A 144179-nucleotide genomic window follows, 5' to 3' on the forward strand; every position below is an offset into this window, starting at 1 on the left:
CACTTACACTAGTGTACAGATCATCAAAACAGAAAATAAGAAAACAAGCCTTAAATAACACATTAGACTATATGGATATCACTGATATCTTCAGGACATTCCATGCAAATACAGAAGATATACAGAAGAATACACTTTCTTTTCAAGTGCACATGGACTATCCCCCAGGATAGATCACATCTTGGGTCATAAATCAAACCTCAGTAAATTTAAGAAAATTGAAATCATATCAAGGTTCTTGTCTGACCACAGTGGTATGAGACTAGATATCAATTACAGGAAACACCCACCATAGAAAACACAAACACATGGAGGTTAAACAATATTTTTCTAAATAATCAACAAGTTACTGAAGAAATCCAAACAGGAATAAAAAAATTCCTGGTAACAAAGGACAATGAAAACACGACAACTCAAAACCTATGGGATGCAGCAAAAACGATTCTAAGAGGTAAGATTATAGCAATACAATCCTATCTCAAGAAACAAGAAGCTAACTTTACACTCAAAACAACTGGAAAAAGAATAAAAAACTCCCAAAGTTAGCAGAAAGAAAGAAATCATTAAGATTAGATAGAGCAGAAATAAATGGAAAAGAAATTAAAAAAAAAGATGAATAAAACTAAAATCCCATTCTTTTTGAAGATAAAATAGACAAATCTCTAGCCAGACACATCAAGAAAAAAAGAGAAGCATCAAATAAATAAATTTAGAAATGAAAATAAGGAGTTCATGATCTAAGCCACAGTCAGCTCCTGGTCTTGTTTTTGTTGACTGTATAGAGCTTCTCCATCTTTGGCTGCAAAGAATATAATCAGTCTGATTTTGGTGTTGACCATCTGGTGTTTCCATGTGTAGAGTCTTCTCTTGTGTTGTTGGAAGAGGGTGTTTGCTATGACCAGTGAATTCTCTTGGCAAAACTCTGTTAGTCTTTGCCCTGCTTCATTCCTCATTCCAAGGCCAAATTTGCCTGTTACTCCAGGTGTTTCTTGACTTCCTACTTTTGCATTCCAGTCTCCTATAATGAAAAGGACATCTTTTTTGGGTGTTAGTTCTAAAAGGTCTTGCAGGTCTTCATAGAACCATTCAACTTCAGCTTCTTCAGCATTACTGGTTGGGGCATAGACTTGGATTACCGTGATATTGAATGGTTTGCCTTGCAGATGAACAGAGATCATTCTGTCGTTTTTGAGATTGCATCCAAGTACTGCATTTCAGACTCTTTTGTTGACCATGATGGCTACTCCATTTCTTCTGAGGGATTCCTGCCCTCAGTAGTAGATATAATGTTCATCTGAGTTAAATTCACCCATTCCAGTCCATTTTAGTTCACTGATTCCTAGAATGTCAACGTTCACTCTTGCCATCTCCTGTTTGACCACTTCCAATTTGCCTTGATTCATGGACCTGACACTCCAGGTTCCTATGCAATATTGCTCTTTACAGCATTGCACCTTGCTTCTATCACCAGTCACATCCACAGCTGGGTATTGTTTTGCTTTGGCTCCATCCCTTCATTCTTTCTGGAGTTATTTCTCCACTGATCTCCAGTAGCATGTTGGGCACCTACCGACCTGGGGAGTTCCTCTTTCAGTATCCTATCATTTTGCCTTTTCATACTGTTCATGGGGTTCTCAAGGCAAGGATGCTGAAGTGGTTTGCCATTCCCTTCTCCAAATTCAGACTCAAATTGAAGAAAGTAGGGAAAACCGCTAGACCATTCAGGTACGACCTAAATAAAATCCCTTATGATTACACAGTGGAAGTGAGAAATAGATTTAAGGGCTTAGATCTGATAGAGAGAGTGCCTGATGAACTATGCAATGAGGTTCATGACATTGTACAGGAGACAAGGATCAAGATCATACCCATGGAAAAGAAATGCAAAAAAGCAAAATGGCTGTCTGGGGAGGCCTTACAAATAGCTGTGAAAAGAAGAGAAATGAAAAGCAAAGGAGAAAAGGAAAGATATAAGCATCTGAATGCAGAGTTCCAAACAATAGCAAGAAGAGATAAGAAAGCCTTCTTCAGCGATCAATGCAAATAAATAGAGGAAAACAACAGAATGGGAAAGACCAGAAAGCTCTTCAAGAAAATTAGAGATACCAAAGGAACATTTCATGCAAAGATGGGCTTGATAAAGGGCAGAAATGGTATGGACCTAACAGAAGCAGAAGATATTAAGACGAGGTGGCAGGAATACACAGAAGAACTCTGCAAAAATCACGACCCAGATAATCACGATGGTTTGATCTCTCACCTAGTGCCAGACATCTTGGAATGTGAAGTCAAGAGGGCCTTAGAAAACATTACTATGAACAAAGCTAGTGGAGGTGATGGAATTTCAGTGGAGCTATTTCAAATCTTGAAAGGTGATGCTGTGAAAGTGCTGCACTCAATATGCCAGCAAATTTGGAAAAGTCAGCAGTGGCCACAGGACTGGAAAACGTCAGTTTTCATTCCAATCCCAAAGAAAGGCAATGCCAAGGAAAGCTCAAACTACAGCACAATTGCACTCATCTCACATGCTAGTAAAGTAATGCTCAAAATTCTCCAAACCACGCTTCAGCAATACATGAACTGTGAACTTCCAGATGTTCGAGCTGCTTTTAGAAAAGGCAGAGGAACCAGAGATCAAATTGCCAACATCCGCTGGATTATCAAAAAAGCAAGAGAGTTCCAGAAAAACATCTATTTCTGCTTTATTTATTTATTTTTTGACAATGCCAAAGCCTTTGACTGTGTGGATCACAATAAACTGTGGAAAATTCTTCAAGAGGTGGGCATAGGAGACCAGCTGATCTGCCTCTTGACAAACCTGTATGCAGGTCAGGAATCAACAGTTAGAACTGGACATGGAACAACAGACTGGTTCCAAATAGGAAAAGGAGTACGTCACGGCTGTATATTGTCACCCTGCTTACTTAACTTATTTGCAGAGTACATCATGAGAAACACTGGGCTGGAAGAAGTACATGCTGGAATAAAAATTGCCAGGAGAAATATCAATAACCTCAGATATGCAAATAACACCACCCTTATGGCAGAAAGTGAAGAGGAACTAAAAAGCATCTTGATGAAAGTGAAAGTGGAGAGTGAAAGAGTTGGCTTAAAGCTCAACATTCAGAAAACGAAGATCATGGCATCTGGTCCCATCATTTCATGGGAAATAGATGGCGAAACAGTGGAAACAGTGTCAGACTTTATTTTCTTGGGCTCCAAAATCACTTCAGATGGTGATTGCAGCCATGAAATTAAAAGGTGGTTACTCTTTGGAAGGAAAGTTATGACCAACCTAGATAGCATATTCAAAAGCAGAGATAGTACTTTACCAACAAAGGTCCATCTAGTCAATGCTATGGTTTCTCCAGTAATCATGTATGGATGTGAGAGTTGGACTGTGAAGAAAGCTGAGTGCTAAGGAATTGATGCTGTTGAACTGTGTTGTTGGCGAAGAGTCTTGAGAGTCCCTTGGACTTCAAAGAGATCCAACCAGTCCATTCTAAAGGGGATCAGTTCTGGGTGTTCATTGGAAGGACTGATGCTAAAGCTGAAACTCCAGTACTTTGGCCACCTCATGTGAAGAGTTGACTCTTTGGAATGGACTCTGATGCTGGAAGGGATTGGGGACAGGAGGAGAAGGGAATGACAGAGGATAAGATGGCTGGATGGCATCACCGACTTGATGGACATGAGTTTGAGTGAACTCCGGGAGTTGGTGATGGACAGGGAGGCCTGGTGTGCTACGATTCATGGGGTCACAGTCAGACACGACTGAGTGAATGACCTGAACTGAAGGAGACAAAAGACCTGAACTCCAAAAAGTATAAGTCACTGGTGAAGAAATTGAAGATGATGCAAACAGGTGGAAAGATATACCACGCTCTTTAACTTGAAAATCAATATTGTCAAAATGACTCTACTACCCTAGGCAATCAGCAGATTCAATGCAATACCTGTCAGATTGCCAATGGCATTTTCTACAGGACTAGAACAAAAAAATTTTTTTAAAAGTTGTATGGTGACACAAAAGATCATGATTAGCTAAAGCAATCTTGAGAAAGAAAAATAGAGCTGTAGAAATGAGGTTCCCTGACTTCATACTATACTACAAAGCTACAGTCATCAAACAGCATGGTAGTGGTACAAAAACAGAAATAAAGATCAACAGAATAGGATAGAAGCCCAGAAATAAACCTACACACCTGTAGCCAAGTAATCTACAACAAAGAAGACAAGATTATACAATGGAGTAAAGACAGTATCTTCAATAAACATTCCTGTGAAAAGTGGACAGCCACATATAAAAAGTGAAATTTAGAACACTCCTTTATACCAAACACAAAAATAAACTCAAAATGGATTAAAGACCTAAATGCAAGATCAGATACTCTAAAACCTTTGGAGGAAAACATAGGTAGAACATTATCTGACATAAATCACAGCAATAACTTTTTCTGTCTCCCTGAGTAATGAAAATTAAAAAAATAAACAAAAAGTACCAAATTAAATTGAAGAGGTTTTACACAGCAAAAGAAACCAGTAAATAAATTAAAAGACTACTGACAGAATGGGAGAAAATATTTGCAAATGAAGTGACAAAGAAAGGATTAGTCTCCAAAATTTATAATCCTAGTGACTTAATATGGAAACAAACAAACAATGAAATAAAAAAATGAGAAGATCTAAACAGACATTTCTCCATAGAAAATGAAAACTACAATGAGATATCACCTCTCATCAGTCAGAATGGCCATCATAAAAAAATCTACAGATAATAAATTCTGGAGAGGGTTGAAGAAAATGGAACTCTTCTACATTGTTGGTGGGAATGTAGATTGGTATGGCCACTATGGAGAATAGTATGGAGGTTCCTTTCAAAACTAAAAATAGAGCTACCATAAGATTCCACAATCCCACTCTTGGGCATATACCCAGAGAAAAACATGTTTCAAAAGGATACATGGACCCCATTGTTCATCATTGCAGCATTGTTGACAACAACCAAGACATGGAAGCAACTCAAATATCCATGGACAGAGGAATGGATAGAGAAGATGTGGTACTTATATTTAATGGAACATTATTTGGTCAATAAGAAGAATGAAATAATGCCATTTGCAGCAACCTGGATAGACATAGAGATTGCCCTACTGAGTGAAGTTTTGAGGAATCTAAAAAATAAAAAAAAAGATACAAATGAACTTATCTTAGGGTAACTAATCTTATCTCAGGATCCCATGGAATCATCTCTTTTGTACTTCTATTCATCTGACTTTGTGAAACCAGCATTGACATTTCAGAGTCATACAGGTTTAGACCCTTCAAGCTCCCATGTTGAATATTTTTGGAGTGCTCCATCCTTGGAATTGTTCTCATTTGTTCATGTTTAATAAGAGTTGGACTGTAAAGAAAGCTGAGCACTAAAGAATCGATGCTTTTGAACTGTGATGTTGGAGAAGATTCTTGAGAGTCCCTTGTACTGCAAGGAGATCCAACCAGTCCATCCTAAAGGAAATCAGTCCTGGGTGTTCATTGGAGGGATTGATGTTGAAGCTGAAACTCCAATACTTTGGCCACCTGATGCAAAGACCTGACTCATTTGAAGAGACCCTGATGCTAGGAAAGATTGAGGGCAGGAGGAGAAGGGGATGACAGAGGATGAGATGGTTGGATGGCATCACCGACTCGATGGACATGGGTTTGAGTAAACTCCGGGAGTTGGTGACAGACAGGGAGGCCTGGTGTGTGGCAGTTCATGGGGTTGCAAAGAGTCGGACACGACTGAGCGACTGAACTGAACTGAACTGCAGTTTTCAGGATTGTGGGTTAAACTTTTCTTCTTATTCCTGCTGACATCCTTAAAGTTGCTACATTTAAAAGGCCACATCATATCCGCATACACCTGTGAAGATATGGCTCACCCAGAAATTATCAGAGAGGAGTCCTCATTTCAGTGATCCAGTTTCTTCCTTGGATGATAGATGAAGTAAAAATCTCTGACCCAGAAAGTGTAGGGAGATGGAGCCTCTCATGGCGGTTCTGAAAGGTGCATTTGTATTTCTTCATCACCTAAGTTTGGTCTTGTATTCTCATGTAAATGTAGGGAAAGAGTTCACATTTTTAGTGTTCATCTTCAAGGGCTGAATTCCCACAGAGCCTAATTAAATATCTTATTGCTTCCTGAAATCATGAGAGAGTTGGTTCTTTAAAGACTAAGGGAGGAAAAAAATGTGTAAATTGTTTTGCCAATTTTGACTCTTGGGAAGCAATTATGAATCTCCATATATTTCTTCTATCTCATTAGAGTCTTTTTTCTCCCAGGAAGAGCCCATCTCTTTTTAGATATGATCTCTGGAGTGCAAAGTATCTGTAATGAACTGTTATATCCATCTCTGGGATGCATCTCCTTTTGCAAAGAATTAAAGAAAATAATTGAACATCATTAACTGAAGTTTCAGGATATTGCTGAAATGCTTCCAAGCATTTGTACACACACACACCCACATCCACACACACGCACACACACACACACACACACACCAACACAGGCATTCAAGTATGTTTCAATGAATTATTGGTGGATTTTTTTGAAAGGGAAGTTATTAAGTAAGAAGGAATAAAAATAATAGCATTTTGATTTTGAAATAGAGGGATCCTGGGACATCAAAAAGGAAGAAAGAGCAACAGAAAGAATACAAATATGATTCTCACTGTTTCTGAGGCAACATCAACTTCTTTACTTTATCCATGTGCTCTGGCTTAATTGCTCAGTCGTGCCTGACTCTTTGTGACCCTATGGACTATAGCCAAGCAAGCTCCTCTGTCCGTGGGACTTTTCAGGCAAGAAAACTGGAGGCGTTGTCATTTCCTCCTTCAGCGGATCTTACTGAGGGTTAGAACCTGAGTCTCCTGCATCCTCTGCTTTGTGGGTGGATTCTTTACCGATACATCATTTGGAAAGCCACGTCCTTTGCTGATTTGGACTTTCCAGAGAAAACAGTTCCCTGGTGGCTCGGTGGTAAAGGATCTGCTTGCCAATGCAGGAGATGCAGGAGACTAGGGTTTGATCCATGGGTGGGGAAGATCTCCTGGAGGAGGAAGTGGCAACCCACTCAAGTATTCTTGCCTGGAAAATCTCATGGACAGAGGAGCCTAAGGGATTGTAGTCAATGGGATCACAAAGAGTCAGAGAGGTCTTAGCAACTAAACAACAATAACATTCTAACTGCAGATCCTGCTATTCTAACTCTGATGAAATTATTACCCCTAGGTTTGGCTAGACTATATTTCTGGACTTTATTCTATCAGTGAGTCACTCTTGTCAACTTTAAAGATAAAGTTAACTTAAAGTTAAGACTGCTCCTATGTCTCTTTGATATAGCCCCATTATGGTGGAATATTTTCTTTAATACTTCCTTAAAGATAAAGTTAAGACAGCAAGTTTCATCACTTCTTTGCTTCTAGTAGTCCAGTGTCTTCAGATTAAAAAGAAAATGAAAACCTCAGTCTACTGGAGGTGCATTTAAATAATTCTGATTCTGCTAAAAATGACGTCTTATTTTAGTGGCAATTAAATAATGTTTTCCACACAAGATGTAAATCACTAAATCACTTGACCTCTATGTTCTGTTCTAATCTTTAAACAACCAAAAGCTCACCTAGAGAGTCTGATTCCAATAACCCATCAATGTTCTTTTAGAGAATGTTACCAAAGGTGGGGTGGGGGGTGGGTTGGTGGGGAGGGGACAGCAGTGGGCTCAATTTGACCCATACACTGAAGTGTTCCAGCCTATGATCTACAGTTAACTATAAGAATATAGATACATCTTGAAAACATGAGTGAAAAACAAAACAATTTTCTGAATCATACATACAGAGTGATGCCATTTACTTCACAAAACATAAAATTAAGCATTTAAAAGTATACAATCCAGTGACAGTACATTCATAATGTTCAACCTCATGTCTATCTAGTCCAAAGCATTTTTATCACCCTCAAGAAAACTCAGTACACACTAGCTTTCCTTTTTAATTTTCACATTCTCCCAGCCTCTGAAAATAACTAATTTTCTTTTTGTTACTATGGATCTGCCTCTTTGGGGTATTTCATATAAGTACAATCACACAATATTATGTTAGTTTCTGGCTTTTTTCACTTAACATGATGTATTTGAGATTTGCCCATGTTGTGGAACATATTTTTTTCCCCAATAGTCATGTATGGATGTGAGGGTTGGACCATAAAGAAGCCTGAGCACCGAAGAATTGATGCTTTCGAACTGTGATGCTGGAGAAGACTCTTTTGAGTCCTTTGGACAGCAAGGAGATCAAACAAGTCAATGCTAAAGGAAATAAACCCTGAATATTCGTTGGAAGGACTGATGCTGAAGCTGAAGCTCCAGTACTTTGGCCACCTGATGTGAAGAGCTGACTCACTGGAAAAGACCCTGATGCTGGGAAAGATTGGAGGTGAAAACAGAAGGGGATGTTAGAGGATGAGATGGTTAGATAGCATCATTAATTCAATGGACATGAATGTGACTAAAACTCTAGGAGATAATGAAGGACAGGGAAGCCTGACATGCTGCAGTCCATGAGGTCACAGAGTCAGATACAGCTTAGCAAGTGAAGAACAGTGTGTTATCAGCAGCTTATATTTTACTGTTGATAACATTTCATCATATGGATATACCAAATTTTCTTTAATGATGTATTAACTTGTAGATATTTGGCTAGACATTTGGATGGACATTCTTTTGTCAGTGGATATTTTCCACAACATTGAGATGTCCAACTTTATTCTTTAGATCTTTGGAGAAGGAAATGCTCCTCAGAGATGGATAGGGCAATCATGGAGTACTCTGCATATTAGAGATCACACCTAAAGAAAAGTAACTTCCTTCTGGGAGGGAAGAGTCCAGTGGGATAAGAAATGTACATGAGTTCCAAAGATATATACCAAGGTTCAAAACTCTCACAAGTATGTATTCTATAGTTATTTCCTCCAGAGGACAAGGTCTCTCAGAGAGTAAATGATTAAAACAAAAACAAAAACAAAAACCTCATTATTGAAACTCTTGTGAATTCATCCCCTAAAGTTACAGAAACTGTAAATGTTTCTGCTACATTCCCTTAGGACTACTCTACTAATATCAGATGGTGAGAAAACTCAACAGTGTCTTCCAGGAGCTTATGAGTGGGTCCATCTTGCTACCCTTGCTGAGCGTAGAGCCACCAACCCCAGCCATCATCCAAGAGAGAAACTGGATCACTGAATTCAGGCTGTTACCTGATAATTTCTGGGTGAGGTACAGAATTTTCACAGGTGTTGGGGGATGTGGTATAGCACAAGGGACTCCTTTTCTTGGTAGTAACCTTGGGGGCAATCCACAGAGACAAGTAAAACCTTAATGATACAAAGCCCTGTGGCGCTACTGGTCCTGATTCCAGATAGAGATTCCATATGCACTAAAATAACTTTTTTCTTCAATCTGTCTCCTCTGGTTGCTGGTTCTCTCTCAGAGCATTTCCTCTGGCCTCACTCCTTCTTCTTCTTCCTCACTGATGGAAATATACATCTAATCTCATTCCACTACTTGTCCTTTCAGATGTTCAACAAATTTTTATTTAGTAATTACTGTATGTTAGGCACCAAGCTGTATTCTAGAGTTGAAGGAAACAATGAAAACATTGTTTCTTCTCTCAAGGAGATTGCAGCTTAAACAAGGGTAAGAGACATGAAAAGAAAGCTATACCCTAAGCCAGTGCTGTAATCCTGGTGCAGTGGATGTGAAAGTGTTTGATTTTTTCTGAGGCTATTAATGAAGGCTTCACAAGCAAGCACATACTTTTACTGAACTTTAAATTGGGCTTGAATTCTTCCAGTGGGGAAAGGGTGTGAGGTGGCATGGGAAAAATGCGGAGATTAATTAAATTGTAAAGTGTTTTAGGAAATTGCAAATAGTTCTTAATATTGGACCAATAATGAGGGCCAGGAAAGAAAACTGAAAGCATGAATTGGGCCAGTGAAGCAGCAGGCTGATAATAGAGACCTTATATTTTCATTATTGAATCGATACTTAATTCTTTTTTTAATTAAAAAAATTTATTTTATTGGATGGATGGCATGTGAGATCTTAGGTCCCTGGCCAGGGATGGAACCCCATGCTCCTGCAGTGGAAGCCCAGGTCTTAACCACTGGACCACCAGGGCATGCTAAGTTGCTTTAGTCATGGTTGAAACTTTGTCAGGCTTCTCTGTCCATGGGATTTCTCATGAAATACTGAAGTGGGTTGTCAAGAATACTGGAGTGGGTTGTCATGCCCTTCAGGGGAATCTTCCTGACTCCAGAGGTTGAACCTGCATGTCTTACATCTCTTGCATTGGTAGGTGGGTTCTTTACCACTGGAGCCACCTGGGAAGCCAGTCCTGATAATTCTAAAGTTAGGGGAGTCAGGGCAAGATTTATAGCGGATGGTGCTCATGATCAGCTCACTCTGTGTAAAGATCACTCAGGTCAATGTGAGCAACAGAGTATTAAAGCTGTCAAAGCCATTTATAGATGATGAGTGGAAATAGAAAAATGGAGGTAGGATTGTGAGGTGGGAAACATATCTGTGAGTGATTGAAACAGTATGTCTGAAAATTCACTGATTAATAGTAGTCATACAAGGGCATGTATATTAGTTGTTTTATTTCTATCGTGCATTGCTCAGTTGCTTCAGTCATGTCCGACTCTTTGCAACTGTATAGACTGTAGTCCACTGGGTTCTTCTGTTCATGGTATTCTCCAGGCAAGCATACTGGAGTGGGTTGCCATGCCCTCCTCTAGGGAGTCTTCTTGACCAAGGGATGGAATCCACGTCTCCTGCATCTCCTGCATTGGCAGGCAGATTCTTTACCCACTGAGGCACCCAGGAAGCCCTTTTCTTGCAATAACGTTATACAATTGAATGTCATTGTTCCAATTTTATGGGTAAAGAATGTGAGACTCACTGCAGTGATATTGCTTGTCCAAGGCAAGTATTAGTTGTTGGCTTTGTGTTACACGTTCTCTACAAAACAGAGGAAGTTCCTATACTCAATCTACTGCAGGTTTATTATTATGAATGTGTTTTGGGTTTTGTCAACTGCTCTTTCTACATCAATTGATATGATTTCTCTTCATTAGCTTGTTGACATAGTAGATTAAATTGATTTTCAAGACAGCAAAAAAGACCCAGATGTGTATAGCGGACTTTTGGACTCAGAGGGAGAGGGAGAGGGTGGGATGTTTTGGGAGAATGGCATTGAAACTTGTATACTATCATGTAAGAATCGAATCGCCAGTCTATGTCCAATGCAGGATACAGCATGCTTGGGGCTGGTGCATGGGGATGACCCAGAGAGATGTTGTGGGGAGGGAGGTGGGAGGGGGGTTCATGTTTGGGAACGCATGTACCCCCGTGGTGGATTCATGTCAATGTATGGCAAAACCAATACAGTATTGTAAAGTAAAATAAAGTAAAAATAAAAATTAAAAAAAAAATAAAAACGTGAGGTTATGAACAAAATTTAAAGTTAACACTATTGTTAACTGAAGGAAGGAATAGATTACATTTATTTTCAAATTTTGAACCCACCCTGCATACCTGGAATAAATTCTCCTTGGTCTTGGTATAATATTCCCTCTATTGTTTGTTTTGATTTGCTAATATTTTGTTGAGGACCTTTGTACCTATATTTGTGAGTTATACTGATCTGCAGTTTTCTTTTCCTGTAATATGTCTACCTAGTTTTCTGTTAGTTAAGGCTGGCTTTACAGAATGAATCAGGAAGTATCCTAACTGCTTCTACTTCCTGGAAACATTGTGGGGAACTGAAATAATTTCTTTCTGAAATCATTGCTAGAATTCACTATCATTTCAGCAATGTTTTAAAAATAACTGTTTCACCTATCAAAATATTTTCCCATGTCCCTAAATTTTGAAAAAAAAGAAAAAGCTTTAAAATGTTTTACTTTAATTCTATTGATTTTACTAAATGTATTTAAAATTATTTATTGACTTTTATTTAAACTGATAAATAGTAGTGTGAGGATAAATGGTAGTGTGAGGCTGTGAATAATTTTAGGTCATAAAGATTGAAAATATTTATCTAGTTGGGTATTCATATTATTACTGTTGGGGGCATTTAGGAAGCTATAAGATGAATGCATAATACTGCCAGCACCCAATAGAGAAGGCAATGGCACCCCACTCCAGTACTCTTGCCTGGAAAATCCCATGGGTGGAGGAGCCTGGTAGGCTGCAGTCCATGGGGTTGCAAAGAGTCGGACATGACAGAGCGATTTCATTTTCACTTACTGAAGAACATCTTGCTTCCTTCTCTGTTAATTTCTTGATGGCTTCTTTTAGCTAAATTTGCACTGTTCCTGTTTCTGTTTCTGCAGTTTCACTGGCTACATGGAACCAGGAAACCAAACTCGTATTTCAGAGTTTATCCTCCTGGGACTCTCAGAAGAGGTATTATTGCAGCCTCTCCTCTTTGGGCTCTTCCTGTTCATGTACCTGGTCACCTTCATTGGGAACCTTCTCATCATCCTGGCCATTATCACTGACTCCCACCTCCACACACCCATGTATTTCTTTCTCTTCAACCTATCTTTTTCAGACATCTGTTTCACCTCTACCACCATCCCAAAGATGCTGTGGAACATCCAGACTCAGAGTCAAGTTATCACCTATGAAGGCTGCATCGTACAGATGTATTTTTTCATGCTTTTTGGGATATTAGACAACATCCTCTTGACTGTGATGGCTTATGACCGGTTTGCAGCCATCTGTCACCCATTGCAGTACATGATCATCATGAACCCTAAGTTTTGTGACCTCTTGCTTCTGACATCCTGGTTAGTGAGTGTCCTCGACTCTCTGTTACATGCTTTAATGATTTTGCGACTCTCTTTTTGCACAAAATTGGAAATTCACCATTTTTTTTGTGAACTTTACGAGGTTGTTCAGCTTGCTTGTTCTGATACTTTCCTCAATGACCTGATGATATATTTTGCAAGTGGAGTTCTGGTTATTGTTCCACTCACTGGTATCCTTTTTTCTTACTCTAAGATTGTATCCTCTATTTTGAAAATTTCATCCACAAGGGGCAAGTATAAAGCATTTTCCACGTGTGTGTCTCACCTCTCAACCGTCTCCTTGTTCTATGGTACAAGCCTTGGGGTATATCTTAGCTCTGCTAGCACACAAAACTCCAGGGCAACTTCAATAGCCTCAGTGATGTACACTGTGGTCACACCCATGCTGAACCCTTTTATCTACAGTCTTAAAAACAAAGACATAAAGCAAGCCCTTAAAACACTCTTCAGTAGAGAAACATTCTTGGTATAAGGGAAGTATTTGTCTGAAGATAGAGACTTTTTCATGAGTAACAGTTCTCAAATCCCTGCTGCTGCTGCTAAGTCGCTTCAGTCGTGTCCAACTCTGTGCGACCCCATAGACATCAGCCCACTAGGATCCACCGTCCCTGGGATTCTCCAGGCAAGAACACTGGAGTGTGTTGCCATTTCCTTCTCCAGTGCATGAAAGTGAAAAGTCAAAGTGAAGTCGCTCAGTCGTGTCCGACTCTTAGTGACCCCATGGACTGCAGCCCACCAGGCACCTCCATCCATGGGATTTTCCAGGCAAGAGTACTGGAGTGGGGTGCCATTGCCTTGTCTGATCCCTAAAAGATCCTAATCATGATTAATATTATCAGTGACAAGAAAGACAATTTGAAATTTAAGTTACTTACAGAGTTTAGTTTCTTTCATTTTTCATATATTATAAGCAATGGTTTCTTCCTGTATTTTCTTTAAAATTTTGATCTCTTAATATATTCTCTGGGTTTAGCGTGGGAAATAGAACTTACTGCATAAGTTTTCAGAAGTAAAATATGTAATACAGGGAATGTAATGCTTAAAATAAGACAGGATAGCTGAAGAAATTGTGTAATGCTTTCTCCACCAGATGAAAGTAACTGTCCTTCATATGATCTTCTGTTGACAAGTCATTCGACATATCAGAGTCTGTTTGGGTTAATCCAATTTGTAGCTAGATCACATCCACACTAGAAGAAGCAACTGGAGTCACCATTTGATGCAGTGTACAATAATCTGCATTTGCTCTCCTACAATGACTGACAGGTAGATTGTACCTTTGTGAGAGACCAGGGCTCATAGAACCCAACTTAGTCATGCCCAAATTCATGAATCAGAGAAACTTTAAGATAATTGATATGTTTACATTATCCAAGTTTTGTGGGAGAATGTTACAAAAATATATGGATAAGTAATACAGAGGTATAGAAAACTAGTATAATTCTTATATATTTATAGAGGATGACAAAATGACCCAACACTTTCAAAAAGCTTGTTATCTCTTGTAAAAGTACACATATTTACAGGGTATGTGTGCCTGTTTAGTCATTCAGTCGTATCTCACTCATTGTAACCCATGGACTTTAGTCCTCCAGGCTCCCCATTTCATGGCATTTTCCAGGCAAGAATACTGGAGCGGGTTGCCATTTTCTTTTCCAGGGAAACTTCTTGTCCCAAGGATTGAAATCAAGTCTGTTGTATCTCCTCCAATGGCAGGTGAATTCTTTACCACTGATCCACCTGGGAAGCCAAAATATTTACAGTAGGATTAAGCAATTCTGCTCCTTGGTTTTTATTGAGGTAAATAAAAGCATCAGTTCAGTTCAGTTCAGTTGCTCAGTTGTGTCTGACTCTTTGTGACCCCATGAATCACAGCACACCAGGCCTCCCTGTCCACCACCAACTCCCAGAGTTCACCCAAACTCATGTGCATCGAGTTGGTGATGCCATCCAGCCATCTCATCCTCTGTCATCCCTTTCTCCTCCTGCCGCCAATCCCTCCCAGCATCACAGTCTTTTCCAATGAGTCAACCCTTCGCATCAGAGGCCAAAGTATTGGAGTTTCAGCCTCAGCATCAGCCCTCCCAATGACACCCAGGACAGATCTCATTTAGGATGGACTGGTTGGATCTCCTTGCAGTCCAAGGGACTCTCAAGAGCCTTCTCCAACACCACAGTTAAAAAGTATCTATTCTTTGGTGCTCAGCCTTCTTCACAGTCCAACTCTCACATCCATACGTGACTACTGGAAAAACCATAGCCTTGACTAGACGGATCTTTGTTGGCAAAGTAATATCTCTGTTTTTTAATATGCTATCTAGGTTGGTCATAACTTTCCTTCCCAGGAGTAAGTGTCTTTTAATTTCATGGCTGCAGTCACCATCTGCAGTGATTTTGGAGCCCCCTAAAATAAAGTCTGACACTGTTTCCACTGTTTCCCATCTACTTCCCATGAATTGATGGGAGCAGATGCCATGATCTTAGTTTTCTGAATGTTGAGCTTTAAGCAAACTTTTTCACTCTCCTCTTTCACTTTCATCAAGAGGCTTTGTAGTTCCTCTTCACTTTCTGGCATAAGGGTGGCGTCATCTACATATCAGAGGTTATTAATATTTCTCCCGTTAATCTTGATTCTAGCTTGTGCTTCTTTCAGCCCAGCGTTTCTCCGATGTACTCTGTATAGAAGGTAAATAAGCAGGGTGACAACGTACAGCCTTGATGTACTCCTTTTCCTATTTGGAACCAGTCTGTTGTTCCATGTCTAGTTCTAACTGTTGCCTCCTAACCTGCATATAGGTTTCTCAAGAGCCAGGTCAGGTGGTCTGATTTCCGATCTCTTTAAGAATTTTCTACAGTTTATTGTGATCCACACAGTCAAAGGCTTTGGCATAGTCAATAAAGCAGAAGTAGATGTTTTTCTGGAACTCTCTTGCTTTTTCGATAATCCAGCAGATGTTGGCAATTTGATCTCTGGTTCCTCTGCCTTGTCTAAAACCAGCTTGAACATCAGGAAGTTCACGGTTCACATATTGCTGAAGACTGGCTTGGAAAATTTAGAGCATTACTTTACTAGCATGTGAGATGAGTGCAATTGTGCAGTAGTTTGAGCATTCTTTGGCATTGCCTTTCTTTGGGATTAGAATGAAAACTGACCTTTTCCAGTCCTGTGGCCACTGCTGAGTTTTCCAAATTTGCTGGCATATTGATTGCAACACTTTCACAGCATCATTCTTCAGGATTTGAAATAGCTCAAATGGAATTCCATCACCTCCACCTGCTTTGCTCGTAGTGATGCTTCCTAAGGCCCACTTGACTTCACATTCCAGGATGTCTGGCTCTAGGTGAGTGATCACACCATCGTGATTATCTGGGTTGTGAAGCTCTTTTTTGTACAGTTCTTCTGTGTATTCTTGCCACTTCTTAATATCTTCTGCTCCTGTTAGGTCCTTACCATTTCGGTCCTTTATTGAGCCCATCTTGGCATGAAATGGTCCCTTGGTATCTCTAATTTTCTTGAAGAGCTCTCTAGTCTTTCCCATTCTATTGTTTTCCTCTATTTCTTTGCATTGATCACTGTGGAAGGCTTTCTTATCTCTCCTTGCTATTCTTTGGAACTCTGCATTCAGATGCTTATATCTTTCCTTTCCCCCTTTGCTTTTCGCTTCCCTTCTTTTCACAGCTGTTTGTAAAGCCTCCTCAGACAGCCATTTTGGTTTTTTGCATTTCTTTTCCATGGGGATGGTCTTGATCCCTGTCTCCTGTACAATGTCATGAACCCCTGTCCATAGTTCATCAGGCACTCTATCAGATCTAGTCCTTTAAATCTATTTCTCACTTACACTGTATTAATGATAACGGATTTGATTTAGGTCATACCTGAATGGTCTAGTGGTTTCCCCAACTTTCTTCAATTTAAGTCTGAATTTGCCAATAAGGAGTTCATGATCGGAGCCACAGTCAGCTCCTGGTCTTGTTTTTGCTGACTGTATAGAGCTTCTCCATCTTTGGCTGCAAAGAATATAATCAATCTGGTGATGTCCATGTGTAGAGTCTTCTCTTGTGTTGTTGGGAGAAGGTGTTTGCTGTGACCAGTGCGTTCTCTTGGCAAAACTCTATTAGCCTTTGCCCTGCTTCATTCTGTACTCCAAGGTGAAATTTTCCTGTTACTCCAGGTGTTTCTTGACTTCCTACTTTTGCATTCCAGTCCCCTATAATGAAAAAGACATCTTTTTTGGGTGTTAGTTCTAAAAGGTCTCATAGGTCTTCATAGAACCATTCAACTTCAGCTTCTTCAGCATTACTGGTTGGGGCATAGGCTTGGATTACCATGATATTGAATGGTTTGCCTTGGAAACGACAGAGATCATTCTGTCATTTTTGAGATTGCCTCCAAGTACTGCATTTCAGACTCTTTTGTTAACCATAATGGCTACTCCATTTCTTCTAAGGGATTCCTGCCCACAGTAGTAGATATAATGGTCATCTGGATTAAATTCACCCATTCTAGTCCATTTTAGTTCACTGATTCTTAGAATGTTGACATTCACTCTTGCCGTCTCCTGTTTGACCACTTCTAATTTGCCTTGATTCATGGACCTGACATTCCAGGTTCCTATGCAATATTGCTCTTTACAGCATTGGACCTTGCTTCTATCACCAGTCACATCCACAACTGAGTATTGCTTTTGCTTTGCCTCCATCCCTTCATTCTTTCTGGAGTTATTTCTCCACTGATCTCCAGTAGCATATTGGGCACTTACCAACCTGTGGAGTTCCTCTTTCAGTTTCCTATCATATTGCCTTTTCATACTACTCACAGGGTTCTCAAGGCAAAAATATTGAAGTGGTTTGCCATTCCCTTCTCCAGTGGACCACATTCTGTCAGACCTTTCCACCATGACCCATCCATCTCGGGTGGCCCCACACAGCATGGCTTAGTTTCATTGAGTTAGACAAGGCTGTGGTCCATGTGATCAGATTGGCTAGTTTTCTGTGATTATGATTTTGGTGTATCTACCCTCTGATGCCCTTTGCAACACCTACCGTCTTACCTGGATTTCTCTTACCTTGGAAGTGGGGTGTCTCTTCACGGCTGTTCCAGCAAAGCACAGCCTCTGCTCCTTACCTTGGATGAGGGGTGTCTCCTCACTGCTGCCCCTCCTGACCTTGAACATAGAGTAACTCCTCTTGGCCCTCCTGCTCCCACCCAGCCGCCGCTCTGTCAAAAGAGAAGATGTATGTAATTTAACAGGCAGAAGTGAAGTAACAATAATTGCTCTCTGAAGGTCTTGACATTCAGTGAGTTGACAGATAGATGCAAGTGTGTGATGAATTTTAGCTTGACTTCACTGTATTCTGCTCTGGTCAACACTTCTTCCCAACTAATGTTCCTGATGATCAAAAGTGACCTCAAGTGTATCAGCAGACATTTGGCTGCAGAGCCAGATTTATGACAGATCTGCAAATACTTCATCACAAACTCAAACTTTGCAGTGTCTCTTCAGCAGTTAGATGTTCTTTTCTCTCAAATGTGTAAGGTATACTTTCTGTAATAAATTCATAATCCCTAAATCATAGTAGTCCTGGTTCTATTACTGAATGCTCACTTCTGCAATTACTGGTTTCAGAAGTGGTTCCAAGGGAATACAACTCCAGAGCTGGACATCTGAAATAGGTTCTGTGTTCTGATTAGATTTAAAGGCATTAGTGACTCTAGTGTGCATGTGTGTGGGGGGGGTGCTAGCTAAAAGAGACATCATGCTGTGTCAAATCTACAGTTAACTTAAACTTAAATTATTACTTTTAGATAACTATAGATACATGCTTTTACAAAGCAAGATTCTCAATACCCAAGTATTTGTTACCTTACAGCTTTTTAGTGAAAGAAGTATAATGTTTTGGTGGGTTACTTCTAAGGCCACAGGAGAACTTGGAGAAGGAAATATTGAACTCGGGACTTGAACTGCTTTAATTCCCAGTTCAGGTTCGAAGCAAGGAGACAGAGAGCAGAAATCCGTTAAAGCAGTGCTCTGTTACTGGAAGGATTTCAGAAATTAGTTCTACAATCAAGTACTTTGTGATGCCAAAGTATTGATTCCAATATGTACTGTGCTAATTCAGAAAATAGATAAGATGGAGAGTGATGTCAGCAGCATGGTGGAGTGCAAAGCTGCTTTTGCTCTCCCAACCAATCTACACTCAGTAAAACATACCCAGTGCAACACAGTTGTCTCTGCCCATCACATAAAGATGGTAGCTAATTCACAAATTTGTACATCTAAAAGCGGGTAGACTGAAATGCATCGAAGAGGTGAAACTGAGGGAACAATGGAGGCAGTGCTTGCAATTCAGGCATCTGCCTGTGATAGCTGAGCCTTCAGCCCCAGAGAACCTGGCGGGGTTAGAGGAGCTGGAGCACAAGACTCTGGCCTCCTAATCACAGAGACACCAGTGGCTACTGGCAACTGGGTGACTTTAGCAGTGGGGCCTGGAACTCTGTTCCTCCAACTTCTGAGGTGCCTATGACTGTGAATCTGCATCTGATCCTTGCAGTAGTAGAGCATGTGGATCTTACAACACGACACAGGAGAGGCATCTGCATGAACCCAGCTCCCTCAGGGCAGTGGTACCTGTAAATTATGCGATCCTGAATGAAAGGGAGGAACCTACCGTCCTGGTGCACCAGACAGCAATGTCAGTGACATTGGTAGCAACAAGGCACCAACAACCTCAGAGACACAAGAAGTGAAAATGAAGGCACAGAGCCACACCTGACAGAAGCAGGGCAGGGTAAAAAGTGCCATTTCTTCAAACATAACCACAGACAGCTCAGGTAAGAGAAACGAACAGACAAAATGCTATATCTCCACTTAGCTGAAAATAAAAGAAAGTCCTCTAATTTGTAATCTGTTGAATTATTAGCATCAAGCAGAAAGGTGGTTCATGCCTGAAACGTACATAAGTACAACACATCAAGCACTACGAAAAACCAGAATAACATTATCACAGTAAGATGACAGTTCTTCAGAAACCAAGCTTAAAGTCACAGAATACAGTGATCTAACTGACAGAGAATTCAAACCCCTGTCAAGAAGAAACTCAACTAGCTACAAGAAAATTCAGAGGTAGTTTAATGAGTTCAGGAATAAAGTTAGTGAACAGAAAAAATACTTAGAAAAAGACCAAGTCTCTAAAAAAGAATTAGACAGAAATTCTGGACCTTAGGAATTCAATAAACAAGATGAAGAATGCACTAAAAAGCATTGTAAATTGAGCAAGATGATAAATATAAACAGGATTGGGGAATTGCAACTCTATATCAGAATAATCTTCTAAAAATTTATTATAACATAAAGGTGAAAGGGTGAAATGAAACAAAAATATCTATGAGCACCACATTTAGGTAATGAACTCACAAGATAACACACAGATAATTGAAGACAACAAAAACACAAAATGAAAAAGATGCAGTTCACATAGGTAATTATAGATTAAATGTCATCAACAGAATAAACTATTTCCTGTGAGATATTATACACGTTTTATAATAATCACAAAACATAAATCCAAAGTGGAGGAGCAAAACATAAAATCGAGAAAACTGAGAAGAATGTTTAGGAGAACCAACAAACCAAAAATGTCAGACAGAAACATGAGGAAAAAAGGACAATGCATGTATAGAACAACCAGAAAGTGAAAGGTAAAGTGGCAATATTAAGTCTTTATTTACCAATAATCTTCCTAAATGTAAATGGATTGAATTCACCCAAAAAAGAGAGTGGCTAGATGGATTAAAAACAAGACTTAGCTATGTGCTCCTGCAGGAGACTCACCTCAGCTCTAAAGGACAACATAGGCTCAAACTGAAGACATAGAAGATGATACTTAAAGTCAATGACAGCCAAGAAAATATGGTGTAGCCATACTTATATCAGACAAAATATACTTCAAGCCAAAAAGTTAATAAGAGACACATATGGACAGTACATAATGATAAAAAGGACAATTCATCAAGAAGATATAGATATTAATATTCATGAACCTAATGTAGGAGCATTAAAATATATAAAACAAGTATTAAGAGACCCAAAGGGAGAATTGACAGCAATACAATAGTAGTAAGAAACTTTGACACCCTACTTTCATTAATGGATAGATTATCCAGATAGAAAGTCAACAAGGAAACAGTGGCCTAAATGAGGCATTAGGCAGGATGAATATGATAGATTTATACAGAACATTCTATTCAAATGCAGCACAATATACTTTCTGTTCAAGTGCACATGAAAATTTTTCAAGGATTGAGCCTATGCTGGGACACAAAGCAAATCTGAATAAATTTAATAAGATTTAAAGCATATCAAGCATCTTTCTGATTACAATAATAAAAAACTAGAAGTCGACTATGGGAAGAAAGCTGGAAAATTGCAAATATGTGGAGAGTGGACAACATGCCCACTGAACAAAGAAATCAATGGGGAATAAAAAATTAGCTAAAAGCAAATGAAAATGAAAATACAATGCACTCAAATCTTTGAGGTGCAGCAGAAATGGCACTAAAAGCACACTTATAGCAAAAAAAGCCTAACAAAGAAACAAAAAACTAAAAGAAATAATCTAAGCTTACACCTAAGTGAGCTAAAAAATGAACACACAGACCAAAGTCAGTATAAAGAAGGGAGGAATAAAAAACAGAGCAGAAATAAATGAAATAGAGACTAAAAAGACAACAGAAAAGATCAGCGAACTAGGAGCTGGTCATGGAAACGAATGCCTTTAACTATATAAAGAGACAGAAGGCTCTGATAATCAAAATTAGAGATGTAAAAGGGGAAATAATAATAGATACCATGGAAATACAAAGGATCATCAGAGAATATTATGAACAGCTAAATACCAAGTTGAATGAATTTTTGGAGGAATATTTCTTGAGGAAATGGATGAAATTTTAGACTCATGCAAACTTCCAAGACTGAATCATGAAGCAATAGAAAAGCTGAAGAGATTGATTACTTGTACACAGATTACAAGGGATTAACTTGTAGCTCAGTTGGTAAAGAATCTGCCTGCAATTCAAGAGACCTGGGTTTGATTTCTGAGTTGGGAAGATCTGATGGAGAAGGAAACAGCAACCCACTCCAGTATGCTTGCCTGGGAAATCCCATGGACAGAGGAGCCTCATGTGTCCATGAGGTCACAAGAGTTGGACATGACTTAGCAACTAAAACCATCACCACAGAGATTAAAACCATTATCAAAATGCTATGCCCAAACAAAAGTCCAGGACCACGTGGCATCACTGGTGAATTCTCCCAAATATTCAATGATTTAATACCTATTAAATCTTCTCCAATAAATTGAAGTGGAGGGATAGCTTTCTAACTCACTTTATGAGGCCAACATTACCTTGATACCAAAAGCAGAAAAAGCAACACACAAAAATTAAAAAAGACCAATATTTCTCATGAACATATATCCAAAATCCTGAACAATATATTAGAAGGCTAAATATAGAATCCCATCAAGGGGATCATATGCCATGATCAAGTAGGATTTAATTTGGAGATGCAAGAATTTTTCTTACATCCGAAAATCAATCAATGTGGTGCACTACATTAATAAAATGAAGGATAAAAATGATAATCTAAATAGATGCAAAAAAGCATTTGATAAGAAATCAGTGCCCATTTATGATAAAAAATTCTAGTCAAGTGGGTATAGCAGGGGCATATTTCAACATAATAAAGGCCATATATGACAAATCCAGAGCTGACGTCATACTCAGTGGTGAAAAACTGAAAGATATCCCTCTAATATCAGAAAGAAGACAAGAATGCCCTGTTTCAACATCTTATACAACAGAGCTTGAAACTCTTGCCAGAGCAATTAGGCAAGAAAATTTAAAAAGCCATTCAAACTGGAAAAGATGAACTAAAACTGTCACTGAGAATGAAGTGATTCTGTACGTATAGAAAACCCTGAAGACATCACTAACATTTTAATAGAAATAAAAAATGTTAAGTAGCAAGACACAAAATCAACATACTAAAATCTGTTGCACTTCTATACAGTAACAATAAGCTAGCAGAAAGAGTAATTAAGAAAACAATTCCATTTCAACTGTTAAAAAAGAATAAAGTACTTAGAAATAAATTTAACCTAGAATGTGAAAGACCTGTGTATTGAAACGGATAAGGCATTGTTAAAAAACAACTTGTCATACAAAAATGGAAATATATCATGTGCTCATGGTTGGAAGAATTACCATTGTTAAAATGTCCATGTTTTGTAAAGCAATCTACAGATTCAAAGCAATCCCAAGGATTTTTTTCCCCCACATAAATAGAACAAAAAATTCTAAACTTTATGTGGAAACACAAAGGACCTCTAATAGCTAAAGCAATCCTGGGAAAACCCATCTGAGCTTTCTATTCTCTTCCATTGATATGGGAATCAATTTTTCTGAAAATATCATGCTGTCTTGATTACTAGAGCCTTGTAGTATGCCAAGAAGTGGCATATGTCCTGGGCTTCCCTGGTGATGCTAGTGGTAAAGAACCTGCCTGCCAATCCAGGAGACATAGGTTTGATCCCTGGGTTGGGAACATCCTCTGAAGTAAGAAATGGAAACCCACTCTAGTATTCTTGCCTGGAAAATTCTAAGGGCAGAGGAGCCTGGCAGGCTACATTCCATGGGGGTGAAAAAGAGTCTGACATGACTGATCATGCATAGGTGAATATGGTGGTGGTTTAGTTGCTAAGTCATGTCCAACTCTTGTGACCCCATGGACTGTAGCCTGCCAGGCTCCTCTGTCCATGGGGATTCTCCAGGTAAGAATACTGAAGTGGGTTGCCATTTCCTTCTCCAGATAGATGAAAGACACATAATTAATTAGTGACATATATGTATATATATGATATGTGTGTATTAGTTTATGACAAAGGAGCAAATTAATTAACTTATGACAAAGAAGCAATTAAAAAACAATTAATTTGTGTTGTTGTTGTTCAGTTGCTAAGTTGTGCTCAACTCTTTAAGACACCATGAACTGAAGCATGCCGGGCCTCCTTGTCCTTCACTTCATGTCTGCAGTGAATTTAGAACTCAAGAAAATTATATCTGTCAGTGTTTCCACTTCCCCTTCTATTTGCTGTGAATTGATGGGACTGGATGCCAAGATTTTAGATTTTAATGCTGAGTTTTAAGCCAATTTTTCATGCTCCTCTTTCACCTTTATCAAGAGGCTCTTTAGTTCCTCTTCACCTTCTGCCATTAGAGTGGTATCTGCATATCAGAGGTTGTTGATATTTCTCCTGGCAATCTTGATTCCAGCTTGTGATTCATCCAGACTGGCATTTTGCATGATGTACTCTGCATATAAGTTTAATGAGTGGGATGACAATATACAGCCTTGATATATTCCTTTCCCAATTCTGAAACAGTTTTTACATGTTTGTTCCTAACTTGCTTCTTGACCCACCTACAGATTTCTTGGGAGACAGATAAGGTGGTCTGCTACTCCTAACTCTTTAAGAATTTTCCCTTTATTGTGATCCACACAAAGGCTTTAGTGTAGTCAATGAAGCAGAAGTTGATGTTTTTCTGGAACTCCCTTGCTTTCTCTGTGATCCAACAAATATTGGCAATTTATTTCTGGTTCCTCTGCCTCTGCAAAGCCCAGCTTATACATCTGGAAGTTCTCGGTTCACAAACAGGTGAAGCCTAGACTGAAGGATTTTGAGCATAACCTTACTAGAATGTGAAATGAGCATAATTGTACAGTAGTTTGAGCATTTTTTGTCATTGCCTTCCTTTGGGATTGGAATGAAAACTGACCTTTTCCAGTCCTGTGGCCACTGCTGAGTTTTCCAAATGTGCTGGCATACTGAGTGCAGCACTTTCACAGCATCATCTTTCAGGATTTGAAATAGCTCAACTGGAATTCCATCACCTCCACTAGCTTTGTTCATAGTGATGCTTCCTAAGGCCCACTTGGCTTCACATTCTAGGATATCTGGCTCTAGGTGAGTGATCACACCATCGTGACTATTTTGTTTATGAAGATCTTTTTTGAACAGTTCTGTGTATTCTTGCCACCTCTTCTTAATATCTTCTGCTTCTGTTAGGTCCCTACAATTTCTGTCCTTTATCAAGCCCATCTTTGCATGAAATGTTCCCTTGGTATCTCTAATTTTCTTGAAGAGATCTTTAGTTTTCCCCATTCTGTTGTTTTCCTCTGTTTCTTTGCATTGATCACTGAGGAAGGCTTTCTTATCTCTCCTTGCTCTTCTTTGGAACTCTGCATTCAGATGCTTGTATCTTCCTTTTTCTCCTTTGCTTTTTGGTTTTATTATATTCACAGCTATTTGTAAGGCCTCCTCAGACAGCTGTGTAGATTCTTGTAACTGTCACTGCAATCAAGACACATCAATATTCCATCACCACAGCGATCTCCCTCATTCCGCTGTAGCATCCCTAAACCTTGGCAAGTCTAAAACTAAGGATATTATTCTCCAACAAGACCCAACATAGTCTGAGATTCATATTTGTTGATGAAAGAAAATATTCCTGATATGCTTTTAAAGATGAGAAAAGCATACTCCTGAAATTTTCCAGTAGTCTATGTGATGGAATTATGATAATTTTCTTTGTTTGCAGCTTTTAACTTTATTTTTTCTATGTGGCTGTGTTTATTAGGTCTGCTAGAGCGGTGTCCTGTTCCCTTCACTCTTCCCTTGGCCTCCTTTCCCCTGATTAAGTGCTTGCGTGCTGCTCCTTAGTGCCATTGACAGCCCCAAATCTCCATACTGTTGTCCACTGTGGCTGTACCAGTTTACATTCCCACCAACATGCAGGAGGGGTCCCTTTTCTCCGCATCCTCTCCAGCACTTGTTGTTTGTAGAATTTTTGATGGACATCCTGACCAGTGTGAGGTGATATTTCTTTATAGTTTTGATTTGCATGTCTCTAATAATTAGTGATCTTGAGCATCATTCATGTCCTTTATGGCCATCTCTATGTAGCTCCATAGGCTTCCTAGGTGGCCCAATGGGAAAGAATATATCTGCAATGCAGGAGACGCAGGATTGATACCTGGGTTGGGATGATCCCCTAAAGGAGGGCATGGCAGCCCACTCCAGTATTCTTTTTTAAAAAAATTAATTTATTTCTTATTGAAGGATAATTGCTTTACAGAGTTTTGCTGTTTTCTGTCAAACCTCAACATGAATCAGCCATAGTTCTCCAGTATTCTTGTCTGGAGAATTCCATGGATAGAGGAGCCTGGTAGGCTACAATTCATGGGGTTACAAAAAGTCAGACATGACTCACACACCCACAAATCTCTTCTTTGGAGAAATGTCTATATAGGTCTTCTGCCCACTTTTGCTTTTATTTTATTTTAATATTAAGTTGCATGAACTGTTTGAATATTTTTGAGATTAATGCCTTGTTGGTTGCTGCTTCAGAAAATATTTTCTCCCACTCTGAAGTTGTCATTTAGAAAGAATTTTATGTATCTGTTTATTTGGCTATGTCAGATCTTATTAATAGTTGTGGAATGTGGGATCTTCATTGCATCATGTGGGATATTTTGTTGCAGTGTGGGCCCGGTAGTTGCATGTGGGCTCAGTCGCCCCAAGCATGTGTAATCATAGTTCCCTGATCAGCGATCAGACGCACATCTCCAGCATTGCAAGGTAGATTCTTACCCACTGGACCACAAGGGATTATAAAGATATTGCTATGATGTCAAGGAGTGCTCTGCCTATGTTTTCCTCCAAGAGTCTTAGAGTATTTGGCCTTACATTTGGGTGTTTAAACCATTTTGAATTTATTTTTCTGTGTGGTGTTATGGAGTATTTTATTTTCCTTTTTTTTTTTTTTTTGCATGTAGCTGTCCAGTTTTCTCAGCACCATTTATTGAAGAGATTATCTCTTCTCCATTGTATATTTTTGCCTTCTTTGTCAGAGTACATAACCACAGGTGTGTGTGCCTTTATCTCTACTTTCTATCCTGTTCCATTGATGTAGATTTCTATTTTTGTGCCAGCACTATACTGTTTTAATAACTGCAGATTTTTAGTACAGTGTTATTTCAGGGACTCTGATTCATCTAGTTCTGTTTATCTTTTCCAAAATTGCTTTTGCTATTCCATACAAATTGAACTTTTTGTTTTAGTTTTGTGAAAAAGGACATATAAAACCAACCCACAGTTAGCATCATACTCAGCAGTGGAAAGCTGAAAGCACTTTCCTTAATTTAAAAATTTAGATAAATTCCTCTTAACCATTTCTGTAATGGTCACATCATTTTTTGTGTGTGTCTGCACTGTGTATGTCACGGTGTTCCTGATGGTATCTCTGTGGATGATTTTTTCTTAGAGTTTAGGTTACTTGTTGTATATCAGCTCTCTCTGGATCCAAGGAAATCTATGACTTTGTAGTTTCTAAGACTATTTCTCATTACTAGCTTGGTATTACCTTTTTGCATTTTCTATTTCTTAGCCAGATGTGTGAATACCCTCTATTTTCTTTGATATTCAAAAATTTTTGCTTTAATTTTAAGTTTTATACTTTAAATCATCAGCATAGAGCCAAATAAATTCATATATTTATATCAACTTACAAAGTTAGTTTTGTATAAAAAAGGCATCTTTTGTAAACCTAAAAATTTATGAGTATATATGTTTTTAAGGAATTGATAACTGATTATATATTTATTTACTTTTATGATAGATTTTATGTATAATTTTAAACATAGAGAGAATTTGGTACAATGACACACTAAAATCTTATATAGACTACACCCTGAGACCACAATTGCTAACACAGCACCACATTATAAAATCTTTCATAATGTGTATACACATAGGTTTATTTTGCTGCTGATACTTGATTTTCAGTGGAGACATTATAAAACTTTATTCTTTAAAATGTCTTCAGCAAATATTGAAGAATTTATAGAATAAGCTCTACATAACTTTAATACTAGTATTTCACCTCCCCCAAATAAATAATTTCAAAGTAAAATTATCCCAATTGTCTCTAAAATATTTTTATAATATATATCCAAACCAGAGGCCTACTAAAATTGACATCGTGTCAATTGACATCATGACAACTTGACTGTCGTGTCATTTTGTCCTTTGATCTAGGATAGTCTTATGCACCTTTTATAAGGATACTGACATTAGAAGAGTCTGCATTTGCCTAGTTGTTTCCTCATGATGTCATTTAACTTGTGTGCCTTTCTCCTGTATTTCATGTGTACTGAAAGTCTGGTCGCAAAGAACAGGTACCTGTAAGCTTTTTCTAGAATTGGCCAGAAGGTAAGTATTTTTAGCTTTGTAGGCTTGCATTCTCTTTCACAAGCACTTAACTTGATATTGTAGCTTGAAAGCAGCTATGGCATCAGTCTTTCCAATGGATATTCAGGAATGATTTCCTTTATAATTGACTGGTTTGATCTCCTTTCTGTCCAAGGGACTCTCAAGAGTCTTCTCAAATACCTAAATAAAGCCTGGGTTGGATTTAGGTTAGACTGATTTGCCACAATCTTTTATTTCACAAGTGAGATGTTGTAAACTCATGTTTTACCAGGAAATATAAAATGCCAGACATACTTTTGATGTTGAGATTGATTATTAATTCATCTGGTGGTTGTCTAATCTAACAGTGTAAAATAACACTTTGTTCCTGTAATTAATCAGTTCTCTCTTAGGAAATTCTGTGGGGTAGTCTTGTCTTTCAACAAGATTTTCCCCTTTGCTTTTAGTGGTGGTTTACTAAATACTGTAAAGTTATCATGATCTATTTCTATCGTATCTTCCATATTTATTGGTTGATACTTTTCTTATCACTATCCTCAAGCTAGGCTTCAGCATTACGTGAACTGGGAACTTCCAGGTGTTCAAGCTGGGTTTAGAAAATGCAGAGTAAACAGAGATAACATTATCAGCATTCACTGGGTCAAAGAGAAAGCAAGGGTATTCCTCCCAAAACTTCTACTTCTGTTTCATTGACTATGCTAAAGCCTTTGACTGTGTGAATCATAACAAATTGGGAAAACTTAAAGAGTTGTGAATACCAGATCATCTTAACTGTCTCCTGAGAATCCTGTATGCGGGTCAAGAAACAACAGTTGAAACCCTGTATGGACAACTAACTGGTTCAGAATTGAGAAAGGAGAACGATGAGGCTGTTTATTGTCACCCTGTTTATTTAACTTATACACAGAGCACTTCATGCTATATGTCAGCTGGGCTGGATGAGTTACAAGCTGGAATTAAGATTACCAGGACCTCAGATATGTGGGTGATACCACTCTAATGGCAGAAAGTGAAGAGGAACTAAAGAACCTCTTGGTGAGGGTGAAGGAAGAGAGGGAAAATGCCAGCTTAAAACTCAATATTAAAAACTAGTACAGCCACTATGGAGAACAGTGTGGAGATTCCTTAAAAAATTGCAAATAGAACTACCTTATGACCCAGCAATCCCACTGCTGGGCATACACACCGAGGAAACCAGAATTGAAAGAGACACATGTACCCCAATGTTCATCGCAGCACTGTTTATAATAGCCAGGACATGGAAACAACCTAGATGTCCATCAGCAGATGAATGGATAAGAAAGCAGTGGTACATATACACAATGGAGTATTACTCAGCCGTTAAAAAGAATTCATTTGAATCAGTTCTGATGAGATGGATGAAACTGGAGCCAATTATACAGAGTGAAGTAAGCCAGAAAGAAAAACACCAATACAGTATACTAACACATATATATGGAATTTAGGAAGATGGCAATGACGACCCTGTATGCAAGACAGGAAAAAAGACACAGATGTGTATAATGGACTTTTGGACTCAGAGGGAGAGGGAGAGGGTGGGATGATTTGGGAGAATGGGAATTCTAACATGTATACTATCATGTAAGAATTGAATCGCCAGTCCATGTCTGACGTAGGGTGCAGCTTGCTTGGGGCAGGTGCATGGGGATGACCCAGAGAGATGTGGGGAGGGAGGTGGGAGTGGGGTTCATGTTTGGGAACGCATGTAAGAATTAAAGATTTTAAAATTTAAAAAAAAATAAAAAATTAAAAAAAAAAAAACTAAGATCGTGGCATTTGGTCCCATTGCTGCTGCTGCTGCTGCTGCTGCTAAGTAGCTTCAGTCGTGTCTGACTCTGTGTGACCCCATAGACAGCCCCCCACCAGGCTCCCCCGTCCCTGGGATTCTCCAGGCAAGAACACTGGAGTGGGTTGCCATTTCCTTCTCCTCTGGTCCCATTAATTCAAGTCAAATAGAAGGGGGAAAGGTGGAAGCTGTGACATATTTCCTCTTCTTGGGCTCTAAAATCATTGTGGATAGTGACTACAGCCACGAAATTAGAAGACAGTTGTTTCTTGGCAGGAAAGCTATGACAAGCCTAGACAGTGTATTAAAAAGCAAAGACACCGCTTTGCTGACAAAGGTCTGTATAGCCAAGGCTATGGTCTTTTCAGTAGTCATCTAAGGATGTGAGCCTGGACAATAAAGAAGTCAGAGCATTGAAGGATTGATGCTTTTGAGTTGTGTTGCTGGAGAAGACTCTTGGGAGTCCCTTGGAAAGCAAACTGATCAAACCAGTCAATCTTTTTTTTTTTTAATTTTGATTTTTAAAAATCAATTTATTTATTTATTTTGCTTTACAATATTGTATTTGTTTTGCCATACATTGACTTGAATCTGCCATGAGTGTACATGTGTTCTCTATCCTGAACCCCCTCCCACCTCCCTCCCTATCCCATCTCTCTAGGTCATCCTAGTGCACCAGCCCCAAGCATCCTGTATCATGCATCAAATCTGGACTGGCAATTCATTTCACATATGATATTTTACATGTTTCAGTGCCATTCTCCCAAACCATCCCACCCTCACCCTCTCCCACAGAGTCCAAAAGACTGTTCTATACATCTGTGTCTCTTGCTGTCTCACATACAAGGTTATTGTTACCTTCTTTCTAAATTCCATATATATGCGTTAGTATACTGTATTGGTGTTTTTCTTTCTGGGTACTTCACTCTGTATAATCGGCTCCAGTTTCATCCACCTCATTAGAACTGATTCAAATGTATTTTTTAATGGCTGAGTAATATTCCATTGTGTATATGTACCACAGCTTTCTTATCCATTCATCTGCTGATGGACATCTAGGTTGCTTCCATGTCTTGGTTATTATAAACAGTGCTGCAATGAGCATTGGGGTACACGTGTGTCTCTTTCAATTCTGGTTTCCTCAGTGTGTATGCCCAGCAATGGGATTGCTGGGTCATAAGGCAGTTCTATTTCCAGTTTTTTAAGGAATCTCCACACTGTTCTCCATAGTGGCTGTACTAGTTTGCAGTCCCACCAAGAGTGTAAGAGGGTTCCCTTTTCTCCATACCCTCTTCAGCATTCATTGCTTGTAGACTTTTGGATCACAGCCATTCTGACTGGCATGAAATGGTACCTCATTGTGGTTTTTATTTGTATTTCTCTGATAATGAGTGATGTTGAGCATCTTTTCATGTGTTAGCCATCTGTATGTCTTCTTTAGAGAAATGTCTGTTTAGTTATTTGGCCCACTTTTTGATTGGGTCGTTTATTTTTCTGGAATTGAGCTACAGGAGTTGCTTGTATATTTTTGAGATTAGTTGTTTGTCAGTTGCTTCATTTGCTATTATTTTCTCCCATTCTGAAGGCGGTCTTTTCACCTGCTTATAGTTTCCTTTGTTGTGCAGAAGCTTTTAATTTTAATTCAGTCCCATTTGTTAATTTTTGCTTTTATTTCCAATATTCTGGGAGGTGGGTCATAGAGGATCCTGCTGTGATTTATGTCGGAGAGTATTTTGCCTATGTTTTCCTCTAGGAGTTTAATAGTTTCTGATCTTACATTTAGATCTTTAATCCATTTTGAGTTTATTTTTGTATATGGTGTTAGAAAGTGTTCTAGTTTCATTCTTTTACAAGTGGTTGACCAGTTTTCCCAGGGCCACTTGTTAAAGAGATTTTCTTTTCTTCATTGTATATTTTTGCCTCCTTTGTCAAACATAAGGTGTCCATAGGTGCATGGATTTATCTCTGGGCTTTCTATTTTGTTCCATTGATCTATATTTCTGTGTTTGTGCCAGTACCATACTGTCTTGATGACAAGTCAATCTTAAATGAAATCAACCCTGAATACTCTTTGGATGGACTGATGCTGAAAATGAAACTCCAATACTTGGCCACCTGATACAAACAGCTGACTCACTGGAAAAGACCCTGATGCTGGGAAAAACTGAAGGCAGAAGGAGAAGGGGAAGACAGGATGAGATAGTTGGATGGCATCATTGACTCAATGGACAAGAAGTTGAGCAAACTCTGGGAGACGATGAGGGACAGGGAAGCCTGGTGTGCTGCAGTCCATGGGGATGCAGGGTTGGACATGTCTTACTGATTGAAGAACAACATGTACTCCTTGGTGGGGCTTCCCAGGTGGCTCAGTGGAAAAGAATCCACCTGCTAATGCAGGAGATGTGGGTTTGACCCCTGGGATGGGAGGATCCCCTGGAGAAGGAAATGGCAATCCACTCCCATGGATTGCCTGGGAAATCCCATGGACAGAGGAACCTGGTGGGCTACATTCCATAGGGTTTCAAAAGAGGCAGACATTACTCAGTGAGTAAACAACAAGAACTTATGGATATTTTAAAGTTTATAAATTATGATAACTTACAGTCATTTTCCATTTTGTTTAAAGTGATACAAAGAGATTAGTGGGTGTTTGCAGGACATTTATTGTAGATGTAATCCTCTGGTTTAGATCTTGCATAGGTCACATTCTGAGAAAGAAATAATTTGTTATATACATAAACAAAACAAAACTGTGCAGTAACAATATACACTTTTATTTTGCCCAGCTCAGTTTACAAGATATACAAATTAAGAGATTTTATTCACAGGGTTCTGATTTTACTCTGATAAAGCATTTCGTTTATCATATAAGTGAAATTAGAAACTGAAAATCTCTTAATTTGGTGGAGCATATGGTGAGTGCTAATATATATTTTTCTAATGAATAAGTTAGCAATCTTTAGAAATGGAGAGTGAAGAAGTTGAAGCATGTATGTATGGAGACCATCTGTCCTACGTTGCCTATAACCCAAATGTGTTTTAGGACATAATCCAGAAAAATCTTGGGAAACCATATTTTTTGTTTACCCTGTATGTAGGGTTTGACCTTATTTCCTCTCTTACTGTACTTTAAGTTTGACTTCTGAAGCTCATTCTCCTTGTCATATATCTTCAGTTAGAGGAACTTTATAGAAAAAAAGGTCGAAGCAGATGATTTAACCCAAGGCAACTGGGGAATTGAGTCATATCTCCTTGATTATGTTGTTAGTGAAGTAAGCAACCCATATGGAACAGAAAACCCCAATTCTCCAGTAATCTGAATATCAGACGTTCCCTTCATGCTTTCTTCCACAATGGTTCCATGAAGAATTACTTGTAACAAACATGAAAAATTGTATTTTTTTTTCCCTTCACAGAGATGACAGTTCAGAATTTTTCTCATTGTCCAGGATACCAGATAATCTGGTTTACTGACTGATTCAATTATCCTGAGAAGAAAAGTGTTAAAAATAATACTTTGTTAGAAAGTGCTAGACTTTTACACCAAAAACTATAAAAGATAGTCAAAAGAAGTCAAAGAAGACCCAAAGAAATAAATAAACTTTCCATGATCATGGATCAGAAGGCAATATAGTTAATATGGCAGCATTCCCCCAAATCGATCTATAGACTCAACACAATCCTTATAAACATCTCAGCTAACTTTTTTCAGAATCTGACAAGCACTTCTTACAATTTACATGGGACCATGGCGTGCTGCGATTCATGGGGTTGCAGATTCCGACACAACTGGGCGACTGAACTGAACTGAACTTAACTGAATAGGGTTCCAAATAGTCAAAAAATCTTGAGGAAAAACTTATTGATAGAGTTAATTCTCCAAAGTGAAATTTGCTACAAAATACTGGAATCAAGATATATGAATGAAAGAGCCTAGAGTGCAGACACAAAGACATATTTAGGGTAACTTATTTTGACAAGGTTTTCAGTACAGTTCACTGGGGGAAAGAATAACCTTTTAAACAAATGATGCCGGGACAACTGCATATCCACATGCTAAAGAATGTGGACCTCACAAAAAAAGTATAAAATTCATATCATTAAAATGTTAATTACAAATTGATATGCCTATGAAAGTGAAAGTGTTAGTTGCTCAGTCATGTCCAATTCTTTGTGATTCCATCGTCTGTAGGTCATCAGGCTCCACTGCCCATGGTATTCCCCAGGCAAGAATTCTGGAGTTGGTTGCCATTTCCTCCTCTGGGGGATCTTCCTGACCCAGGGATTGAACCTGGGTCTCCTGCATTGCAGGTAGATTGTTTACCACTAGCACCACCTGGGAAACAATGACTATATGTAAAACTATATTACTACAAGCAATACCTATATACAATTACTATAGACAATGCCTATATGAAATTACTAAAAGTTCTGAAGTCTTGGAAGACACATGCATGCAAATTTTTGTGACCTTGTGGCAGGCTATTTTTTTTAAGATAAGACTCCCAAAGGACAAACGAACAAAAAATGGAGAAATTGAATCTCTTCAAAAATTAAAACTTCTGGGGGATGGTCCCGAGATGGCGGAGGAATAGGATGGGGAGACCACTTTCTCCCCCACAAATTAATCTAAAGATCATTTGAATGCTGAGCAACTTCCACAAAACAACTTCTGAATACTGGCGGAGGACACCAGGCACCCAGAAATGCACCCCACTCTCTTTGAAAGGAGGTAGGACAAAATATCGGAGAAGGCAATGGCACCCCACTCCAGTACTCTTGCCTGGAAAATCCCATGGACAGAGGAGCCTGGTAGGCTGCAGTCCATGGGGTCGCGAAGAGTCGGACATGACTGAGCGACTTCCCTTTTACTTTTCACTTTCATGCATTGGAGAAGGAAATGGCAACCCACTCCAGTGTTCTTGCCTGGAGAATCCCAGAGACGGGGGAGCCTGGTGGGTTGCCGTCTATGGGGTCACACAGAGTCAGACACGACTGAAGTGACTTAGCAGCAGTAGCAGCAGCAGGACAAAATATAAAAGACAAAAAGAGAGACAAAAGAGTTAGGGACAGAGACCCATCATGGGGAGGCAGTTGTGAAGGAGAAGTTTCCAAACAGTAGGAAACCCTCTCACAGGCAGGTCTGTGGGGAGATTTGAAATCTCAGAGGGCAACATAACAGGGAGGAAAAAAAAAAAAAACCCACAGAGTAGGCGCCTAACCACAACTGCCAGCGGAGAAGTAGCCCAGAAGCTCAGATCCACCACCCCGGCTGTGTACAGGCCACCCAGCTGGAGGCAGAGAGGCAAGCATGTGACAGCCAGAGCTGGAAGGCAAGGGGTTGCTCCAATCTTGGCCCCAGAGACCAGCATCCTCCACCAAACTGTGAGCAGGCTCCCAGTTGCTAACCACATCTTCCTGGGATCCTGGATGGTTGACATCTGCCAGGAAGGTCGCAACCTGACATCAGCTCCCCAGAGGAGACACACAGTACACATGAGACAGTGCTCTCGTGCTCCAGGAAACCAAGCCAGGACTGGGAGGTGATTAAGACACATTGCACATCTGGGACAGTGCACTTGCCAAGCACCTGGTTGCCTGAGCTGCTCAGACCTGGGAATTGCGCAAAATGCATGCCCAATCGAGTCTGTGCCCTTGTGGAGTACCTGAGAACCAGAACCTGAGTGGTTTAGACCTGGGAAATGCACAAAATGCAGGGCCCGCTTTGGACAGTGCCCTGCAGAGCACCCTGGAGCCTGAGCAGTGTAGACTGGGAAAGCACATGCTGCTGTGACCTGGGACAAACCAAGTGTGGTCCATACACTCTGAGCACTCCCCACACATGCCAGCGATATTTTTTGCAGTGTTCCTCCCTCCCCACAACACAGCTGAACAAGTGAGCCTAAATAAGTGACCGCCTTCACCCCCTTGTGTCAGGGCAGAGATTAGACACCAAAGAGACCTGCAAACAGAGGAAGCCAAAATGAGCAAAGAAGAGGGGACCACTGGAAGTGACAGGTGCAACAGATTAAAACCCTGTAGTTAACATTGACTAAGCATTGGAGGGGGCCTGTGGAACTTGAGAACAACTATAAGCTGGAACAAGGAACTATCTGAAACTGAACTGACTCCACACTGCCCACAACAGCTCCAGAGAAATTCCTAGATATACTTTTGCTATCATCACTTTTTAATTTTTAAAAAATTTATATTCTTTATTACTCCTTTAATTTTCATGTTTACAACCTATTGTTACCTTGGAAAAAAAAAGACCCTATTTTAAAAGCAAATTTCATAAATATATGTTTTATAATTTTTGTGATTGATTTTGTTTTTTATTTTTAATATTGTATTTTTGAGAGTCTAACCTCTACTCTAGATATTTAATCTTTGCCTTTTGGTATTTGTTATCAATTTTGTACCTTTAAGAACCTAACCTTCAGTATCCATTTTCACTTAGGGGTGTTGATTACTGGCTTGGTTGCTCTCTCCCCTTTGGACTCTACCTTTTATCTCCAGGTCACCTCTATCTTCTCCTTCCCCTTTCTCTTTTCTACTTAACTCTGTCAATCTCTCTGGATGTTCTTGGCTGTGGAGAATGCTTAGGGAACTGATTACTTGCTAGATTGGTCTCTCCTCTTTTGACTCCCCCCTCTTCTCCTCCTGGTCACCTCTATCTTCCTCATCCCTCTTCTCTTCTTTATGTAACTCTGAATCTCTCTGGGTGTTCCAGACTGTGGAGAGCACATACGGAATTGATTACTGGCTAGGTTACTCCTTCCCCTTTTGACTCTCCCTGTTCTCCTTCCTGGTCACCTCTATCTCCCCTCTCCCTCTTCTCCTCTTCATGTAACTCTGTGAACCTCTCTGGGTGTCCCTCACTGTGGAGAATTGTTTCACCATTAACCTAGATGTTTTTATCACCTGTGCTGTATGGATGGAGAAGTCTTGAGGTTACTGTAAGAAGAAGACTGAAAGCCAGAGGCAGGAGACTTAACTCCCAAACTTGAGAACATTAGAGAACTAATTTCAGGGAACATTAATAGACAAGAGCTCATCCAAAAGCCTCCACACCTACACTGAAACCAAGCTCCACCCAAGAGCCAACAAGTTCCAGAGCAAGAAATACCACTCCAGAGAGAAGAGATCCAGCTCCATCCACCAGAACACAGATGCAAGCTCCCCTAACGAGGAAACCTTCACAAGGCACTAGTCCACAGGGAGCAGGCCCCACAATAAAGAGGAACCACAAACTTCCAGCATACAGAATGGACACCCCAAACAGAGCAATCTAAACAAAATGAAAAGGCAGAGAAATATTCAGCAGGTAAAGGAACATGATAAATGCCCACCAGATCAAACGAAAGAGGAAGAGATAAGGATTCTACCTGAAAAAGAATTCAGAATAATGATAGTAAAGATGATCCAAAAGCTTGAAAACAAAATGGAGTTACAGATAAATAGAAGACAAGGATTGAGAAGATGGCAAGAAATGTTTAACGGATCTAGAAGAAATAAAGAAGAGTCAATAAATTATGAACAATGCAATCACTGAGATGAAAAGTACTCTGGAGGGAACCAACAGTAGAATAACTGAGGCAGAAGATAGCATTAATGAGGTGGAAGATAGAATAGTGGAAATAAATGAAGCAAAGAAGAAAAAAGAAAAAAAGAATTAAAAGAAATGAGGACAACCTAAGAGACCTCCACCCTTGCATTCAAATCATAGCAATCCCATAAGAAGAAGACAAAAAGAAAAGGCATGAGAAGATACTTGAGGAGATAACAGTTGAAAACTTCCCTAAAATGGGGAAGGAAATAGCCATCCAAGTTCAAGAAACCCAGAGAATCCCAAACAGAATAAACTCAAGGCAAAACACCCCAAGACACATACTAATCAAACAAATGAAGAGCAAATATTAAAAGTAGCAAGGGAAAAGCAACAAATAACACACAAGGGGATCCCCGTAAGGATAACAGCTGACTTTTCAATAGAAACTCTTCAGGCCAGAGGGAATGGCAGGACCTACTTAAAATGATGAAAGAGAAAAACCTACAACTTAGATTACTATACCTAACATGGATCTCATTCAAATAGGAAGGAGAAATTAAAAGCTTTACAGACAAGCAAAAGCTGAGAGAATTCAGTACCACCAAACCAGCTCTTCAATAAGTGCTAAATGATCTTCTTTAGACAGGAAACACAGAAAAGGTGTATAAACTTGAACCCCAAACAACAAAGTAAAGGGTAAGAAGATCATACTTATCAATAATTACTTTAAATGTAAATGGGTTGAATGCCAAAACCAAAAGGCAAAGACTGGATACAAAAACAAGCCACCTATGTATGCTGTCTACAAGAGACCCACCTCAAACCAAGGGATACATACAGATTGAAAGTGAAGGGCTGGAAAAAGATATTTCACGCAAATAGAGACCAAAAAAAAAAAAAACCCAAGGGGAAAAAAAAAAAAACAGGAGTAGCAATACTCATATCAGATAAAATAGACTTTGAAATAAAGGCCATGAAAAGAGACAAAGAAGGACTTTACATAATGATCAAAGGATCAAACCAAGAAGAAGATATAACAATTATAAATATATATGCACCCAACTTAAGAGCATCTCAATACATAAAGCAAATGCTAAGAAGTATGAAAGGGGAAATTAACAGTAACACAATAAGAGTAGGAGACTTTATTACCCCACCCACACCTATGGATAGATAAACCAAGCAGAAAATTAGCAAGGAAACAAACTTTAAGTGATACAATGGACCAGTTAGACCTACTTGATATCTATAGCACATTTAACCCCCAAATAATGAATTTCACCTTTTTCTCAAGTGCACACGGAACATTCTCCAGGATGTATCACATTCTAGGCATAGGTCTAACCTTAGTAAATTCAAAAAAATTGAAATCATTTAAAGCCTCTTTTCTGATCATAATGCAATAAGATTAGATATCAACTCAAAGAAAGGCAATGCCACAGTATGCTCAAATGACCACACAATGGCACTCATCTCACATGCTAGTAAAGTAATGCTCAAATTTCTCCAAGCTAGGATTCAGCAATACATGAACCGTGAACTTCCAGATGCTCAAGCTGAATTTAGAAAGGCAGAGGAACGAGAGATCAAATTGTCAACATCTGCTGGATCATGGAAAAAGCAATAGAGTTCCAGAAAAACATCTATTTCTGCTTTATTGACTCTTCCAAAGCCTTTGACTGTGTGGATCACAATAAACTGTGGAAAATTCTGCAAGAGATGGGAATACCAGACCACCTGACCTGTCTCTTGAGTAACCTATATGCAGGTTAGGAAGCAACAGTTAGAACTGGACAGGGAACAACAGACTAGTTCTAAATAGGAAAAGGAGTACGTCAAGGCTGTATATTTTCACCCTGCTTATTTAACTTATATGCAGAGTACATCATGAGAAACGTTTGGCAAAGAAGCATAAGGTGGAATCAAGATTGCCGGGAGAAATATCAATCACCTCAGATATGCAGATGACACCACCCTTATGACAGAAAGTGAAGAGGAACTAAAAAGCCTCTTGATGAAAGTGAAAGAGGAGAGTGAAAGAGTTGGCTTGAAGCTCAACATTCAGAAAATGAAGATCATGGCATCTGGTGCCATCACTTCATGGGAAATAGATGGGGAAACAGTGAAAACAGTGTCAGACTTTACTTTTTGGGCTCCAAAATCAGTGCAGATGGTGACTGCAGCCATGAAATTAAAAGACGCTTACTCCTTGGAAGAAAAGTTATGACCAATCTAGACAGCATATTGAAAAGCAGAGACATTACTTTGCCAACAAAGGTCCGTCTAGTCAAGGCTATGGTTTTCCAGTAGTCATTTATGAATGTGAGAGTTGGAATGTGAAGAAAGCTGAGCGCCAAAGAATTGATGCTTTTGAACTGCGGTGTTGGAGAAGACTCTTGAGAGTCCCTTGGACTGCAAGGAGATCCAACCAGTCCATTCTGAAGGAGATCAGCCCTGGGATTTCTTTGGAAGGAATGATGCTAAAGCTGAAACTCCAGTACTTTGGTCACCTCATGCGAAGAGTTGACTCATTGGAAAAGACTTTGATGCTGGGAGGGATTGAGAGCAGGAGGAGAAGGGGATGACAGAGGATAAGATGGCTGGATGGCATCATCGACTCGATGGATGTGAGTATGAGTGAACTCTGAGAGTTGGTGATGGACAGGGAGGCCTGGCGTGCTGCAGTTCATGGGGTCGCAAAGAGTCGGAGACGACTGAGTGACTGAACTGAACTGAACTGAACAGGGAAAAAACTATTAAAAAGACTGTGACTGAACTGAACTGAACAGGGAAAAAAGATTAAAAATACAAACATACGGAGGCTAAACAACACACTTCTGAATAACCAACAAATCATGGAAGAAATAAAAAAGGAAATCAAAATATGCACACAAAGAAATGAAATAGAAAACACGACAACCCAAAACCTATGGGATTCAGTAAAAGCAGTACTAAGGGGAAGGTTCATAGTATTACAAGCTTACTTCAAGAAACAGGAGAAAATCAAATAAATAACCTAACTTTACACCTAAAGCAACTGGAAAAAGAAGAAATGAAGAACCCCATTTAGTAGAAGGAAAGAAATCATAAAAATTAAGGCAAAAATCAATGAAAAAGAAATAAAAGTGACTATAGCAAAATAAAATACCCTAAATAATATAACCCTAAAATAAAATTAGGGTTAGTAGAAGGAAAGAAATCATAAAAATTAGGTCAGAAATCAATGAAGAAGAAATAAAAGTGACTATAGCAAAAATCAACAGAATTAAAAGCTGGTTTTCTTTGAGAAGATAGATAACAAACCATTAGCCTGATGCATCAAGAAAAAAAGGGAGAAGAATCAAATCAACAAAATTAGAAATGAAAATGGAGAAACAACAGACAACAAAGAAACACAAAGGATCATAAGAGACTACTATCAGCAGCTGTATGCCAATAAAATGGAACTTGAAAGAAATGGATGAATTCTTAGAAAAGTGTAACCTTCCAAATATGAACCAGGAAGATATGGAAAATCTTAACAAACCTATCACAAGCATGGAATTGAAACTCTAATAAAAAATCTTCCAACAAATAAAAGCCCAGGACCAGATGGCTTCACAGCTGAATTCTACCAAAAATTTAGAGAAGAGCTAGCACCTATCCTCAAACTCTTTTAGAAAATTTCAGAGGAAGGTGAACTCCCAAACTCATTCTATTGCCCCACCATCACCCTAATACCAAAACCAGAAAAAGATGCCATAAAAAAGAAAACTACAGGCCAATATCACTGATGAACATAGATGCAAAAATCCTCAACAGAATTCTAGCAAACAGAATCCAGCAACATATTAAAAAGATCACACATCATGACCAAGTGGGCTTTATCCCAGGAATGCAAGGATTCTTCAATATTCACAAATCAATCAATGTGATACACCATATGCACAAATTGAAGGATAAAAACCATACAATTATCTCAAGAGATGCAGAGAAAGCCTTTAACAAAATTCAACATCCATTTATGATAAAACCTTCCAGAAAGCAGGCCCAGGAAGAAGATACCTCAACACAATAAAAGCCATATATGATAAACGCACAGCAAACATTATCCTCAAAGGCAAAGAATCAAAAGGATTTCCCCCAAAGTCAGAAACAAGACAAGGGTGACCACTCTCATCACTACTATTCAATATAGTTTTGGAAGTTTTAGCCACAGCAATCAGAGCAGAAAAAGAAATAAAAGGAATCTAGATTGGAAAAGAAGAAGTAAAACTCTCACTGTTTGCAGATGACATGATCTTTTACATAGAAAACCCTAAAGACTCCACCAGAAAATTACTAGAGCTAATCAATGAATATAGAAAAGTTGCAGGACATAGAAGTAATATGCAGAAATCGCTTGCATTCCTATACACTAACAATGAGAAAACAGAAGGAAAAATTAAGGAAACAATTCCTTTCACCATTGTGATGAAAAGAATAAAATACTTAGGAATAAATCTACCTAAATAAACAAAAGACCTATATATAGAAAACTGTAAAACACTGATGAAGGAAATCAAAGATGAGACTAATAGATGGAGAAATTACAGTGTTCATGTATCAGAAGAATCAATATAGTGAAAATGAGTGTACTACCCAAAGCTATCTATAGATTCAATGCAATCCCTATCAAGCTATCAACGGTATTTTTCACAGAACTAGAATAAATAATTTCACAATTTGTATGGAAATACAAAGTCCTAGAATAGCCAGAGCAATCTTGAGAAGGAAGAATGGAACTGGAGGAATCAACCTGCCTGATTTCAGACTATACTACAAAGCTACAGTCATCAAGACAGTATGGTACTGACACAAAAACTGAAATATAGATTAATGGAACAAATAGAAAGCCTAGAGATAAGTCCATGTGCCTATGGACACCTCATCTTTGACAAATGGGTCAAAAATATACAATGAAGAAAATACAATCTCTTTAACAAGTGATGCTGGGAAAACTGGTCATCCACCTGTAAAAGAATGAAACTAAAACATTTTCTAACACCATACACAAAAATAAACTCAAAATGGATTAAACACCTGAATGTAAGATCAGAAAGTTTAAAACTCCTAGAGGAAAACATAGGCAAAACACTCTCTGACATAAATCACAGCAAGATCCTCTATGACCCATTTCCCAGAATATTGGAAATAAGAGCAAAAATAAATGGGACCTAACTAAACTTAAAATCTTTTGCACAACGAAGGAAACTATAAGTAAGGTGAAAAGACAGCCTTCAGAATGGGAGAAAATAATAGTAAATGAAGCAACTGACAAATTTATTTCAGAAATATGCAAGCAGCTCAATTCCAAAAAATAAACAACCCAATCAAAAAATGGGCAAAAGAACGAAATGTACATTTATCCAAAGAAGACAGACAGATGGCTAACAAACACATGAAAAGATGCTCAACATCACTCATTATCAGAGAAATTCAAATCAAAACCACAATGAGGTACAATCCCATGCCAGTCAGAACGGCTGCTATCAAAAAGTGTACAAATAGTAAATGCTGGAGAGGGTGTGGACAAAAGGGAACCCTGTTACACTGTTGATGGGAATACACACTAGTACAGCCACTATGGAGAACAGTGTGGAGATTCCTTAAAAAACTGGAAATAGAACAGCCATACAACCCAGTAATACCACCGCTGGGCATACACATTGAGGAAACCAGAATTGAAAGTGACACGTGTACCCCAGTGTTCATCACAGCACTGTTTACAATAGCTAGGACATGGAAGCAACCTAGATGTCCATCAGCAGATGAATGGCTAAGAAAGCTTCGGTACATATACACAGTGGAATATTACTTAGCTATTGAAAAGAATGCATTTGAGTCAGTTCTAATGAGGTGGGTGAAACTGGAGCCCATTATACAGAGTGAAGTAAGTCAGAAAGAAGAACACCAACGCAGTATATTAATGCATATATATGGAATTTAGAAAGATGGTAATGACGACCTTATATGTGAGACAGTGAAAGAGACACAAATGTAAAGAACAGACTTTTGGACTCTGTGGGAGAAGGCGAGGATGGGATGATTTGAGAGAATAACATTGAAACATGTATATTACCATATGTGAAATAGATCACCTGTCTGAGTTTGATGCATGAAACAGGGCACTCAAAGCTGCTGCACTGGGACAACCCAGAGGGATGGGATGGGGGGGGGATGTGAGAGCGGGTTTGGGGGGGTGGATACATGTACAACCGTGGCTGATTCGTGTCAATGTACAGCAAAAACCACTACAATATTGTAATTAGCCTCCAATTAAAATAAATAAATTAGTTAAAAAGTTAAAACTTCATCACTTGACACTATGAGAGAGTGAAAACATTGAGAGAAAGGGTGGGCTAAAGTCCTTGCACAATTCATATAGACCCCATGGGTCTCACTGTTTTCACCTGTCAAATAGAAACATAGTAATACCTTATCTTCAAGTGGTGATGTGAAGAATATATGAACAGAAAACATGAGAACTGTTTTTGTAAACTCAAAAATACAAATTCTTGGTAAGATTCACACTGCCAGGATCTCTCTATGACCTCTGTGATTTTCTGATATTTTGCATTATTTGTGCGTGTTGCAAATCCCAGGAATGATTACATACTTTTAAAGAAATTCTCCAATCTAATGTAATCCTTATAATTTACTTTTATGACTACATAAACCATGTATTTACTGTTTTCTATATACAGGAGTGGCTTCCCAGGTGGCGCTAGTGGTAAAGAACCCATTTGCCAATGCAGAAAGATTAGGGAGACAAGCATTCAACAACTAGGTTGGGAAGATCCCCTGGAGAAGGGCATAGCAACCCACTCCAGTATTCTTGCCTGGAGAATCCCATAGACAGAGAAACCTGGTAGGCTATGGTCCATAGGGTCAAAAAGAGTCAAATGTGACTGAAGCAATTTAGCACACACACATGCATATAGAGGGGTACTGGGGTTAACATGGGTTAAATGATGGTCCTGTGACTCTGGTTAGCTTGTGCATCTGTGCTTCAGATCCAGAGTTACTGCTTATTGAGCTTAACACAGGACTATTCTCTTCCTTAAATGTTTGTGCATGAAAAAGTCCATGCTGCATGGACAAAATGGGTGCTCAACCCAGGTGGAGAATAAGAAGATAGTTATGTACGAGAGTCAAGATGAGAATAGAAATGCAATGAGCAGAAGTAAGAGGAAGACATTCTTTCATGACAGAGAAATGTCCTGAGTGAGTTTAATCATAAACCAGTGTGAGTCATCATAGGGTATCACCTTCTTTACACCCAATTGTCCAGTATGATAGGCATGTGCTGCTCAATGAATCAATCAGTGACGTGCTCTGGGGCAATGCATGATCTTACTTGACTGTGTTTAGAGGGTTCCGACACGGCCCTGCTGGAGAGTGTGTACTCCTCAGACTCAGTTTTCTTGATCCCTTTGAACCAGATCTTGTATTGCTCTTGCACCTGTAGAGACAAAGCATGCTCTGCATCAGCTCACAGACAGAAATGAGGATGAGAAGAGTCCTGGGTAGAAGTAAGACAGTGGTACCTGCTGGCTGAGGAGGCAGTACACCAGGAAGATGAAGAAACCTTGAAGGCTGTTGATGATGGTGAAGTAGGCCATGACGTGGGGAGCTGGTCCCACCTGCAGGATTCCCAGACACCATGTACATCCCAAGATAAAGAGCTGAACTGTGGCTTTAAATGTTAGTATCCTGAATAGGAGAACAAAAAAGGTTCACGATGCACCCTGACCAACACAATTAAGTCCATTTCTTTTCAACTCAAAGAATGTCTCTGACTCAGTTGTGGCCACTCTGATCTTTACTATGAATGATTATCTAAAAGAAATGCTTTTTGTTTCTGGAATGGCATATTATCTTAGACTGAAGTTGGTAGTGATACTTCATAATGTGTTTTTCAGTAATAGGATGAATATCCCCAGTTTCAATCAACTAATATTACTGTTGATGTTCTGTGCACATGACTTTGTGCTGGCCCTGTGCATTAAAAATAACAAAGGCAAGATTTCTGATTTCACAAACCTTACCACCTAGTGGGAAGACAAATACAAATGGTCAATTATACTTGTGAAATTGAAGGCCCCTCTGCCCTGGTCCCTCCAACGAAATCCCTATCTTTTCCATCTCCATGAATTGACCCAGAGCATGCTTTGTCAAATGATTCATTCTGTGTAAATGAAAAGAAAGCAAAGGATATCCTTGGCTTCTTAGAAGATATGATATGTGGATAATCAACCTGACTTCACCAGATAGAGCAGGGCAGATGAAGGTAGCAGGATGAATGTGAATAAAGACATGGGCATGAAAGGGCATGCTGGGGCCTGTGTCAGGTATGTAAGTGATTTATAAGGATATACATATTCTCAGAAATTTTCTCATAGGGTCATGGTGGTAATCTCTGTTTATCAGAACAAAATCAATTTCCTCTGTAGCTAAGATAGTTCCATTCTTGGGTTAGAGATGAATGGAATATTTTTGACTTGGGTATCAGCAACAAAACAGTATGCAAGCTTCCAAGAAGGGTGGCTGAACTCCTCCTCTCAAGTCCTCTTGAAACCCTGTGAAGGGACATCAGGAGCTTGGAACTCTATGTCCTTGCTCCTGGACCATGCTTTTTATGGTGCAGGGTTGGGGAGGTGTGGTGGGGTAGGGTGGCAATGTGTACTTCTGATCCATCTCACCTAGTCTTCCGGAGAGTGGACACATCACTGTTGAGTGAAGAGAGCTTCTTTTTCACAATCCAAAATGTTATCAGGAAGAAAACTAAATTAATCTGCAGAAACATCACAAGGGATATTAAGTACATCCACATCTGCTAATCCTTCCTGGTGGCTCATCCAACATCTAAATCAGCAGGTAGGAAGGGTTTGTATTTCATAACAGTCATAGAAAACCAGACTGAACACCCAGTAACTCACTTTGCATGGGGATTTACATGTTTAAACACTGAAAGTGCCATGTCTAAGGAAATGCTCCTTCCTGGTTTTAAAATGGAAATTTCTGCATCCTGGGTCCCTCTCATTCCTGAGCTAACTAGAATAATTGGTCACCCTGTCTGTTGCCCTCTTTTTGCTTGTGCTTTTAATTCACCCTCAGCCAGGGGGGAAAGATCCTCTGATGTCATCCATTACTCACAGAGAAGATGGTGCAGACAGGGCCAAGAAATGTCCAAACGAATCCTTTTTCTGTGCTGAGCCAGCATCTAAGAGAAGCAGTTCAGAATTAAGAGTATATTAGCCTTTGTGGATAAAGAATTGAGAGACGAATATATCTCTCATTCCTCAAAGTTTTTCCTGACTCCTTTATTCTTATTCTTTTTTAAATTTTTTTCATTTTAAAATCTTTAATTCTTACATGCATTCCCAAACATGAACCCCCCTCCCACATCCCTCCCCATAACATCTCTCTGGGTCATCCCCATGCACCAGCCCCAAGCATGCTGTATCCTGCATCGGACATAGACTGGCGATTCAATTCTTACATGATAGTATACATGTTAGAATGCCATTCTCCCAAATCATCCCACCCTCTCCCTCTCCCTCTGAGTCCAAAAGTCCATTATACACATCTGTGTCTTTTTTCCTGTCTTGCATACAGGGTCGTCATTGCCATCTTCCTAAATTCCATATATATGTGTTAGTATACTGTATTGGTGTTTTTCTTTCTGGCTTACTTCACTCTGTATAATCAGCTCCAGTTTCATCCATCTCATCAGAACTGATTCAAATGAATTCTTTTTAACGGCTGAGTAATACTCCATTGTGTATATGTACCACAGCTTTCTTATCCATTCATCTGCTGATGGACATCTAGGTTGTTTCCATATCCTGGCTATTATAAACAGTGCTGCGATGAACATTGGGGTACATGTGTCTCTTTCAATTCTGGTTTCCTCGGTGTGTATGCCTAGCAGTGGGATTGCTCTTATTCTTATTTTTGGTCAGAATATTTCACATAAGATCACCCTTAGCAAATTTCAATACACAACACAATATTAGCTATAGGCACTATGCTCTATAGTAGACTTCCTAAACTTATTATTTTGCATAATTGAAAGCTTAAGTATGTCCTTGATATTAGTAAATGCCATGGGTGTATACTTATTCCCAATTTGTCAGGTTATACACATTAATCACGTGCAGCTTTTTTTCCAAGTAAATCACAATGTGAAAAAGTGGTTTTAAGTAAATATAAACTTATTTTAAAAAGCCCTAAAAAAAATAAAAAGTCCTTTTAAGTCTTGGCCCTCATATGCTGGCAGAAAAGAATGTACATGTTTTTAAAAAAATCAATAAAAATTAATTTATGGTTTATGAGACAAATATTGAGTCTCTCTCTATCAGGGTCAGTTCTTGGCTCTGAAGATCCAGTTATGATTAAGAGAGTGATCTCTTTCTTCAAGGAGTTCCTAGCTCTGTAGGCTTGTTGATAGTTAGACAATAGAAACAATCAAAATGATGAAGCTTACGATCAAATATGAGGAGCTGCGGGAACATGTAGGTGGATCTATAACCTAGTCAGACCTGTAGGAGGTTCTGATACTGGGAAGGGTTCCCTGAGAGAATTCTGTTGTGTTTATGATGAGAGGTGAAGGACGAGTAGGTGTAGATAGGATGAAAAAATTGGGGACAGCCAAGAAGAGAGAGAGGGTGATTGAAAGAGAGAGAGAGAGAGAGAGAGAGAGAGAGAGAGAGAGAGAGAGAGAGAGAGAGAGAATAACAGTAAGCCTGACACTGCTATGGCAGGGCTCATGTGCATTATACAATTTATTCCTCATGACAACATGGGTAATCAAATGATTACAGATCAGGCATCTGAGGCATAAGGATACAGAGTCAGTAACTGAAGTTCACACTGATAGAAATGACAGAATTGGTGCTTGATCCCAAATAGGAACTGTGTGCTATTTGGGAGGTGTTAGGACCATGCTAGTTGGATCCACCAGGAAGAACCAAAGAGAGAGCTACACAGACAGAGTTGGCATACTGCAGCCTGTGGTCCACACTGGGCTCCTGTCTGATTTTGGTAATGCATTTTACTGAGTCAGAGTTCACTCATTTTCTTATATCTTTTCTGTGGCTGCTTTTGAACTACAAGGACAGAGGTGAAAAATTGCAACTGAGACTGTTTGACCCACAAAACCAAAATATCTACTACCTTGTGTTTTATAGGGAAAGTTTTCTGACTTTTTTTTTATTTGCTAAACTATCTAGAAAGGCCAGTGATCCAGAAACCATCTGATGCAGGTTGACATCAGTTTTTACCAGCATAAGAATTTGTTGTGAGTTGTTAAGTTGTTAAGTCGCGTCCGACTATTTGTGACCCCATGAACCACAGTGCGCCACGTTTCCCAGTCTTTCACTATCTCCCTGAGTTTACTCAAACTCATGTCATCTAGTTGGTGATGCTATCCAACAATTTCATCCTTGTCACCCCCTTCTCCTGCCCTCAGTCTTCCCAGAAACAGAGTCTTTTCCAATGAGTCAGCTCTTTGCATCAGGTGGCCAAAGTATTGGAGCTTCAGCTTCAGCATCGTCTTCCCAGTGAATGTTCAGTGTTGGTTTCCTTTAAGATTGACTGGTTTGATCTCCTTGCTATCCAAGGCTGTCTCAAGGGTCTTCTACAGCACTACAATTCGAGAGCATCAATTTTTGGCATTTAGATTTCTTTATGGTCTAGCATAGGAATTTGTTGTGAGTACCAGTGTGCATTTGATCACATCTCTACCACCAACAGCCTAGTTAAAAATGGCACAGGAATAAAGAAACATTTTCTAAAGAAGTCATAGAGACTACCAGCAGGCACATGAAAAATGTTCAACATCACTAATGTTAGGGAAATGTAAGTCAAAACCACAGTGAGACATTCCAGCACACTTGTTAGAATGGCTTTTATCAAACACGCATGTAATAATCACTGTCAGTGAGAATGTGGAGAAAAAGGAACTCTTATACACTGTTGTTAGAAATGTAAACTGATACAATCATTATGGAAGACAGTATTGAGACCTTCAAAAACATTAAGAATAGAATTAAATATGTGATCCAGCTATCCCGTGCCTGGGTAATTATAAAGACTACAAAAACACTAACTCAAAATGATGTGCAGACTTTTATGTTCACTGCAGCATTATTTGCAATGGCAAAGATATGGAGGCATACTAAGTGCCTATCAAAGTACAGCCATGCAGTACTACCTAGCCATAAAAATGAGGAAATCTTGCTCTTTGTTATAACGTGAATGGATGCTGGGTTTATTATGCTAAGTGAAAGAAGTCAGAAAAAGACAAATACAGTCTGATTTCATTCACACATGGAATATAACAAACCAATAAACAAACAAAATAAATGAACTACCTAAACCAAACAAATGCCCTCTCCCCATAGATGAAGATAATAGAGTGCTGACAGAGGAGAAAAGATGAGTTTGGGGAGAGGTGAAATGGGCAAAGTGGTTCAACTGTATGGTGATGGATGGAAACCTAATTATCAGTGGTAAACAGGTTGTAGGGTATACAAACATAGACATATGTCAGACACATAAAACATGTAGAGTGTTGCAGAACAATATTGACAATATATCAATGGGGAAAAGACAATCTTTTCAGTAAATGGTTCTGGGAAAACTAGACAGCTACATATAAAGGAATGATATGAAACACTCCCTAACATCATATACAAAAATAAACTCAAAATGCATTAATGACCTAAATGTAAGGCCAGACATTATAAAACTCTTCAGTTCAGTTCAGTTCAGTCACTCAGTCGTGTCCGACTCTTTGCAACCCCATGAATTGTAGTACGCCCCTTCTTGTCCATCACCAACTCCCGGAGTTCACTCAAACTCATGTCCATCGAGTCGGTGATGCCATCCAGCCATCTCATCCTCTGTCATCCCCTTTTCCTCCTGCCCCCAATCCCTCCCAGCATCAGAGTATTTTCCAATGAGTCAACTCTTCGCATGAGGTGGCCAAAGTACTGGAGTTTCAGCTTTAGCATCATTCCTTCCAAAGAACACCCAGGACTGATCTCCTTTAGAATGGACTGGTTGGATCTCCTTGCAGTCCAAGGGACTCTCAAGAGTCTTCGTCAACACCACAGTTCAAAAGCATCAGTTCTTTGGCACTCAGCTTTCTTCACATTCCAACTCTCACATCCATACACGACCACTGGAAAAACCATAGCCTTGACTAGACAGATCTTTGTTGGCAAAGTAATGTCTCTGTTATTGAATATGCTACCTAGATTGGTCATAACTTTCCTTCCAAGGAGTAAGCGTCTTTTAATTTCATGGCTGCAGTCACCATCTGCAGTGATTTTGGAGCCCCCCTAAATAAAGTCTGACACTGTTTCCACTGTTTCCCCATCGATTTGCCATGAAGTGATGGGACCAGATACCATGATCTTTGTTTTCTGAATGTTGAGCTTTAAGCTAACTTTTTCACTCTCCTCTTTCACTTTCATCAAGAGGCTTTTTAGTTTCTCTTCACTTTCTGCCATAAAACTCTTAGAGGAAAACGTAAGCAGAACTCTCTTTCACACAAATTACAGCAAGATCTTTTCCCCTCATTCTTCTCCTAGAGTAATGAAAATAAAATTAAAATAAAAAATGGGGCCTAGTTAAACTTAAAAGCTTTTGCACAGCAAAGGAGACCATAAACAAGATGAAACGACAACCCTTATAATGGGAGAAAATATTTGCAAATGATGCAAATGAAGCAACTGACAAAGGACTAATCTCTACAATGTACAAAGAGTTCACGTACACAGCTCTCTCTCTCTCTCTCTCTCTCTCTCTCTCTATATATATATATATATACACACACACACACACCTATACACACACACATATATATATAAACCAGGAAAAAATGGGAGAAAGACCTAAACAGATATTTCTTAAAAAAAAAATCATACATAGTGAAAAAACACATGAAAAGATGCTCAGCATCGCTAATTATTAGAAAAAGAGTTATCAAAACCACAGTGAGGTACTACCTCACACCAGCCAGAATGGCCATCATTAAAAAGTCTGCAGAAAATAAATTGTTGGAGAGGGAGTGGAGCAAAGGCAATCCTCCCACACTAATGCTATGAATGCGCACTGGTACAGTCATTATGGAGAACAATATGGACATTCCTTAAGAAACCAAAAATAGCACCACCATATAATCTAGGAATCCCACTCTGTGGCATATATCTGGAGAAACACATGGCTTAAAAAATAATTGCACCCCAATGTTCTCTGCAGTACTATTTGTAATAGCCAGAACATGGAAGCAATCTAAATGTCCATCAATAGAGGAATGGATAAAGAAGAAGTGGAATTATATACAATGGAATGTTACTCAGCTATAGAAAAGAGGGCCATCTGTGGCAACATGGATGGATTTAGAGATTGTCATACTGAGTGAAGTAAGTCAGACAGAGAAAGACAAATATCATAATATATTTCGTTCCAATCCCAAAGAAGAGAAATGCCAAAGAATGTTCAAACTACTGTACAATTGTGCTCATTTCACAAGCTAACAATGTTATGCTCAAAATCCTTCAAGCTAGGCTTCAGCAGTATGTGAACCAAGAACATCCAGGTGTACAAGCCAAGTTTCAAAGAAGCAGAGGAACCAGAGTTCAAATTGCCAATATCTGCTAGATCATGGGAAAGCAAGGGAATTCCAGAATAACATCTACTCCCGCTTCATGACTACACTAAAGCCTTTGACTGTGTCAGTTCAATTCAGTTCAGTCGCTCAGTCGTGTCCGACTCTTTGCGACCCCATGAATCGCAGCATGCCAGGCCTCCCTGTCCATCACCAACTCCGGGAGTTCACTCAGATTCACACCCATCAAGTCAGTGATGCCATCCAGCCATCTCATCCTCAGTTGTCCCCTTCTCCTCCTGCCCTCAATCCCTCCCAGCATCACAGTCTTTTCCAGTGAGTCAACTCTTTGCATGAGGTGGCCAAAGTACTGGAGTTTCAGCTTTAGCATCTTTCCTTCCAAAGAAATCCCAGGGCTGATCTCCTTCAGAATGGACTGGTTGGATCTTCTTGCAGTCCAAGGGACTCTCAAGAGTCTTCTCCAACACCACAGTTCAAAAGCATCACTTCTTCGGCGCTCAGCCTTCTTCACAGTCCAACTCTCACATCCATACATGACCACTGGAAAAACCATAGCCTTCACTAGACAGACCTTAGTTGGCAAAGTAATGTCTCTGCTTTTGAATATGCTATCTAGTTGGTCATAACTTTTCTTCCAAGGAGTAAGCGTCTTTTAATTTCATGGCAGCAGTCACCATCTGCAGTGATTTTGGAGCCCCCCAAAATAAAGTCTGACACTGTTTCCACTGTTTCTCCATCTATTTCCCATGGAGTGATGGGACCGGATGCCATGATCTTCGTTTTCTGAATGTTGAGCTTTAAGTCAACTTTTTCACTCTCCTCTTTCACTTTCATCAAGAGGCTCTTTAGTTCCTCTTCACTTTCTGCCATGAGGGTGGTGTCATCTGCATATCTGAGGTGATTGATATTTCTCCTGGCAATCTTGATTCCAACTTGCGTTTCTTCCAGTCCAGTGTTTCTCATTATGTACTCTGCATATAAGTTAAATAAGCAGGGTGACAATATACAGCCTTGACATACTCCTTTTCCTATTTGGAACCAGTCTGTTGCGTACCTCACAACATATTGTGGGAAATTCTTAATGAGATGGGAGTACCAGACCACCATACCTGTCTCCTGAGATACGTGTATGTAGGTAAGAAGCAACACTTAGAACTGGACATGGAACAAGTGAATGGTTCAAAATTGGAGAAGGAGTACATCAAAGCTGAGATCACATCATGTAAGATACCAGGATGGATGAATCACAAGCTGGAAGCAAGACTGCAGGGAGAAATATCAACAACCTCAGATATGCAGGTGACACCACTCTAATGGCAGAAAGTGAAGAGAAACTAAATAGTCTCTTGATGAGAGTGAAAGAAGAAAGTGAAAAAGCTGGCTTGAAACTCAATATTAAAAAATACTAACACCATGGCATCCTGTCCCATCATGTTGTGGCAAACAGAAGCAGAAACTGATTTTCAGTGACAGATTTTCTTGGGCTCCCGAATCACTGTGGATGGCGACTACAGCCATGAAATTAAAAGATGCTTGCTCCTTGGAAGGAAAGCTATGGAAAACCTAGACAGTATATTGAAAAGCAGAAACAGCATTTTGCTGTCAAAGGTTCATATAGTTAAAGCTATGGTTTTTCCAATAGTCATGCATGGGTATGAGAGTTGGATCATAAAGAAGGCTGAGTGCCAAAGAATCGATACTTTCAAACTGTGGTGTGGGAGAAGACTCTTGAGAGTCCCTTGAATTGCAAGGAGATCAAACTGGTCAATCCTAAAGGAAACCAACCCTGAATATTAATTGGAAGGACTGAGGCTGAAGCTCCATTACCTTGACTGCCTGATGTGGAAAGCTGACTGATTGGAAAATATCCTGATGCTGGGAAAGATTGAAGGCATAAAGAGGAGGGAGTGGCAGAGGATGAAATGGTTAGATAGCATTACTAATGCAACTGATACAAACTTAAGCAAGCTCTGGGAGATAGAGGAATCTCAGAGGGCAACATAACAACAACAACAAAAATTCACCACAGAATACGTGCTGAACCTCAGTTACTAGCGGAGAAACAGCTCAGATGCTCAAGTCCACCAGCAGCTAGTGGGGGCTGGGTGCAGAGGTTTGGGCTGGTGGCTGGTTCTTAGGGTAAGGACTGGGTTTGAATGCCCTGTGGACAATCAGAAGGGGCTAATGTAACCCAGCAACCCAAACCATGTGAACACCAGAGAGACAAAGAAAATCAAAGGACCTTTCCTGCAGGAAGGCTCAAGTGCTCCATGGTGACACTTGGTGAGATCACAGAACAAATATTGTGCCCTAGTGAAAACCAAAGAAGAGTAAGCTGCTGCCATTTTCGACCCTCCTTCCCTGGAGGCAGAGAGGTAGGTGTGTGACAGCCAGAGCTGGAATGCAAGGGGCTGCTGCAATCTTGGCCCCAGAGACTGCATTTCTCACCAAACTGTGAGCAGGCTGTCAGTCGATCACCATATCTTCCTTGGATCCTGGACAGTTCACATTGGCAAGGAATGTCACAGCCTGAGACCAGCTCCCCAGAGGATACACACAGCACACCTCGCATAGTGCCCTCTTCACGCAGCAGAGAAATTGAGCAGCTTGGACTGGGGAAGTGCATAAGATGCATGGCCCACCCAGGACAGTGTGCTCACCAAGCACCTGGTTGCCAGAGTTGCTTGGACTTGGGAAAGGCACAAAATGCACAGCACACCTGGGTCTGAGCCTTACGGAGGCCACCATCATCCTGATACCAAAACCAGACAAAAACCACAAAAAAGAAAACTATAGACCAATATTACTGATGAACATAGATGTAAAAATCCTCAACAAAATTCTAGCAAACAGAATCCAACAACATATTAAAAAGATCATACATCATGACCAAGTGGGCTTTATTCCAGGGATGCAAGGATTCTTCAATATTCTCAAATTAATCAATATGATACAGCATCTTAACAAATTGAAAGATAAAAACAGTATGATTATCTTGATAGATTATCTCAATAGATGCAGATAAAGCCTTTGACAAAATTCGACACTCATTTATGATAAAAACTCAAGAAAGTAGGCATAGAAGGTATACCTCAACATAACAAAAACTATATATGACAAACCCACAGCAAACATTATCCTCAATGGTGAAAAACTGAAAGCATTTCCTCTAAATCAAGAGCAAAGCAAGGGTTCCCACTCTTACCATTACTATTCAACATAGTTTTGGAAGTCTAGCCACAGCAATCAGAGCAGAAAAAGAAATAAAAGGAATCCAGATTGGAAAAGAAGTAAAACTGTCACTGATTGCAGATGACATGATCCTCTACATAGAAAACCAGAAAATTGTTAATCAATGAATATAGCAAAGTTGCAGGATATAAAATTAATAAAGAGAAATCACTTGCATTCATATACACTAACAAGGAAATATCAGAAAGAGAAATTAAGGAAACAATCCTATACACCACTGCAACATTAAGAATAAAGTACTTAGAAATAAATTTACCTAAAGAAACAAAAGATCCATATATAGAAAACTAGAAAAAACTTATGAAAGAAATCAAAGATGACACAAATAGATAGAGAAATATACCATATTCATGGATTTAAAGAATCAATATAGTGAAAATGAGCATACTACCTAAAGCAATTTATAGATTCAATGCAATCCCTATGAAAGTTCAATGCTATTTTTCACAGAACTAGAACAAATAATTTCACAATTTGCATAGAAACACAAAAAAACCTCAAATAGCCAAAGGAATCTTGAGAAAGAAGAACAGAACTGGAGGAAACAGCCTTCTTGACTTCAGAATATACTACAAAGCGACAGTCATCAAGACAGTATGGTACTGGCACAAAGACAGAAATATAGATGAATGGAACAAAATAGAAAGTCTGGAGATAAATCCATGCACATATAGACACCTTATATTTAACAAAGGAAGCAAAAATATACAATGGAGAAAAGACAGTCTCTTCAACAGTGGTGCTGGGAAAACTGGTCAACCACCTGTAAAAAATGAAACTAGAACACTTTCTAACACCATACACAAAAATAAACTCAAAATTGATTAAATACTTAAATGTTAAGACTAGAAACTAAAAAACTCTTCGAGAAAAACATAGGCAGAATAGTCTCTGACATAAATCACAGCAAGATCCTCTAAGACCCACCTCCCAGAGTAATGGAAATAAAAACAGAAATAAACAAGTGACACCTAATTAAACTTAAAAGCTTGTGCCCTTTGAAGGAAGTTATAAGCAAGGTTAAAGGACAGCTTTCAGAATGGGAGAAAATAATAGCAAACAAAACAACTGACAAAGAATTAATCTCCAAAATATATAAGCAGTTCATGCAGCTCAGTACCAGAAAAATGAACAACTCAAACAAAAAGTAGGTCAAAGACCTAAACAGACATTTATCCATAGAAGACATACAGATGGCTAACAAACACATGAAAAGATGCTCAACATCACTCGTTAGTAGAGAAATGCAAATCAAACCACAATGAGGTATCATTTCACCCTGGTCAGAATGGCCATTATCAAAAAGTCTACAAACAATAAATGCTGGAAAGTGCATAGAGAAAAGCTAATACTTTTGGACTGTTGGTGGGAATGCAAACTGGTACAACCGTTATGGAGAACAGTGTGGAGATTCCTTTAAAACTGGGAATAGACCTGTCGTATGACCCAGCAATCTCATTGTTGGGTATACTCCCCAAGGAAATGAGAATTGAAAGAGACTCATATACCCCAACGTTCATTGCAGCATTATTTACAATTGCTAGGACATGGAAGCAACCTAGATGTCTATCAGCAGATGAATAGATAAGGAAGATGTACATATACAGAGTGGAATATCACTCAGCTGTAAAAAGAAACTCATTTGAATCAATTCTAGTGAGGTTGATGAAGCTGGAGCCTATTATATACAGAGTGAAGTAAATCAGAAAGAGAAAGACGAATACTGTATATTAATGCCTATATATGAAATTTAGAAAGATGGTAATGGAGATCCTATATGCAGGGCAGCAAAAGAGACACAGGTGTAAAGAATAGACTTTTTGGGCTCTGTGGGAGAAGGGGACGATGGGATGACTTGAAAGAATAGCACTGAAACATGTATATTAGCACATGTAAAATAGATGACCAGTGCAAGTCTGATGCAAGCAGCAAGGCACACAAAGCCGGTGCTCTGGTACAACCCAGAGGGAGAGGGTGGGGAGGGATGAAGCAGGAGGGTTAAGGATGGGGGGACACATGTACACCTGTAGCTGATTCATGTTGATGTATGGCAAAGCCACCACCATGATATTGTAAAGTAATTATCCTTAAATTAAAGTGAATAAATTGAGAAAGATAAAGTGAAAGTGCTATGTTGGCTCTATGATGGCCTTAGTCATGCATGAGAAGTTAGGATGGCAGGAATTTGCTTTTACCGTTTGGGTGTTCCATAAAGATGAGGCCTGGATGCAGAAGAAATGGCCACAATCACAGCCGGGACTCCGTAGCCCACTGGGAACGTGAGCTTCTTCATGATCCTGTTGACACTGGAGTAGTTGACCACCATCAGGTTGCGTGCAGTGAGGAAGAGCTGCAGACCCTCCAGCAGCATCCAGGTGAAGGAGGCCAGGTAGAGATAGTGTAAGGCACCTGCGATGATGGCGCACAGCACCTGAGGGAGGAGGAAGGTGGCACCTGGATGGTTTGTCAGGATGGAGCATGGCCCCAGAACTTCTTCTATGACTTGCCACTGGGGATAATTCTGATGTAAATGAATGAATTATCAATTGAATGCTTGCTTTCTAGTTGTGTCAGTACATGTGAATTGGCTACTTATCCATCTAACATTACCTGGAATCCCATTATATTAAGGAGTCCAATGCAGTATGGCCCCATGAACTCAGCATCCCTGGGGCAGGGATATTCTGGGACAGTATACGTACCTTGCTCTCAGTTCTGTTGATGGCTGTAAGGAAGAGCAGGTGGGCCAGGAAGAGGCAGAGCGAGAGCTGCAGGTGGAGCGAGGTGCTGATGTTCTGGATGGCTTTGCACTGCAGGAACGTGAGGGCCGCCAGGAAGAGACACAGCAGAGAGAGGCTCGGTCCCACGTAGGTGATCACAGTCAGTGTGAGATCCTCCTCCTGGGACCCAGCAGAGAGAAGATCAGTCATGCTTTCCTGCTGTGGGGTAGTGATCCTTCCACCATTTTTATTTGTAGACATAGAAAAATCAGGAATGGAGGTACTGAGTAGATTATGTTATAGATATGTTTATGGATATGTTATGTTTATGTTATATTTATGGATAACTTTCTCCCGGTTCAAAAATATAGAAATTTATAGGATCTGAATGATAAAATCTGTGCCTAGAAGGACTGAAGGATAAGAGAGTCCTAATGAAGACCAAGACCTGTATCTCACAAGGGTTTATTTCCCTCTAGACTTTTAAACATGACTAAGCTTCTCAGTTAACTCAATAGGTTCACAAGGCAAGAAACTACATTTTGAACACCATCCTCCATCCCCGTGATGTAATGATCTATGACAAAGTCTCTACCCATTGTCATGATCCAGGTATCAATTCCCAACTCCCAACTGTGAATTCAGCACAGTTTATCCCTGTAATATTTCCTCATGATTGGCCACTTACAGATTTAGAGCTAATTCTTGGGTAAAAGAGAAAAACTACTATGCTTGGATGTTGGCTGTAGCTTAAAATTGATAGTGTCTGCCTCTTTTGGCATGCATATGTTCTCAGTCACTCAGGTGTGTCTGACTTTTTGTGACCTCAAGGACTGTAGCCCGCCAAGCTCCTCTGTCCATGGAATTTTCCAGGCAAAAATACAGGACTGGGTTGCCATTTCCTCCTCCAGGGGATCTTCCTAACCCAGGCACTGAACCTGAGTCTCCTGCATCTTCTCAATTGGCAAGTGGATTCTTTACTACTGAGCCACCTGGGAAGCTCGCCTCTTTTTGGAAATCATCCTAAATACCTGAGGACAAGGAAAAAATACCTGCCAATTTCCTTTTAGAATAAGTCTGGGTGAAGAAAGAGAGGGAGAAGACAGAGGGAGGTGCACAAAGGATGAAGAAAATGAATGTTAAAATTTTCAAATTAGGTGCTTCTGGATAAAAAGCAATTGAGTATGGTAGCACCAAGTTTATTTTTGCACCATGTCTCTATGTTTGATTTTGTTTAAGAATGAAATGTTTAAAAATAAATAACCAGCCCTCCAGATGATTCTGATGCACTTTAACATTTGAGAATGTTTGGCTTATTGCATAAAATTAATTTTTGTACTGTATTAAAGTTCCCAAGAGAGGTCCATATGGGAAGAAATGCAGATAGCCCCTAAGAGCTAAACACTGCAACCTGCTGACAGATAGGAAGTCAAGGAGACCTCAGCCTTACCACCACAAGGAACTGAATTGTGCCAAAAATTAGAGGGTTAGAGGAGGACTGCAAACCTCAGATCAGAATGCAGCACAGGCTGACAGAATGATTTCAGCCTTGGAAGAACCTGAGCAGACATCCCCGCTATACCATGCCAGATCACTGACCTGTGATAACTGGGAGACAGTATTTTTGTCAGGTTTTATACGTGTGAGAATTTGCTCCACATCAAGATACTGAATGTGGCCCCTCTGAGGGTCACGTGCATGTCGCAGTAGGCCACGAGGACAGCAAAGCTGCTGAAGTGGGTGCACTGGCAGGTGGCGCTGTCGTCTCTGCTGTCCATCGTCCTGCAGCCTCTGGTTGCCCAACGGCCACTTCCATTCTGGCCCTGCTCCCAGAAGACACAGTGCACCTTCCCCTTTGTTTCAGGGGTCCTTGACTGTAGAAACAGGAAGGAGGTTTGAGCTGGTGGTTCTGTTGCTCAGAAATGCTGACTCAAATCTAGCTCATGATGGATTTTCCTTGGGATATGATGCACCCGTGACAGACATCCCTGAAGTACAAAGGCTGTGCTCAGGACTCAGGTCTCTCCTACACCCACAGCTTCATCCCCCAGGACTCACATGTTTGAAGACAAATTTGACTGGAGAACTGAGGTTCTGTGTGTTACTGTTGCTGATAAAGGCAGATATGACATCAGACAGCAGGGTAGGGGGAATTTCCTGCAGCAATTCCCCGTGTGCCTCATGTGGAACTACCTGTTCCTCAGCATCCACAATCAGGGGCACTTTATCCAGCAACTTTTCAATCCCAGGTATGGAGACAAGGCCCACCACAATGGGACCTGCAGGACAAGGGCAAGGTTGATACCTTGGGGTATCCATGACTCCTCCTTTAATGAACTATTTCCCTGTGGCCCCACCATTACCCATAGTTTCCTTTAAAGTATACATTTCTGTTTACTGCTTCTTTGAGTATCATATTCCATTTTGAATTTCTAGGGATCTGTACCCTGCCACAACCATTACCTGAGTCATTTAATTCATGCACTGTATCCCAGATCAGTATCATCTTTATGTTATTCTGAATCAAGGTGACATTCTTATCTTCTTTATCCAGTGCCTTCAGTGACATTTCTAAGAGTTGTGAGGGTTATAGAAGGAAGTTAAATTAGTAATTGTGCCTATGATGATACACATACTACCATTATTTGCATACATAAAAATAAATATTTTAATATATTATGTACTGTGTGCTGCCCTTATTTTGTCAATCGTGTCCAAATCTTTGCAACCCCATGGGCAGTAGACTACCAAGCTCCTCTGTCCGTGGGGATTCTCCAGGCAGAATACTGGAGTGGGATACCATGCCCTCCTCTAGGAGATCTTCCTAACCCAGGGATCGAGCCCAGGTATCCTGCATTGTAAACTTTGGATTAATATTGGAACCTTTACTGCTGATCCACTAGGGAAGCTCAATAATACTAGTCTCAGTAGCCTATCCCTTCTCCAGGGGAACTTCCCTATGCAGGAATTAAACCAGGGTCTCCTGTATTGCAGGAAGATTCTTTACTAGCTGAGCTACAAGGGAAGCCCCTTAATATATTATATAAATATGTAGATACTTTATATATTACATAATGTATATTATATGGGCTTCCATGGTAGCTCAGGAAATAATTGATAAATCAATTTATCATTGATTTACATGATATCTAAATATGACGATTTATATGTATAATCATTTATGTGATTGTGCAAGCATATAAATGATTATATATCATTTTATCAATGATATAAAATAATAATATTTATAATAATGTATATTATAAATAATGATATTATTGTTTTAAGCAATATCATTTGGTACACATAATAGTGGTATATGCATATATCATTTAAATTTACAAAGGATTGTAAGAGAACATTGAGCAATTATTCAACAACATGAAATGCAACCTAAATAAAATGGCAAAATTCCTAGAGACACAAAATACAAAAAATTGATTTAAGAAAATGGAAAATCAGAGTAATTCAATAACAGATAAATAGATTGAATCAGTATCCAAAACTTTCCAAAATGAAAAGATTAGAACAGATGGCTTCTACAGTGAATGCTCCCAGGCATTCTGGAAAAATTAATACTAATCCTTTGTAAACTTTTCTATAGAATAGAAGAGAAATAGCTCTACCTAAATAGTTCTATGAGACCATCATTATCCCAAGAACAAAACAAGATAATGCATCACAGTAATCCCAATAAATCAATGTCAATTTGAACATAGATACACAAATAGTCAACAAAATACAAGGAAAAATTTTATCCAAGGAAACTTAAGACTTGTATATTGAACTCTACAAAAGACTGTTGAAAGAAATTAGAAACTCTAAATAAATCATAAGACATCCTGTGTTCATGGATCAGAACCATCATATTAAGATCTCAACAGTCCCCAAAGTGATTTATGGATTCAATGCAATCTGTATCAAGATTCTGACATCATTAAATCAATTTTCAGCAGAAATGGAAAGCTCATCCTAAAATCCATAATGGATTGCAAATGACCTGGATAAACAAAGCAATCTTAAAGGTGAAAGACAAATTTGGAGGCATTACAATTTCTGATTTAAAAACTTACTGCCAACCTACAGTATTCAAAACGGTGGGAAATTGCTATATGAATACAGAGAAGTAAAAGAGAACTGAGGATCCAGGAATAAATCCATGCATTTACGGTCAGTTGATTTTCACAAAGGGGTGTCAAGACCATCAATGGGCAAAGAAAAATCTCTTTAGCAATGATGCTGAGACATCCAGCTTTCCACAAACAAATGAAGGAATTCAGTGACCTACTTCACACAATAAATTTTAATAAAGAAATGGGTCAGAGACCCATCGGGGTCAAAATGGGTCAAAGATCTACGTTTAAAAGTTAAAACTAGAACAAGTAGGACAAAAACACATGGGTAACTCTTCATGACCTTGGATTTGGAAATGGATTATTAGATATGAAAAAGTATGCAGAAGCAACAAAAGTGCCGATAGATTATATAGACTTCATCAAAATGGAAATATCTATTCATTAAAATGAAAAGACCACAAAAAAGTGAAAAGGTAATCTACAGAATGGGAGAATATATTGGCAAAGACATATCTGATGGGATCTAAATTAAGATCTATGAAGATCTCCTATAGCTTAACAACTGAATGTAAAAAATTGAAATTGAAAAGAAAGAAAAATACTCTAGTAGATGTTTCTCCAATAAAATATAGACAGATTCAACAATGACATGAAAAGATGTTCAACATCTTAGTCACTAGGGAAATGCAGATAGAACCATGATGAGATATCACCTGACACACACTAGAATGGCTACAAAATATTGTAAAGTAAAAAAAAAAAAATCCTCCAGAAGGAGGTAACTGCAAAAATAAAAAAATAATAAAATAAAAAAGAAAAAGAAGGCAAAATGGAAGCAACGTGTTGCTGAGAATGAGGAAATTGGAACCCTCATACATTGCTGTTGATAATGTTAAATGAAGAAATAGCCACTTTGGAAAACTGTTTGGTGGTTCCTCAAAAAGCTAAAGGTAGAACTACCACATTACCAAGCAATTTTACACCCTATTATGTGCCCAAAAGAACTTTATTCAACAGTTATTCAAACCAAAACTTATGCTACAGGGACTTCCCTGGCAGTACAATGCTTCCAAGACTGCGTGCTTCCAATGCAAGAGACACAGTTTTGGTCTCTTGTCAAGGAATTAAGATCCTACTTCCCATATGCTGTGAGGTGCGGGCAGAAAAGAAACACCACATTCATAGTAGCTTTGGTCACAACAGTTAAAAGTTGGCAGCCAGGTAAAGTCCATCAATGGATGAATGGATAAACAAAAGGAGGTACATCCATGTACAATACATTATTATTCAGCCATAAAAGAATGAAATACTGATACGTGCTACAACATGGATGAACCATGGAAACATTATGCTAGGTGAAAGAAGCTAGACATTGAGGTCATATATCGTTAATTCTATTTATACAAAATTTCCAGCATGGCAAATTCATAGAGACAGAAAACAAATCAGTGGTTGGCAGGGACCAGGGGAACAGAGGATTGAGGAGTGTTTGCTTAGTGGCTACAGTTTTTACCTTGGGAGAGTTGAAGTTATTTTATAAATAGAGGTGATGATTACAACCTTATGATGTGCTAAATGCTACTAGATTTTACACTTTGATTAAAATTGTGAACTTTAGTGTCCGTCAGTGGAGGAATGGGATAAAAAGATGTGGTGATTATGTAGAATAAGAATGAAAGATTTTAAAATTAAAAAAAAAAGAATATTAATCTACCACAGCAAAGAATGAAATTCTGCCATTTGTAACATTGTAGATAGACCTAGAGAGTATTATGCTTAGTGAAATAAGCTAGTTAGAGAAAGACAAATACTGTATATCATTTCTATGTGAAATATAAAAATAACATAAACCAAGATATGCAAAACAGAAACAGATTCATTGATATTGAAAAGAAACTAGTGGTTACCAAAAGGGAGATGGTAGGGTGTAAGGGCAAGTTAAGGTTATGGGATTAATAAGTGCAAACTGCTATGTTTAAAATAGATAAGCCAACAGGGCTATATTGGTTAGGATAAGGAATATAGCCATTGTCCTGTAACAACTTGTAATGGAGAGTATTCTGTAAAAATACTAAATTACTATGCTATACTCCTGAAACTACTATAAACAAAAATAAAATTTTAAAAATAAATAAATACTTGTGCTAAACAAAACAAATACTCAATTGAAACAGATTATACCTACATGACAAATAACATGAGAAAGTTATGTTATTCCAAATTAAAAATTTTCCCTTTTGTAACCATTTCTATTTTGTCTTAAACTTTTCATTATCATTATTTTTATGCTCATAATTTATTTACAATGAAAGTGTATATTATATGCAATTTTATTCATTTACGTTTTTCTTACTGAGGTATAATTGACAGGTATAGTGACTCCATACTTGAATATATTGCAAAACGGTCACCACAAAAACTAGCTATTATGGAACATATGTATGGAGAATCCCATGGACAGAGGAGCCTCGCCGTCTACAGTCCATGGGTTGCAGAGTCAGACAAGACTGAGCCACTAACATATGTATGATTTGGAACATCATACAGAGTTCCAAATTTTTCTGTGGTAAGTCCTTTTAAGATGTACTTTCATAGCAATTTAAAATACACAGTACAGTACTATTAACTATAGTTACCATGTTGTACATTCCCATAACTTATTTTTAACTGGAAGCTTGTACCTTTTGACTTCTTTGCACCATTTCCTGTACTGCTAACCTGGTCTCTGGCAATCACCAATCTGTTCTCTGTGTTGATGACCTTGGTGTTTGTATAGTTTTTTGAAAGTGTTAGTGGCTCAGTTGTGTCTGACTCTGCAACCCATGGACTGTAGACGGCGAGGCTCCCTCTGTCCATGGGATTCTCCAGACAACAGTACTGGAGTGGGTTGCCATTCCCTACTCCAGGGGATCTTCCTGACTCAGCGATCAAGCCCAGATCTCCTGCATTGCAGGCTGACTCTACCATCTGAACCATTAGAGAAGCCAGGGTATTTCTCTTCCTCTGTCTTATTGTTTTGCTTAGCACAATAATTTATTTATTTTTTAAAATTTATTTTTATTTATGAGGTCAACATGAAATATAACCCTGGTCACTGGGCTCTAGTGAGGTTGGGAAAGGAATGAACCAGGAATGAGCAGAGCAGGAGCCTGGAGGCTGTTCTAGGTAATTACCTGTGCCTGAAGGTGAACTGAAGTGCAGTGACTCATTGTTCAGGGACTTGCTCAGTCCTCTAAAGACAGTTTCCAGGCCAATGAGCAGGTTAGAGGCCACAAGATGCTGTTCTGAGCTGGGCAGGGTTTCCAGGTCCCGGGGGGCTTCCAGCATTTCATCCACCCCCTGTATGAGGTTCTGCAGAGATAAAGACACAGGGCCACTAGATCACACACCTGAAAGGTTGTATGAAGACATTACCCACTCACTCACAGAGAACAGAGCCTGGAAACTGTTTGAGTGATAAAGGCAGTGCCAGGTAGGGTTCTTTGGGTAGTCTTTGCCCCTGGAATCCAACCATTCAGAGGTCAATATTGTACATGAATGCCAAAGATGACATAAACCCAATATTCAGGAGCTGCAAGATTAAAGGTTTTTAGAAGGTGCACGTGGGAGTCTAACAGTGACTACACATGTCCACACTTCCCACCCACCCTGGAAGAGGCAGGGCCTCAGAGCAGTGCACCATTATGTTGAGGTATCTTCTCCCAGACCAGATTTTCCCACAGCACCTGTGGGAGGCCTCTACCTGCCTCCCTGGGTCCTACCTTTACCTGGATAGTGTCCTCGACAGGGACTGACTCCATGTTTTCACTAAGATTCTGGACTCTGTTGAAGAAGCAGGAGAGCATCTAGAGGGAAGAATATGGGGAGGTTAGAACTTAGGGGAAATAGGTGGGCTATATGGAGGCATTTCCTGTTGTGTGTTGTCTGCTGGGCCACTCACCGTGCTGTTGATTCTTGAGGGTGCAGTCCAGGTGTGGATGGAGATCTCTGCAGGGAATAGTACAGTGGATCATTAGGGGTGAGATCATTTGTGTGTGTGTGTTGTGAGTGGGATCTGGGGTCAGGTCAGGCCAAGTACCATCCCAGACATTAATCCCTGAATATTTGGTTACTCAGAGTAATAGTTTAAGAAGAACCATGAACATAAGAATGAATAAAAAAGAAGGAACAGAATGCTTGGTCCTGTATATTCCAATTAGGGAACCAAAGACTTTATGGCTTCAGAGGACTCACGACATCATGATGAGTTGGGGCAGCCATCTGGTCCCCCCAGATCAGAGTCCTCATCTCTGGACCCAAGCGTTTCCCTTCTAAGGCCCCAGACCCAGGTGGAAGGTCTGCAATAAGACAGAAAAAGATGTAGGAGTGATGCACAACTGAGGGATTCAAGTTCAACCTCTAACTGGGCATTGACACTTCTTCCTGTCTTCTTAGATGGTGGCAGTCGCTGGAGACCTGTCTCAAAGTTTGATGAGATGAGATGGAATTGAGTGCAGGATAGTGGAAATGGGGTGTGAGGAGGGGAGGATATGAGGATTGGGAATTCCTCATCCTGACAAGTGTGCTCCTAGGAAGGAGCTGGGACTAGCAGCCAGATCTCTTCTCCATGTTGCTGCTAAGTCACTTCAGTAGTGTCCGACTCTGTGCGACCCCATAGATGGCAGCCCACCAGGTTCCCCCGTCTCTGGGATTCTCCAGGCAAGAACACTGGAGTGGGTTGCCATTTCCTTCTCCAATGCATGAAAGTGAAAAGTGAAAGTGAAGTCGCTCAGTCGTGTCCGACCCTCAGCAACCCCATGAACTGCAGCCTTCCAGGCTCCTCCGTCCATGGGATTTTCCAGGTAAGAGTACTGGAGTGGGGTGCCATTGCCTTCTCTGTCTCCATGTTGAGCAGTTTACAAATCTCCATGAGACACATATACAAATGCATAAAAGAAACTCTGGGAATACCTCTAGAGTGACAGACTGAACATCAGTCAAAGACAAAATCTGGTAAAATCTACTTTTATAAAAGATATTAAGTAACACATGGATACTTGGAAAACAAAGATAATTTAAAACATGAAAAAAAAGGAAGAAAGAAAGTAAATCACTCCTATGTCCATTACACAGATCCCTGGAAATTTCTTTGAATTTTTTTTTCTCATCATATTGCATATATTAGGAATATTTTTCTCTAGTAGCAATAAATGTCCATCAAAAACTTTTATCAGTAAACAAAGATTATCTCTTGTAAAAACCATATAATTCTCCTCTACTTTTTAATATTGTGGTAAAATTCATAAAACATAAAATTTACCATCTTATTAACTTTTTTAGCAATATAATTTCCATTATGATCTTATATTGTCGAAAATAAAGTCTTTAAATTTTAGATCTGGATCTTGGTTCTATGCCTCTACTAAATGTGTGACTTTGGATATATAACTTAAGCTCTTTGGGACCAAATATGATTATTGAAAAAAAGATTCTGCCCTGAAAAAGTAAAACTCCTAGAATAAAATATGACGGTTGAGCAAACTGGGAGAAGGTGGGGAAAAAAAATTGAAGTGTGCTAGCATCCTGGGTCTGCTGTGAGGATTGATGTGGGAATCCACAGTGGTCAGTGAGGGGGAGTTCCTGGTGAGCTTGAGATAGTGAAAGAGCCTGAGCGTCCTCCTGGGCATTTCTTTACTTCTGCTGGTTCATTTATTTCTCCCCTTTCTTTTTGCCATAAAAATAGTAATAGTGTAACAGTATGAATGAGGATAACAGCTCTCATGTGTTGACAATTTTCTCTGCACTAAGGTCCGTCTAGTCAAGGCTATGGTTTTTCCAGTAGTCATGTATGGATGTGAGAATTGGACTATAAAGAAAGCTGAGTGCAGAAGCATTGATGCTTTTGAACTGTGGTGTTGGAGAAGACTCTTGAGAGTCCTTTGGACTGCAAGGAGATCCAACCAGTCCGTTCTAAAGGAGATCAGTCCTGGGTGTTTATTGGAAGGACTGATGTTGAAGCTGAAACTCTGATACTTTGGCCACCTGATGCAAAGAGCTGACTCATTGGAAAAGACTGTGATGCTGGGAAAGATTAAGGGCAGGAGGAGAAGGGGACAACAGAAGATGAGATGGTTGGGTGGCATCACTGACTCAATGGACATGGGTTTGGGTAGACTCTGGCATTTGGTGATGGACAGGGAGGCCTGGTGTGCTGCAGTTCATGGGGTCACAAAGAGTTGGACACGACTGAGCAACTGAACTGAACTGAACTGAAACTTTAGCTTTTCTTCACTAAGGTAAATAATAAATCTAAGTTCATCCATATCGGGAAGGTACGATGACTACTCCTGGTTTACAGACAAGCAAATAATGCACAGAGAGGAGAAACAACTTCCTAAATGTCAAAGAGCCTGTGTCCAAGCTACACTTTGCACCAAGTAGCCCAGCTCTGCTGTGTCAGCTTTCAGCCCTCTCCCAGCTGATCATGAAGACAAGATTTTCCACTCCCCTCATGCTTTCCTGTGCTGTCACTTTTATGTTACACTTGTTAAAATACTTCTGAGCTGCTCCCATGGCTGAGGGCTCTGGAGGCCCCACTGTGTCCTCTCACAAGCTCTATATACCACCCCCAAGCATATACCACCCATAAGTTTATGCCACCCCCAAGCCTCTGTACCATCACAAGTCTCTGAGCGGCTGGTGATGACTTCCCCAGTTGAAGACGTGAATCCTGGGATGCAGCGACAGGTGTTGGCATCAACACATTTGGAGTTTGGAGGGCACCACCGAGCACAACGTGTTGTGATAGAGGCTGTGTGGATGAAGATTATGGTCAGAAGACCCAAGAAACTGAGAAAGTCAGCTGCATGGTAGAGACCCAATAGTAGAGGAGGGGACGAAAGTGTTGAATGGCTCCCACTAGAAGTGAAAAGCCTCAGAAAACTCTGGACATAATGGGGAAGAGTAACAGCTGTTAGTATCCTTAGAGGATACTTTTGCAGAATAAACCTCCTTTCCCCATTTTATTGGTGAGAGGACCCAGACCATGGCATACACTCTTAAGCATATGTCACCAATGGAGCTGGGTGCAGAGACTCACTTTTAAGGTTCTGGACTGCAGTGTTCATTGTCTTCAGCAGTAGTAGATTCAATTCTGCGGCAGAAAGACAGAGATGACAAAGAGAAGAGAGTTGAGCTCTAATTGCAACCACTATCCCCATGGCCTTTGCCTTTTTACTGGATGGCTCTGGCTCTATAGCTCATTGCTCTCAGCAACATTCCTGAGGCTCCTGTACTTTACTTGGAATCAAGGAATCAACACTTTCCCTCCATTTCTTAGGCTTCTTGAAGGATCAGTCACTGATAGACACAGCCCCTGTGGAACCTCATGTGCTGCACCTTTATAGAAAGAATAGCGCTCTCTCATCCATGCTAGCTTAGACTTTAGCTCCATGAAGCTGGTCCAAGACCCATCCCTGAGCCAGGACCCTCAATATGCTTTCAGGAAGGGGTAAGGAGTGTAAAGATGATGCCAGACAGGTCAGAGGCTCCTGGACACTGGGGACCAGACTAGGGATACAATGGGGGTCTACTTCCAGCCATGCAGACTTGGTGTTGTGAGGATTCATTTCTTGTACCCTTGGAAGGCATTTTCCAAACTGAAATGAAATGGTAAGACTCATCATCTGAGTAAGGCCAGCTTTGTGTGAGGGCTGGGTGGCTGAAGAAGAAAGCAGGTACTGATGGATGAGGAATGGCTGGTGTTTCTTTCTTCCTTGCCCTGGGCATCCAGCTAGGGATGCAAACTTGTGGGCTCCTTCTGCACAAAGATCAAGTAGTCTGAGTCAATGTAGGGCCTTTGCTGACCTCCTAAGTAGAGAGTTGGGCTAGGACAATGAAGCCCAGTGACACTCTCTCTTTCCATCTGTGCCAGATGGGAGCGACTTTGAGTATATGTGTTGTGGTTCATGTCATCTACCCATTCTGACATAACATCCTCCCAGGTCCCAGTCATTTGAGTTTCCCATAAGCTTGTTAATTAAAATTATTGGTCAGGGGCATGGTGGATACTTGCATAGTGAAATAGACAAAGGCTGAGTAGCCAAGGAACTGGGTAAGTTTACCCAGGGAAAGGGCTGGCTGGGGAAGATGGGACCACCCTCGAATATCCCCCTTCCAACATTTTAGACAGAGTTCTCAGGTCCATCATTCCAGGAGAGTCTGAAAGGACCCCTAGCTTGCTCACCTCCATATGGGATCCAGGTGAGAAAGGTCTCATCATGGCAATTAATGATGAAGGGTACAGATAGTGCCCTGGGACTCATTGCATTGGACGTCAACTCCTGAAATGTCTTGAATACCATTTCTCTGTTTATTTTGAGAAAATAAGATGCCAAGTGTCAAGGGGGCATCCAATATTGCTGAAATGACACTCTATGTGGGGTTCTGACCCTTGGGGTTTGGAGAGAGAGGGGATATCAGTGGGTGCTGAGAACAGACCTCTGTGGCCTAGAGTAAGTGGTCAAACTTAATGAATGAGGAAATGAAAGAAATGGGTTCCTTCTTACCAAACGTTTTCTTAGTACACTCATTCTCAAATTCTTTTTGAGAAAGAGTTCTGTTTCCTTTGCATTGACGCTGTGTGTTGTTAAAGTTCTGGCAGTCTACATATATTCCAGAGGACACTTTCCATGATGGTCCACACTTGTTGATGTCTGGAACACAACAGGACAAAAAGTCACCTCTCAAAGGTATGAATTCCATTGTGAATTCACATGGCACTCACGTCCATCCTGATCTTGACACAAGACTGAACTGACTCAGCTCCTCATTAGCTCTTGTAGGGTTAGGCTGAACTAGCACCAGTTGCTCCAGAAAGCTCACTTACTGTTCTGCTCATCCCTGCTCTCTGACTGGATCTGCATGTACCTTAATTCAAACACTCTGCTGTGTCTTATGGGGACTGGAAGGGGGTCTGTATCCCTGCTGCAGGCCTTTTGGGGTAGACAGAAAAAATGACTTGGTTCCAGACCATCCTCTTTGTTGCTGTTTGCATCATCAGGGACATGCATTTGAGCTCCAGTCATTCCTAACTGTGAGTGACAGTGACACTGAAGTCTTCCCATGATGCTGAGGAAACGGAGGCAGTCATGACTGGAGGATTGTCCAGAGTGATATCCATCATTTACAGCTGAGGTTAGGGGTAGGTGATCAGGCTCCTACCCATCGATCCCCTCCACCTCCACTTTAGTCATAGCAGTCCTAGTACACCCCACAATCTTCAGCAAGTACTCCCTCAGCTCTCATGTTAAGACTTCTTGAGATGCCCCAGGATGTCTCTATGGGAGACTTGCTTTCTCCACTTCTGTAGAAGTCCCGTTTTATCAGAGCCTGTCATGCATGGGAATGAGGAAGCAGCTCACAGCTGAGTCGCTACAGGTGTTCTCTGACATTTTACCTCTCCCTGCACCTAAACTTAGGAGGAGAAGTGCCCATGAGCCAGGTCCCCTTGGAATAGGTCAGGGAACCATAGAGCAAGTGCTGGGCACCAACGCTAAAAACAACAACAACTTAGTAAAAATGCAGGAATAAAATGCTTGGCCCTTGTACGTATATGATCTCCTTCCAGTCAGGGAGCCAAAGACATTTAGAGCCTGGAAGGACTCACAGGGTCATGATCAGTCAGGGTAGACAACTGGTCTTTCCCAGGTCAGAGTTTCTTATCCAGACTCTTGACATTCTCTTCTAAGGCCCCAGGTCCAGGTTGTGGGTAGTATTAACATAAGGATATGAATGGAAGGGAGAGGGATGCACACCTGAGATATTCTTGTTCGGCCCCCATCTGATCACTGAGATTTCCTCCTCTCAGATGATGGCAATAACTCGAGACCCATATTAAAGGCTGAGGGATAGGGAGCAGTGAGTGGGGGCACATGGGAATGAGTGCTGGAAGGGGAAGATATGAGGATGGGAGATTCCTCAACCTGACAAGTGTAGTCCAAGGAAGGAGCTGGAATCCAGTTACAGCAGCAGCCAGATTTCCTTTCCATGTTCAAGAGTCTGCATATCTCCCTGAGACACACACATGCAAGTTCACAAAGGAATCTTTCAGATACTTCCAGGGTCAAGTAAGGGCTGTGCAGTAATCACAGCATCTTTTCCTTTCTTTGATAAAGTTTACTTTCTCCCAAATTTTAAATCATACATGGATTCTTAGAAAACAGGGAAAAGTAAAAAAAAAAAAAAAAAAAAAAAAAAAAGGAAAAAATCACCCAGAAGTCTAGTATTCTAGAATATTGTAGGTTTTTCTTTCTTTCTTTTTTTACTCATTGTTTCAAATATGCTAGGAATAATTTATTTTATTACCAATAACTCAGACTATTTTGAGTAGATGAATATTTCTTGATGAAAAATCATATAATTTTCTTTTCGCTCATTAAAAAATTGCAGTAAAATGTCCATAACAAAAGTTTTCATCTTAACTTTATGTTTAATGATTTCCTTTTGTGGTTCTATGTTTTTGAAGAATAAAAACTCCTTGGCTTTAGACATGGTCTGTTTCTACTACCTTATTAGTTATATAACTTTGGACATCACTCAATCTCTTTGAGCCTGAATTTGCTAATTACAAAAATCAGGCTACCTTGAAATCAGAAATTTCGTAGAAAAAACCATACTGCATAAGCTTTTTGACATTGGTCTTGCTGCTGCTACTGCTGCTAAGTCGCTTCAGTCATGTCCAACTTTATGTGACCCCAGAGACGGCACTGGTCTTGGCAATAACTTTTTTTTTTTTTTTTGGATTTGACAGCAAAAACAAAGCAACCAAAGCAAACTAGAGAGGTGGGACTCCATCATACTACACAGCTCTGTACAGCAAAATGAAGTGAAATCACTCAGTTGTGTCCCACCTCATGGACTATACAACCCATGGAATTCTCTAGGCCAGAATACTTGAGTGGGTAGCTGTTCCCTTCTCCAGGGAACCTTTCCCACCCAAGGATCAGACCCAGGTCTTCCACATTGCAGGCAGATTCTTTACCAGCTGAGTCACAAGGGAAGCCCAAGAATTTTGGAGTGGGTAGCCTGTCCATTCTCCAGAGGATCTTTCTGACCCAGGAATTGAACCAAGGTCTCTTGCATTGTAGGCAGATTCTTTACCAACTGAGCTATCAGGGAAGACTGTACAGCAAATGAATCCATCCAAAAAATGAAAAGAAAATCTACAATATCAGATAATAATTTACAAACCACACATACACAAAGGGTCAGTATCTAAAATATATAAAGAACTCATATGACTCAATAGCAAAAGAAGAACCAAATAAAGTGATTGAGTAAAAAATGGGTAGATGACCTGAATAGACGTTTTCCCAAAGAAGACTACCAAATGGCCAGCAGGTACATGAAATGTGTTCAACATCACCAATCAATGAAATGGAAATCAAAACCAGATATCACCTCACACTTGTTAGAATAACTCTTATCAAAAAGACAAGAAAGAACAAGTGTTAGTGATGATGTGGAGGAAAGGACTTTTTTCCCATTGTTGGTATCGATTGTGTGCTTTCTTAAAGTGTCTCCTTTCTTATTCTCAACAAAGTGCTTCTGTGCTGCCCTCAGAGCTGAATGCTATAGATGTACCACAGCCTCTCCTCAAATCTGTCTGAGCTTTTCCACCACCCCAGGGCTCTGTACCATGGCAACTCTTCAGGGGGCTGGTGAAGCTGTCCTCAGATGCAGAACTGAATCCTGGAATGCAGCGGCAGGCATCAGTGTTGACACATGGAGGGTTTGGAGGGCACCACCAAGCACAGGCTGTGAGGGAAGAAGCAGTGGGGATGGAGGTCAAGGAATGAGCAAAGCCTGCTTCAGGCTGGTGGTCTAATAGTAGAGGAAGGGAAGGAATGGATGGGATGGCTTCCATTGGAATTTATTGTTGTTTAGTCACTAAGTCATGTCTGACTATTTGTGACCCCATGGACTTTATTTAGCCCACCAGGCTCCAGGGCATTCTCCAGGCAAGAATGCTTGAGTGAGTTGCCATTTTTCTCCTCCAGGGGATTTTCATGATCCAGGAATTAAACCTGTGTCTCTTGCATTGGCAGGCATATTCTTTACCACTGAGTCACCTGGGAAGCCCTCTCTTGGAATAGGAAGAGACAAAAATTTCTGAGCATGTTGGGGTGGGGAGGAATAGCTTCTCTTACATTCATAAAACTGTCTGGGCCTTACATTCAGCATAAGCCTACTTTCTTCTTCTTTTGTTGGTAAGAGGACACAGACCCCGGCATATGCTCCACAGCTCATGTCACTAATGGGGCTGGCTGAACAAACTTACGTTTCTTGTTCAAGGATGTGGATTCCAAAGGCAAAAACAGAAGAACCAAGAATCCTGGGGGAAGAAAAACAGAAAGATGACAGAGTAGAGTCAGACTCAATTTCACCTCCTGTCCCCATAGCCATTGCCTCCTGGGGATGTGTTTCTGGGCCCTGTATCCTTCAGCTTTCCAGTGGCATCTCATATTCTCCTGTACTGTACTCAGAATCGAGAACTCAGCCTTTCACCTGAGTCTTGGGTCTCCCTGAGGAGTCAGTCAGCAATGGACACAGTCCTCATGGAAAAATCAGGTGCTACAGGTAAAGGACAGGCAATATATAGACCGACAGCTGATGTTAGCAACACATCTTTGAAATTCCAACCTCTTCCAGTGGAAGTGTTAAATTGTGGAGGAGAAAATTCTTTAGATTGTTGTGCCTAAGTTCTTTGTTCTCTGACAGTGGCAGAAATCTGCTCTGAAGATTTCTCTTTCAGGATCTCTCTTCACGTTTAACATACATGACACAGATGAGTTTGGGTAGTAGAAGTGAAACAGCCCTGAGTTGGAGCTCTAGCTCACAATTATGCCAGCAGGGCATGGAGCACTGGAATCAGGAGACAGGGATTTTAGAGCATGTGAGAAGTAAGAACTAAGGCAACTTCTAAGATAGAAGAACTAAGGTAGAGTCACTATCACCGTGTTAAATGGCCTCTCCACATATAGCACCAATAACTTTTATGAAACTGAAAGAGTTAGTGGCTCAGTCATGTCTGACTCTTTGCGACCCCAAGGACTGTAGCCCACAAGGTGACTCCTCTGTCCATGGAGTTCTCCAGGCAAGAATACTGGAGTAGGTAGCCATTCCTTTCTCCAGGGGATCTTCCCCACCTAGGGATCAAATCTGGGTCTCCTGTATTTCAGCAGGTTCTTTACCATCTGAGCCACCAGGGAAGTCCAATGACTTCTATGGTTCCTTCCAAGTGAACTCCTGGTCCTGCTATAGTGTATCAAGAGCACAGCCTTTTTTCTTGATCCCCCAGTTTGGTCTGAGAAAATGAGTTACTGATCAAGTTTTCTGTTATGAAAAGAACCCCTATAAGTGAAATCTAAACAGAAATAATACAAATTAACTTACAAAACAGAAAGAGTCTCATAGACATGGAGAATGAACTTATAGTTGCTGGAAGTGGGGGAGAATGGAGGAAGGGATATTTAGGGAGCTGGGGATGGACATGTACACACTGCTATATTTAAAATGGGTAACTAACAAGGACCTACTGCACAGCACAGGGAACTCTGCTCAATGTTATGTGGCAACCAGGATGGGAGGAATTTTGGGGGGAAATGGATACATGTACATGTATGGCCGAGTCCCTTCACTGTTCACCTGAAGCTATCACAATATTATTAATTGGACCTGTGTGTGTATGTTAATCGCTCAGATGTGTCTTACTCTTTGCAACCCCGTGGACTGCAGCCCGCCAGGCTCCTTTGTCCATGAAATTCTCCAGACAAAGATACTAGAGAGGGTTGCCATTCCCTTCTCCAGGGGATCTTCTTGACCCAGAGATCAAACTCACATCTCATTATGTCTCCTGCATTGGTAGGCGGGTTCTTTACCATCTGTGCCACCTGGGAAGCCCCTAATTGGCTACACTCCAATACAAAATGAAAGTTTTAAAAAAAATGAATAAAAAAGAAAATAACTATGGGTGAAAAGATAAAATTTACTCTTACAAGCAATATGTGGACCACGTATTAGAGTCTGCCATCTTATCCATGTGAGCCAGTGAACCCTATGAAAATATTTTATCATCTGTGAGTCTGCACAGAATTTTCCCCAAATGTGCCCAGCATTAAGAAAGTCCTGTTCCACATATCAGAAGATAAGAAATATGGCCATTCTCATAAAAACCAGAAAACAATTTACAAGCAATGAGGACAACATATAAGGAACATTTGACTTACTAGGTAACAGGTATTATTCTAAACAGTGAAGAAAATAAAGATTCATCAGAATTAAGCTGACCTTTCTGATACTGTTTTTTCACCAATTCACTATTGAAAGTGTTGGTCGCTTAGTTTGTGTCCGATTCTTTGCCTCCCCATAGGCTGCAGCCCACTAGGTTCCTCTGTCCATGGAATTTTCCAGGCAAGAATACTGGAGTGGTTTCCCTCAAATCATTCCATCCCACATAAGGCCTATAGACTAAGTAATGGTGTTTTTCTTATGCCATTAGAATTTTCACATAGGTTGGTTTTATACTCTTCTGAAAAAAAAAAAAAAGTTTATCAGGCTAGTCTCAGCCATAGTACCCAGATATTTTGTCAAACATTAGTCTAGATGCTGCTGCGGGGTTTTGTTTTGCTTTTTAAGAATGAGATTAACATTTAAATCAGGGCTTCCCAGGTCACATAGTGGTAAAGAATCTGCCTGCCTAGCAGGAGATGCGGGTTCAACCCCTGGGCTGGGAAGATCACCTGGAGAAGAAATTAGCAACTTGCTCCAGTATTTTTGTCTGGGAAATCCCATGTACAGAGAAGCCTGGTGGATTACAGTCCATCGGGTCCCAAAGAATCCGAGACGACTTTGAGACTAAACATGCATGCACACACACATTTAAATCCATAGACTTTGAGTAAAGCAGGTTACTCTCCATTATATAGGTGATCCTTTTTCAAACAGTTGAAAACCTTAGAGTAAAAAGACTGACCTCACTGAGGAAGAGAGAATTCTTCCAGATTGCATTTGGACTTGAGAAGCAGGATTAGGTCTTCCCAGGGTTTCCAGCCTGCCTCCCTGTCCTGTAGATTTTGAACTTTCCAACCTCTGCAGTCCCATGAACCAGTTCCTTCAATAAATCCCTTTCTCTTTCCTTCTCTATAAACATTCCAGTGAATTCTGTTTCTCAGGAAAACCTGGACTAATACAGGTGGCAAAATGAGAAATATTTAAGTCGCCAATTTGCCTAGAAGTAAGTTTCACAAGTTTTCTCCTTTGAAAATTACTATCAATGTGCTAATATTCTTAAAATTTCTATTTGTCTATCCCTTATAGAGATAGTAGGAAAGCAAGTTAAATATCAAGGATGAAAGAAAGAAGAGAATATTCGCAGACTGGATAGAGTCCCCAAACAACTTTATTTGTCTATACCCCGTGTTAGAATTCTACATACCTGGAAGCAACCTTAGCTGTTTTTCATGATGTAGAGACCAGCAAGTCCAGCCACGGAAGACATCTGACCTTAGTCTGTGTGTATTGAAAAGACTTCTTGTTTTAAGTGTTACTTGCACTTTGAAGAAGCTGACTGAGGAAAATGCTGATCTGGATTCTTTCTTCCCTTTTAATCTGCCCTATGATTAGTTTTTTAGAAACTGCAGTTCTGTTTTTAAACTATGTGCATGGTATTTATACTGAATTAGTATTTGGGCTTCCCTTGTGGCTCAGCTGGTAAAGAATCTGCCTGCAATGTAGGAGACCCCGATTCAATTCCTGGGTCGGGAAAATCTGCTGGAGAAGGGAAAGGCTACCTACTCTGGTATTCTGGCCTGGAGAATTCCATGAAATGCATAGTCCATGGGGTCACAAAGAGTGGGACATGACTGAGAGACTTTCACATAGTGTTTGTACTGAAATACTCATTGAAGGTGGTTTTTGAATCTTTTTTGGTATCAGCTCAGTTAAGTTCAGTCACTCAGTCATGTCTGACTCTCTGTGACCTCATGAACCTCAGCACACCAGGCCTCCCTGTTTCCATCACAAACTCCCGGAGTCCACCCATACTCATGTCCATTGAGTCGGTGATGCCATCCAATCATCTCATCCTCTGTTGTCCCCTTCTCCTCCTGCCCCCAATCTTTCCCAGCATCAGGGTCTTTTCCAATGAGTCAGCTCTTTGCATCAGGGCCCAAAGTATTGGAGTTTCAGCTTCAACATCAATCCTTCAAATGAACATCCAGGACTGATCGCCTCTAGGATTGACTGGTTGGATTTCCTTGCAGTCTAAGGGACTCTCAAGAGTCTTCTCCAACACCACAGTTCAAAAACATCAATTCTTCGGTGCTCAGCTTTCTTTGTAGTCCAACTCTCACATTCATACATGACCACTGGAAAAACCATAGCCTTGACTAGACGGTCGTTTATTGGCAAAGTAATGTCTCTGCTTTTGAATATGCTATCTACGTTGGTCATAACTTTCCTTCCAAGGAGTAAGCATCTTTTAATTTCATGGCTGCAACCACCATCTGCAGTGATTTGGGAGCCCAGAAAAATAAAGTCAACCACTGTTTCCCCATCTATCTGTCATGAAGTTATGGGACCGGATGCCATGATCTTCGTTTTCTGAATGTTGAGCTTTAAGCCAACTTTTTCACTCTCTGAAGGTGTGATACTATGTATAAGAAAACCTCCCCAACATGAATAATCATACTGGACTTTTTACCTCTATGAGGCCCTTAGGTCAGAGTGAGCAGAATTATGTATTTGTTATTTATTAGTGGACATTTAAAAATTGTGTCGTAATGGTCACACAACACGATATTAGTTTCAAATGTGAAACAGGATTATTTGTTGTTTGTATATATTGCCAAATGATTACCACAGTAAGTTGTTAACATCCATCACCACACACAGTTGCAAATTGTTTTTGCTTGTGATGGGAACTTTCAACTTTTTGGCCAATTCAATATTAACTCAATAAAAAATTCAACTGAATTAGGTAAGTTAATTCATAGGCAGGTGTTCTTTGATGTCCCTCACATTTATTTTCTTAGTCCTCAAGGTCCAAGAGCTCCAGTTATGAACAACAATGACCACCACCCCCACCCCCCCATTTCTAAGCTACATTCTGTTTGACCATAAACAGCTATGGTGCCCCATCCCCAGTCAGAGATTGGTTTCAGAATGGATTGGTGACTCCATTCTTGCAATGAGGATCAAAAGCTGCGGGGCTTCTAGTAAGATTCGTCCTTCCTAAGAAAAAACCCCTGACATCCTTTTTCTTTCTGGGCATTGCAATTTCTGGATGCAATGCTGGAATGTCTCCAACCAGCAGCCTGAAAAGAGGTACCAGTCCAGTCAGAAAGGCAGAGCAGAAAAATGGACCTTGATGACATTGTTGATCAGCTGAATCACCCAACGCTGAAGTTTGTTTAACCTCAGAACTTCCAAATATGTAAGACAATAAATTTCCTGATTGCTTAATCTGGTGAGCATGGAGATAGAGAGAGAAACGGAGAGAGAGCTTCTCACTGTGATTACTGTCAATGGATAAGCCTGATTCAGAAGAATCATTAAATTCTGAATGGAACATTGAAAAAAAAAGGTTTACTTTGTTAGAAACTTTGCAATACAATACTATTAGCTATTGTTGCTTTGTTGCACGTTATATCTACATGAGTTATTTTATTTTATTTTTTCCTTTTTTTTAAAAAATATAAATTTATTTGTTTTAATTGGAGGTTAATTACTTTACAATATTGTATTGGTTTTGCCATACATCAACATGAATCCGCCACGGGTGTACACATGTTCCCCATCCTGAACGCCCCTCCCTCCTCCCTCCCCGTACCATCCCTCTGAGTCATCTCAGTGCACCAGCCCCAAGCATCCAGCATCATGCATCGAACCTGGACGGGCGACTCATTTCATATATGATATTATATAACTGGATGCTTGTACCTTTTGATCCCCTTCACCCACTTCCCTTCTCTGATCTCTGTTCTCTATATTTACAAACTTGTTTTTTGTCCTATCTTGCTTCTCTAAATCTTTTAGAGTCTTATGTTTGTCTGATATGTAAGATGTTTATACATATTTTGGGTGTGATTTTGTTTCAAATAAAGTTTTTCATGCTATGAACTTTGTCTTCAAAGTTTCTTTAGTCAGCAATAGTTCTTGGGGAGTTCTTTCATGTCATTGCATATAAATCCACATTTTTCTTTTCTGCTGCTGTTGCATGTATCCAGGTTTTACAACATGAAGAAATTATATATTTTCCATTCTCTATTTTTATGCCCATATAATAGTGCTGCAGTGAATATATCAAAAGTACCATAAGGAGAACATTTGGTATTTTCCTTACAAGAGACATTATGTGGTTCTAAATTTGGGTTGTAGAGTATATATAGTTTACATTATGATAAATTCTACAACTCTCTTATTTAATGGTACTCAAAGTGCCATTGGTGCTATAGGATGGGGTCAACTTCTTATATGCAATTAACACTCTTGCTGCCATACTTTTTTTCATTTTTAATATAAAAATTTTTGTTGTCAGTTGGTTTAAGTGACATATGTACTAGTCCATTATTTATCTCATTTGCTGCTAAGTTGCTTCAGTCGTGTCCAACTCTGTGCGACCCCATAGATGGCAGCCCACCAGGCTCCCCCATCCCTGGGATTCTCCAGGCAAGAACACTGGAGTGGGTTGCCATTTCCTTCTCCAATGCATGAAAGTGAAAAATGAAAGTGAAGTCGCTTGCTCAGTTATGTCTGACTCTTTGCATGACCCCATGGACTGCAGCTTACCAGGCTCCTCCGTCCATGGGATTTTCCAGGCAAGAGTACTGGAGTGGGTTGCTATTGTCTTCTCCATTATCTCACTTAGAATTAAATTAATAGAAGACTAAGATATTGCAGATGGTGACTGCAGCCATGAAATTAAAAGACGTTTACTCCTTGGAAGAAAAGTTATGACCAACCTAGATAGCATACTGAAAAGCAGAGACATTACTTTGCCAACTGAAGTCCGTCTAGTCAAGGCTATGGTTTTTCCAGTAGTCATGTTTGGATGTGAGAGTTGGACTGTGAAGAAGGCTGAGAGCTGAAGAATTGATGCTTTTGAACTGTGGTGTTGGAGAAGACTCTTGAGAGTCCCTTGGACTGCAAGGAGATCCAACCAGTCCATTCTAAGATTAGCCCTGGGATTTCTTTGGAAGGACTGATGTTGAAGCTGAAACTCCAATACTTTGGCCACCTCATGAGATGAGTTGACTCATTGGAAAAGACTCTGATGCTGGGAGGGATTGGGGGCAGGAGGAGAAGAGGACGACAGAGGATGAGATGGCTGGATGGCATCACTGACTTGATGGACGTGAAATGAGTGAACTCTGGGAGTTGGTGATGGACAGGGAGGCTTGGCGTTGTCTGGTTCTTGGGGTCGCAAACAGTCGGACACAACTGAGTGACTGAACTGAACTGAAGATACAGGAACTTAAAAATTTTAGAAAGTTAATTCATTATATATTAGGTCGTTAAAATGGAAAGGGGAGTCCAAGATGGTGGCTAGAAAAAGCCATGCAAAGGGCAAACAAAGAAAAAACCTGCAAAAGAGGAAGCTGAAGACTGGAGTGAGAGCTTCTGGTAAGAAAACACGCCCAGAACACATTCCATTCCCTTATTGATCTTGAGCATATGCTTTTTTGCATTCCCTTTCTTGATTGGTGGTGGGTACAAATTCTATTTTGCATAAGGCTGAATCAGGGAGACTCCAGGAGGATGAGACAGAAAGTATAAAAAGGGAAGACAAGAGAGATCAAATCTCTCCTGTGGGGTCAGCCTGCTCTCCCATTTGGAGGGTGTACTGTCTACTGCCTGCTGCCTTCTTGAGCTCTAACTCAAGAGCTAACTCTAACTACTTGAGCTGTAACTAGTCTGTTGATGAGACGATAACCTTGAGGGTGCACTATCTGCTGTCTCCTTAATAAATCCTGCCTACTTGAGCTATAACTAGGCTATTGTCTCAAGTCTGTGCCGTGACGAGACAAGAGCTGAGAAACCCTGCCTGCTTGAGCTGTGATTATTCTGTCATTTCAAATCTTTGTTATAATGAGACAAGAACTAAGGGAGAAAAATAAACTGATTTGACATATCTGTGGATACAGAAAGGTCAAAACTTCAAGCTTATGAGCCACTGTCTCTGAAGGAGGCACAGGTTTTGATTTTTTTTTCCTCAATAGAATGACAGTATATAATTTGTAAAGAATCAGTCTAGATAATTTGTAAAGGAACATTCAATTTTACATTTATAAGATTCTGTAAGGTTTGCATTTAAACATTAAGAGACTTAGGAATCTTGAAATTATGCATTATCAAATGCTTTCACCTTCCCCAATCTGATGGATAAACAATTTACTTTAATCTCAGAAAAATTTGTATTTCTTTGATTATCTGTGTAGTTGAAATTTTCACATATTTTTGTATTTTCATGGTACTCTGTGAATTATATACTCATATCTTTTGCAAACTATTTTATTCATTGTATTTACTTAAATTGTTAAGAATATATACATGTGCACGATGTGTGTGTGTATCTTTGTTTTGAAAAAACAAAATGCAATAATTTTAATGGTATCACATTTAAACTCTGAATGTGGTGTCTTTTGTTACCATATTTTTCCCCCTTGAAAACCTGTTACCTATTTTATTCCTGGAGAAGGGTAAACAAAAGAGAGAAGATATTCACTTTAATTTGACAGGCAGCTATGCTGGAAGCAACAGTGTCCATAATTTTAAGCCCCTAAGAATATTCTCACTAAAGGGAAAGCTGAATCATCTTACTTTGGAAACTAGAGCAAGATCATCCACTTTCACTGGGATAAAAGAATGAAGAAAAGCAAGCTCAGTAACATCAAATAGGGTTTTAACACAGAAATTATGGTGAAGTTACTCCTTTCAAATGCAGATTTTTAAAAATGAAATATGTGTATAAGTCACAGTTGTATTCTTTCTGAATTCAGCTGGTCTCCTGCCCATAGTAGGAGTCCCAGGAATCTGAAGAACAAAGGCATCATTAACCAGATACAGTCAAATCACTCCTTCTAAACTGGGATTTGATTGCTGATGGACTTGTCTAGCTCACAGCTGCCTCCAGAGATGGGAATCAGTAACTATGTTGGCAGGAAAGCCAGATACTGAGGATGCACCCATCAAAAAGTTGAATGCTGTGCAATGGGTCCAAGATGAGTTGCACACCCTGTTCACTGCACATTTTCTGACCTCTGTGGATAGGAGTATCTCTAACATCAGGCTCACTTGATGATGCTGCCTGTCTGTGCTCATGTTGATAGCAAACAGGGTAAACACCATCCTCATTCCTATTGAAGTAAGATGAAATTGGCAGCTATGTCATTACAAACTTTTCTTTTGGTCTAGTTTTCAATTATTTATTATGTGGATTTTGCTTTAGCCTTGCCTAGGGCATTGTTCTTCATCTTCCAATGTTTATTTGGTAGATTGTTAGTATACTTGGAATTTGTTCATTCAATAATTTTTCCTGAATAAATAACCTGCTACCTTGATGTGATTTATTGGAGGAGTTATTGTGACTTTCCTGACTTCACATGCCATCTTTCATACATTGATTTGAAATACCATATTACTGAACATTAAATTTCTATACATGGTGCATTTGTTATTCTGTTTCATGAATCCATTTTCCCATTTCCAGACCAGTAACACAGTTAAAATGCTTTAGTTTTGTTTTTATAAGTGCTATGAAGCAAATTTCTGCATTTCCTGCTAAATGTGTGAATCTGGTTGGATAAGAATAGAGTTTCATCAGAAAGTCTATTGAAATAGGGAGATGCTCTGATCTCAGAAATCTGTGAGGATCTCAAAATCATACTGAAAAAAGTTTCTCTTTTATAGTGTAAAGGAGGAAACAGGCAGAGATAAACTTAATTTTTGGAAGGGGAAGCTGGACAAGTAAGGGGAAATTATCCTCAGTTTGTGACAGGAAATTGATTTTAATGTGATCAGCCATTTCCCAGGAGAAGTTAAAAATGAAGGCATGTTCTACTTTGTTTTGGTTCTTACTCAGGCTTGTGGATAAACTTAGTTCAGAGACCTGTAGGAAAAAGAGAAACACTTGTTTCAAGCTTGACCAAGACAAAGCAAAGGGTAAGAAATAGCAATTGATAAATGTCATTCTTTACAACTGCGCTATTTTCTCTTTCACATTTTTTATACGATATAAACATTAGCAAGTTCCATAAAAAAATGTCTGGCTCTGTAGATTAATTTGGAGGTAACAGATTCCTTATAAAACTATGATTAACCTCCAATTAAAATAAATAAATTTATATTAAAAAAGTATGATTTCCCAACCCCTGCAATATAACACTTTATGTAGCTTATGATTTCTTTCAATTATACTTTCCAGTTTTTTGCTTAAGAACTTCATGCATTCTTGGAGGATTGTTCCTAGTATTATTCTTAAATTTCAAACAATTTTTCCATAGTATTTTAAAATTGTTTTTTCTTTAGATAGAAAAAACATTGCATTTTGCAAGTTGATCTTGCTATAGATGTAGAACTCAATATTTTTCAATAAACTCTGTGAAGTTTCTTTAATAGACAACTTGCCCTCTGCAAATAAAGACTCTTTTGCGTATTTCTTTCAAGCACTTGTATCTTTCTTTTTTCATCGCATTTGTGTGAGTTTGGAGATGGGATAAAGATTTGTGAGACAACTCAAGTATCAGTGTTCAAATATTTTGAGATGAATATTTAATAATGGTCCATGAGGTTACACAATAGGTCTTGCTTCCTTACTGGTAAAAGTTCAATGGTTATTGAGTTATAAATTGCAATTTAAGAAAAGGTATCAGATATTCTGAAAGCATAAGGAATTTGGCAGAGCACACACAGAGTTGAGGTATGTCATGTGTTAGATGGTGCTTTTCAGTAGCTATATTCTTGCATTATTTAAATTGAAAAAAAATTTTTGATAACAAGGAAAACATGAATAAATATTGGTTGAAAAAATAAACCCAAAACACAAGACATATATGATTGATTCTTAGCCTGATCGAGTCTTCCTTTAATAGTTATTATCTACTATCACAAAGCAGAAGATATTAAGAAGAGGTGGCAAAAATACACAGAAGAACTGTACAATAAAGATCTTCATGACCAAGATAATCATGATGGTGTGATCATTCACCTAGAACCAGACATCCTGGAATGTGAAGTCAAGTGGGCCTTAGAAAGCATCACTACAAACAAAGTTAGTGGAAGTGATGGAATTCCAGTTGAGCTATTTCAAATCCTGAAAGATGATGCTGTGAAAGTGCTGCACTCAATATGCCAGCAAATTTGGAAAAGTCAGCAGTGGCCACAGGACTGGAAAAGGTCAGTTTTCATTCCAAACCCAAAGAAAGGCAATGCCAAAGAATGCTCAAACTACCGCACAATTGCACTCATCTCACACGCTAGTAAAGTAATGCTCAAAATTCTCCAAGCCAGGCTTCAGCAATATGTGAACCGTGAACTTCCTGATGTTCAAGCTGGTTTTAGAAAAGGCAGAGGAACCAGAGATCAAAATGCCAACATCTACTGGATCTTGGAAAAAGGAAGAGAGTTCCAGGAAAACATCTATTTCTGCTTTATTGACAATGCCAAAGCCTTTGACTGTGTGGATCACAATAAACTGTGGAAAATTCTGAAAGAGATGGGAATACCAGACCACCTGACCTGCCTCTTGAGAAACCTGTATACAGGTCAGGAAGTAACAGTTAGAACTGGACATGGAACAGCAGATTGGTTCCAAATAGGAAAAGGAGTATGTCAAGGCTGCATATTGTCACCCTGCTTATTTAACTTATATGCAGGGTACATCATGAGAAACACTGGACTGGAGAAAGCACAAGCTGGAATCAAGATTGCGGGGAGAAATATCAATAACCTCAGATATGCAGATGACACCACCCTTATGGCAGAAAGTGAAGAGGAACTAAAAAGCCTCTTGATGAAAGTGAAAGAGGAGAGTGAAAAAGTTGGCTTAAAACTCAACATTCAGAAAACGAAGATCATGGCATCTGGTCCCATCCCTTCAAGGGAAATAGATGGAGAAATAGTGGGAACATTGTCAGACTTTTTTTTTTATTTGGGCTCCAAAATCACTGCAGATGGTGACTGCAGCCATGAAATTAAAAGACGCTTACTCCTTGGAAGGAAAGTTATGACCAACCTAGATAGCATATTGAAAAGCAGAGACATTACTTTGCCAACAAAGGTCCGTCTAGTCAAGGCTATGGTTTTTCCAGTGGTCATGTATGGATGTGAGAGTTGGACTGTGAAGAAAGCTGAGCACTGAAGAATTGATGCTTTTGAACTGTGGTGTTGGAGAAGAGTATTGAGAGTCCCTTGGAGTGCAAGGAGATCCTACCAGTCCATTCTAAAGGAGGTCAGTCCTGGGTGTTCTTTGGAAGGACTGATGCTAAAGCTGAAACTCCAATAGTTTGGCCACCACATGCAAAGAGTTGATCATTGGAAAAGGCTCTGATCCTGGGAGGGATTGGTGTCAGGAGGAGAAGGGGACGACAGAGGATGAGATGGGTGAATGGCATCACCGACTCAATGGACATGAGTTTGAGTGAACTCTGGGAGTTGGTGATGGACAGGAAGGCCTGGCATGCTGCACTTCATGGGGTCGCAAAGAGCCGGACATGACTGAGTGGCTGAACTGAACTGAACTATCACAAAACTATATTTTTTCTGGCATACACAGAATCTATATTTTAATCTTGACAGTTATATAAGATTCCTTAAATATTCAAATATTAATAAATATATACTTTTGGAATTATAAAGCATTTACTGAAAATCACCCCAAAACTTGATCACTCTTTATAGCATACAAGGAAATTTTTCCTTGCCAACATAGGTAGAAGTAATTCAGTCTTCGGGTCTGTGGACCGGCATTCCTTAAAATTGAGATGGCTTTTCATTTTTTTATAATTTATTAATGGTTCATTTGAGTAGCTTGTGTTTTCTTCTTACAGTGCTGCAATGAATGTCTTCTCCTTGAGCTCCTTACTTTAGAAGTGTTTAGAGCAGGGACTTCCTATTGTCTGATAGATAAAAAAAGGACCTTTGCTAAGATGTCACTTCTTTTCTGCTGATTGCCGGAAGTTGGTATTCTCAGGGATCTGGAAACCAGAAGTTTGTGACTAGAGTAAACTGGAAACCACATTCCGTTCCTGTCAATGGAAACACGAGAATAAGGGGAATTGAAACCTTGTATATGTGAAAATCCAGGAGCATGACTCAAGAATCTAAGACTTGAACATTGGAGATGCTGAGAATCCATCTACTCTTGGTGGATGTCAAAACTGGACTACTGTAGAGCCTGAAAGCAAACTGAGTGTCACATAATGAAAGAGACTGTTGTGGGTCTAAATTGATCACCCAGATTGACAGTCTGTGGTTGAGGAATCTTGATGAGAGAATGTGAAAGATTGATCGAGCAACGAGGATCATGTTCTGAAGGAATTAGGTAGGGAAATCTGAAGCGGCAGCAGAGATGATTGGGGGATGATAATGAGAGGGAATTGAGCTGAGGAGGCTAAGATATATGATATGAGGTAATTCAACGGGAAACACACAGCAAAGGGCTGAGCCATTGCTTAAACTGTATTCAGCACAGAATGAATTTCGCAGCTAAGAAAAGTTATAAGAGTGTGGAAGGAGGTGAATCTGGGATCACTCCTGGAAGACATTGTTTTGTAGGGTTTTTTTTGGGAGGAGTGGATGAAGGCCTGTTTCCAGGGGGTTTGCTTGTTGAGGAAAGTGCTTTGTACTGTCTGCTTCAGGAAGCATCTAGAAATTTCAAGCAGTGAGGTGAAGGTAGCATATTAGGGGTGATTGGGTTTGATTTACTCTTTCTCCTTACTTCACATCCAAGAATGTATGTCTTGTGGAAAATAATGGATTCCAGAAACAGAGATTGCAAGCAGCAACTGGTATGGAAAATACAAACACACCAAGAGAAAAATTGTAAATTACCACCAGTCCAAAGAAGAAATACCATGTTAGTTAGACATGAACACATTAAACTGAGAAGTGGAAAATTATTCATACATGTGTTTCTTTTTCTTTGATAGCAATTATAATTTTTGTTGTATCAAAATATACGAATATTGTCTTCAAATAAGTTATATATGCACTGATACAGCAAAATACAAAAATAATTTCCCTTACCCACAGCTGGCCTGTCCAAAACACAAGTGGACATGCATTTTCTTTCTCACTTATGAAGGCACTTTTGATTTAAACTTTGTAATAACCCATTAATCTTTCTAAATATTAATCTACAAGGATTTACATATCTATATATTTTTGAAAATTTGTTTCAAACTATATGTAGGATTATTATTTGACTAGCATTTTTCACATAAAAATATTCCTTTTAAGTATATATGCCTTCTGGTTTTATTCCTAGCACTATGTATTTTCTTATTATAATTGAACTCTAATTTAACTTTGCCTTGTTAGTAAATATTTTAGTTTTAAAGGAGAATTGCACATTTGAAGAGGGTGCAGATTGATTATTTGATTTGTATATGGACATGATACTCAAAGTGGAGGAGGAGACCCCATACCTGGTTGTGAAATCCTGGAGCCATTACCGAGATATGCAAAATATAAGGACCATGATCAACTGTAGAATACAGGGCTTCAGGACTGGGCGGCAGAAAAGGTTGAATGGCTCAGCAGAGTATTCCTCTTAAGGAGCAGGGAGAGGGTGATCCTATGGACACTTGTTATTGAAACGGAGCAGGACTATATGTTTTTTCCCGCACCCCACCTCCCCCAACCCCCAAGTCCTCTGCTTTTCTTTTGCCTGCGGAAAACTTTACTCAAAGAATAATCAGAGAAATGAGAAATTCTAAAACAATGGAAAGCAGTCAAAAGAGACTAAATTATAATAAGGTAGTCATTAAGCATAGTCAAAGGCCTTTATTTCTTTCTCTAGGGCTGTTTATAATATTCTGATCCATATCCTGTGAGCTGTCTTATAGATACGAAAACCCTAGATGGAGAAGTTAACTACATGATGACCAGACTGTACCCAAGACTTGAGCTGCCACAGTTCTGAGAATTGACCGCAAAGAAATGGGAACAATTGGACCCTGGAGCTGAAGATGAACTGTACCTAAAACATTCGAGATGATGCTGGTCAGACCACTGATAACCGATCTGAAGATGACTGTTAGAGAGGACTGCATGTAGCACCCCACCCCCACAATCTGCCCATAAAAGCCTTTCCTCCTGCTCGTCGAGGGAGGGGTGTCAGCCTTTGAACAGGTTTCTGCCACCCTCCCCCGACACAGTTGCCAGCATCTGAAATAAAGCGAATTTTCCTTTCTACCATCCTGGACTGTTTATTGGCTTTTGAGTGGTGAGCAGCCAGACCCCACACCCTCCTTTCGGTAACATTATCTTATGGTTCCCCCTCCACCCAGAGCATCAGGAATCCCACACTTAGGTAAGAATTGCGGCTCTTTACATCCAGACAGATAAGACCTGGTACCCCAGAGATGTCTGTGTCCCCAGTCTACTGCTTTTTCTTATAAATTTTAGTATTCTATTCATCTTCTTCTTCTTCTTCTTTTTTTTTTTTTTTGCATTTCTCTTTTCTCTTTCTTTCAAAACACCAGTAGTCACTGAGAACACTTGAATTATTTATCCAAACACTCAGAAGTTGTCTCTTATTCTTTATACTCTATTTATTGTGAAGTACACAAGCACTGGCACTGCCTTTGTGGCTCAGGCAGTAAGAAATCTGCCTGCAATTAAGGAGACATGGGTTCGATTCCTGGGTTGGGAAGATCCCTGGAGAAGAGTATGGCTACCCACCCCAGTATTCTTGCCTGGAGAATCCCTTGGACAGAGGAGCCTGGTGGGCTACATACATGAGGTCCCAAAGAACTGGATATGATGAATGACTAACAGTTTCACTTCACTCAGGCACTAAGTGCTTATGTTGTAACTTTAAATAACTTACTAGAACTGAGAAACTGTGTCAAGTTGCTTCTTGAACACTGTCCCTATCCCAGTGCTCTCAGCAGAATTCTTATTTTTTATGGTTAGGATGTGTATTCTATCTTATAAACTCAAGACAAAACTTGCTGTTGTCATTCAGTTGCTAAGTTGTGTCTGACTCTTTGCAACCCCATGGACTGCTTTATGCCAGGCTTCCCTGTCCTTCCTTCTCTCCTGGAGTTTGTTCAGATTCATGTCCATTGAGTCAGTGATGCTATCTAAGCACCTTATCCTCTGCTGTGCTCTTCTCCATTTGCCTTCAATCTTTCCTAGTATCACAATGATTTCGCTCTTCAGATCAGGTGGCAAAAGTATTGAAGCTTCAGCTTCAGCATCAGATCTACCAATGAATATTCAGGGTTGATTTCCTTTAGGATTGGTTGGTTTGATCTCCTTGCTGTCCAAGGGACTCTCAAGAGTCTTCTCTAGCACTACAGTTTGAAAGCATCAATTCTTTGGCACTCAGCCTTCTTTTTGGCCCAATTCTCACGTCCTTACCTGACTACTGGAAAAACCATAGCTTTGACCAGACAGATATTTATTGGCAAAGTAATGTCTCTGCTTTTTAACATATAACCTGCTAATCGCATTAGTAAATATATCTTTCTGAAACATCTTGGACATTACAGAATTTATCATGCCTCTAATCACTGCCCCAAACTTAGGCTCTTTGCTTTGCACCTGTAAAAATAGAATATTTTACTCTTTATAAGAATTAACTCAGTAATACTATGCCCATTGTATTTGAAGTTGCTTTTTTTTTTACACTTAACTATGTATATTGAAAATCTTTTCTTGTCTTTATAGAAGCTATGCTACACATACATGCATTTTATCCTTTTCTATTCATAGGGATATAGCTACATTTATTTTGACATTTTTTATGAATGGATGCTTGAATATTTAAAACAAATTAAAAGAATAATTTTAGTTAAAAGCTAAGAGTCTAAGTAATTTGAAAGTATAAATAAACAATTTTGATTTTTTACATTTGATGAAGCATCCTTTTCTACAAACTCTAGACTGTAAGAACTCTCCAACCTTGTCAAGCACTGAGGTGGTTTTTTGTAGAATGCTAAAATTTAGAGTCCTCAGAAAACTCCAAAAAACATTGGTTTTAATTTGGAAGTATATATATTTACTTAAATATATAGATACTTATAAATAACTGATTTTTATGCAAAATTAATGGCTACTGATATACACACTTAAAGCCCCAGAAAAAAGCTTATGCTTTTGCATTGCATTACCATCAGAAAGATTCTCCCAGCCAACCAATGATCTCCGAACAAAGAGGTGATAATGACCCCATTAATATAGTTTCAGGGGCAACTGAGAAGGCCAAGTGGGAAACTGCAAGAGATTTGGGTGTCAACCAAATTGCTCAGTTTTTGGACAGTGTTATTTAGATAAGTTTTCATTCACAGCAGAATAAAGAAAGGTACAGAGGTTTTTTCATATTCCCCTTGCCTCCAGACATGTACAGCTTCTCCCGTTATCAGTATTACTCACCAGAGTGGCAAATTTGTTACAAGTTAGGAGCCTATATTGATGCATCATGATCAACAAAAGTCCATAGCTTACATTAGGATTCACTCTTGGTGTACATTGTTTTGCTCACCTACCTTTCAATATTTATCTCTTGTGAATGTAGTGTAAAAAACCTTTTTGTAAATATCCTCTACAATCATAGGAATGTTTCTTGAATGAAGATTTTAAAAGTAGGATTGCTAAACCCTTTAGGATTGCTAAACGGTCTGTGCATCCTAAATTTCTTTTTTAAAAAATATATTTATTTTAATTGGAGGTTAATTACTTTACAATATTGTATTGGTTTTGCCATACATCAACATGAATCCACCACAGGTATCCTGAGTGAAGTGTCTATATAAACTTACCTTAGTACCATATAGGAATATCCATTTTACCCTGGTGTAACTGATATTGAATGTTACTCAGATCTGTAGATTTTTCTGATCTAATGCATGGCAGTATTTGATCCTTGTATTAATTCCAATTTCCTTGATTACTAGGTATTTTTAAAGCAATTTATTTTTACTTTTGTTAATTATTTATAAATATCTCTGTTTGTTAACCTTTTTATTATTGAATTTCACACTTCTTATTACATTATGTGTGTTGGTATCCTACTAACGTTACAAATACTTTAACTTGTTTTCAGTCTTTGTAAATGGTGCCTTTAATGATTAGAAACATTTGAGTAGTAAAATTTGTCAATGTTTTCTATGACTAGATATATTTTTTTTAAAGTATGGTATTATAAAATTTAAAATGTTGGTCCTCATTGTCTTTTGAAATTTCTCATGTGTTCATACATGCTGTCCACTTTTGCCAGGAGAACAGGGTTTCTCAATCTTAGGGAAAAAAAGAGAACAGTGAATTTCCTATTAAAAGTTACTTTCTCTTTACCACTCATATGATTCTGTAGAAAATTTCCTGTATCCAGTGGAGAAAGAAAGATAGCTGAGTCTAGTATTTATAGAAAGTAAGGACAGAGTTTCTCAAGCTCAGCATTACTGACATTTGCGGGTGGCTGTATAATTCTTTGTGACTGGGAGTGTGTCCTCTGCATTGTAGAATGCTGAACAGAATCCCTTGCTTTCGTTCACTAATGCCAACTTTATGATGCCAAAGTTGTCTCCAGAAGTTGCCAAACATTTCCTGAGGCCAAGTTGTCCCTTAGGCAGCACTACTGCCTTTAATATATTATTCATAGTTATTTTAAATTTCCTGACTGTTAGTTTAAGTACGGTTCTGTTGATCTCTTCATGAGTTGTTTTTTCGTGGTTTTGCTTGCGTTTCATAAATATTGATTGAGTACTTAGCAATGTGTATAGAATAGTAGACTTTGAGGAACATATTGTTTAGTACTAGACATACCTGTTTATTGTAGTTATGTTAGGGGAAGCACACTGTCCACCCTGGCCAGGCACCATAGAAAGCATTTGCATAAATTGTTTTAAGACAGGAGGTCCCCTAAGGAACACGGAACTAATAAGCCTCTATCAACCAGCAGAGTTTGGGAAAGGTCAAAATGAGACACCACATGTCCGACCACCTCCCAGAATCCTTCTCTCTGGCATTCATCTTGGCTGAACAAGGCATGCACCACCAAGAAGGACTCAGTCAGAATGATTGGCTAAAGATAACCCAGAAACTAATCCCATCACCATAAAACCTGAGACAGAGCTGTTCTCCTGGGTTCCCTTACCCTACTGCTTTCCACCCAGGTGCCCTTTTCCCAATGAAATCTCTTGCTTTGTGAGCCCATGTGTCTCCTCAGGCAATTCACTTCTGAGTGTTAGACAAGAGCCCAGTTTCAGGCCCTGGAAGGGGTCCCCCTTCCTGAAACAGTTATAGTCAATTTTCATTACTCTTGCTGTTATGTCTTTGCCTCCAGGGACTGACCCAAGAAAATATTATTGCAACTTATGTCAAAGACTGTTTGGCCTATGTCCTCATCTAGGAGCTTTATTGTTTCATGTCTTGCATTTAGACCTTTAAACTGTTTTGAGTTTACATTTGTATATGGAGTGAGGAAACGTTCTAATCTCATTGCTTTATATTTGGCTGTTTAGTTTTCCCAGCACCACTTGTTGAAGAGACTGTTTTTTCTCCATTGTATATTTTTGTACATTTTGTCATAGATTAATTAGCCATAGGTGTGTGAATTTATTTCTGGGATTTCTATTCTTTTCCAGTGATCTATGTGTTTGTTTTTGTGCCAGGACTATGCTGCTTTGATTACTATAGATTTATAGTGTAGTGACGTCTTGGAAGGTAATTATTTTTTCAAGATTGCTTTGAAAATTCAGAATCTTTTGTGGTTTCTTCCTTCTGCTAACTTCAGGGTTTGTTTTTTCTTCTTTTTCTAATTTTTTTAATGTGTATGTCAGATAACTTGAGAGTTTGCTCATGATATAGACCTGTATCATTATGAACTTCTTTTAGAAATGCCTTTACTGCATCCCCAAAATTTTGGAATGGTCTTTTTCTATGTGTGTCAAGATATTTTCTTATGTATTCTCAGATTTTAATCTTTGACCCATCGGTATTTTAGTAGCATGTTGTTTAGTCTTCACTTGTTTGCTCTTTTCTCATTATTTTTTCTGTACTTGACTTCTAATTTTATATCATTGTGATAGGAAAAGATGTTTGATACATTTTCTATCCTCTTAAACTTATTGAGGCTTGTTTTGTGACATGTAGCTTATCCCTCCAGTATTCTTGCCTGGAAAATCCCATGGAGAGAAGACCCTGGTGGGCTACAGTCTATATGATCACAAAGAGTAGGACGCAACTGATCAGACAGATATACACTCATGTGATCTATCCTGGAGAATGTTCTATGTACATTCCTAAAGAGGATTGTGTACTCTGGTTCTTTTGGCATATAATGTATTGTAAATATCAGTTAGGTCCCCAATTGCTCTATTGTGGCATTTAGGACTTCCGTCGCTTTAATGACCTTCTGTCTGGATGATTTCTCTGATCAGTGTTAGTGAGGTGTTAAAGTCTCTGTTTGTTAACAGGAGCTGGGAGTTGGGGAGATTGAGAAGTTTTGATTTTTAAAGGTCATGAAATTTTATTTATGCAGGGTAAATAAGTTCTGGTGATGTATAGTATGGTTATAATAGATAATAATTATACTGTTACATAATTATATGGATTTCCCTGGTGGCTCAGAGGTTAAAGAGTCTGTCTGCAATGTGGGAGACCTGGGTTTGATCCCTGGGTCGGGAAGATTCCCTGGAGAAGGAAATGGCAACCCACTTTAATATTCTTGCCCGGAGAATCCGATGGATGGAGGAGCCTCGTGGGCTACAGTCCACGGGGTTGCAAAGAGTCGGACACGACTGAGCGACTTTACTTACGGAGTTTCAAGTATATAATTATATACTTGAAATTTTCTCAGAGAGGAAATTTTAAAAAATCTTTATTTATTTTTAATTGATTGATAATTGGTTTACAATATTGGTTTGATTTCTGTCATACATCAACATGAATTAATAACCATAGGTGTACATATGTCCCCTCCTTGAATCTTCCTCCCATCTCCCACTTATTCCCATCCCTCTTGGTTTTTGTACAGCCCAAGTCTGAGTTCCCTGAGTCAGAGAAATTCCCATTGGCTATCTCTGTACATATGTTAGTGTATATGCATCCGTACTACTCTCTCCATTTAACTCATCCTCTCCCTCTTCTTCCCCACCCTTGTCCATGAGTCTGTTCTCTATGTCTGTGTCTCCATTGCTGTTCTGTAAACAGATTTGTCAGTACCATTCTTCTAGATTCCATATATATGCATTAATATAGGATATTTGTTTCATGCTGTATAATAGCCTCTAGGTTCATCCACCTCATTAGAACTGACTCAAATGTGTTCCTTTTTATTGCTGAGTAGTATTCCATTGTATATATGTGCCACAAATTCTTTATCTATTCATTTGTCGATGGACATCTAGTTGCTTCCAACTCCTGGCTATTGTAAATAGTGCTGCAATGAACTTTGTGGATACATGTGTCTTTTTCAGTTTTGTTTTTTTCAGGGTATATGCCTAGAAGTGGTATTGCTGGATCATATGGTGGTTTTATTCTTAATTATTTAAGGAATCTCCATACTGTCTTCTATAGTGGCTGTATCAATTTACATTTTGACTTGCAGTGTAGGAGGATTCCCTTTTCTCCACGCCCTTTCTAGCCCTTGTTGTTTTGGAATTTTTGATTATGGCCATTCTATCTGGGATGAAGTGATATCTCACTATAGTTTTGATTTATATTTCTCTAATAATGAGTGATGCTGAGCATATCAGAGAGGAAATTTTAATTGTTCTCACAAAAGAAAACAAATGAAAAAGAACTATATGAGGTGATGGCTATGTTAATTATCTTGATTGTGATAGTCATTTTATAATGTATATATATATATCAAAGGATCATGTTGTACAACTTTAGTTCAGTTCAGTTCAGTCGCTCAGTCGTGTCCGACTCTTTGTGACCCCATGAATCGCAGCATGCCAGGCCTCCCTGTCCATCACCAACTCCCGGAGTTCACTCAGACTCACGTCCAAGTCAGTGATGCTATCCAGCCATCTCAACCTCAGTCGTCCCCTTCTCCTGCCCCCAATCCCTCCCAGCATCAGAGTCTTTTCCAATGAGTCAACTCTTCGCATGAGGTGGCCAAAGTACTGGAGCTTCAGCTTTAGCATCATCCCTTCCAAAGAAATCCCAGGGTTGATCTCCTTCAGAATGGACTGGTTGGATCTCCTGGCAGTCCAAGGGACTCTTAAGAGTATTCGTCAACACCACAGTTCAAATGCATCAATTCTTTGGTGCTCAACCTTCTTCACAGTCCAACTCTCACATCCATACATGACCACTGGAAAAACCATAGCCTTGACTAGATGGACCTTAGTCGGCAAAATAATGTCTCTGCTTTTGAATATGCTATCTAGGTTGCTCATAACTTTTCTTCCAAGGAGTAAGCGTCTTTTAATTTCATCACTGCAGTCACCATCTGCAGTGATTTTGGAGCCCCGCAAAATAAAGTCTGACACTGTTTCCACTGTTTCCCCATCTATTTCCCATGAAGTGATGGAACCAGATGCCATGATCTTTGTTTTCTGAATGTTGAGCTTTAAGCCAACTTTTTCACTCTCCTCTTTCACTTTCATCAAGAGGCTCCTCTTCACTTTCTGCCATAAGGGTGGTGTCATCTGCATATCTAAGGTTATTGATATTTCTCCCAGCAAACTTTTAAATATATACAATTTTAATTTGTCAATTATACCTCAGTAAAGCTAGAGAAAATTATAGTGCTGCAAACCTTCTGTATCTTTTTTTAGTATTAATTGTGATGAATCATGGTTTCTAAAAATTTTGTCTATTTATCTAAATTTTAGAAATTTATTAAAGTATAATATTTTTTAATTTTAATTTTATTTTTATTTTTTACTTTATTTTACTTTACAATATTGTATTGGTTTTGCCATACATTGACATGGATCCACCACGGGTATACATGCGTTCCCAAACATGAACCCCCCTCCCACCTCCCTCCCCACAACATCCCTCTGGGTCATCCCCGTGCACCAGCCCCAAGCATGCTGTATCCTGCATTGGACATAGACTGGCAATTCGATTCTTACATGATAGTATACATGTTTCAATGCCATTCTCCCAAATCATCCCACCCTCTCCCTCTCCCTCTGAGTCCAAAAGTCTGCTATACACATCTGTGTCTTTTTTGCTGTCTTGCATACAGGGTCATCATTGCCATCTTTCTAAATTCCATATATATGTGTTAGTATACTGTATTGGTGTTTTTCTTTCTGGCTTACTTCACTCTGTATAATCGGCTCCAGTTTCATCCATCTGATCAGAACTGATTCAAATGTATTCTTTTTAATGGCTGAGTAATACTCCATTGTATAATATTTTAAACACATGTATAAGACAACAAAGTAATGGATCTAAAGAGGAAAAGGAGTAGGGGGAGGGAAAAATAGGTAAGAGAGTTCAAGAGGGTGGTGATGAATGGAAAGTACACCATCTGTTGTTGTCAAATGTTGTGTATTCAGAAGTTGAAATATATCAATACATAAAACATATAATGCTATAAACCAATAAAAATGTCCTGATTAAAGTGAATTCTACATGGCAATCCCAGTTTCTTAATACATCCCACTCTCTTCCCCACTCAGTAGCTATAAGTTTATTTGCTATATCTGTGACTCTATTTCTACTTTTCAAATAAGTTCATCTGTGCCACTTTTCTAGATTCCACATATAAGTGACTATATTAACACAACATCTGTTTTTCTCTCTGTGAGTTACTTCACTCTATAACTCTAGGTCCATCTGCTTCTCTGGTAATGGCACTAGTCTGGTCCTTTTGATGTACAAACACTACTATGTATTATGTTCTGTGTAATATGTATTAAGAAGAGGTGGTAAGATTGCACAGAAGAACTACACAAGAAAGGTCTTAATGACCCAGATAATGATGGGTCACTCCTTTAGAACTGGACATCCTGGAGTGTAAAGTCAAGTGGGCCTTGGGAAGAATTACTGCAAAAAAATCTAGTGTAGGTGATGGAGTTCCAGCAGAGCTATTTAAAATCTTAAAAGATGCTTTCAAAGTGCTTCATTCAATATGTCAGCAAATTTGGAAAAGTCAACAGTGGCCATAGAACTGGAAAAGGTCAGTTTTCATTCCAGTCCCAAAGAAGGGCAATCCCAAAGAATGTTCAAACTACTGTACAACTGCACTCATTTCATATGCTAGCAAGATTATGCTCAAAATCCTGCAAGCTAGGCTTCAGAAATACTTTAATTAAGAATTTACAGATGTATAAGCTGGTCAAGTAATTATGTGTGGATGTGAGAGCTAGTCCACTAAGGATGATAGGCTTGGAAGAATTGATGCTTTTGAATTGTGGTGTTGAAGACTCTTGAGAATCCCTTGGACTACAGGAGGTCAAACCACTCAATCCTAAAGGAAATAAACCCTGGATATTCATTGGAGTCATTGGAAAAGACTCTGATTCTGGGAAAGATTGAGGCAAAAGGAGGAAAGGATGTTGCAAGATGAGATGGTTCGATAGCATCACCAACTCAATGGTCATGAATCTGAGCAAACTCAGGGAGATAGTGGAGAACAGAGGAGTCTGGTGTGCTTGTATTCTCTGGGGTCACAAAAAGTTGGACACGACTTAGCTACTGGACAACAATATGTATAAAGTAGATAACTAATGAGAACCTACTGTATAACACAGGGAACTCAATGCTTTGTAGTGACCTAAATTGGAAGGAAGTATAAAAAAGAGCAGATACATATAAATGATTGACTTTGCTGTACAGCAGAAACTAAAGCAACATATAAAGCAAGTATACTCCAGTATGATTAATAAAAAGGTATAATAACTGGGATATTAAGTTGTACTATAATAAAGATTTCAAGACTAGGAAAAATGTATCCTACATTTTTAAATGTGTTAATGGGTTATCATATAATGAACACACATCAGTTCAGTTCAGTTCAGTTCAGTCTCTCAGTCATGTCTGACTCTGCGACCCCATGAATTACAGCACGCAAGGCCTCCCTGTCCATCACGAACTACCGGAGTTTACCCAAACCCATGTCCATTGAGTCGGTGATGCCATCCAACCATCTCATCCTCTGTCGTCCCCTTCTCCTCCTGCTCTCAATCTTTCCTGACATCAGGGTCTTTTGAAATGAGTCAGCTCTTCGCATCAGAGGCCAAAGTATTGGAGTTTCAGCTTCATCAGTCCTTCCAGTGAACACCCAGGACTGATTTCTTTAGGATGGACTGGTTGTATCTCCTTGCAGTCCAAGGGACTCTCAAGAGATCATCACAGTTGAAAAGCATCAATTCTTCAGCGCTCAGCTTTCTGTATAGTCCAACTCACATCCATACATGACCACTGGAAAAACCATAGCCTTGACTAGACAGATCTTTGTTGGTAAAGTATTGTCTCTGCTTTTCAATATGCTATCTAGGTTGGTCACAACTTTCCTTCCAAGGAGTAAGCGTCTTTTAATTTCATGGCTGCAGTCACCATCTGCAGTCATATTGGAGCCCAGGAAAATAAAGTCAGCCACTCTTTCCACTATTTCCCCATCTATTTGCCATGAAGTGATGGGACCAGATGCCATGATTTTCGTTTTCTGAATGTTGAGCTTTAAGCCAACTTTTTCACTCTCCTCTTTCACTTTCATCAAGAGGCTTTTTAGTTCTTCTTCCCTTTCTGCCATAAGGGTGGTGTCATCTGCATATCTGAGATTCTTGATATTTCTCCCGGCAATCTTGATTCTAGCTTGTGCTGTCTCCAGTCCAGCATTTTTCATGATGTACTCTGCATATAAGTTAAATAAGCAGGGTGACAATACACAGCCTTGATGTACTCCTTTTCCTATTTGGAGCCAGTCTGTTGCTCCATGTCCGGTTCTAACTTTTGCTTCCTGACTTGCATACAGATTTCTCAAGAGGTAGGTCAGGTGGTCTGGTATTCCCATCTCTTGAAGAATTTTCCACAGTTTATTGTGATCCACACAGTCAAAGGCTTTTGCATTGTCAATAAAGCAGAAATGGATGTGTTTTTTTTTGGAATTCTCATGCTTTTTTGATGATCCAGTAGATGTTGGCAATTTGATCTCTGGTTCCTCTACCTTTTCTAAAACCAGCTTGAACATCTGGAAGTTCACAGTTCACGTAATGCTGAAACCTGGCTTTGAGAATTTTCAGCATCACTTTACTAGCGTGTGAGATGAATGCAATTGTGCAGTAGTTTGAGCATTCTTTGGCACTGCTTTTCTTTGGGATTGGAATGAAAACTGACCTTTTCCAGTCCTGTGGCCACTGCTGAGTTTTCCAAATTTGCTGGCATATTGAGTGCAGCACTTTCACAGCATCATCTTTCAGGATTTGAAATAGCTCAACTGAAATTCCATCACCTCCACTAGCTTTATTCGTAGTGATGCTTCCTAAGGCCCGCTTGATTTCCCATTTCAGGATGTCTGGCTCTAGGTGAATAATGACACCATCGTGATTATCTTGGTCACGAAGATCTTTTTTGTACAGTTCTTCTGTGCGTTCTTGCCACCTCTTCTTAATATCTTCTGCTTCTGTTATGTCCCTTTACATTTCTGTCCTTTATTGAGCCCATCTTTGCATGAAATGTTCCCTTGATACCTCTAATTTTCTTGAAGAGATGGCTAGTCTTGCCCATTCCGTTGTTTTCCTCTATTTCTTTGCCTTGATCACTGAGAAAGGCTTTCTTATCTCTCCTTGCTATTCTTTGAAGTTCTGCATTCAGATGCTTATATCTTTCCTTTTCTCCTTTGCTTTTTGATTCCCTTCTTTTCACAGCTATTTGTAAGGTCTTCTCAGGCAACCACTTTGCTTTTTTGCATTTCTTTTTCTTGATGATGGTCTTGATTCTTGTCTCCTGTACAATGTCATGAACCTCTGTCCATAGTTCATCAGGTACTCTGTCTATCAGATCTAGTTCCTTAAATCTATTTCTCACTTCCACTGTATAGTCTTAAGGGATTTGATTAAGTCATACCTGAATGGTCTAGTGGTTTTCTCCACTTTCTTCAATTTCAGTCTGAATTTGGCAATAAGAAGTTCATGATCTGAGCCAAAGTCAGCTCCTGGTCTTGTTTTTGCTGATTGTACATAGTCAATGCTATTATCAGGAAACAATTTGGCACTGCCCAAGAAAAACCCTTTCTCATTCCTCCTCTTAACTTGTAATTTATTCCTTTTTTTTTTTTTTTTAAGTCACCAACAGCTTCCCTTGTGCCTCAGCTGATAAAGAATCTGCCTGCAGTTTGGGAGACCTGGGTTTGATCTGCGAGTCAGGAAGATCCCCTGGAGAAGAGAAAGGCAATCAATTCCAATATTCTTGCTTAAAGGATTCCATGGACAGAGGAGCCTGGCAGGCTTCACAGTCCATGGGGTCACGAAGAATCCCACATTACTGAGACTCTTTCACTTCACTTTAATTTCTAAGCCCATAGATTAACTATATCTGTTAATATTTTTTAAAAAAATCTTTTATAAATGAATACAAACAGCATATGTCTTCTGTGTCTGGTTTCTTTTACTCAGTGTTACGTTTGTGATAACCACCCATATTAGTGTGTAACATACTTTGTCCTTTTCTAATTTTGGGTAGCACTCCATTGTGTGAAAGCACTGCAGTTTATTTATTCACTTGATTCATTGTCATTTGGGTTGTTACCAGTTTTTTTTTTTTTTTTTTTTTTTTTTTTACTGTTGTTACTATAAATCAAGCTGCAATGAACAAACTTGTACATCTTTTGTGCAGTTATGCATTCAATTCTTTGTTTTTTTTAAGAATGAAATTGATGGATCAGAGTGTAGATATAATTTTTGTAGACACTGCTGAATAATTTTTTAAAAGAGGGTTGCCTGTTTTTATTTCTATCATCAATGTATGAGTTCCAGTTTCCACATGTTCTGTTATGCTTACTGTTTTCCATCATTTAAATTTTTGTTATTCTTGTGAATATGTATGAGTGTGTAGTAGATTTAAAAACATTTCCAAAAATAAACATTATTTCAGAATAATTTTGTATTTCTAGAAAAGCTGCAAAGTTGGTAGAGAAAATTCCTGTATGTCTTTCACCCAAGTTTTCCTGTGTTAAAGTATTACAGAACAATGATACTTTGGTCAACAGTTAGAAATTAATATTGATGAAAACCATGAGAAATATGTAATTATTAGCCAAACTATAGACTTTATTTGGATTTCACCATTTCCCTTCACTAATATTCTTTTCCTATTTGATAATCAAATACAAGAAACAACATTGCACTTAGTGACTTTTGTGTGTGTGTGATTTCCATTTTCCCTTTTCTGATGACTAACAATGTTTCACACAAGTTCATACACATATTGATCATTTGCATATCTTCTGTGGCCAAAACTTTCCATTTGGTTGTATTTATTTTCTGTTTATAGGAGTTCTTTGTATATTTTATTTATTTATTTATTCTTTTATTTTATTTTTTTACTTTACAATACTGTATTGGTTTTGCCATACATCAGCATGAATCTGCCATGGGTGTACATGAGTTCCCAATCCTGAACCCCCTTCCCACCACCCTCCCCATATCATCTCTCTGAGTCATCCCAGTGCACCAGCCCCAAGCATCCTGTATCCTGTATTGAACCTAGACTGGCAATTCGTTTCTTACATGATAGCATACATGTTTCAATGCCATTCTCCCAAATCATCCTACCCTCTCCCTTTCCCACAGAATCCAAAAGTCTGTTCTATACATCTGTGTCTCTTTTGCTGTCTCGCATACAGGGTTATCATTACCATCTTTCTAAATTCCATATATATGTGTTAGTATACTGTATTGGTGTTTTTCTTTCTGGCTTACTTCACTCTGTATAATCGGCTCCAGTTTCATCCACCGCATTAGAACTGATTCAAATGTATTCTTTTTAATGGCTGAGTAATACTCCATTGTGTATATGTACCACAGCTTTCTTATCCATTTGTCATCAGAATCCAACAACACATTGAAAAGATCATACACCATGACCAAGTGGGCTTTATCCCAGGGACGCAAGGATTCTTCAATATCCACAAATCAATCAATGTAATTCTCCACATTAACAAATTGAAAAATAAAAGCCATATGATTATCTCAATAGATGCAGAGAAGGCCTTTGACAAAATTCAACATACATTGATGATAAAAACTCTCCAGAAAGCAGGAATAGAAGGAACATACTTCAACAAATTAAAAGCTATATATGACAAACCCACAGCAAACATTATTCTCAATGGTAAAAAATTGAAAGCATTTCCCCTAAAGTCAGGAACAATACAAGGGTGCTCACTTTCACTGCTACTATTCAACATAGTTCTGGAAGTTTTGGCCACAGCAATCAGAGCAGAAAAAGAAATAGAAGGAATCCAAATTGGAAAAGAAGAAGTAAAACTCTCACTGTTGCAGATGACATGATCCTCTACATAGAAAACCCTTAAGACTCCACCAGAAAATTACTAGAGCTATAGGAGTTCTTTGTATATTTTAGATTTTTTTTTGTAAAATATTGGCATTGAAACTATCTTCTTATTCTTACTCTCTCAATGGTGTCTTTTGATGAATTGAAGAAATTCTCCATCTTCATCAAGTCCAGTTTAGCTACATTTCTTCTGTAGTTACATCTTTTTAAAAAGATAATTTTGGTCATTAGGAGTTCTTTCAGATGGCTCCTATGTCCCTTTGATATTATATGTCCCCATTATGACAAAGTTTTTTTTTTTTTTAATTCTATCTTATTTATGGCACTATAATATGATCCAGGTTCATCTTGCATATTTCCAGCTCCAGGCCTAAAAATAGTCATTCCTCCAAGAAATCCTTGCTCATTCTGTTGGTTAATTGTATTAGAAATCAAGATCTGGGACTTTCCTGGTGGTTCAGTGGTTAAGACTCAAAGCTTCCAGTGCAGGGGAGTTAGATCCCTGGTTGGGGAACTAAGAACTCTGGGCAGAGAACTAAGATCCCACATATTGTGCAACACAGCCAAAACAAACTAATAAACAAAAACAAATCTGGACTCCAGTTATTTGTTTCTACTGGAGTCTTTAGGCCCTCTAGTTGACAAACAAGGAGATATATGTATATGTTCTTGGCTTCCATGATGGCTCAGTGGTAAAGAATCTGCTTGCAATGTAGGAAACACAGGTTTAACTTCCTGGGCAGAGAAGATGACCTAGAGGAAGAAATGGCAACCCATTCCAGTATTCTTGGCTGGGAAATCCCATGGACAGAGGAGTTTGGTGAGCTACTGTCCACGGCATCACTAAAGGTTTGGATGTGACTTAGCAACTAAATAACAACATGTGTGTATACTAACTTGTGTGCATGCACACACGTTTTGTCACTCAGTTGCTCCCACTCTTTGGGTTCCTATGGACTGTAACCTGCCAGGTTTCTCAGTCCATGAGATTCTTCAGGCAAGAACACTGGGGTGGGTTGCCATGCTCTCCTCTAGGGGATCTTCCTGACCCAGGGATTAAACCCAGGTCTCCTGCATTGGTAAGCAGATTCTTTACCACTGAACTACCAGGAAAGGAATATACTGATCTGTGTATGTATCTATATATATATAATCTGTGTATTTATGTCTCTAACTCAAATTTATTATCATAAAACTTACTCCAACCCAGTCCCCCTTCTTATGTGTAAACACCACTGCAATACTGAGATCCTGGGTTTTCCCATCTATCATCCACTTAATTGTTCTGTTCCAGTATAATAGAAGCATAATAATTGTTAATCTATATTATGGTGGAATACAACTTTATCAACTTGATTACAGTAATTATGTACAATTCTTTTGCCTTTAATTTTATAATCTCTACTATAAAAAAGCAGAGACATTACTTTGTCAACAAAGGTCTGTCTAGTCAAAGCTATGGTTTTTCCAGTAGTCATGTATGGATGTGAGAGTTAAACTATAAAGAAATCTGAGCACTGAAGAATTGATCCTTTTGAACTGTGGTGTTGGAGAAGACTCTTGAGAGTCCCTTGGACTGCAAGGAGATCCAACTAGTCCATCCTAAGGGAAGTTCAGTCCTGAACATTCCTGTTGGAAGGACTGATGCTGAAGCTGAAACTTCAATACTTTGACCACCTTATTTGAAAAGATCCTAATGCTGGAGAGAAGGGGATGACAGGATGAGATGGTTGGATGGCATCACCAACTCTAGGGACATGAGTCTGAGTAAGCTCCGGGAGTTGATGATGGACAGGGAAGTCTGGCATGTCCATGGGGTTGCAAAGAGTCGGACACGACTGAGAGACTGAACTGAGCCGAACTGAACTCATTTCCAATATTACTTAGTTCAACATTGTTTCCCCCTCTTCTTTCAGTGAAGGTGTCTCATTCACTTGAATACAATTAGATATTTTTGCCCACATTCTGCATTCCATCCTGGAATTTGTGAACCTTCTAAATGATGTCTTTATTTGCATACATTAAGGTTTACCCTTTGTGCTATAAAGTTTAATGCATTTTAGCAAATACATAATGTCACATGTTCACAATTACAGTATCTTATAGAATAGTTTCACCACTCTGAAAAATCTCTTTCTTTTACCCTTTCAACCCTTTCTTCCTTGGAGTCACAGAAACTTAAACTTTCTGTCTGGCTTCTTTCATTAAAAGACAAGCATTTAAGATATTTTCATGTCTTTTTGGGGGCTGTTAGTTTCTTTTTATCACTGAGAAATATTACATTGTACAGGCATAAAACAGTGTGTTTATACATTTACTTAATTGAAGGGCATCTTGGTCATTTTCAGTTTTAGAGACCATGAATAAAGCTGCTTTCATGAATGAAGATTTTGTGTGGACATAAGTTTTGGACTACTTGGGTATATAACTTAGTAGTGCTTCCCAGGTGTCAGAGTAGTAAAGAATTTGCCTGTCAATGCAGGAGGTGCAGGAGACGTGGTTTTGATTCCTAGGTTGGGAAGATATCCTGGAGGAGGAAATGGCAATCCACTCCATTATTCTTGACTGAAAAATTCTGAGATCAGAGGAGCCTGCTGGGCTACAGTCCGTGGGGTCGCAAAGAGTCGGACATGACTGAATAACTATGTAAGCACGCAGATACCTAGTAGTAATACTGCTGGATTGTATGGTGAGATTATACTTAGCTTCAGAGGAATCTACCAAACTATCCTAAATGGCTATACTATTTTTTAATCCTACTAACAATGAATGAGAGTTTGTGTTGCTCCAACTGCTGTCGCTGCTGCTGCTAAGTTGCTTCAGTCGTGTCCGACTCTGTGCGACCCCATAGATGGCAGCCAATTAGGCTCCTCTGTCCCTGGGATTCTTCAGGCAAGAATACTGGAGTGGGTTGCCATTTCCTTCTCCAATGCATGAAAGTGAAAGTGAAGTCACTCAGTTTTGCCCCACTCTTAGCAACCCCATGGATTGCAGCCCACCAGGCTCCTCCTTCCATGGGATTTTCCAGGCTACTTGTCAGCAATTGGTACGTCAATTTTTTTGTTTTGTTTTGAGCCATTCTAATTGGTATATATTGGTATCTCATTGTTGTAGATTCTAATTATCTAAATGATAAATGATGCTGTGCATTTTCCCAGAAACTTTCTTACCATCAGTGTTTCTTCTCTGGTGAGATGTCTTTGTGTTCATGGGTGTGAAGTCACTTCAGTCGTGTCTGAGTCTTTGCAACTCCACGAACTGTAGCTTGTCAAGCTCCTCTGTCCATGGGATTCTGCAGGCAAGAACACTGGAGTGGGTTGCCATGCCCTCCTCCAGGGGATCTTCCTGACCCAGGGATCAAACCCCCATCTGTCTCCTGTGTTGGCAGGAGGGTTCTTTACCACTAATGCCACCTGGGAAGCCCTTCAGACCTTTAGCCCATTTTTAAATTGAGTTATTTGATTCTTTGTTGAATTTACGAGTTCTATGTATTTTGGGGACACAAGTCCTTTATTAGATACATGCTTTTCATGTACTTTTTCAAAGACTGTGGTTTATCTATTGTTTCTCTTAACAATGCCTTTTGTAAAGCAGAAAGTTTTTTAGTTTTTATTTTAATGAAATACAACCTATTTTTTTCATGAATTATTATTTTTGTGCTGTATCTAAAAGCTTTTGAAACCTAAGACGCTCTAGATTTCCCTCAGTGATTTCTTCTAGAAGACTTAAGTTTTTTTTTGTTTTGGGTATATGATATCTTTTGAGATAATTTTTGTGAATGGTCTTTGTGACACTTTCTCACCATCAAGTAGGATCTTAGTTATTGGTTTTCTGTCACATGTTCTCTACCAAACTGAAGAAGTTCCTATTCTCAATCTACTGATTTTTTTTTTTTTAATGAATGTTTGTTGGATTTTGTCAACTGCTCTTTCTGTACCAATTGATATGATCTCTCTTGTTTAGCTTCTTGACATGGCTGATTACATTGATTTTCTTTTTTTCATTTTAGTATTTTAAAAGTTAACATGAGATTATTAATAAAATTTAAAGTTAACTGAATTGTTACCTGAAGGAAGGAATAGATTACATTTATATTCAAATTTTGAACCTATCCTGCATACCTGGAATAAATTCTTCTTAGTCTTGGTGTAAAATTCTCTCTATTGCTTGTTTTGATTTGCTAATATTTTGTTGAGGACTTCTGTACCTATATTTGTGAATTATATATTGTTCTGTAGTTTTCTTTTCCTGTAATATGCTAACCTAGTTTTCTGTTAGTTAAGGCTGGCTTTACAGAATGAGTTAGGAACTATTTTAACTGCTTCTACTTTCTGGAAATATTATGGGGAATGGAAATAATTTCTTTCTGAAGTTTTTGCTAGAATTCACTATCATTTAAGCAATATTTTAAAAATAACTGTTTCATCTATCAAAATATTTTCCCAGGTCACTGGATTTTGAAAAAAAATAAGTTTTAAGATGTTTTGTTTTATTTCTATCACTTTTTCTATATGTATTTAAAATTATTTACTGACCTTTATTTATACAAATAAATAGTAGTGTGAGGATAAATGGTAGTGTGAGGCTATGAATCATTTTAGGTCATAAAGATTGAAAATATTTATCTAGTTGGGTATTCATATTATTATTACTGGGGGCATTCAGGGAGCTATAAGATAGATGTATAATACTGCTATCACTCAAAGAAGTTGATTCCCCATCACTTCTTCTTTCAGTGGAATACAGTCTTTTGTTTCTTTTTCTCCCTTTTTGTCTATTTCATTTCTCTCTCCTTCTCTGTATTTTCTATCTCGTTTCATACACATAGAAGAAGACTTGTAAAGTTCCCTGCTTAACGTCTGACTCGTTCTTGAGATCCCTAGACACGGCTACCCCATTAGGATACTTGAACTAAAAACTGGAATTCTCAGAGGAAAGCAAACTAATAGATTTATCCTATAGAAGACTTCTGCTGACCTTATCAAGTCTGCTTCAAATGCAGCAGACTCAGTGACACCATAGTGCATTGTTTGAATGTTCCAAAGTTTACATATCCATTCACCTACTGAAAAATATCTTGCTTCCTTCTCTGTTAATTTCTTTATGGCTTCTTTTAGCTAAATTTGCACTGTTCCTGTTTCTATTTCTGCAGTTTCACTGGCTACGTGAAACCAAACTCGTATTTCAGAGTTTATCCTCCTGGGACTCTCAGAAGAGGTATTATTACAGCCTCTCCTCTTTTGGCTCTTCCAGTTCATGTACCCGGTCACTTTCATTGGGAATCTTCTCATCATCTTGGCCATTATCACCGACGCCCTACTCCACATACCAGGTACTTCTTTCTCTTCAACGTATCTTTTCCAGACATCTGTTTCACCTCTACCACCATCCCAAAGATGCTGTGGAACATCCAGACTCAGAATCAAGTTATCACCTATGAAGGCTGAATCATACAGATGTATTTTTTTCATGCTTTTTGGGATATTAGACAACATCCTCTTGACTGTGATGGCTTATGACCAGTTTGCAGCCATCTGTCACCCATTGCAGTACATGATCATCATGAAACCTGAGTTTTGTGACCTCTTGCTTCTGACATCCTGGATAGTGAGTGTCCTCAACTCTCTGTTACATGGCTTAATGATTTTGCAACTCTCTTTTTGCACAAAATTGGAAATTCACCTTTTTTTGTGTGTGTGTGAACTTTATGAGGTGGTTCAGCTTATTTGTTCTGACACTTTCCTTAATGACCTGATGTATTTTGCAAGTGGAGTTCTGGTTATTGTTCCACTCACTGGTATCCTTTTCTCTTACTCTAAGATTGTATCCTCCATTTTGAAAATTTCATCCACAAGAGGGAAGTGTAAAGCATTTTCCACATGTGTGTCTCACCTCTCAACTGTCTCCTTGTTCTATGGTACAAGCCATGGGATGTATGTTAGCTCTGCCAACACACAAAACTCCAGGGCAACTGCAGTAGCCTCAGTGATGTACATTGTGGTCACACCCATGCTGAACCCTTTTATCTACAGCCTTAAAAACAAAGACATAAAGCAAGCCCTTAAAACACTCTTCAGTAGAGAAACATTCTCGGTATAAGGGAAGTATTTGTCTGAAGATAGAGACTTTTTCATGAGTAACAGTTCTCAAACCCTAAAAGATCTAAATCATGATTAATATTATCAGTGACCAGAAAGACAGTCTGAAATTTAAGTGATTTACAGGGTTCAGTTTCTTTCATTTTTCATATATTATAAGCAATGGCTTATTCTTGTATTTTCTTTAAAATTTTCATCTCTTATTATATTCTCTGGGTTCAGTATGGGAAATAGGATTTACCGCATAAGTTTTCAGAAGTATATAATACAGAAAATTGAATCCTTAAAAGAGTACAGGACTCACTGGAGGAATCATTGTGTAATGTTTTCTCTACCAGATGAAAGGAACTGTCCTTCATATGATCATATGTCCTTCATTTGATGACAAATCATTTGACTTATCAGAGGCTGTACACTAATGGCCAGGGTTTCAGTTAATCCAATTTGTGACCATATCACATCCACAACAGGAGAAGCAATTGGAGTCACCATCTGATGAAGTTTACAATAATCTGCATCTACTTTCCGACAATGACTGACAGGTAGATTGTAGCCTTGTGAGAGACCAGGGCTCAGAGAACCCAACTAAGGCATGTCCAGATTCTTGACTTATAGAAGCTTTACGATAATTGATGTGTGTACATTTTCTAAGTTTTGTGGGAGAATTTGTTACACAAAAATATGGATAAATAATACAGAGGTATGGAAAACTAGTATAATTTTTATATATTTATATAAGATGACAAAATGAACCAACCCTTTGAAAAAATTGGCTATTTCTTGTAAAAGTATACATATTTACGGGGTATGTGTGCCTGCTTAGTCATTCCGTCATACCTAACTCTTTGCAACCCAATGGACTTTAGTCCTCCAGGGTCCTCTCTCCATGGAATTTTCCAGGCAAGAATACTGGAGTAGGTTGCCATTTTTCTCTCCAGGGAATCTTCTTGACCCAGGGATTGAACCCACATCTCTTGCATCTCCTGCATTGGCAGGTGAATTATTTACTGCTGTACCACCTGAGAAGGCCACATATTTACATGTAGGACTCAGCAATTCTGCTCCTAGGTTTTCATTTAAGGTAAATGAAAACATGTCCACACAAAGACTTGGTCACAAATGTTTATATCCAGTTTATTCATAATAGATAAAATGAAAAAAAACCTGAAATAGCCATTGATACATAATTATAAAAAATTGTATATTCAAATGATGAAATCTACTAAGCAATAAAAGTAACCCAACTATAGATACAAAGTGAAGTCGCTCAGTCGTGTCTGACTCTGTGCAACCCCATGGGCTGTAGCCCACCAGGCTCTTCCATCCATGGGATTCTCCAGGCAAGGGTACTGGAGTAGGTTGCCATTTCCTTCTCCAGGGGATCTTCCTGACCCAGAGATCGAACCCAGGACTCTCTCATTGTAGGCAGACACTTTACCGTCTGAGCCACCAGGGAAATACAAACAACAATTTAAATTAATTCAAAAAATCTATTTTGAATGAATAATGCCACAAACTTCACATAAGAGAAGCAATTTCTATGAAGGTATACAATAATCAAAATCAATGTTAAGGTGATCGGAACCAGATCAGTGGTGCCTGTGCCAAAGTAGGGGCTTAGGACATACTAACTACAAAACCATGAGGGGCTTTTCCGAGGAGATGGAAATATTGTACATTGTTTATGCATGTATTTGTGAAGACATTGTTTTAAAAATATTTCTGAAAGACTTTGTTTCAAGGGTGACAAGTGAAAACAACCGGCATCCTGAAAGGTTTTTTCTGAGTGGCAGCCAGGCTTAAAACATTTTCACTAGAGTAGATTTGTTTCCTCTTATTACCTATTTCAGTAGCACATGATGGAAGAAATCACATCCTTAAAGAATTGGCTTAAAGCCTGGAGGAAGCCTAAACTTGGACCCTGTGTAAAACCAACACTGTACCTGTGCCTTCAGACCCACTGACTGGCCAGGGAGAGATTATTTACATAGATGACATTCTACTATAGGAGACAATTCTTCCTGAAGTGTAACTCTGTGAAAACAAAGAAAGCTTCTCCCGGGAGTCAGAACCAGAATCAGGGCACACAGAACACCTTACACCAAAATATCTCATATCGTAAGATATTATGCCTTACACCATAATATCTCCTCATCAAAGGACAGGGACTAATATGGAAATATACATTGCTGAGAAATTGAAGAACATTTTGGGAATTTGTCTAAAGGACATTGCTCAGTCATTCATCACGTGGTTGCTACATATTGCATTAGTCAGCTTGGGATGCTGTAACAAACACAAGAGACTGGACAGCTTAAAAAACAAAATTTATTTCTCACATTTCTGGAGGATGGAAGTCTGAGATCAGATGCCAAAATGGTTGAATTCTGATGAGAACACTCTTCCTTGAATGTGGTTGCTTTCTTGCTGCATCTTCGAATGGCCTTTTCATGAGTATAGAAACAGAGAGAGAAAGGGAGAGAGAGAGAGAGAGAGAGAGAGAGAGAGAGAGAGAGAGAGAGAGAGAGAGAGAGATCTCTTTCTCTTCTTATAAGGCTGCCAATCCTATTAAATGATTGACTCGATGGTTGTTTTGCTGAAGTTTTTACATTTGTTTCAGGTTCAAATGATTTGTTATCAAAAGAAACCATTCAGTTCAATTCAGTTCAGTTCAATCGCTCAGTAGTGTCCGACTCTTTGTGACCCCATGAATTGCAGCACACCAGGCCCCCCTGTCCATCACCAACTCCCGGAGTTCACTCAGACTCACGTCCATCGAGTCCGTGATGCCATACAGCCATCTCATCCTGGGTCGTCCCCTTCTCCTCCAGCCCCCAATCACTCCCGGCATCAGAGTCTTTTCCAGTGAGTCAACTCTTCGCATGAGGTGTCCAAAGTACTGGAGCTTCAGCTTTAGCATCATTCCTTCCAAAGAAATCCCAGGGCTGATCTCCTTCAGAATGGACTGGTTGGATCTCCTTGCAATCCAAGCGACCCTCAAGAGCCTTCTCCAACACCACAGTTCAAACACATCAATTTTTTGGCGCTAATCTTTCTTCATAGTCCAACTCTCACATCTGTACATGACCACAGGAAAAATCATAGCCTTGACTAGATGGACCTTAGTTGGCAAAGTAATATCTCTGCTTTTGAATATACTATCTAGGTTGGTCATAACTTTTCTTCCAAGGAGTAAGCGTCTTTTAATTTCATGGCAGCAGTCACCATCTGCAGTGATTTTGGAGCCCCCCAAAATAAAGTCTGACACTGTTTGCACTGTCTCCCCATCTAATTCCCATGAAGTGATGGGACCAGATGCCATGATCTTCGTTTTCTGAATGTTGAGCTTTAAGCCAACTTTTTCACTCTCCTCTTTCACTTTCATCAAGAGGCTTTTGAGTTCCTCTTCACTTTCTGCCATAAGGGTGGTGTCATCTGCATATCTGAGGTGATTGATATTTCTCCCGGCAATATTGATTCAAGCTTGTGTTTCTTCCAGTCCAGCGTTTCTCATGATGTACTCTGCATAGAAGTTAAATAAGCAGGGTGACAATATACAGCCTTGACGTACTCCTTCTCCTATTTGGAACCAATCTGTTGTTCCATGTCCAGTTCTAACTGTTGCTTCCTGACCTGCATACAGATTTCTCAAGAGGCAGGTTAGGTGGTCTGGTATTCGTATCTCTTTCAGAATTTTCCACAGTTTATTGTGATCCACACTGTCAAAGGCTTTGGCATAGTCAATAAGGCAGAAATAGATGTTTTTCTGGAACTCTCTTGCTTTTCCCATGATCCAGAGGATGTTGGCAATTTGATCTCTGGTTCCTCTGTCTTTTCTAAAACCAGCTTGAACATCAGGGAGTTCACGGTTCATGTATTGCTGAAGTCTGGCTTGGAGAATTTTGAGCTTTACTTTACTAGCGTGTGAGATGAGCGCAATTGTGCGGTAGTTTGAGCATTCTTTGGCATTGCCTTTCTTTCGAATTGGAATGAAAACTGACCTTTTCCAGTCGTGCGGGCACTGCTGAGTTTTCCAAACTTGCTGGCATATTGAGTGCAACACTTTCAGAGCATCATCTTTCAGGATTTGAAACAGCTCAACTGGAATTCCATCACCTCCACTAGCTTTGCTTGTAGTAATGCTTTCTAAGGCCCACTTGACTTCACATTCCAAGATGTCTGGCTCTAGATGAGTGATCACGTCATCATGATTATCTGGGTAGTGAAGATCTTTTTTTGTACAGTTCTTCTGTGTATTTTTGCCACCTCTTCTTATATCTTCTGCTTCTGTTAGGTCCAGACCCTTTCCGTCCTTTATCGAGCCCATCTTTGCATGAAATGCTCCCTTGGTATCTCTAATTTTCTTGAAGAGCTCTCTAGTCTTTCCCATTCTGTTCTTTTCCTCTATCTCTTTGCATTGATCACTGAAGAAGGCTTTCTTATCTCTTGCTATTCTTTGGAACCCTGCATTCAGATGCTTATATCTTTCCTTTTCTCCTTTGCTTTTCGCCTCTCTTCTTTTCAGAGCTATTTGTAAGGCCTCCCCAGACAGCCATTTTGCTTTTTTGCATTTCTTTTCCATGGGGATGGTCTTGATCCTTGTCTCCTGTACAATGTCATGAACCTCATTCCATAGTTCCTCAGGCACTCTATCTATCAGATCTAGACCCTTAAATCTATTTCTCACTTCCACTGTATAATCATAAGGTGTTTGATTTAGGTCATACTTGAATGGTCTAGCGGTTTTCCCCACTTTCTTCAATATAAGTCTGAATTTGGCAATAAGGAGTTCATGATCTGAGCCACAGTCAGCTTCCGGTCTTGTTTTTGTTGACTGTATAGAGCTTCTCCATCTTTGGCTGCAAAGAATATAATCAATCTGATTTTGGTGTTGACCATCTGGTGATATCCATGTGTAGAGTCTTGTGTTGCTGGAAGAGGGTGTTTGCTATGACCGGTGCATTCATTACACACAAATAAATAATTTCAATTTTTAAATAAGATTATTTGACTTCAATATACAGTCATTAAAAGAAAAGACATAGAAACAATAGAGAGAAATAACAGCACATATATCACCACATTTGGCCAACCAACAATCAGAATTAAATAGCACTGGGAATTCCCTCATTAAAAGCAACTTGGAGTCCCAGTTGGGCGGTGTGTTCACTCCATGAGTGAGACTTAAAATTGCAATTTTGGGGGTTCCCATTTATATTTCTGGGCTTCAAACTGATATCGTAATTGGTTTGTGTACAAAAAGGAGCCCTGGTTTTAATGTAAACATTTTGCAATATTGTTTTATCTTGTGAGTCATAGAATTTCATTAAACTCCTTGGAAGAAAAGATATGAGAAACCTAGACATCATATTAAAAAGCAGAGACATTATTTTGCCAACAAAAGCCTGTCTAGTTAAAGCTGTGTTTTTTCCAATAGTCTGGTATAAATGTGAGAGTTGGACTTTAAAGAAAGCTGAGCATCAAAGAACTGATGCTTTTGAACTGTAGTGTTGGATAAGACTCTTGAGAGTCCCTTGGACTGCAAGGAGATCCAACCAATCAACCACAAAGGAAAGTCAGTTCTGAACATTCATTGAAAGGACTGATGCTGAAGCTGAAACTTCAATACTTTGGCCACCTTATTTGAAAAGATCCCAATGCTGGGAAATATTGGAGGCAGGAGGAAAAGGGGATGACAGAGGATGAGATTGTTGGATGGCATCACCAACCATGAGTAAGCTCCAGGAGTTGGTGATGGACAGGGAAATCTGGCATGCTGCAGTCCACGGGGTTGCAAAGAGTTGGACATGACTAAACTGACTGATTGAAATGCTGAGTGGGTGATCAGACCCCCAGGGGCTCAAGAATTCCATGACCCACTCTATTTATTATCTAAACTGCTGCCAGACTAGCAGTGCTTGTGGTAGGCATAGAATCTGTCAGTGTCCAGGAAGATCCAAGGCAAGGTTAGAGGCCTGTTATTCTGCTTCTGAAGCCTAAAATCGACCTCTATTTTAGTTTCCCCAGCACCTGCATTACCTCCTGGAAGCTCTATACGGACATGTCACATTGGGGATTAGAGTATTCTAGTATTCTAGACCACTAGAATGGATTGCCACATCCTCCTCCAGGGGATCTTCCCAACCCACAGATCAAACCTGTGTCTCCAGCATTGGCAGATAGATTCTTTACCGCTGAGCCACCTGTGAATCCCAGACTGGGTTAGGGAATGGCATTGAATACTATAGAGTAATCACAGTCACTTATCTTTTTTTATTTTTAGATAAACCTTATCATATATTTATTCTTTTTTAATATAAATTTTTTTATTTTAATTGGAGGTTAATTACTTTACAATATTGTATCTTTATCCGAACATTTTGGATTCTTCCCTTTTGCATCAAGGGAATTTTGTAATCAAGCATGTCAGACTGAGAAGTTTCTACCTTGTCTTTTTTAGCTGTGCTGAAGAAAATAGGAGAAGAAACAGAAAAAGGATACAGTAGAGCTTCTTCCCAATGTGTACATCTTCCCTGTTCCCCTTCAACTAGTTATCACCCTATATTATCACTTTTGTTCTCTAGTCAGTCCTAAATAGCCCCTCCTTAGAAAGACTTTTCCTCTTGTTTTATTATCCCCAACTGAATTCCATCCCTCGGTGATATGTTTTCACACTGATCACATATTTCTCCCCATAGTGTAACATAGTGTAGAAAAACAGCACAGTGATTTGGGGGTTTGTTGGTAGTATTCCACCAAATGAACATCTTTGCTTAACTTCAAACATGGCCCTTGTCATTGATTCTTTACCATCTGAACCACTAGAAATCTCATAAGCAACAGGGAACCAGGAAACGACAAGGGAACCAGGGCCTTAGAATTTTATGGTATCAATATTAAAAGTATTACTACAATCCCTTGAATGTCATATGACATATATAGTACAGCACGCAATTAACTTTGAGCCTCATGGATGACTCAGTGGGATAGTAGACTGCTAATGTTCACTTGCTCTCCACTTACTGAAATTATCAGACTTACTTGTGGTGACCCCATGAGACTTGCCATGGCAAGCATCCAATGACTGTTACTCCATTGTCCTACTCAGTGGTGATGGTTTTCCTGTTTATTGATGTGCACTATCAGTTAGTCAAAAGGGGCCTCGTGGTAAATATACACAGTAACTTTCTCCTGGATTAGGTGAGATCAAGGACTTTTCTCATATGTTTAGGTCAGACTCCTAGAGCACCAGCTCAGGTGTTCAATTGTGTCCTTCAATTCTTGGAAGAAGAAATTGCATGCCATAACCACATAGATCAACTTTCAATGATATCTTGCATCTTGGAAACTACTCTGAGAAGTCCAGTGAGATAGGAGACATGACTTGAGCTCCCATGTACACCCTAAAGGAGTAAACCTGGCACAAGCATTTGCTTTCTTTTAATGTCTTAGCAATTAAGAATCACATTCATAAGAGAAGAAAAACCAAAGAATATTACATTTAATGAGGCCCTATGGGAATTCACTTTCAGAAGTCCCCAAAAGTTACATAATGCTTTTCCTCAGTATATTCAAGTCTGTTTCATCAAACTCAGGGTTTGAGAAAACACAACTGTCTTGCAGAATCTTCGTGAGTGTCTCCATCTCCTCACTGTTTTAGGGGAATCTTCCAAATTTGTCCATCATTCAAGGAATTAACTGGACGGGAGGACATGAATATTTCCCTAACAATATCTGGGTGAGCCACAGCATCTTCATAGGTGTTGGAAAATATGGAGTAGCACCATGGCCATTTTCATTTGTGAATTTTTACATGAATCAATGGGGAAAACAAGATAAGAAAAATTTAATAATCAAGAGACATTTCAAAACAGATTCTTGATTTTGCAGAGGTAAGATTTTTTGAGATAAAGACAGTTTGGGGAAATGATGAGATTAGGTACAATATTGACTCACAGTTGACTGTACCCAGGAGAAAGTAGACCAATTACATTCCTCTGAACACGTGTGTTGATTGCTCAGTCATGTCCAACTCTTTGTGACCCCATGGACTGTACCCCGCCAGGCTTCTCTGTCCATGAAATTCTCCAGGCAAGAATACTGGAGTGGGTAGCTATTTCCTCCTCCAGGGAATCTTCCTAATCCAGGGATTGAACTTGGGTCTCCTGCATTGCAGGCAGATTCTTTACCATCTGAACCACTAGAAATCTCATAAGCAACAGGGAACCAGGAAATGATACACAGGTTTCAGAATTTATGCTGCTTGGATTCTCAAAAGAGGCAGAGCTGCAGGTTCTCCTTTTGGGACTGTTCTTGCTGAAAGTGAAAGAGGAGAGTGAAAATGTTGGCTTAAAGCTCAACATTCAGAAAACTAAGATCATGGCATCTGGTGCCATCACTTCATGGCAAATAGATGGGGAAACAGTGACTGACTTTATTTTTCTGGGCTCCGAAATGACTGCAGCCATGAAATTTTTTTTTTTTTATTTTATTTTTTTTAAATTTTAAAATCTTAAATTCTTACATGCGTTCCCAAACATGAACCCCCCTCCCACCTCCCTCCCCACAACATCTCTCTGGGTCATCCCCATGCACCTGCCCCAAGCAAGCTGCACCCTACGTCAGACATGGACTGGCGATTCAATTCTTACATGACAGTATACATGTTAGAATTCCCATTCTCCCAAATCGTCCCACCCTCTCCCTCTCCCTCTGAGTCCAAAAGTCCGTTATACACATCTGTGTCTTTTTTCCTGTCTTGCATACAGGGTCGTCATTGCCATCTTCCTAAATTCCATATATATGTGTTAGTATACTGTATTGGTGTTTTTCTTTCTGGCTTACTTCACTCTGTATAATTGGCTCCAGTTTCATCCATCTCATCAGAACTGATTCAAATGAATTCTTTTTAACGGCTGAGTAATACTCCATTGTGTATATGTACCACAGCTTTCTTATCCATTCATCTGCTGATGGACATCTAGGTTGTTTCCATGTCCTGGCTATTATAAACAGTGCTGCGATGAACATTGGGGTACATGTGTCTCTTTCAATTCTGGTTTCCTCGGTGTGTATGCCCAGCAGTGGGATTGCTGGGTCATAAGGTAGTTCTATTTGCAATTTTTTAAGGAATCTCCACACTGTTCTCCATAGTGGCTGTACTAGTTTGCATTCCCACCAACAGTGTAGGAGGGTTCCCTTTTCTCCACACCCTCTCCAGCATTTATTGCTTGCAGATTTTTGGATCGCAGCCATTCTGACTGGTGTGAAGTGGTACCTCATTGTGGTTTTGATTTGCATTTCTCTAATAATGAGTGATGTTGAGCATCTTTTCATGTGTTTGTTAGCCATCCGTATGTCTTCTTTGGAGAAATGTCTATTTAGTTCTTTGGCCCATTTTTTGATTGGGTCGTTTATTTTTCTGGAATTGAGCTGCAGAAGTTGCTTGTATATTTTTGAGATTAGTTGTTTGTCAGTTGTTTCATTTGCTATTATTTTCTCCCATTCAGAAGGCTGTCTTTCCACCTTGCTTATATTTCCCTTTGTTGTACAGAAGCTTTTAATTTTAATTAGATCCCATTTGTTTATTTTTGCTTTTATTTCCAGAATTCTGGGAGGTGGATCATAGAGGATCCTGCTGTGATTTATGTCTGAGAGTGTTTTGCCTATGTTCTCCTCTAGGAGTTTTATAGTTTCTGATCTTACATTTAGATCTTTAATCCATTTTGAGTTTATTTTTGTGTACGGTGTTAGAAAGTGATCTAGTTTCATTCTTTTACAAGTGGTTGACCAGTTTTCCCAGCACCACTTGTTAAAGAGATTGTCTTTACTCCATTGTATATTCTTGCCTCCTTTGTCAAAGATAAGGTGTCCATATGTGTGTGGATTTATCTCTGGGCTTTCTATTTTGTTCCATTGATCTATATGTCTGTCTTTGTGCCAGTACCATACTGTCTTGATGACTGTGGCTTTGTAGTAGAGCCTGAAGTCAGGCAAGTTGATTCCTCCAGTTCCATTCTTCTTTCTCAAGACTGCTTTGGCTATTCGAGGTTTTTTGTGTTTCCATACAAATCTTGAAATTATTTGTTCTAGTTCTGTGAAAAATGTGGCTGGTAGCTTGACAGGGATTGCATTAAATTTGTAAATTGCTTTGGGTAGTATACTCATTTTCACTATATTGATTCTTCCGATCCATGAACATGGTATATTTCTCCATCTATTAGTGTCCTCTTTGATTTCTTTCATCAGTGTTTTATAGTTTTCTATATATAGGTCTTTAGTTTCTTTAGGTAGATATATTCCTAAGTATTTTATTCTTTTTGTTGCAATGGTGAATGGAATTGTTTCCTTAATTTCTTTTTCTACTTTCTCATTATTCGTGTATAGGAATGCAAGGGATTTCTGTGTGTTGATTTTATATCCTGCAACTTTACTATATTCATTGATTAGGTCTAGTAATTTTCTGGTGGAGTCTTTAGGGTTTTCCATGTAGAGGATCATGTCATCTGCAAACAGTGAGAGTTTTACTTCTTCTTTTCCAATTTGGATTCCTTTTATTTCTTTTTCTGCTCTGATTGCTGTGGCCAAAACTTCCAGAACTATGTTGAATAGTAGCGGTGAAAGTGGACACCCTTGTCTTGTTCCTGACTTTAGGGGGAATGCTTTCAATTTTTCACCATTGAGGATAATGTTTGCTGTGGGTTTGTCATATATTGCTTTTATTATGTTGAGGTATGTTCCTTCTATTCCTGCTTTCTGGAGAGTTTTTATCATAAATGGATGTTGAATTTTGTCAAAGGCTTTCTCTGCATCTATTGAGATAATCATATGGTTTTTATTTTTCAATTTGTTAATGTGGTGAATTACATTGATTGATTTGCGGATATTGAAGAATCCTTGCATCCCTGGGATAAAGCCCACTTGGTCATGGTGTATGATCTTTTTAATGTGTTGTTGGATTCTGATTGCTAGAATTTTGTTGAGGATTTTTGCATCTATGTTCATCAGTGATATTGGCCTGTAGTTTTCCTTTTTTGTGACATCTTTGTCAGGTTTTGGTATTAGGGTGATGGTGGCCTCATAGAATGAGTTTGGAAGTTTACCTTCCTCTGCAATTTTCTGGAAGAGTTTGAGGAGGATAGGTGTTAGCTCTTCTCGAAATTTTTGGTAGAATTCAGCTGTGAAGCCGTCTGGACCTGGGCTTTTGTTTGCTGGAAGATTTCTGATTACCATTTCAACTTCTGTGCTTGTGATGGGTCTGTTAAGATTTTCTATTTCTTCCTGGTTCAGTTTTGGAAAATTGTACTTTTCTAAGAATTTGTCCATTTCTTCCACGTTGTCCATTTTATTGGCATACAACTGCTGATAGTAGTCTCTTATGATCCTTTGTATTTCTGTGTTGTCTGTTGTGATCTCTCCATTTTCCTTTCTAATTTTATTGATTTGATTTTTCTCTCTTTGCTTCTTGATGAGTCTGGCTAATGGTTTGTCAATTTTATTTATCCTTTCAAAGAACCAGCTTTTGGCTTTGTTAATTTTTGCTATGGTCTCTTTTGTTTCTTTTGCATTTATTTCTGCCCTAATTTTTAAGATTTCTTTCCTTCTACTAACTCTGGGGTTCTCCAACTCTTCCTTTTCTAGTTGCTTTAGTTGCAGAGTTAGGTTATTCATTTGACTTTTTTCTTGTTTCTTGAGGTATGCCTGTATTGCTATGAACTTTCCTCTTAGCACTGCTTTTATAGTGTCCCACAGGTTTTGGGTTGTTGTGTTTTCATTTTCATTAGTTTCTATGCATATTTTGATTTCTTTTTTGATTTCTTCTGTGGTTTGTTGGTTATTCAGAAGTGTGTTGTTCAACCTCCATATGTTGGAATTTTTAATAGTTTTTCTCCTGTAATTGAGATCTAATCTTAATGCATTATGGTCAGAAAAGATGCTTGGAATGATTTCGATTTTTTTGAATTTATCAAGTTTAGATTTATGGCCCAGGATGTGATCTATCCTGGAGAAGGTTCCATGAGCACTTGAAAAAAAAGTGAAATTCATTGTTTTGGGGTGAAATGTCCTATAGATATCAATTAGGTCTAACTGATCTAATGTATCATTTAAAGTTTGCGTTTCTTTGTTAATTTTCTGTTTAGTTGATCTGTCCATAGGTGTGAGTGGGGTATTAAAGTCTCCCACTATTATTGTGTTATTGTTGATTTCCCCTTTCATACTTGTTAGCATTTGTCTTACATATTGCGGGGCTCCTATATTGGGGGCATATATATTTATAATTGTTATATCTTCTTCTTGGATTGTTCCTTTGATCATTATGTAGTGGCCTTCTTTGTCTCTTTTCACAGCCTTTGTTTTAAAGTCTATTTTATCGGATATGAGTATTGCCACTCCTGCTTTCTTTTGGTCTCTATTTGCGTGGTATATCTTTTTCCAGCCCTTCACTTTCAGTCTGTATGTGTCCCTTGTTTTGAGGTGGGTCTCTTGTAAGCAGCATATAGAGGGGTCTTGTTTTTGTATCCATTCGGCCAGTCTCTGTCTTTTGGTTGGGGCGTTCAACCCATTTACGTTTAAGGTAATTATTGATAAGTGTGATCCCGTTACCATTTACTTTATTGTTTTGGGTTCGAGTTTATACACCCTTTTCGTGTTTCCTGTCTAGAGAATATCCTTTAGAATTTGTTGGAGAGCTGGTTTGGTGGTGCTGAATTCTCTCAGCTTTTGCTTGTCTGTAAAGCTTTTGATTTCTCCTTCGTATTTGAATGAGATCCTTGCTGGGTATAGTATTCTGGGCTGTAGGTTATTGTCTTTCATCACTTTAAGTATGTCTTGCCATTCCCTCCTGGCCTGAAGAGTTTCTATTGAAAGATCAGCTGTTATCCTAATAGGAATCCCCTTGTGTGTTATTTGTTGTTTTTCCCTTGCTGCTTTTAATATTTGTTCTTTGTGTTTGATCTTTGTTAATTTAATTAATATGTGTCTTGGGGTGTTTCGCCTTGGGTTTATCCTATTTGGAACTCTCTGTGTTTCTTGGACTTGGGTGATTATTTCCTTCCCCATTTTAGGGAAGTTTTCAACTATTATCTCCTCAAGGATTTTCTCATGATCTTTCTTTCTGTCTTCTTCTTCTGGGACTCCTATAATTCGAATGTTGGAGCGTTTCATATTGTCCTGGAGGTCTCTGAGATTGTCCTCATTTCTTTTAATTCGTTGTTCTTGTTTCCTCTCTGATTCATTTATTTCTACCATTCTATCTTCTATTTCACTAATCCTATCTTCTGCCTCCGTTATTCTACTAATTGTTGCCTCCAGAGTGTTTCTGATCTCATTTATTGCATTATTCATTATATTTTGACTCTTTTTTATTTCTTCTAGGTCCTTGTTAAACCTTTCTTGCATCTTCTCAATCCTTGTCTCTAGGCTATTTATCTGTGATTCCATTTTGATTTCAAGATTTTGGATCATTTTCACTATCAATATTCGGAATTCCTTCTCCGGTAGATTCCCTACTTCTTCCACTTTTGTTTGGTTTGGTGGGCAACTCTCCTGTTCCTTTACCTGCTGTGTATTCCTCTGTCTCTTCATCTTGGTTATATTGCTGCGTTTGGGGTGGCCTTTTTATATTCTGGGAATTTGTGGAGTTCTCTTTATTATGGAGCTTTCTCACTTTGGGTGGGGTTCTATCAGTGGCTTGTCAAGGTTTCCTGGTTAGGGAGGCTTGTGTTGGAGTTTTGGTGGGTGGAGCTGGGTTTCTTCTCTCTGGAGTGCAATGGAGTGACCCGTAATGGGTTACGAGACATCAAAGGTTTTGGGATAATTTTGAGCTGCCTGTATATTGAAGCTCAGGGGAGTGTTCCTGTGTTGCTGGAGAATTTGCGTGGTATGTCTTGTTTTGGAATTTGTTGGCCCTTAGGTGGAACTTGGTTTCGGTGTAGGTATGAAGGCATTAGATGGGCTCCTATTGCTTAATGTTCCCTGAATTCAAGAGTTCTCTAATGTTTTCAGGCTTTGGATTTAAGCCTCCTGCTTCTGGTTTTCAGTTTTATTTTTACAGTAGCCTCTAGACTTCTCCATCTATACAGCACTGATGATAAAACATCTAGGTTAAAGATGAAAAGTTTCTCCACATTGAGGGACACTCAGAGGGGTTCACTGAGTTATAAGGAGAAGAGAAGATGGAGGGGGTAGTTAGAGGTAACTGGAATGAGATGCGGTGAGATCAAAAGAGAAGAGAGCAAGCTAGCCAGTAGTCACTTCCTTATGTGCGCTCTATAGTCTGGACCGCTCAGAGGTATTTACAGAGTTATACGGGGAAGAGGAGAGGGAGGAAGTAGACAGAGGTGACCAGGAGGATCAGAGAGAGGAATGAGTAGGAGAGAGACAAATCCTGCCAGTAACCTGTTCCTTAGGTGTTCTCCACTGTCTGGAACACACAGAGATTCACAGAGTTGGATAGAGGAGAGATGGGGGAGAAAAGAGACAGAGGCCACCTGGTGGAGAAAAAGGAGAGTCCAGAGGAGGAGAGAGTGGTCAAGCCAGTAATCTCGCTCTCAGGTAAACTGGGATAGTGAAGTTTGGGTTTTTAAATGTACAAAATTGACCACAAAAACCTAAGAGTAAAGATTAAAAATCTAGAGTAGAGGTTGGATTTTCAAAGATACAATATTAGAGAGAAGCAGAAGGAAAAAGGAAGAAAGAAAGAAAAAAAAAAAAAGAAAGAAAAAGAATTATTAAAAAACAAACAAACAAACAATCAAGAAAAAAAAAAAAAAAAGCCATCAACAACCATCCAAAGACTGTATATGGTGTTTGCCTTAAAAAAAAAAAAAAAAAAGAAAAAAAGTCTTTTTAAAACAAACAAAAATATAGTAATAATAGGTTATAGAAATAAAAATTAGAGGGGAAATAGAAGACTTAACAATTAAAAAAAAGTTAGAAAAAAAAGCAAAAAAAAAAAAAAAAAGGAATGATTTTAAAAATATCTGGCCCTTTCTGGTGTAATGGGCCGTGTGGGATCACTTCCAAGGTGCTTCCCTCTGTTTAACTTCTTCTGTTTGCTGGCTTTTTAGGCTCACTAGTTTAGTTGCGCTGTGAGGAGGGGGGCTGCTGCTAACAAATAGCACTGTCGTGTGCACGCAGTATCTCTGCCCGGCTTGACCTGTCCTTTCTCGCGGCGCACAAACCGCTCCAGCTCTAGGATGCTCAGCCGGGAACCGTCTGGGGCCGGCCCTAGGCTGCGTGCACCTCCCCGGTCCAAGCCGCTCAGGTTCGGCGCTCAGGCAGCCCTCAGAGGCACAGATTCGGCTGGAACTGCGCTTTGTGCCCTTCCCAGTTCCGAGTAGCTCAGGAGTTTGGCGAGCGCGATCGCCGCGGCTTGTCACCTTTTCTGCCGCTGCTGCTCAGCTTTCTGGGCGGACCGCTGGCGCACCCCGTGCAGTAGATTGTGACTGTCCAGCACCCCCAGAAGTCTTAGCAAAGGAGCTTGCTTGCAGTTAGGTCCCGAGTCTGCAATTGCCCCTTTCCAGTCCTTACGGCTCTGGCTGCCTGTCCCCGGCGGGGGATGGTCTGCAGCCGGCTTTTCCCGTTCCGTCCTTTGTTCTGTGCTCGGTCCTGGCGGTGTCTTATGTTCAAGCTTTTCGCGTGGTAGCTATCCCACAGTCTGGTTTGCTAGCCCAAGTTAGATCGTTCTGGTTGCGCGTGGGGCGTTCCTGCCCGATTCTTACAAAGCACTGCAGCCCGCGCCTCCCGCGCGTCCCTGCCCTGCCCCCGCTTCCCAATGGCGGATGCAGGCGTCTGCGCTGCTTTTCCGCTGGGGGAGTTACTGTTGGGCTTGTAATCTGTTGGTTTTAATTATTTGTCTATTTTTCCTTCCTGTTATGTTGCCCTCTGTGTTTCCAAGGCTCGCCACAGACTCGGCAGGGAGAGTGTTTCCTGGTGTTTGGAAACCTCTCTTCTTAAAATTCCCTTCCCGGGACGGGCTTCCCTTCCCGGGACGGAGCTCCCTCCCCACCTCCTTTGTCTCCTTTTCGTCTTTTATATTTTTTCCTACCTGTTTTTGAAGACAATGATCTGCTTTTCTGGTTGCCTGATGTCCTCTGCCAGCCTACAGAAGTTGTTTTGTGAAGTTTGCTCGGCGTTGAAATGTTCTTTTGAGGAATTTGTGAGGGAGAAAGTGGTCTTGCCGTCCTATTCCTCCGCCATCTTTCCCCTTCCCTCACTGTGGTCTGCAGCCATGAAATTAAAAGACGCTTAATCCTTGGAAGGAAAGTTATGACCAATCTAGACAGCATATTGAAAAGCAGAGACACTACTTTGTCAACAAAGGTTCATTTAGTCAAGGCTATGGTTTTTCCAGTGGTCATTTATGGATGTGAGAGTTGGACTGTGAAGAAAGCTGAGCACCAAAGAATTGATGCTTTTGAACTGTGGTGTTGAAGAAGACTCTTGAGAGTCCCTTGGACTGCAAGGAGATCCAACCAGCCCATCCTAAAGGAGATCAGTCCTGGGTGTTCATTGGAAGAACTGATGTTGAAGCTGAAACTCCAGTACTTTGGCCACCTGATGTGGAGAGCTGACTCACTGGAAAAGACCCAGATGCTGGGAAAGATTGAGGGCAGGAGGAGAAGGGGATGACAGAGGATGAGATGGTTGGATGGCATCAGTGACTCAATGGACATGGGTTTAGTTGGTGATGGTCAGGAAGGCCTTATGTGCTGCAGTTCATGGGGTCGCTAAGGGTCAGACATGACTGAGTGACTGAACTGACCTAAAGGCATCCTGTAAATTGAAATGAACATCCTCTTTAACACCATCTATTGTTTGAATTCTGACTTCTGTATTATAAGGGTCACCTTGGAATATATGAGACCTGCTCTGTACCACTGAGGACTGATTTCAGTTCACCACACAAACAGACACACACACAAGCATATGCAAACTCCTCTGTCGACACACACACCAGACCATTGCTTTCTGTGCTGTTCTTACTATACTTTTCTCATACTCAGCTCCTGTGGTTAATCTATTAACACAAGTGGGTATAACTCAATCTGACTGGATCACATCATTTCTGCAAAGAATGTAGAAATGGTAACTGAAATTTCAATTTGTATGTTTCTTATGGACAAATAAAATTGAGGATCCAGATTGGCATACTCATTTTATGTCCTATATCAATGGAAACAGAAAGAATCTGCTCAATAAACAGGAAAAGAGAGAGAAAGAGAGAGAGAGAAATTGGACATGAATAAACATGAAAAGAGATCTAATAACTCAAGTGGGTCCTGAGAGATGGTGAGAAAGAAAAAAAAAATTCGTTTCACTCCAATTCTTATAGCTCCTTGATAGATAGGGAAAGTATATAAAGGAGTAAAATAAATTTGGTTAGTAGAAAAAATCAGTGATATTCTTATAGTATCAATCACTTGCAGATTCAAAGCTCCAAGAGAAAAATATGCTAAGGGAATAAATCAACATGTCACCAAAGGAAATATACAAAGTACAATCACATATGCAAAGTACAATCACATTGGGCATAATATGTATGAAGCAGTAGAAGGCTTGATTTTTTTTTCCCCTGTGGCTCTTCATACTTATTTGACCAATTGGATTTTATATTATATTACAGGACATGAGACAAGTCTCTTTTATTTTCCTTAAGTGTCATCTTTTCTTTGCTATTCCTGGTTTCACATTTTTGATCTCTTTTGAAAGCAATCAGTGGAAACACTATTCCTGGCTCTTGCTTTGTACAAAGGTCCCCTTAGCCCACATTATTAAGTTCTTCACACAACATGGTAATTTATTTTCTAACTGTGAATGATCTTCACAAGATTCTTGTCTGGGGTTGCAGGTCATATGCATATATATTTTATTTTGTTGTACCTCACCATTATAATGCAAGTCTCAGAGAAGCAGGGCTTTCATTTGTGATATCAGCCATAATTTCTCAAAATGGTATGTGAATAGATGTGTACTTACATAGAAACAAATCTAAGAAAATGAGAAATTATGAAATAAAATGGTTGACAGAGATAATGAACTCAATTAAATAGAGTGGTATCATACAACTGTATTCAACAAATGATTGGAGCACTGAAAACTGACTGAAATATGATGTACAATAGTAGTAATTAAATAATATTTACTTGAGTCAATATTAATAAAGCAAAGAATTTGATATAAGCAAACATAAGGTAGTACTAGTTGTAAAGAACCTGCCTGCCAATGCAGGAGACGCCAGAGATGTGGATTTGATCCCTGGGTTGGGAGAATCCTCTGGAGAAGGAAATGGCAACCCACTCCAGTATTCTTGCCTGGAGAATCCCTTGGGCAGAGGAGCCTGGCAGGCTATGGTCCATAGGGTCACAAAGATTTGAATACGACTGAAGAGACTTAGCAGAACTCTTTTGGCTTCTAGCAAATGTCCTGTTATTATTTGCTGAATGAATGAGAAATTAAGCTTCTGTATATGTGGACATTTAATATAGGACTAGATTTATTTCTTGTCCTATATTTTTGCCTGGAAAATCCCATGGACAGAGGAGCCTGGGGACTTATGGTCCATGGAGTCACAAACATTCATTCCATTTATATGAGTCAATAGTACCAGCCTTCCTACACACGTGAGCATGTTCTTTAACTGCTTCTGGTGACTGGGAAATGAGCCCTTTGAAACACTATTTTTACAGAAATAACAGAGCAACCAAGAACACTGCTTCAAATATAAGAAAACTGCCAGGAATAATCAGCAGCAGATTATTCTCTTTGCTCTTACTTCTATTCACTTTTATCATTATAAAATAATGATAAAATAGCAGTTTGCTATTGCTGCATAACAAACTATCCTAAAAGCAAATGATACAATATAATCCCTTTCTTACCAAATGATAATAGATGCTGTCCAGAGCACCACTTCTCTCTCAAGTCTATAGTCAGCTATGAGTGTCTACACCTGTTTATAAGGCTGTTTAATAACATGTGTGAAAAAAAAGCACAGAAAATGGTGGAGGAGTAGGACGGGGAGACCACTTTCTTTCCCACAAATTCATTGAAAGATCATTTGAATGCTGAGGAAATTCCACAAAACAACTTCTGAACGCTGCAGAGGACACCAGGCACCCAGAAAGGCACCCATTGTTTTTGTAAGGAGGTAGGACAAAATATTAAAGTGGGCCTTAGAAAGCATCACTACGAACAAAGCTAGTGGAGGTGATGGAATTCCAGTTGAGCTGTTTCAAATCCTGAAAGATGATGCTCTGAAAGTGCTGCACTCAATATACCAGCAAATTTGGAAAACTCAGCAGTGGCCACAGGACTGGAAAAGGTCAGTTTTCATTCCAATCCCAGAGAAAAGCGATGCCAAAGAATGCTTAAACTACTGCACAGTTGCACTCATCTCACAGGCTAGTAAAGTAATGCTCAAAATTCTCCAAGCCAGGCTTCAGCAATACATGAACCATGAACTTCCTGATGTTCAAGCTGGTTTTAGAAAAGGCAGAGGAGCCAGAGATCAAATTGCTAACATCCGCTGGATCATGGAAAAAGCAAGAGAGTTCCAGGAAAACATCTATTTCTGCTTTATTGACTATGCCAAAGCCTTTGACTGTGTGGATCACAATAACCTGTGGAAAATTCTGAGAGATGGGAATACCAGACCACCTGACCTGCCTCTTGAGAAATCTGTATGCAGGTCAGGAAGCAACAGTTAGAACTGGACATGGAACAACAGACTGGTTCCAAATAGGGAAAGGCGTACGTCAAGGCTGTATATTGTCACCCTGCTTATTTAACTTCTATGCAGAGTACATCATGAGAAACGCTGGACTGGAAGAAGCACAAGCTGGAATCAATATTGCCGGGAGAAATATCAATCACCTCAGATATGCAGATGACACCACCCTTATGGCAGAAAGTGAAGAGAAACTAAAAAGCCTCTTGATGAAAGTGAAAGAGGAGAGTGAAAAAGTTGGCTTAAAGCTGAACATTCAGAAAATGAAGATCATGGCATCTGGTGCCATCACTTCATGGGAAATAGATGGGGAAACAGTGGAAACAGTGTCAGACTTTATTTTTGGGGGCTCCAAAATCACTGCAGATGGTGATTGCAGCCATGAAATTAAAAGACGCTTACTCCTTGGAAGAAAAGTTATAACCAACCTAGATAGCATGTTGAAAAGCAGAGATATTACTTTGCCAGCAAAGGTCTGTCTAGTGAAGGCTATGGTTTTTCCAGTGGTCGTGTATGGATGTGAGAGTTGGAATGTGAAGAAAGCTGAGTGCCAAAGAATTGATGCTTTTGAACTGCGGTGTTGGAGAAGACTCTTGAGAGTCCCTTGGACTGCCAGGAGATCCAAGCAGTCCATTCTGAAGGAGATCAGCCCTGGGATTTCTTTGGAAGGAATGATGCTAAGGCTGAAGCTCCAGTACTTTGGCCACCTCATGAGAAGAGTTGATTCATTGGAAAAGACTCTGATGCTGGGAGGGATTGGGGGCAGTAAGAGAAGGGGACAACAGAGGATAAGATGTCTGGATGGCATTATTGACTCGATGGACGTGAGTCTGAGTGAACTCTGGGAGTTGGTGATGGACAGGGAGGCCTAGCGTGCTGCGATTCATGGGGTCGCAGAGTCGGACATGACTGAGCAACTGACGTGAACTGAGGACAAAATAGAAAAGATAAAAAGAGAGACAAAAGAGTTAGGGATGGAATCATAAAAGAGAAGAAGTTTTCTTTTTTTTATTTACTTAAAAAATTTTTTTTTACTTTATTTTACTTTACAATACTATATTGGTTTTGCCATACATTGACATGACATGAAGAAGTTTTCAAACACCAGGAAATCCTCTCACCGGCAGGTCTGTGGGGAGTTTTGGAATCTCAGAGGGCAACATAACCAGGAGGAAAAATAAATAAATAAAACCACAGATTACATACCTAAGGGCAACTCCCTGTGGAGGAATAGCCCATCTGCTACCAGCAAGTGGGGGCTGAACAGGGAGGGGCGGGCTGCATTGCTTAGAGTAGGGACTGGGCCTGAATGCCCTGAGGACAATCTGAGGGAGTTAACAAAGCATGAGATAGCTAGAGAGAGAGGAGAGAGAGAGAGCGGGAGAGAGAGAGAGAGAGAGAGAGGAGAGAGAGAGAGAGAGAGAGAGAGAGAGAGAGAGAGAGAGAGAGAGAGAGAGAGAGAGAGAGAGAGAGACTTTCCTGCGAAAAGCTCTAATCCAAGGCACTTCCAGGCCGCTCACAGAACAAAGGATTGAGGGAATACCAGAGGAGAGCTAGCCAGCAGTGGACCGGCCCATTCCCTGCTGGAGGCAGGGAGGCAGGCCGGCAGCAGCCAAAGTGAGAAAGGGGCATCCTCTACCAAACTGTGAGCAGGCTCCCAGTTGCTAACCAAGTCTTCCTGGGATCCTGGATGGTTGACATCCTCCAGGAGGGTCACAGCAAGAGATCAGCTCTTCAGAGGAGACACATGGCACACCCGAGACAGCGCTCCCACTGTACACCCAGGAAACCGAGCAGCTGGGATGGGGGAGGTGATAAGATGCCCAGCACAGCTGGTGAGAGTGTGCTCACCAAGCACCTGGTCGCCTGAGCTGCTCGGACCTGGGAAGGGCACAAAACGCAGGCCCAACCGAGTCTGTGCCTTTGTGGAGTGCCGGAGAATCTGAACCTGAAAGACCTGGGAAGTGCACGCAACCCAGGGCCCACTTTAGACAGTTTCCCTGCAGAGCAACTGGGAGCCTGAGCAGTGCAGACTGGGAAAGCACACACGCCGTGAGCAGGGGCAAACCCAGTGTAGCCCAGACACTGCGAGCACTCCCCACACACGCCAGTGATATTAGTTTTCAGTGTTCCTCCCTCCCCACAGCATGACTGAACAAGTGAGCCTAAATAAGTGACCACCTTCGCCACCTTGTGTCAGGGTGGAAATTAGACACTGAAGAGACTTGGAAACAGAGGAAGCAGCTTTGAAAGTGACAGGTGCAACAGATTAAAACCCTGTAGTTAGCAATGACTACATTGGAAGGTGCCATAGACCTTGAGAAGTATAAGCTGGAACAAGGAACTATCTGAAACTGAACTGATCCCATACTGCCCACAACAGCTCTAGAGAAATTCCTAGATATATTTTTGCTATTATCATTTTTTAGAATTTCAAGTCCTTTATTATTCCTTTAATTTTCATATTATAACCTACCATTACCTTGCAAAAGAGACCCTAATTTCATATATATTTTTTATAATTTTTGTGATTTTTTTTAATATTGTATTTTTGAGAGTCTAACCTCTACTCTCAATATGCCAGCAAGTTTGGAAAACTAAGCAGTGGCCACACGACTGGAAAAGGTCAGTTTTCATTCCAATTCCAAAGAAAGGCAATGCCAAAGAATGCTCAAACTACCGCACAATAGCACTCATCTCACATGTTAGTAAAGTAATGCTCAAAATTCTCCAAGCCAGACTTCAGCAATACGTGAACCATGAACTCACTGATGTTCAAGCTTGTTTTAGAAAAAGCAGAGGAACCAGAGATCAAATTGTCAACATCTGCTGGATCATGGAAAAAGCAGAGAGTTCCAGAAAAACATCTATTTCTGCTTTATTGACTATGCCAAAGCCTTTGACTGTGTGGATCACAATAAACTGTGGAAAATTCTAAAAGAGATGGGAATACCAGACCACCTGACCTGCCTCTTGAGAAATCTGTATGCAGGTCAGGAAGCAACAGTTAGAACTGGACATGGTTCAAAACTGGTTCCAAATAGGGAAAGGCGTACGTCAAGGCTGTATATTGTCACCCTGCTTATTTAACTTATATGCAGAGTACATCATGAGAAACGCTGGACTGGAAGAAGCACAAGCTGGAATCAATATTGTCGGGAGAAATATCAATCACCTCAGATATGCAGATGACACCACCCTTATGGCAGAAAGTGAAGAGGAACTAAAAAGCCTCTTGATGAAAGTGAAAGAGGAGAGTGAAAAAATTGGCTTAAAGCTCAACATTCAGAAAACGAAGATCATGGCATCTGGTGCCATCACTTCATGGGAAATAGATGGGGAAACAGTGGAAACAGTGTCAGACTTTATTTTTCTGGGCTCCAAAATCACTGCAGATGGTGACTGCAGCGATGAAATTAAAAGACGCTTACTCCTTGGAAGAAAAGTTATGACCAACCTACATAGCATATTCAAAAGCAGAGACATTACTTTGCTGACTAAGGTCCGTCTAGTCAAGGCTATGGTTTTTCCAGTGGTCATGTATGAATGTGAGAGTTGGACTGTGAAGAAGGTTGAGCGCCAAAGAATTGATGCATTTGAACTGTGGTGTTGACAAATACTCTTGAGAGTCCCTTGGACTGCCAGGAGATCCAACCAGTCAATTCTGAAGGAGATCAGCCCTGGGATTTCTTTGGAAGCAGTGATGCTAAAGCTGAAGCTCCGGTACTTTGGCCACCTCATGAGAAGAGTTGACTCATTGGAAAAGACTCTGATGCTGGGAGGGATTGGGGGCAGGAGGAGAAGTGGACGACCCAGGATGAGATGGCTGTATGGCATCATTGACTCGATGGACATGAGTCTAAGTGAACTCCGGGAGATGATGATGGACAGGGAAGCCTGGTGTGCTGTGATTCATGGGGTCGCAAAGAGTCGGACACGACTGAGCGACTGAACTGAACTGAACTGAACTGAACCTCTACTCTAGATTTTTTTGCTTTTGAATTGCCTTTTTTTTTTTTAAATTTTACTTTATTTTACTTTACAATACTGTATTGGTTTTGCCATACATCAACATGAATCTGCCATGGGTGTACAGGTGTTCCCAATCCTGAACCTCCCTCCCACCTCCCTCCCCCCTCCCTCCCCCCTCCCTCCCCATATCATCTCTTTACTTTTTGGTGTTTGTTATCAATTTTGTACCTTTAAGAATCCAATCGTCAGTATCCATTTTTACTTAGGAGTGTGATTAGTGGCTTGATTGCCCTCTCCCCCTTTTGATTCTCCTTTTTCTCCCCTAGGTCACCTCTATCTCCTCTCTCTCCCTTCTCTTCTCTACCAATTCTGTGAGTCTCTTTGGGTATTCCAGGCTGTGGAGAACACTTAGGGAATTGATTGCTGGCTAGATCTGTCTCTCTCCTTTTGACCCTCCGCCCCCTCTTCTCCTCCTGGTCACCTCTATCTCCTTCCTCCTTCTTCTCTTTTCTATGTAACTCTGTGAACCTCTCTGGGTGTTTCAGGCTGTGGAGAGCACATAGGGATTTGATTACTGGCTAGATTGCTTTCTTCTCTTTTGAATCCCCCTCTCCTCCTCCTGTTCATGGGGTTATCAAAGCAAGAATACTAAAGTGGTTTGCCATTCCTTTCTCCAGTGGACCACATTCTGTCAGACCTCTCCACCATGACCCATCCAATTTGGGTGGCCCACACGGCATGACTTAGTTTCATTGAGTTACACAAGGCTGTGGTCCATGTGATCAGATTGGCTAGTTTTCTGTGATTATGGTTTCAGCGTGTTTGCCCTCTCATGCTCTCTTGCAATACCTACCATCTTACTTGGGTTTCTCTTAACTTGGATGTGGGGTATCTCTTCATGGCTGCTCCAGCAAAGCACAGCTGCAGCTCCTTACCTTGGACGAGGTCACCCCTCCTGATCTTGAATGTGGAGTAGCTCCTCTCAGCCCTCCTGCACCCATGCAGCCACCACTACGTGGACGTGGGGTTGCTCCTCTTGGCTGCTGCCCCTGACCTCGAACGTGGGGTAAAACCTCCTGGCCACCACCCCTGACCTTGGACGTGGGTGTGCTCAGAGGAAGGTGTAAAAACAGGCTGAGTTGCCAACCCTGTCCTTTATTAGCAAATTCACAGTTAGCTGGCCAGGTTGCAACACAACCTGGCAAAATGATAGGATACTGAAAGAGGAAATGCCCAGGTCGATAAGTGCCCAATATGCTACTGGAGATCAGTGGAGATATCACTCCAGAAAGAGTGAATGGATGGAGCCAAAGCAAAAACAATATCCAGCTGTGGATGTGACTGGTGATAGAAGCAAGGTCCGATGCTGTAAAGAGCAATATTGCATAGGAACCTGGAATGTGGAAGTGGTCAAATAGGAGATAGTAAGAGTGAACGTCGACATTCTAGGAATCAGTGAACTAAAATCGACTGGAATGGGTGAATTTAACTCAGATGACCATTATATCTACTACTGTGTGCAGGAATCCATTAGAAGAAATGGAGGAGCCATCATGGTCAACAAAAGAGTCCGAAATGCAGTACTTGGATCCAATCTCAAAAACGACAGAATGATCTCTGTTCGTTTCCAAGGCAAAGCATTCAATATCACGCCAATGCAAGCCAATGCCCCAACCAGTAATGCTGAAGGAGCTGAAGTTGAATGGTTCTATGAAGACCTACAAGACATTTTAGAACTAACACCCTAAAAAGATGTCCTTTTCATTATAGAGGACTGGAATGCAAAAGTATGAAGTCAAGAAACACCTGGAGTAACAGACAAATTTGTCCTTGGAGTACGGAATGAAGCAGGGCAAAGGCTAATAGAGTTTTGCCAAGAGAACGCACTAGTCATAGCAAACACCCTCTTCCAACAACACAAGAGAAGATTCTACACATGGACATATATCCAGATGGTCAACACTGAAATCAGATTGATTATATTCTTTGTAGCCAAAGATGGAGAAGCTCTATACAGTCAGCAAAAACAAGACTGGGAGCTGACTTTGGCTCAGATCCTTATTGCCAAATTCAGGCTTGAATTGAAGAAAGTAGGGAAAACCACCAGACCATTCAGGTATGACCTAAATCAAACCCCTTGTGATTATACAGTGGAAGTGAGAAATAGATTTAAGGGACTAGATCTGATAGAGTGCCTGATGAACTATGGATGGAGATTTGTGACATTGTACAGGAGACAGGGATCAAGACCATTCCCATGGAAAAGAAATGCAAAAAAGCAAAATGGCTGTCTGAGGAGGCCTTATAAATAGCTATGAAAAGAAAAGACACAAAAAGCAAAGGAGAAAAGGAAAGATATAAGCATCTGAATGCAGAGTTCCAGAGAAGAGCAAGGAGAGATAAGAAAGCCTTTCCCAGTGATCAATGCAAAGAAATAGAGGAAAACAATAGAATGGGAAAGACTAGCGATCTTTTCAAGAAAATTAGAGATATCAAAGGAACATTTCATGCAAAGATGGGCTTGATAAAGGACAGAAATGGTAAGGACCTAACAAAAGACAAAGACTGGCTGAATGGATAAAAAACAAGACCCCTATATGCTATCTACAAGAGATCCACCTCAAATCAAGGGCCACATACAGACTGAAAGTGAAGGGCTAGAAAAGATAATTCATGCAATTGGAGACCAAAAAAAAAAAAAAGAAAACGAAAAAACAACAAAAAAAGCAGGAGTAGCAATAATCATATCAGATAAAATGACTTTGAAATAAAGCCTGTGAAAAGAAACAGAGAAGGAGACTGCATAATGATCAAAGGATCAATCCAAGAAGAAGATATAAGGATTATAAATATATATGCACCCAACATAGGAGCACCACACTATGTAAGGCAAATGTTAACAAATATGAAAGGGGAAATTCACAATAACACAATATTAGTGGGAGACTTTAATATTCCACTCACACCTATGGATAGATCAACTAAACAGGAAATTAGCAAGGAAAGGAACTTTAAATGATACAATGGACCAGTTAAACCTAATTGATATCTACAGCATTTCACCCCCAAACAATGAATTTCACCTTTTTCTCAAGTACACATGAAACTTTCTCCAGGATAGATTACATCCTGGGCCATAAATCTAGCCTTGGTAAATTCAAAGAAATTGAAATCATTCCAAGCATCTTTTCTGATCAGAATGCAGTAAGATTAGATGTCAACTACAGGAAAGAAACTATTAAAAATTCCAACATATGGAGGCTAAACAACACACTTCCAAATAACCAACAAATCACAGAAGAAATAAAAATCTGCATAGAAACAAATGAAAATGAAAACACAACAACCCTAAACCTATGGGACTCAGTAAAAGCAGTGCTAAGGGGAAAGTTCATAGCAATACAAACCTACCTCAAGAAACAAGAAAAAAGTCAAATAAATAACCTAACTCTACACTTAAAGCAACTAGAAAAAGAAGAAATGAAGAACCCCAGGGTGAGTAGAAGGAAATAAATTATAAAAATTGGGGCAGAAATAAATGAAAAAAAAAACAAAACAAAACAAAAAACAAAAAACAAAGGAGACCAAAGCAAAAATCAACAATGCTAAAACTGGTTCTTTGAGAAGATAAGTAAAATAGACAAACTATTAGCCAGACTCAACAAGAAACAGGGAAGAATCAAATCAACAAAATTAGAAGTGAAAATGGAGAAATCACAACAGACAACACCAAAATACAAAAGATCATAAGAGACTACTGTCAGCAACTATATGCCAATAAAATGGACAACTTGTAAGAAATGGACAAATTCTTAGAAAAGTATAACTTTCCATAAATGAACCAGGAAGAAATAGAACATCTTAACAGACCCATCACAAGCACGGAAATCAAAACTGTAATAAGAAATCTTCCAGAGCCCAATCCAAGATGGCAGAAGAATAGGATGGGGAGACCACTTTCTCCACCGTAAATTCATCAAAAGAACATTTGAACACTGAGTAAATTCCACAAAACAACTTCTGAATGCTGGCAGAGGACATCAGGCACCCAGAAAAGCAGCCCATTGTCTTTGAAAGGAGGTAGGAAAAAATATAAAAGATAAAAAGAGGGACAAAAGAGGTAGGGTCAGAGCTCCAAGAGAGTCTTAAAAAAGAGAGAAGTTTCCAAACACCAGGAAACACTCTCACTGCCAAGTCTGTGGCGAGCCTTGGAACCACAGAGGGCAACATAACAGGGAGGAAAAATAAATAAATAATTAAAACTGACAGATTATGTGCCCAATGAAAACTCCCAGTGGAGAAGCAGCGCAGATGCCTGCATCCACCACTAGCAAGCGGGGGCTGGGCAGGGAGGCGCGGGCTGCATTGCTTAGAGTAAGGATTGGGTCTGAATGTCCTGAGGGCAATCTGAGGGAACTAACTTGGGCTAGCAAACCAGACTGTGGGATAGCTACCACGCAAAAAGCCCTAACCTAAGACACTGCCAGGCCCGCTCACAGAACAAAGGACTGAGCAGAGCTAGCTGGCTGCAGACTGACCCATCCCCCTCCAGTGACAGGCAGGCGAGGGCAGCCAGAGCCCAAAAGGGGCAATCACAGCCCAAGAGAGGCATTATCTACCAAGCTGCAAGCAGGCTTCATTGCTAACCATGACTTCTTGGGATCCTGGACAGTCAATATCCACCTGAGAAGGTGTGCTGGTTGTACACCCAGAAAACTGAGCTGCAGGGTTGGGGGAGGAGATAAGTCACAGCAACCGTGCTGGCCAAACACCTGGTCACCTAAGCTGCTCGGACCTGGGAAGGGCACAAAACTCAGGCCCAACCGAGTCTGTGCCTCTGAGGACCACCCGAGGACCTGAACCTGAGCGGCTTAGACCTGGGAAGTGCATACAACCCAGGGCCAGCCTCAGACAGTTCCCAGCAGAGCAACCTAGAGCCTAGGCAGTGTAGACAGGGAAAGCACACATGCCGTGAGCAGGGGCAAACCCAGTGTGGCTGAGACACTGAGAGCACATGCCAGTGTTATTTGTTGGCAGCGTCCCTCCCTCCCCACAGCACGACTGAACAAGTGAGCCTAAAAAAGATTCCACCACCACTCCGTTGTATAAGGGTGGAAATTAGACACTGAAGAGACCAGCGAACAGAAAAAGCTAAAACAGAGAGAACCTCCTTGGAAGTGACAGGTGCAATAGATTAAAACTCTGTAGTTAGTACCGACATCATAGGAAGGGGCCTATAGATCTTGAGAAATATAAGATGGACCAAGGAACTATCCGAAAATGAACTGACCTCCACACTGCCCACAACACCACCAGAGAAAGTACTAGATATATTACTATTTTTACTATCATTCTTTAATTTAAAAAATTAAAAAAACTTTAAGTTCTCTATTACTCCTTCAATTTTCATTTTACTTTGCAAAAAAAGAGACCCTATTTTTAAAGCAAACTTCATATATTTATTTTATAATTTTTGTGATTTTGTTTTTCTTTTCTTCCTTAATATTAAATTTTTGAAAATACAACCTCTACTCTAGATTTTTAATTTTTTCTTTTTGGTATTTGTTATCAATTTTGTACCTTTAAGAACCCAATCTTCAGTACTCATTTTTACTTGGGAGTGAGATTACTGGCTTGACTGTTCTCACCCCCTTTGGTCTCTCTTTTTTCTCCACCAGGTCGCCTCTATCTCCTCCCTCCCCCTTCTCTTCTCTACCCAACTCTGTGAATCTCTTGTGTATTCCGGATGGTGGAGAACATTTAGGGAACTGATTACTGGCTGGATCTGTCTTTTTCCTTTTGAATCCCTCTTTATCCTCCTGGCCACCTCTGTCTCCTTCCTTCCTCTTCTTTTCTCTGTATAACTTCATGAACATCTCTGAGCAGTCCAGATGTGGAGAGCACATAGGGAAGTAATTACTGGCTAGCTTGTTCTCTCCTCTTTTGGTTCCCCATCTTCTCCTCCTGTCACCTCCATCTTCCTCCTCCCTCGTTTCTTCTCCATGTAACTCTGTGAACCTCTCTGGGTGTCCCTCAATGTGGAGAAACTTTTCATCTTTTACATAGATGTTTTATCAATGGTGCTGTATAGATGGAGAAGTTTTGAGGCTACTGCAAAAATAAGAGTGAAAACCAGAAGCAGGAGGCTTAAGTCCAAATCCTGAGAACATCAGAGAACTCCTGACTCCAGGGAACATTAATTGACAGGAGCTCATCAAACACCTCCATAACTACACTTAAGCTAAGCACCACCCAAGGGCCAACAGGTTCCAGAGCAAGACATGCCAAGCAAATTCTACAGCAACACAGGAACATAGCCCTGAGTTTCAATATACAGGCTGCCCAAAGTTATTCCAAACCCACTGACGTCTCATAACTCATTACTGGACACTTCACTGCACTCCAGAGAGAAGAAATCCAGCTCCACCCACCAGAACACTGACACAAGCTTCCCTAACCAGGAATCCTTGACAAGCCACCTGTACAACCCCACTCATAGTGAGGAACTTCTACAATAAAAGGAACTCCACAAACTGCCAGGATACAGAAAGGCCACCCCAAGCACAGCAATATAAACAAGATGAAGAGACAGAGGAATACCCAGCAGGTAAAGGAACAGGATAAATGCCCACCAAACCAAACAAAAGAAGAAGAGATAGCGAATCTACCTGATAAAGAATTCTGAATAATGATAGTGAAATTGATCCAAAATCTTGAAAACAAAATGGAATCACAGATAAATAGCCTGGAGACAAGATTGAGAAGATGCAAGAAAGGTTTAACAAAGACCTAGCAGAAATAAAAAAAAGAGTCAATATATAATGAATAATGCAATAAATGATATCAAAAACACTCTGGAGGGAACAAATAGTAGAATAATGGAGGCAGAAGATAGGATTAGTGAGGTAGAAGATAGAATGGTAGAAATAAATGAATCAGAGAGGAAAATAGAAAGATGAATTAAAAGAAATGAGGACAGCCACAAGCATCCAGTATCATGCATCGAACCTGGACTGGCAATTTGTTTCATATATGATATTATACATGTTTCAATGCCATTCTCCCAAATCATCCCACCATCTCCCTCTCCTACAGAGTTCAAAAGACTATATGGCAAAACCAATACAATATTGTAAAGTAATTAACCTCCAAAATAAGTAAATAAGTTTATATTAAAAAAAAAGAGGACAATCTTAGAGACCTCTGGAACAATGTTAAACACCCCGACATTCGAATCATAGGAGTCCCAGAAAAAGAAGACAAAAAGAAAGACCATGAGAAAATACTTGAGGAGACAATAGTTGAAAAGTTCCCTAAAGTGGGGAAGGAAATAATCACCCAAGTCCAGGAAACCCAGAGAGTCCCAAACAGGATAAACCCAAGGCGAAACACCCTAAGACACATATTAATCAAATTAATAAGGATAAAACACAAAGAACAAATATTAAAAGCAGCAAGGGAAAAGCAACAAATAACACACAAGGGGATTCCCATGTAAGAATAACAGCTGATCTTTCAATAGAAACTCTTCAGGCCAGGAGGGAATGGCAAGACATACTTAAAGTGATGAAAGAAAATAACCTACAGCCCAGATTACTGTACCCAGCAAGGATCTCATTCAAATATGAAGGAGAAATCAAAAGCTTTACAGGCAAACAAAAGCTGAGAGAATTCAGCACCACAAAACCATCTCTCCAACAAATGCTAAAGGATCTTCTCTAGACAGGAAACACAAAAACAATAAGTATAAACAATAAGTATAAACAATAAGTATAAACTTGAACCCAAAACAATAAAATAAATGGAACAGGATTATACTTATCAATAATTATCTTAAATGTAAATGGGTTGAATGCCCCAGCCAAAAGACAAGGACTGGCTGAATGGATACAAAAACAAGACCCCTATTTATGCTGCCTACAAGAGACCCACCACAAAACAAGGGACACATACAGACTGAAAGTGAAGGGCTGGAAAAAGATATTCCACACAAATAGAGACCAAAAGAAAGCAAGAGTAGCAATACTCATATCAGAGAAAATAGAGTTTAAAACAAAGGCTGTGAATAGAGACAAAGAAGGCCACTACATAATGATCAAAGGATCAATCCAGAAAGAAGATATAACAATTATAAATATATATGCACCCAACGTAGGAGCACTACAATATGTAAGACAAATGCTAACAACTATGAAAGGGGAAATTAACAGTAAGACAATAATAGTGGGAGACTTTAATACCCCACTTACACCTATGCATAGAACAACTAAACAGAAATTTAACAAGGAAACACAAACTTTAAATGATACAATAGACCAGTTAGACCTGATTGACACCTATAGTACATTTCACCCAAAAACAATGAATTTCACCTTTTTCTCAAGCATACACAGAATCTTTTCCAGGATAGATGACATCCTGGGCCATAAATCTAGCCTTGGTAAATTAAAAAAAATTGAAATAATTTCAAGCATCTTTTCTGGGCACAATGCAGTAAGATTAGATCTCAATTACAGGGCAAAAACTACTAAAAATTCCAACATATGGAGGCAGAAAAACACGCTGCTGAATAACCAAGAAATCACAGAAGAAATCAAAAAAGAAATCAAAATATGCACAGAAATGAATGAAAATGAAAACACAATAATCCAAAACCTGTGGGACACTGTAAAAGCAGTGCTAATGGCAGGTTCATAGCAATACAGGCATACCTCAAGAAACAAGAAAAAAGTCAAATAAATAACCTAAATCTACATATAAAGCAAATAGAAACGGAAGAAATGAAGAACCCCAGGGTTAGTAGAAGGAAAGAAATCTTAAAAATTAGGGCAGAAATAAATGCAAAAGAAACAAAAGAGACCATAGCAAGAATCAACAAAGCTAAGCATGGTTCTTTGAGAGGATAAGTAAAACTGACAAACCATTAGCCAGACTCATCAAGAAACAAAGGGAGAAAAATCAAATCAATAAAATTAAAAATGAAAATGGAGAAGTCACAACAAACAACACAAAGGATACAAAGGATCATAAGAGACTACTATCAGCAATTATATGCCAATAAAATGGACAACTTGAAAGAAAGGGAGAAATTCTTAGCAAAGTACAACTTTTGATTTGCATTTCTCTGAAAGTGAGTGATGTTGAGCATCTTTTCATGTGTTTGTTAGCCATCTGTATGTCTTCTTTGGAGAAATGTCTAGTTCTTTGGCCCATTTTTTTGATTTGGTCGTTTATTTTTCTGGAGTTAAGCTGCAGGTGTTGCTTGTATATTTCTGAGATTAGTTGTTTGTCAGTTGCTTCATTTGCTGTTATTTTCTCCCATTCTGAAGACACGTATACCCCAATGCTCACCACAGCACTGTTTATAATAGCCAAGACATGGAAACAACCTAGATGTCCATCAGCAGACGAATGGATAAGAAAGCTGTGGTACATATACACAATGGAGTATTACTCAGCCATTAAAAAGAATACATTTGAATCAGTTCTAATGAGTTGGATGAAACTGGAGCCAATTATACAGAGTGAAGTAAGCCAGAAAGAAAAACACCAATACAGTGTACTAACACATATATATAGAATTTAGAAAGATGGTAACGATAACCCTGTATGCGAGAGAGGAAAAGAGACACAGTTGTATAGAACAGTCTTTTGGACTCTGTGGGAGAGTGAGAGGGTGGGATGATTTGGGAGAATGGCATTGAAACATGTATAATGTCATATATGAAACGAATCGCCAGTCCAGGTTCAATGCATGATACTGCATGCTTGGGGTTGGTGCACTGAGACGACCCAGAGGGATGGTGTCGGGAGGGCGGAGGGAGGGGGTTCAGGTTGGGGAACATGTGTATACCTGTGGCGGATTCATGTTGATGTATGACAGAACCAATACAATATTGTAAAGTAATTAACCTCCAATTAAAATAAATAAATTTATATTAAAAAAAAATACTCAAAAAAAAAAGAAAAAAAAGAAAAGCACAACTTTCCAAAAGTGAACCAAGAAGAAACAAAATCTTAACAGATCCATCACAAGCATGGAAATTGAAACTGTAATCAGAAATCTTCCAGCAAACATAGTCCAGGTCCAGACGGCTTCACAGCTGATGTCTACCAAAAATTTAGAGAAGAGCTAACACCTATCCTACTCAAACTCTTCCAGAAAGTTGCAGAGGAAGGTAAACTTCCAAACTCATTCTATGAGGTCACCATCACCCTAATACCAAAACCAAACAAAGATGCCACAAAACAAGAAAACTACAGGCCAAAATCACTGATGAGCATAGATGTAAAATTACTTAACAAAATTCTAGCAATCAGAAGCCAACAACACATTAAAAAGATCACACATCATGACCAAGTGGACTTTATCCCAGGGAT

At 39.5% G+C, this 144179-nt stretch overlaps 2 protein-coding genes and 1 pseudogene across 2 annotated transcripts; 2 read left to right on the plus strand and 1 right to left on the minus strand.

Moving 5' to 3' along the window:
- On the plus strand, window positions 12447-13385 carry LOC102177516 (olfactory receptor 7A17-like). The gene has a single exon (XM_005701630.2). The coding sequence runs from the start codon at window positions 12447-12449 to the stop codon at window positions 13383-13385; it is 939 nt and encodes a 312-aa protein (XP_005701687.2).
- Window positions 44942-71215, minus strand: LOC102181672 (adhesion G protein-coupled receptor E2-like). The gene is made up of 14 exons (XM_018051688.1): window positions 71179-71215; window positions 70859-71005; window positions 66546-66649; window positions 66080-66157; window positions 65486-65663; window positions 60700-60807; window positions 60295-60515; window positions 59931-60110; window positions 58219-58416; window positions 57712-57947; window positions 46780-46846; window positions 46326-46417; window positions 45171-45336; window positions 44942-45085 (listed from the first exon to the last, which is right to left on the minus strand). The coding sequence occupies exons 1-14, from the start codon at window positions 71213-71215 to the stop codon at window positions 44942-44944; spliced, it is 1956 nt and encodes a 651-aa protein (XP_017907177.1).
- Window positions 71697-110099, plus strand: LOC102181942 (annotated as a pseudogene).

Source organism: Capra hircus, chromosome 7, assembly GCF_001704415.2.
Source record: "Capra hircus breed San Clemente chromosome 7, ASM170441v1, whole genome shotgun sequence".
NCBI lineage: Eukaryota > Metazoa > Chordata > Mammalia > Artiodactyla > Bovidae > Capra > Capra hircus.

Bases quoted from the DNA above. Each gene is read 5' to 3' on its own strand.
- LOC102177516 (XM_005701630.2), top strand. From the start codon at position 12,447: ATGGAACCAGGAAACCAAACTCGTATTTCAGAGTTTATCCTCCTGGGA.
- LOC102181672 (XM_018051688.1), bottom strand. From the start codon at position 71,215: ATGCAGATCCAGTCAGAGAGCAGGGATGAGCAGAACA. The intron at 60,516-60,699 runs GTAATGGTTGTG...CTTGTCCTGCAG, and splicing joins GCATGAATTAAATGACTCAG to GTCCCATTGTGGTGGGCCTT. The intron at 57,948-58,218 runs GTACGTATACTG...CTCCTCCCTCAG, and splicing joins TCAACAGAACTGAGAGCAAG to GTGCTGTGCGCCATCATCGC.